At 40.6% G+C, this 121,896-nt stretch overlaps 4 protein-coding genes across 7 annotated transcripts; 3 read left to right on the top strand and 1 right to left on the bottom strand.

Annotated features, from left to right (window-relative positions):
• Positions 1–2,265: 2,265 nt before the first annotated feature.
• On the bottom strand, positions 2,266–7,903 carry vgll4l (vestigial like 4 like). Its single transcript, XM_006803098.3, has 5 exons — positions 5,944–7,903; positions 4,192–4,315; positions 3,819–4,056; positions 3,209–3,281; positions 2,266–3,056 (listed from the first exon to the last, which is right to left on the bottom strand). The coding sequence occupies exons 1-5, from the start codon at positions 6,008–6,010 to the stop codon at positions 2,755–2,757; spliced, it is 804 nt and encodes a 267-aa protein (XP_006803161.1). The 5' UTR covers positions 6,011–7,903; the 3' UTR covers positions 2,266–2,754.
• A 1,843-nt stretch (positions 7,904–9,746) lies between these two features.
• On the top strand, positions 9,747–20,711 carry syn1 (synapsin I). 2 transcript variants are annotated; one of them, XM_006803097.3, is made up of 14 exons: positions 9,747–10,000; positions 10,297–10,781; positions 11,468–11,525; positions 11,931–12,022; positions 12,179–12,335; positions 12,434–12,523; positions 12,997–13,059; positions 13,147–13,289; positions 13,381–13,455; positions 13,546–13,648; positions 13,729–13,872; positions 15,182–15,251; positions 15,335–15,815; positions 17,779–20,711. In XM_006803097.3, the coding sequence occupies exons 2-14, from the start codon at positions 10,435–10,437 to the stop codon at positions 17,804–17,806; spliced, it is 1,851 nt and encodes a 616-aa protein (XP_006803160.2). In that variant the 5' UTR covers positions 9,747–10,000; positions 10,297–10,434; the 3' UTR covers positions 17,807–20,711. The 2 variants fall into 2 exon arrangements, with proteins under 2 accessions (XP_006803160.2, XP_006803159.2); XM_006803096.3 differs by having other exon boundaries at positions 17,741–20,711.
• Positions 20,712–29,277: 8,566 nt separating this feature from the next.
• unm_hu7912 (un-named hu7912) lies at positions 29,278–42,218 on the top strand. Its single transcript, XM_006803100.2, has 2 exons — positions 29,278–29,493; positions 37,488–42,218. The coding sequence occupies exon 2, from the start codon at positions 37,540–37,542 to the stop codon at positions 40,747–40,749; it is 3,210 nt and encodes a 1,069-aa protein (XP_006803163.2). The 5' UTR covers positions 29,278–29,493; positions 37,488–37,539; the 3' UTR covers positions 40,750–42,218.
• A 3,306-nt stretch (positions 42,219–45,524) lies between these two features.
• Positions 45,525–75,900, top strand: gapvd1 (GTPase activating protein and VPS9 domains 1). 3 transcript variants are annotated; one of them, XM_087849020.1, is made up of 30 exons: positions 45,525–45,669; positions 53,081–53,299; positions 53,640–53,907; positions 54,018–54,590; positions 54,683–54,766; positions 54,876–55,010; positions 56,184–56,376; positions 56,925–57,005; positions 57,310–57,333; positions 59,967–60,124; positions 60,407–60,533; positions 60,851–60,976; positions 61,092–61,265; positions 63,680–63,817; positions 65,033–65,167; positions 65,794–65,913; positions 66,540–66,617; positions 67,398–67,744; positions 67,841–67,928; positions 68,693–68,725; positions 69,348–69,416; positions 69,518–69,646; positions 69,739–69,865; positions 69,969–70,081; positions 70,700–70,859; positions 70,980–71,167; positions 71,413–71,626; positions 72,145–72,217; positions 72,331–72,528; positions 72,806–75,900. In XM_087849020.1, exons 2-30 carry the CDS (start codon positions 53,115–53,117, stop codon positions 72,944–72,946), a joined length of 4,479 nt encoding a protein of 1,492 aa, XP_087705146.1. In that variant the 5' UTR covers positions 45,525–45,669; positions 53,081–53,114; the 3' UTR covers positions 72,947–75,900. The 3 variants fall into 3 exon arrangements, with proteins under 3 accessions (XP_087705146.1, XP_006803166.2, XP_006803168.2); XM_006803103.3 differs by lacking the exons at positions 57,310–57,333; positions 68,693–68,725; XM_006803105.3 differs by lacking the exons at positions 56,925–57,005; positions 57,310–57,333; positions 68,693–68,725.
• Positions 75,901–121,896: the final 45,996 nt, after the last annotated feature.

The following is a 121,896-nucleotide window of genomic DNA, read 5'->3' as shown; positions in this document are numbered from 1 at the left end:
GATGCCCATGTGGTGTTCATCCACATTATTCCTTTAATATCAGACGCACTACATAACAAGAGCATTTGCAAGGTTTTCCAATCATATTTACTTGTTATATCCCTTCACTAACACACCACTGATTGTGCCTTTTATGTATTATATTTAACATTTGTTTAATATTTATTAACTTCTTTTATTCATTACATTTTGATGTTCACAGAGGTTTATTGCCTAACAGAATATTAAAGATTAGATCGCACATAATGCTCGGTATAAACAGCAATTCTAGAAACTGGGGATGAGCACAGAGCTGCGTTAAAGGGCTTCTTTCTTATCATATTCACTTGCAGCCGCGAACGATGCTGCCAGTCAGGGATTGTGAGCGTAAATCCAAATGATCTGTATTTAAACAATTATCCGAGATAACTATCTTTTTTGTCATTTAAATACATAGCTCGAAGACGAACTCTGAAAAATGAACCGAGCACAAAGCCACAGCGCAGAGACGCAATCCTTCCAGGCAATCATCTTCTCATGAGATTAGTACTTAGAATTGAAGCTGTTTAGAAAAAGTCTCTCAATTTGTTTACAGAGACCTAACTTTTGACAAACCAGAGAAATGAAGGAACTTTCCCAGAAAGGTTAGTCAATCTCCTGTATAGTGAGGCATACTTAATTACTATTGCTACGAGTTAAATGGTGTTTTCTGTCATGTTTGAGGTATTTAGGATTGTAATTACCAGCCCCTGTTGCCTCACACAACAATGTGCATTTTGTTTTGCAGCAGCATGAGAAGCCCTTCTCTTGACATTCTCATGGCAGGTTGATCTATATAATTTATATCTGTGAGCCACTTTCAGCTTAGCTGTGCTGAACTGCGGTGGTTGATATATGAGACATGTTAATATTTTACCCTGGTTAAACAGAGTGTATGTGTAATCCAGTGTATGACTTTATCTGGTGCAATAATATTAGCTAATGTGGTCGACTCACGGATTCATTTAGCACTGAATATCACGCCCATTTTTCCTTTTAGATAGATTACTTCCTCCTACCGTGTAAAACATTCAATGAAAAGTAAACACACACACTCACTCACGCTGCATTGTCAGAGCATATGAGAGCACATGTGAAATGGATTATTAATGAAGAGGGATGTTCAGTCGCCTCCTAGCGGTAAACTGGGCAAAGCATTATCCTCTTCCTTAAGTTTCTTAAGGTCCCCCCATCAAAAGGTTTACCCACAGAGCTTTTGCTTATTTGACTCGTCCATAATGCAACAAGAGACCATTTGTCATTGACAAACTCGGCCGTATATGGGTAACCCGAGGGCCTCTAGGTGGCATTCCTGTCCGTGTTCAGGTTACGCGGGCTGATGAGTGGAAATACCAGTTTGTGTCTTAAGGAGAAAAATGAATAATCAGCAGTTTGGTCACTGTTTGCTGCTGAATGCATGCACCCCCTCCACAGTCTGTTAGGTGCAAACTTCACATCATTGTTTGGTGGATTTCAGGTTTTTGCGCAGATCTTTCAACTAAAGCCACATAAGCGAGTAAAGCCAATGTTTAATACTTAGCTTTAGTTGTTTAAAGTAGGAGGATTTTCACTTTGCTCTTTCAACTTACCCCCGATTTAAAGCTTTCTCCCCCATATGATCAGCTTTTCATGACAGTTGGGTTAATCCCCACTTCTTTTCAGCTAGCCCAACACTGTAATTTTTTGTTGTTGTTATGTTTCCTTTTACATTTAAAATTAGGCAAGATAGGACATGCAAATCAGTAACTGAAGAGTGTGGCTGGTTCTCATGCTCAGGCCTATGTTAGCCCAACCCTTTCTTCCACTCTTCCCTCCCTCCTATCCCTTGCCAAACAGGATCTGTAGGATCTTACACAGTCATTTTCTCAGGAGACAGGAATGTCAAAGCACAAGCTTTGTGCCTGCTGGAACTTGCTCCCTACATTCTGTAGAACTTCCAGGAAAAAGTACAGAATGAGTTGCCCGCACATCCATTTAATTTCCACTCCTGTGTGTGGCATCAACCCCTAGTTAAAACGCAGTGCCGGATGTGTTCTAGACACACGTTGACTCACTACTGAAATTAGGTTGTCTGGTATGCCACCCTGCCCTATCTTAACAAGGTGTCCTTGGATTCACGTCACTTTAGTTTGAAAGGAGATTTGTTTCATTTTACTCATTTTCATTTCAACGTCCCATTTTCTGGAGACATTTGTTGTCCAGACCATTCACACTCAGGGAACAAAAACACAAAAATGGTTTATGAGATATGAATTTTAGGTCTTTTTAATCGTCTGGTTTGTGTACAGTTTAAAAGCACATTTTACAGCAGATAGGCTAGTCACTTAGACTGTAAAGCACCCAGGGGTATCAGATTATAAATATAATACAGTGTAACTGGCATTCAGAGAAATGACACATTTACAAAAAGAAATGTAAAGGATTTTTTCCCCAATCATCCCACATCACCATCTACATTATCTCAGCTTTTCAAATGCTATCAAGCAAGCGGAGGATAGAAATGTAACAAAATATGTCGATGTCCCAAATAATGCTACATTTGTTTGCGTTGCTGTATTAAGCTTGTAGACGCGGAGATCCAAATTGACAGCACTCCTGCATCTGTAAGCTCGCTCTGTCAACTCCTGCACTGGTATTTGCAGCCAGACAGACAGCAGAGCCGTCTGCAGAGTGGCAGTGAAATGTTAAAAGTCTCAAAGAGTCCAGTTTCCACCAGGATCAGATGCCATTTCTACTTTAATTGACAGACCAGTGGCTGGGCGTTAGCACTGAGCTGCTTGTGGACTCTTTGCGGCACAGATTTGGGCTGTGGCTGTAGGTGGGGGAGTGAGTGACACTTGGACTGCTGGGCGGTGTGGAAGAACAGGAGGAAGACTTGGATTTAATCTGTAGCCACTTGTCTCCCAAAGCCTTGGCAAAGTGGTCGTCGACGGACACGCTGATGGAGAGCTGCCGGGACTGAGCTTTCTGGTAGTGAACACCCAAGCTCTTCTGGAAATGCTCCTCGAGGACGTTATCATAGTTGTCTTTGGGAACCACTGCAATATAGAAGACGAATGGCAAACCTTTACATACACACCTAAGTGAGTCAGTAAAATTGTGTGGTATGGCTGCGCTATGAGGCACGTGTGATGACTAGCGAGTGACCTTCTGGGTAAATGAGCTCATTCCAAGTGAGTGTGAGACTGACCTGATGAGTGGCCCACGGATCTTGAAGAGGGGTTTCGTAACGAGGAGGCGCAAGTGATCACAGAGGGACGTATCTGGAAAAAAAAAAAGAAAAAAGAAATGAGTCAATAATTAGACTCAAAGTAATTAGACTTGAAGCACAGGTTGTAACCCTGGTTTTAAGCTTTCGTTTCATTCCACAAACTTTGTGTTTTTGTTTTGACTTTGGCTAAACCTGACTGTGCACTCGCTCTTCAACTGCAACAGTTTAAATGAAAAACAACACGATCTGAAAACCGATTAAACTGGTTGGGTTTGCGCGTGAAAGTCAGCTCCCTCCCAGTGTGGTGGCATAAACAGGTCAGAGAGAAAGCAGTCTGTTTGGTCTTGTTGATGGCATTCCTCCCTCCATTACTTACATTTTCTTGCCGAATCCGGCTGGATTGCATAGCTCAGGCAAGCTTAGGCTTGCAGACACACTTAGACGCAGAATGCTTGTGCAGCTGGATTCACTGACTACAGATAATGGACCCCTGTGGTTGGTGGCCTGAAGCTATGCTGAGGCTATACAGTAGGGTAAACAGTATGACCTCCTAAATACCCTGTGTTCTAGACAGGCTTTGCTGAATTACCTGAATTTGACTGGAAGAGGTGCCTTTATTCTTTTCCTCTGCGCTTTCAGTTTCTTTTCTGGGTTTCTTGATGAGGGCAAGGGGTTCATCCATGACTGGTGTGTAGTACACATGGGTGGGCAGAGGGCTGGTGGGGCTGGGTGTTGGACTCAGGGTTTGTGTTGGACTCTGCTGGCTGCTGAACACTGCTGGGGCTGCTCTCTGGGCCAGCCTGCTTCGGCTCATCGCTCGCTCTCGTCTGAAACAATTATTTGAAAGAGTTTCAGACACTCGTTGCTGTCCTTTTTTTTTTTTTTTTTGACAGAATTTGCATTTAATAAGTTGAATCTATCAAAAGAAAATGTTCTTAGGAAAGTTAAACAGCTCAACCAACCTTTCCTCCAAAGTCAGACCTCTCTCGTGGCTGCGCTTGCGTTTGATTGGATACACCGTTTGGGTTCGAGCCCGGTCGTGTGTCATATGTCTGTATCTGTCTTCGCTTCTGAGATGAGGCTGACCTGCAGAGCAAAATTAAAATGTGGGATTAGAAGAAGCACGCAGACTTTCAAAGAAACACGACCCCATCAGAGGTGCCCGCGGTCCCTTTGCCAACGCCGATCCTACGTCAGATCACTGACGGTATATTGTGACGTTTGTGATTGTATCTAACTGGCAATGGTGTGAAGCAGTGATGACTAACTGCTTGTTTTGATCCATGACATCAACTTGCACGACTGCTTTTCGTGGGAAAGCGTTTTTTTTTTTTGTGTCACCGTTAATCGTAAACTCCGTTAAGCTGTAGAACTCGATTTACCTGATCAGTGAGGGTTACAACACTTCACAGCTGATTCAACGCTAACGGTAAATGTTGTTTTTCTACATATTGGCATTCAGCCCAGTCACACGCAAACAACTTTTTTTCCCCCCTGTTTGGATGGAGTGCAAAAACATCAAACTGCTCTCTGTGTCTGAGGACCCCGATTTGGGCGTCAACCATTTGTGAAAAGGCCATCAAGGCGAAACACGTACACATCCTGGATCTTTGCAATTACACAAGTCGAAACACATCGACAGGCAGCTGCTGATGTCAGTGGCTTGTTCAATCAGAGGAGTTTAAAGCATGTCTACAGTGCAGGACAGACGCACTAAACGGGCTGGATGTCTCAGTCTTTTGAGGGTTTATCACCCATCAAATGTCAACCAAAGCCACACGGGGGGGCGTTTGGGCAAATCAGCCTGCAGTCACATCCCCAGGCTGATGTGTAATGCATGCAGCCAAAACACAAGCACTGTTTGAAAATGTAATGGCAGCACAATTGCACTGTATGTTCAGTTAACACATGGAAATCCACACTGACGGGATGGCAGCGGTGCTAAACTGTATTCAAATCAGCCACTGGATGTATTTAAAGAAACAATAGTCTGTGGTGCCACACTGAATTGAGACAGTCTGTTTAAATCGGTTTTGCATTGCTAGAGAAAAACAAAACAGCCTTCACGCCCACACTCCTCACTCCAGTTCACATTTCCTAACATCTAAACTCTCCAATAGCACATGTGAGCTATTCCTTCACACAGTGTGGCTTTGTGGAGGGGGGTAGGTATAACCACACCTATGCTGATTTTCTAACGCCTCGGGCATGGTTATTTCTTCCTTATTAGCAGAGGGAAAATGCTTCCTGACCTTTTGGTTCACTGCATTTAAATCGGATTTTATTGTTACCCAACAGAAACGCATGGTTTAGAAAATCTCAGTTAAAGCCTCAGGTGAGTATTTACAGAGGAGTCTGTATGTAAGATTCAGTGTATTAAATATATTAACCGAAAAATATATTAACCGAAAAAGCCAAACGTGGTTCTAGCAGTACATATACTTGATTGTTTACTTATCGCTGTCATTGGATTGTCACCGTATCTGATTCTTTCTGCCTGACTTATAAATATCACAGACAGACTAAATGCCACTTAATTAACACAGATGTTGTACATAGTTCATATCATATTGAGAAATACATATTAAATACACATACAAATAAGTAAATGATATGGCACAACCACAGCAGAGATTTATTTCCACAGATCCAAGTATCCACTGTCATCAAGAAACATGATGACATTTTTAAAAAAAGGCGTAAATCGAGCTTACCTTCTAAAATGTAGACCTTGAAGCCACTGCTCATCCGAGTTATGTATTGGAAGTTAGCCACAGCCATTGCTCCTTATCTTTGTGTTGCTGAGCCCAAATACAGAGGAACACCTTGACTGCTGGACTTTACAGGACACAAAGAGCCTCAGTTATAGACTGTATTGGAAAGGTAATGAGACGCTGGGTCTGAGCGCCGTCAGGTAAAGTATCAGGTGAGTGCGGACAGACCTGTGACTCATTTCCTGCCTTTCCATTGGCTGCTGCCCGGGCCAATGAGAAGCCCCGGTTCGCTCATTATTATTACTGTACAGTTGGGAATGTGCCTGCAGTTAGGCCCGTCGCTAAAGTAAAAACAAAAAAGGCGCTAAATGTCACAGTATACCAGACTTTACTCTGATTAGAGAAATGTTTGCTTTATTCGGCACTTTCTCTTATACGAAAAGTTCCATCCTGAAAAAACAAACAAACAACCCCCCGTCATCAATTATTTTCTTTCAGTTCCTTGTAGAGTGTGCCTGCGGGTTTCCCCATACATGGAATCAACACCTGTCCCCCTCCCACCTCCCTCCTAATCTGTAATCTCACCAAACTGCATTTTTCCGAGTGCTTAGCCCACCGGAGCTCCAGTCATTCTTCTGACCTGCCCATACACGCATGCAGCTGTACTCTGAGCCTGCCTCACCAGTAATCCGAGGGCTTTTGTTGATGGCCAGACAAAGACTCCCTAAGTACTGAAAATGTTGCTGCTGCCATGAGAAAAAAAAAATCTTCTGAGAGTGTAATGCGAGTCTGACGACATGTAGAAGGCCTCGGAGGCAGCTCACTTAGATACGTGACATTAGTTCTAATGAAAAAAAAAAAAGGGGGGGGATCATTATTAATGTCATTGTTTTAAGGTGTATCTGTAAAACTTATTGAGAAATACTATTTTGTGCTGTCTGGACTTTGTTGATATACAAGTCGGAGATTTCTACTTGTGAGTTTTACCCTAACGGGTTGGTGAATTTTGTTTCACGTGATAAAAAGCTACTCTTTTAGAAGTCCCACTGTTCATACGTGCATGAAAAATATTAGGTTTAATTTAAGCTCAACAGTGCCCCCTTATGTCGTACAAAGCAATAGCACGGTCAGGGGTAGGAAAATAACTTGTGGGGGAAAAAATGCAGTTTAACGTTTTAAAAATGAAATGAATGTGGTTATAAATCTGCAAGTGACCAGGGAAGATGTAGAAGTTCTAGTTTTGCAACGACTGTCCAGCGGCAATCAAGGCATTTTGGCTTGCTGTACTAACAAAAACGTATTCTACAATTTCAGCACAGCCACAAAGAACCTGGGTTTAGTTTTATACTAAACAGAAATTAAATACTGTTACTAGTTTTGATTCTATAAACATAATAAAGGGCTCCACACTCTTAATCAGCTGATATGATAACATATAGTCACTGGGGTAATGTAATGCTTACACATCAGAAACAGTAATTGCTCAAGAGGATCTTCTAGGAAGTCTCGAGTCACCCCTCAGTTCTTTATATTTTGCTAGGGACACAAGATTTATTGCTATATGGAAACATACAGTATAAAGAACAAAAACATAGTTTATACAATTTTAATAAGCTTAAAAGTCAATATTTGCTATGACCACTTTTATTCTTTAACACAGCCTGAACTCACTTAGGCACGTTTTCTCATCATTTCTTTAAGAAGTCTTCAGGAATAATTCTCCAGACTTCCTGAAATATATTCAAAGCTCTTCTTTGGATGTTTCTGTCTTTTGTTCTAATCTCTGTAGAGATGATCTCACACTCCTTCAATAATGTTGAATTCCAATTCATGACTGATGTGTTTTTCTATTCAGGTATGAATTTACTGTACTGGCAGTGTGCTGGAGATCAGTGTCATGCTGACAAATGAAGCTGCTGCCAATCAGATAATTTCCAGATGGTGGATCCAGATCTCACTTTTCCTTCTTGTTCATATTTTCCTAAATTTTGACAAGATCTTTAACACTTCTGCATTTCAGCAGCTTCAGACCACAACAGAGCCTCCACTGTGTTTTACAAATGGCTGTAGATTGCTTTACCTCTCTCCTGACCTCCTCTGAACATGTTGATGATGATTTGAACCAAAACCTAAATTTTCTAAGTAAGACCTGTTGATTTTCAGTCCAGTTCTAGTGTAGTTTGGTGTAGCGCAGCCTCCTCCCCCCCCCTCCTGTTTCCCTTCCTTAAGAACGGCTTCTTTACAGCCACCCTTAAGCAGAGACCATTTCTGATGAGGCTTCAGCAAACAGAACGATCACTGAAGTTCCAGATGCATGCCTCAGGACCTCCGCCAGTTCTTTGCTGGGTTTTAAAGGAAGACTACTTAAAGCCATGACCTTTAAATGCCCATCTGCTGCAGATAGTAGTTTAGGCCTGTGACTTCTTTTTATCCCGTTTGTTCAGTTTCCATCAGATTTTTTTTTAAGCGCACACAGCATACCATGATCTCTCTTTTGGCATAAAACACATTTGCAGAGAAAAACATAAAGGTAGGGCATTCATTAAGTTAGAAAGTAGCCTCATCACTTTGGGTAAAAGTTGAAATAATTATTTTCTGTTAGCCTAGCCAAACTTGCAACACTAATCTATATTTTAATTCAGTGAGGAGACTCCACTCCACTGGTACCAGCTTGGTGACTGCAAGCAAGAAAACACAGGAGGAAAACACCAATAAATAAATGACGCCGTCAATAACTATCATAAACCTCCTTGTAAGTAGTACTGTGTGCGACACACCACAGAGCACAAAGAGCATTCCCCTTTCTGAGCATTCCCCTTTCTGAGTAATCGAAAGTGTGTAGGCCCTACTGATGGTTACCTGACAGATGCATTGCCTGGGCATGCCTTCATGGTGGGCAGGATAATGAAAAAAAAAAGGGGCACAGAAAAAAGAAAGGCAAGCTAGAGAGCGATTGCTTCTCTGGTTTGTGAACTAAAGTAATCGAGCCACTTTCTATGAAATCACACAAATTCAAATGTAATAAAACTAAAAACCATCCACTGACAAATAAATGTAAACTAATGATACATTAATAGGCAGTTCACTATTCACACTGTTTAACTCTTAAGATCGGAGCTAAATAGCGGTATTTTTGAATCATTTTACTAGCAAGCAATAGGCTATTTGTTATCTCTAAAATGCATTAATGATTTAGATAAGAAATGCACCCGGCTCTAGGCCTCTATCCGTGTCTCTGTAGTTTCCGCCATACGGTACAGTTTCCATAGAGCAACCCATGGCTCCCAGGGGGTGGGCTCCGAGTATCACTAACAGACGGCGCATCCCTCACTGTCTGTATTGACTCAGTTGAAAATCAAAAGTAACACCCTGTTTCAGCAAGCCTGACAACCCAGCAGTGGGTGTGCCACTGCTGCTTTATTGGAGCCAGCAGGATGCCCGAATGAAATCAACACCCAGAGGTATTGCAACCAACAGCAGGATCATGTCCAACAGCGAGCGACGCCCCTGCTTCTCCGCTCTCATCAGCACCACCCTGATACCCCCATCATGGAGCTTGTCAAGTTACAAGAATACTGACGAGAACAATGCCGGAAGTTCAACAACGCTAATAAGACTCAACAAAACAACAGCTCGCCACTTATGCGGTTTTAGCAGTGGCTGTTATTTTTACTTCTTTAGTTTAACTATGTCCAAACTTTGACGTCAATAAAAATCAGCCCTAGATATGCATAGATTTTTCTTTCTTTCTTTCCCCCCAAAGAGCCACCGGAAGTGTGGATATCACCCTGCTGCAACTTGACGACCGCGCAGCTCCTCTCTCCCTCAGGATGACTGGGAGTGACGCAGGGCAGACGGAAAAAACTGGGGCTTGATGAGAAGGACGGCGGTGATGCAGGAAGGGCTGTAGCTTTATTTATTTCAGCCTGATGCCTGACTTGCCTGCACGGAGGATATGAGAGTCACCCGTATGCGAGCTTTTCTGTGACAGCCAGGAGGTAATAACGAGGAATCATCAAGTCATCCTTGGGGCAGACCAGTTTGGATACACTCCCAGGTAGGCTTCATCATGCCCGGTTGTGGCTGTTACTACAGGCTGCTGAAGTGCTAGGTGGCTTTCTGGAAACAGGATACATGTTAAAAAATGTCAATAAATTTAGATTTTTATTTGTGTCAGTCTTTACACGGAGACTGATAATTGGCTTGCACAATTTGCTAAGGTGAAGGAGGGCTGATTTCTTCTTGCATCTTAGCAAATTCTTTAAGCTACACCGTCACGACTCATCGCCACTGTTATGATCAGATAGTCGAGCTTCTCCTTCTATATTAACACGGGACCTGTTTTCTCTGTAGGTAACATCGGGTCCTGTTCCTGCACATGGGAAAGTAGCCTAGTCATTCATTTCCCTACTGAACACCGAGTTGTAAGTCGCATTCAGCGTATTTGGACCCCCACACCCTCCTCCTTCGTCATTTCAACAAATATCCACCATGAACTACCTGCGTCGACGACTCTCGGACAGCAATTTCATGTCCAACCTACCCAATGGCTACATGACCGACCTCCAACGCCCCGATCCGCCGCAGCAGAGCCCCGCAGTGTCGCCCGGGCCGGCAGAGAGGCGCCAGTCCACCAGTCAGCAGCAGCCGCAGCAGCCGCAGCAGCAGCAACAGCAGCAGTCTGGAGGTGGAGGTGGAGGCTTCTTCTCATCCATTTCCAACGCCGTAAAACAGACCACAGCTGCTGCGGCTGCGACCTTATCGGAGGCAGCGGACCGGGCAGGTGTCTCCAGCAGCGCCAAGATCCTCCTGGTCATCGACGACCAGCAGACCGACTGGTAAGAGCAGTGCGCATTGGCAGCGCGCTGCCTCGTCTAGACAGCAAAAGTGTGCCAAACCGTGGGTTGCGGTGGCCTAACTCCTAGAAGGTCATATGATTCATCCGCTGTTGAGAGGTATCCTTCCATCACGTGAAACAACCGGTAGGATGTTTTGTGCGCCGAAACTGTGCCATGGCAAAGGCGCAACAGACCGAAGGCAGAGAAGCCATTTTCATTTGACGATCAGCTTGTTTTTTCTTCTTGTGATCGATTCGTGTTGCATTCTGCTGATAATCTGAAATTACGCAAGTGCACTATGCGTTCATGGCCGCCATGAATATGGAGATTACCTATTTGTCAAATGAAGCGGCTGTAAGTGCAGAAGAAAAACGATTTCAACAGACAGTCGAGCTTCTTCTCCGCGCGCATTATGCAATAGTGATAACAAACTAAGAAATTTGCTATTATCGAAACAGGATTGATATTCACAATAAACGGAAGCTGACCTGTCCTGATGCAACACCAGTAGTTTTATTTATACATCCATATATATATATATATATATATATATATATATATATTCTCTAAATTTCAAAATATGCCAAAATACTGGCAAATGTTAAATATAGAAAGGCAAAAATTTAAAATCACATCCATATATCAACTTTTTGGTGTAATCATTTAACTTCTTGCTTTAAAATCAGGGTGAAGGTCTTCAGAGGACGAAAGGTCCATGGGGAATTTGACATCAAGGTCGAACAGGTAAGTTTTGCTTTGTGATGAAGACTTGTAGATTGTCTAGGCCAATAGCAGACCAATAATCTATTTGTGAGGAGAAATGTGCAGCCTTATATTTATTACTACAGTTTCACTCAGTGGTCTTTCACGATATAATCCACTAAGCAGCATTTTAACAGAAGAGAAGCCCATAAACATTTTAAAATCTTCTTTGCCTAAGGCATTTTCTCCTCCTCCTATTTTAGTCTCTCTACCTCATTCTGGACGGACATTTCTTTCTTATGTGGCCTCAAAACAGGAAGGATGAATTTCACACAGAGCCTGATATTCTTTAATTGTGTCTTGTTCTGCTTGACCACTGGCTCCAATCATCACCGCTGTGATTTCTGAAGTGTTTATTAGGGTTTGACCTTGATACTGTCCTTTCAGGCAGAGTTCTCTGAGATCAACCTGGTGGCCAATGCCACAGGTACCTACAATGTGAACATTGATGCGATTAGGAGTGGCCATAAAGTTACAAAGTAAGTTCTCTGCAAAATGTTTCTTTTTAGAAAAGAAATTGCAGCGCTGGTAAAACTACGACTTTCTGCTGAAACGTTCAAATGGAATAAATCATCAAACTGATTTGTTGTTTTTTTTAGTGCTGTTAAATATTTTGCTCATGTCCCCCGAACCAGATCCTTTAAGCCAGACTTTGTGCTGATGAGACAGCATGCGTTCAGCATGGACAAGAACGGAGACCATCGTAACATAGTGATTGGATTGCAGTACGCTGGACTGCCAAGTGTAAACTCTTTGCACTCGGTCTACAATTTCTGCGACAAACCGTGGGTGGTGAGTAGGATTTAATTAAGGCATTCATTTAAAGCCAGCACACACTTAGTTGAGTGACATAGACATACTACGCATCAGCATCTTTCTGTACGTTTCAGTTTGCTCAAATGTCTAGGCTTCACAAGCAGCTGGGCTCAGAGGAGTTCCCACTGATTGAGCAGGTTTACTATCCAAACCACAAGGAAATGGTGAGTTTTTGCCCTATATCCTTCTCCTCTTCCTTTTCGTTTGTTTTCATGGCTACTCTCTTCAAATAACAAGGACCTAGACCCATACGCACACACACAACCTCTGCACGGGTCACATGTCAGGGGTGTAATTTACCTCCATGTCAATATTCAATCTTATGTAGCAGCTGAGAGCACTCACATTTTCTAAGCATCGACTTTTTTTTTTGTAATTGGTAGATGGTGAGTGTTTGATTTCTTGAGTTCCAAGTTAGTGTTGCTACACTTAAACTGAGACGGATTGGTGCAGAGCAGTTTAATCCATCCCTGCTGTCACAGACTGACAGAACTGGGCTGGCTTTCAGGCCATCAGTACCAATCATAATATCTGCCCCGATCAGAACTGATATAATAATTGGTGTTTTAATCACTGGGGCACTACGAGGAAGTTCATTTATAAGAAATCTGAGCATGTTTTAATGTTCTTTTTGCAGATTACCTCCCCTCAATTTCCTGTCGTGGTAAAGATGGGCCATGCTCACTCAGGGATGGGAAAGGTAAATCTAGAGTTCTTAAGTATTTTCTCACGTCCACCTGAACACGCTGATGTCACTATATTAATATTTTCACTCTTGCTGCTTTAGGTGAAAGTGGACAATCAGTATGATTTTCAAGATATTGCTAGTGTTGTGGCACTGACCAAGACCTACGCCACATCTGAGCCATTTATTGATGCAAAGTATGATGTGCGCATTCAGAAGATTGGCAACAATTACAAGGCTTACATGTGAGTGAAACTTCCTCTCAGGTTCATGCATGAAAATAAAATCAGTGAAAATGGTTAGAATGTGGAGTTAAGTCTTTATTTTAATTAACAGGCGAACATCAATTTCTGGCAACTGGAAAACCAATACTGGTTCATCTATGCTTGAGCAGGTGGCCATGTCAGACAAGTAAGAGCGCAGAGTTGAAAATGAAACAAAACTGTAAATCAAATTGTATCGCACTGCACTATAATAGGTCTGATTAATATGTCACTGCAGGTACAGAATGTGGGTGGATTCTTGTTCCGATATCTTTGGAGGGTTGGACATCTGTGCTGTGGAGGCTCTACATGGTAAAGATGGCAAGGACTACATCATAGAGGTACTACATGACAATGATATCAATGTTTTCTATGATCTTAAGGGGAGTCCACTAATTATATCAAGTTGTGGTCTTTTAAGGTTGATGACTGTTCGATGCCACTGATTGGGGACCAGCAGGACGAGGATCGCGTTCATATTGCAGAACTAGTGGTTTCCAAAATGAACCAGGCTGTTCCACGTACTTCAAGCTCTTCCACAGTCCGTACAGGACAGCCAGCACAGGTGCTCAAACAACAGACATGCTTTCCTTGCTCCAGCACACCCTAACTTTTCCTTATCTTCCACACTTTTAGTAGTAACACACTAAGTACAGTTAGATCCATAAATGTTAGGAAAAAGACACTTTTTCTTGTCATTTTGGTTCTGTAGACTACCAAAATGAATTTTAAGTGAAACAACTCAGATGCAGTGGAAGTGCAGACTTTCAGCTTTAATTCGGCAGGTTGAACAAAAAGATTGCATTCAAAAAATTGCACACTTTAGGCAACAAACTGCCTCTGATGTGTTTTACGGATGGTGTGGTGTGCTTTAGATCTTGAGTTGCTCCACGGCTTCGCCATACTTTTCCTTGTCATCATTCAGGTAGAGGTTGACCTTGGTTTCATTTGTCCAAAGAATGTTTTTACAACACTGAAAACTGGATGGCTTTTTTCGATGTCTTTTTAGCAAAGTCCAGCCTAGCCTTTCCGTTCTTGAGGCTTATAAGTGTCTTGCATCTTGCAGAAAACCCTAATCCTCTTTTTCGCAGCCTAAGGATGGCTTGTTTCACCTGCATAGAAAGCCCCCTTGACCGCATGTTGTCTGTTTGCAGTAAAATCTTCCAAATGCAAGGGACACGCCTCAAATGAACTCCTAAACCCTTCATCCAATCTGAATGTGAATACCCTGAAATAAAAGCTGAGATTCTACACGTTATGTCCCTTCTATAACTATAATTGGAATATATTTCAGTAAAAAGCTAAGAAAAACCAAAACAAAACCTGTGAGAGTGTTCAAATATATATGGACCTAACTGTATATTAGTGGGCATAAAAATATGAAAGAAACAATTAAAACAAGACTCAGTGAGCTTCACGTCAACAGGATCTGCATTATATTTTCTTTAATCTTTTTAAAAACACATGTTATGTTTCTAAGAAAAGTAGTGGGCCAAGCATGGATCCCTGGGGTACTCTAAATCTGAGATGGTCACATCAGAGAGACAATCAAATAACAACTTTAAACAGACCACACTGTAATTTACTTTGCCTGCAATGACTTGAGTGGCGTGGAAGGATTCAGTGTAGGGTTAAGAGGAGTTTCTGGTTATGAGGTAAGTTAGAACGTAGATTTCCGTCAGAATTCTAAATGTGGCTTAAAATGTTATGAATGTTGTGATTAAGAGATTTGCTAGATCATGCTGTGGAAGAAAAAATTTCTAAACAAATTAAGAGACATTTAAAATATTTATACATTATCATTTTCTATGATTAGCCATCTAATGAATGTCATTTTTGCTTTGTATTGATTTTTTCCCCTTGTTAACTTGTAGAAAGCAGTTTCTCCTCAGCCAGTCTCACAACCGAGAGTCCCACAGTCTCAACAGCGTCCTTCACCACAGGGTAAGAACTGGACTTTTAGGGTCTTGAAAAATATTTCAGAATTTGAATGTGATTTGTTTCCTTCTTTTGTTTATCTCCGATAGGTGGTCCTCAGCAAAGCCCTCCATCTCAGCAGCGTCCACAACCTCAAGGCCAACCTCCTGTACAGACCCAACAATCTGCTGCCACTGGTGACCCCAGTAACCAGACTAAGGCAAGCCAAGGGCCTGCGACTCAAGGTCAGAGACCTACGTCTGGTCAGGGCTCTCCTCAGCGAAGCCAAGGAGGATCCCCTCAAGCTCAGAGGCAGCAGTCTGTATCGCAGCAGAAACCATCTGCAGGCCAAAAACCTCCACCACAGCAGAGGCCTGCCATGCCCCCTAGACAGCAGTCACAGGGAGGGACACAGCAACAGAGGGCTCCCGGTCAACAAGGACGCCCTGGAGCACCCACCACCCAGCAGCCACGTCCTGCCGCTCAGGGCCAGGGGGGCCCAGGAGGACGACCCCCTCTACAACAGAAGCCTCAGCCTCCACAGAAGCCTAGTCAGGACAGCCCGGCTATGGGCGGCTCTCCACAACTAAAGTAAGTAGCTGTGAATGATAAATGGGATCGGTTTCACCTCATCCTTCAAGCAGAAGATCCCTTCTTATTGCCTGCACTGTGACATGCATGCCACATGGGAAATCTATTTAATGACAAATGAGCCACCCGAATGTGCATGGTTTATTGATTTTTACACTTTTCAGTCCTTCAGCAGCACTTTCACGTAACATAATATTTCAAAGTCTGTGCAGAGCGCTGGATACGTTAAAACAACAAGCGGAAGTCGTAATGAATCTACATATTGTGATATTTAAAGATCGCTTTAATGTAAACAAACTTTTGAACCTTGTTTACATATCTAGATTGTTGTAAAACTTATGAAACTAATGCCATCGACTGGCAGTGAGGCTACACATGGTCATCAGATATTTTAACATTATTAAACATAACTTATTGTGTGATAGCATACTTAGTTCAGAGCACAGCTTGTCTATTTCAGCTCAGTGTGAGAGCCTGCTGGTGCTGAGCGTCTCTCCTCTGCTTTCTGATTCACCGTGAGTTCAAGTCTCCTCTGCTCCTTCTTTACTCCGTATAAGACACACATGGAGTGGAGCAGACACATGCCGAGTGGAGGAAAGGAGAGATAAGTGGAGATATTATTACTAGACTTAATGACGTACCTCCAAGTGCAATAGAACCTCTAGGGTTTCCAAGACAAGACCATCAGGTCTAAGTTAATCCCACTGCAAGGCCTTAGTATCATGGAGTTTTTGAGTATCCATCTATCCATTTTCTGACACTTATCGCCGGGGGGTTTGGGGGAAGCCTTTCTTCTTCCCAGCTACCTTCTCCAGATTATCTTGTGGAATACTGAGGTGTGCCCCCGGGCCTCCTCCCTGTAGGGCATACCCAGAACTTGTCACCCAGGAGACACCCAGGAGGCATCAGTGTCAGATGCCCAACCCACCTCAGTTGGCTCCTTTCGGTGTGGAATAGTTGCATCTCCACTCTGACATGCTCTTGAATAGCTAAACTAGTTTACTCTGTTGCTAAGGGGGAGGCCAGTTACCTTTTGGAAAAAGCTCATTTTGCCCCTTGTATCAGCATCTCATTCTTTGATTACTACCCAAAACTAGTGACGATGGGTAAGCGAAGGGACATAGATCAACTGGTAAATTGACAGCTTCGCAGTGGAGCGCAGTGTCTGAATCACCGCATATGCTGTAAGGGCCTCGGGGTGAAACTTTACATTTTTTAATAAAAAAAAAAAACTGGACACATGTAATTACGTATTGCCATTTTGCCGTCAGGTGTTCAGACAATTTATTTATTTATACAGTAAACAAAATCATTCACGTCTTAATTTAACCAGGTTAGCCATGATTCGGTAGTCTCTGCCTGCTTTAGCTTCTTTACTTCTTGCTTCTGCTTAAAGTAGGAAGTGCGCTCTGCAGTGTGTCACTCTTTCCTCTTATGAGGAGCACAGTGAGCCTCCACAGCAGTACTGACAGCTGCGCCTATCCAGCTGCAATGTTCCATCGGTGCCACACAGGACACCTTATATCAGGTTGACGTTGCTGCGTGAACAGAATGTAACCTAAATAATTCACAAAATTGGGAATACATAATCCTGATTTTGGATTTAATATTTGAGCTTCTTTATGCTCTCCTGACAATGAGACATAAACCCTCTTATTGTCAGTCGCATACAAAAACATGCATCACTTTGCTTTCCAGAAAAGTCCTTCAATATCCATATCATATTCAAAGCTAACTTGAAATGATAAGGTAATACTGAATGACCCGAGGAAAGGAATGCGCTTTATCATTGTTTACTGAGCCTTTTCTCTCATTTCTCTCCCTCTCTCTGTCTTGCCTTGCGCCAGTCTTTTCATTCCATGGGTTTGCTGCATGACTTTAATAGCCTCTTCCTCTCCTCTATTGCCATTTTCCTCTCTTTATAGCAAGTCCCAGTCTCTTACCAATACCTTCAACATTCCAGAAACCCCAGCGCCACGAGCCAGCCTTAGCCAGGATGAAGTGAAGGCCGAAACCATACGCAATCTACGCAAATCTTTTGCCAGTCTCTTCTCAGACTGAGACAGCAAAAGCCCCTCTTTCCCTCTCCTCCTGAAAGAAAAAGAGACAGGCAAACTGAAGGACAGACCCCTTCTTCCCCCTCCGAACAAGGACCAACCGGATGCCGTCTTTAATTCATGTACACTGAGCCTGATGTGAAAATGTACACACTTGATAGCCACTGCCTACATGGTTTAACTCTTTTAAAACGAACAAAAAGTAGAATACAGTTAGGCACTGATGTCTTAAACATTCCCTGCCTTGCCTCGAGCTTAAGTAATCATACTCAAAACTGTTTGTACTCCACACTGAAGCCTGTATATGCATGAATACGAAACAAAACAATATTGCTCTCACTTGTTTGTTTGTGCTGTAAATTCATCGTGGCCGTTATGTTCAAGTAACTTGAGGCGCTGTATGAAAGTTATTGGGGAAGGGAAGATAGCCAAATATTATATTTTAAATAAAAAAGCAGCATCTAGTTTATTATCTCCTCTTGTCTAAAAATAGTATATTTGTGTCATAGTAAAAACAGTGAAAATGTAGCTAACCCCTAATTTTGAATAAAGAGCTGTCAAACTGACTTAAAGCCACTAAATAATCTCCATGTATCCCCAATAAAAACAAAGCTACACCACTATTTCACACTTCTACTCCTTGCAAAATTAACAACAACATTCTCCCTGCTTTCCTGATTCCCTAATTATTTTTGTATGGCGCCCAAATGACTACAGCTGCACAAAAAGGATGTCCAGTGTTTGCAAATGCTAGATCTGTTCAAGCTGTAGATCGCTCATGGTGATGTCTTAGCTGCATGTCAACAGGAGGCAATGGTTGCATTTCCCAACCCCTGACTTTGGCGCTTGTAACTGTGTTGTCACATGTAGTTAAATTAGCTAGTATTAGAGTAGTTGGTGTCGTGAGTATGTCGTGGCTCCCGATTTTCTTTGTTTTGTTTTTTTTTTTGTTGCAGAAGAACAAAAGCCCAGCAGCTCTCTAACTTGAAAGCATGCCTTACACAGACAAGAGCGTCAAATCAAATGGAGCTGTCTCAGGGATGTCCAGTTGATTGTGACACTTGTGTGTGGGTGAGGGTCTTCCATTGCAGTCTTATAGTGGTTGTTTACAAAAAAAAGAAGGAAAAGCATGCATTTTAATGAGCTAGAATGTTTTATTATTTCAAACACATTTGCACACAGAGTATATCTTGCAAAATTATACTTGAATACAATGGTTTTCAGGTTTATTCATCTGCCACTTGACAAAGCAGGGTTCCTGCTTTGGGGTGCTGCCATGTCTGTAACAGGCATGGTACAGTGGGATCCAGTGTAGACAGGGTTGGCGACTGTTCAGGTACAGTTAGTGAAAAATATCGGTACTTACAGTTTATTTTCCTGAATTTTCAAAGCAATGTGACAAGAAAAAAAAACTGCTAACCAGCTACTGAGTTTAATAGATGTACAATAGGTTTTACGTAGGAGGTCTTAGCAGTAGGTCAGCGTAAGATGCACTCCAAAGCACACTCAGCCAAGGAATGTTACGTTTGTGAAATTCATTTGTACCACGTAGAAAGGTAAAACGGTGACAAGTTTTAGGAATGCCAACTGCACGATGCTTCTCTGCAGTTGATTTCACAATTCTGCCACGCATCTTTTGCACCGACAAAACTTTCTTTGATCACGTCTCTGAAAATCCAAGCTGTCACTGAAGAATGTTTTATCTTCTCCAGGCACTATAAATGTCTTCCAGAAGGAGTTCTATAGATTCATATGGTGATATAGTATGGCAATATCACGCTTTTAGAGAAGACCCAATAGTGAAAAGTCTAAGTGAGTCCTGGTCCCCCTGCAGATTCTCCATGTTGCCTGTGTTTTTCTGTTTATGTAGCCACAGTGACCCCTTGTGTTCAATGGTGCATAAACGTGTGAATGTTGTTTTGTAACCTGGTCAAACCAAATAGATGTTGTGCAAAGCTCTGAGTGATCCAGATTGTCACTTTCCTCCCCTGCTGCTATTTGTGCTTGCTGATATTCTGTGTGTCTCTAAACTTTATAGTTTATCTGGGAAAATAGTTTACTTACTTTTTCCTTTTGTACATGCACAATTTTCTCGTGAATGGCACTGCTATACGGTGCTTGTTATGTTATGCATAAGTAATGGAGGGCTTCATTTTTACATTTTACAGTTACTCAGTGTCAGTACGTAACTGTCAGATTCATAATGGCACAGCCGAGAATAAGTAAGAGAGGAGTAATTTTCACACTGAGTGTGTAATTTATGAAAATGAGCCATCACATTTAGCACTGATGGTTATCTTTGAAAAACCATGCCGTCCTTTCACTCAGAGGTGTCTTGGCCAAACTGAGAAACACCATTTGCCACGAGCCCTCTGGAGCCTGACAGGATGAGCCATGACGGCAATGCAAAGAAGTCATGTTGATATTTTATTTTTATTTTTTTATATTTTCTTTTTAAGGGTTTACATTATTTGTGGTTGATATATCTGACTGTGAATGTACATTGTCTTCTTTCTTAGAGCTCCTTTTATTGTTTTTTAATTCCACCGTATAATCATTGTGAGACGGTAAAATCCTTACAAGTTTGAGTGAAATTGATTGTCAGTTGATGCCTGCCAGAGTTTAAAATGTACATCATAGATGTAAGTGCAAAAATCAAAAAGCTGAGAGGTTTTTTTTGTTAATCAAAAATAAGATACTGCATAATATAAATCATGGTGGATTATTGAAATAAATGTAATAAAAATGATATTGATGTTATATGCAATGTAGCTATATTATGTGAAAATGAGTATGTTATTACAACATGCACATGTCCAATAAAACCTATGACAAATAATGACTGGTTTATTTGAGAAAAGTACAGTAAAGTAGGTTTTAAAAGATGCTGACACAGCTGCTGAATAACTGTAACAACACCAGTTAGTCTAAATGATTAATGCAGAACTGTTGAGTAACATTCATATTCAAATTTCTTTTCATTTTGCTGTCCTGAGTGTCCTTGATGGTGAGAGACATCATTGCTTTTTCAGTTTATTTTCACACTTTTGTTAACATTTATTTTTATAGCTTACTTTATCAATCAGATCGATAATTACAGGCTTGCATTTTATCTTATTTTCGTTTTTCAGTTATAAAGAAAAATAATTAAAGGATATATATAATAGTAATTCATAGACTTTAGGTATTTATATTAAATGGGTACAGTGCATAGTATTCGGTTGTGAATGACTTTAATATTAGCCAAAGTATTGTTTATTCTCTGCATTGCTGTAAGCTAAAAAATACGGTGGCCCTGAGAGGTCAAATGCACTGCAACTAAAGATACCACCAGCAAATAGAAAGATGCTAATCCTTAGCCCCCCCCAAAACACAGCCCACAGAAGTAAGTTTAAGTAAAACAACATAAGTGTTTTGGGGAAGATAATAATGCGACGGACCAGCAACGAAAGTGACCGAAGCCAAAATGTGCGAAGAACTGCACTGAGGGGACTCATCTGTGTTATGAGTTAGAAAAGATTCAGGTAATGTGTGTTTTAATCACATGATTCATACAATACTGTAGATACATGTTTGCTATTAGCTGTTTACTGCTAGCTTGTCCCTGCCGCAGCTGTTCCGTCACGTTCTTGTCTCCCCATGAACACTTGCCGCCTGTTTTTAAAAAAAGCGTTTTCTACTTCCATTGTGTGTGTGTTATATATATTTTTTTCTATCTAGTTCAGTTTTGTTTCATTCCACTTATGTTGTGTTTTGTGTGCTTTTGAAGGATTTTTTTAATTTGCTGGTGTTTTGTTAAATTGCAGTGTGTTTGACCTCTATGGGCCACCAATGAAAAAGTCTGTTATTACCTCTTCCCATTTCTCTTATTATTAAATCTATTAAAGCCGTTTTAGGTGTTGGAAAATGTAAAGTGAGCCCCCTTGACTCCACTGAACAGTTTCGCACACTACTTTGTAAAAACACAATTTAATTAGATTTCTCTTAAATACGCATACATATAGACTGCATAGACCATATAAGAGAATTATTAGGACACATTTTGTGCTTCAGAAACTCTAGCAGAGGTTTCCACGTATCTTCAAATGCTACTTCTTTCACTCTCATTGTATAAGTTGTTTTTTTTTTCTATGTAACACAACCCCTTTTTTCAACACATGAACTGAAGGCACTTTTTCCATTTTTGTCCCTGATAAGACTTTGATCCTCCTGGCCTGCAGGAGTCCAAAGTCAATTAGAGTGATAGTTTTAAGTTCACAGTAGCATTTATTTGGATATGTATATAGCCGGAAAATGCATTTTTGCTTCACGGGGTATCTGCATGCCCCAAGATATCAGATGAAGTCTGAACAGTCTTCCAGTATTTTTTTAGTACCCTTTGAGAACCCATATCTTTTGACCTTTTCTATAATGTGTCTGGTATGCTGAGGGTCAAACAACTGAGCTTTTCTGGGTTGATGTCAGTTCTTAGTGATTTCTATTGTGGCTAACAAGAAGAACAAGAAGTAAAGGAACTGATTGATTTGAGACTTTCTGACATTTGACCTTTTTTATATTTTCAAGATGTGATCCTGGTGGTGGAAATGCTAGAGGCTTATATTTGAATTATATTTGAAATAAATTATATTGACTGTAGCTTGTAAAGAAATGTCTTTTAGGAATGTCCTATAGTTTGACAGTATTTTTCAATATAAAACATACTAATGTGGCCACAAGGTGGTGTGCGCCTACAGTCTCACTTCTGTAAGCACACAAACACCACAGAACTATTTATTCTGCCATATTACAATGTAACATGTTTATTTGGCCATTACAAATGACTTATAATACAGTATATGCATTCCTTTTCCATTGAAAGTGTTCATTTATATTAAAAAACATCCTTTTTAAGTAAGTAAAAGCATCCTGAGTGCTACAGAACAGAGCCCTGGGATTTTGTATGTATTACTACACAGTCATTATGATTCATCATTGTATTAGCAATTATGTTAGCATTGCTGAAAAACAAAGTTTTTCTTGATGCTCAAATTTTAATCGTACGACTTTAAGTCACATAGAAAAACGGAAATCAAGGCCCGCACACTACCAAACAAAACTAAACTGGCATCCCTTCTTTGTAGAACAGAGACCCATTCATGGTGTTTGAGTAAAAACACAACTATTATGTTCCCAAATTTTGGGGCTTTCACTCGGGCTTAAAATCTGAATGCACCAGCTGCAGCTGAGAGAGGCGCGATACTATTAAGCACCCCCTCTAATGTGGAGAGGGATGTGTTTCATTGCCTTGTCTTGTACAACTCAGTGAGTGCATCTACAGCTGAAAGAACTACATTAAAATTAGATTTTACTTTCCCTCATCTGTCTGTGCAAATGTTTTGGCAGGTAGGCTTTATGCAATGAGAGAGAGGGAGAGCGTTCAATTTTAATCACCAGATTGATTCTTTTTTTTTTTCTTCCTTGAAAGTTTTCATTGCAGACAAAAGTGTCTGGAGTGCAAAATCCAATTTGCAGGCAGGATGTTTTATAGCTGCTCGCTCAAGAAAGGTCACCGTGGTTTTTAAAGCTCTGTCTGCTTTGCTTGCAGTTCTTATCTGGCTGTTCCTTCCTGACAAATCTAGGTCTGGTTTGCAGGTAAAATGCTCATCTGATCAGGAAAGAAAATCTAATAAATTTAAAAAATATATAAATTTTTAATGCATCATGAAATGTGTTGTGCATGGAATGAACTAAAGAAGTAAAGGAACAAATGACAGAGTCCTTTGATAAAACCCAGAAAAAAAGATGGAGGGGTGGGGGTGTGACAAGCCCAAAATAAATGTGACATCATTTAATTTACATTTATCACAGACTAGAGACATAGAGGGGTAAAATTTATGTAGCATGACCTTAAAATAATGAAAACAGTGAATCACTTTAAACTGAATTAACCAGTGGCTGCTGTATTATTGAACAACTCTTAATATAAGACTTTGCAGTCCTTCACATTTCATTCTTTTTTCAAGCCTCCATAAAAGATAAAAGCATGAAATATGAATCACAAATATGGGGAAGAACTGTACTGTTTGGTACTAGAAAAAACACTAGTACCACAGCTTCATTCACAAAATGAAAAGTAGCATATAACAGAGTAAGTTGCGTATCCACACCTTGTATCAAAAGTGTTGTCTAGCAATGGTGTGGTAAGTAATCAAACTACAAGAGAATTTATCAAATGTATATTTAATTTGAATAAGAATCTAGTGAACTTCTGAGATCATAACTATTACTTACCAATTGTAAGATATTAAGAGAGCAACAGCGAGTGACACATGTTTTTTTCACCGGCTGTATTTCAGGCTGGGGGGGTGGGCTGACTTACTCATGGTCTGAAGAGCCGAATTATATCAATTATTCACTAAGGTAACAAGCAAATCACTGGCATACAGCATAATACGACAACCTGATGCTCTTACATAATCTTATTTGTTATAACAGAAGATTTAGCATAGTGATGGATCATTTAATTCCCATCCACCAAAATAAATCCAAACCTCTTTGGGAGTTTCCAGTAAAATAGGCCATTCAGTGAAATCAAATGCTTTGTGGGTATCTAGTCAAAGTACAGCATATTCAGGCTTTGAAAGAGTACATACTTTGTTGCTTAAAGCTACTTTTATCTAAAAAACTAGGTGGAATGTAGCCAGTTGTTACTGGACAGAGTTGATCATGGCCTGGAAAATCCTTTCTCAAGAAACAACAGAAACTTGGATGGTCGTTCTCTTTTCTCATGTAGTCCAGTTGTTGTGCAGTCATCCTAATGTAGCATTCATGACTTTGCTGCTCACAAATAAAGCATTCGAGGCTATTGCCAGCAGTACTCTCGTTCCTTTACAGACAGGGGAGAAGACAAAAGGGGAGGGAGGCCACACTTCTCTGAGAGAGGATATTTCTAGAGCTGACCCATTTAAACAACCCAGAGAAGCTGCAAAGCTCAGGTGCATCTGCATTGGTTAGAACCAGAATGTGTAATTACATACATTAAAAATGCTGTTTATTCACAAACTGAAGCAAATGTCAAAGCTGATTTTGCACACGTCATTTGATAGGCTTACTAAGCAGGATTTGAATGGAAACACTTTGAGACACCGGGCTCAAATAACAAGTAATAGATTCAGTACAAAATGCATACAGCAAATGTCCTCAGTCATTCTTTTATGAGGGAAAAAAGAAAAGAAAATGTGGTGTCAGTTTAGGATTTGAATGCGTTATTCAGCACTCAAATGGGAAACAGTGGCTGATGATTATACGTAATCTACAGCCTCGCACAATTAGTGCAACCCAGTACTACTTTGCATTGTACTGATGTGGGGTAGAGGGTGAATGGCATCCATATTTAGAAGGTCCTCATTGATTCTTCCTAACAGAGGCACAAAAGATTTGTTGTCTGTCCTGTCTTGAATAGCTGGACCTTAATGACAGTTCTGCATCATAAAACCGCCTGCTGACCTTAATCAGCATTTGAAAATCTCTTGAAACTCTGAGCTAACAGTTTGCATTCGGTTTCTGCAGGTTGCATGAAAATATCTGAGTCAGGTTATCAGGTGCTTTTGCATGGAAACACGCTGTTTCTATGCAAGGCCTGAATGTGTTTTCCCTTAAAAAAAACACACACACACACGACTTGGATGATTTCTTAGCCAAAATGGCAGATGATGAAGGATGAGTGAGGAGTGTGCTATGAAGATTTAATTAAGTCTCACCATGGGATGTCTTAGTGTGACTCCAGAGGCGAGGACAGAGGAGTTTGTGTTTGCTCAGTGCAGCTGTGAATAACATCTACACTATTCTTACTTTGACCTACATGTACTGAGAGGAGGATCTGAGAATATGCCCACATGAGTGCAGGTCTTTCATCACGTCTTATTTTTACCAGGAGGCTGCCAGAGGGGTCTCCTTATGGCGAACCTTATTTTAACTTTAAGCTGTCAATCTCTGCTGGAGATAATCTGGGATGTAAGAGGCATCCGCGTCGCATCTCTCTATCAAATGTACAGTCGACATAAAGCTGCGCTGCCAAATCCCGGCTGTGATGCATTTGCAGATTGTTGCAGGGTTACAAGCACATTTTCACCTAAGGTTATCTTAAAATTGAGACATAGATTTTGATCGTCTCTGTGGAAGACTCCCAACAGCACTTTTCTTCATTCCCTTTGAAATGAATTCAGTCTCTTTTGCTCCTACTCAGTGTGCGTTACCATGGATACCGCTCCCAAATGGTTTGGCTTGTACATGAATTTGTTTATAAGTGTTACTTGGAGTGGATTGTTCTTTTTCTGTGCAGCCAGGGTAAACATAGTTTCCTAATTAAGCACAGGACAAGTGCACGTAATTCGATTGTTATTACTTTATTCTCTTCTGTGGGACTAAACTAATAATTTGATGTTTGCTTCAGGGAGTGATCAGGAAATTACTTCATTTTTGCAACTTCTGTAACGTGAAGCATGAGCTACCCGCCGACACCGAGTGCTTGCGGCAGTTCTTCTTCTCTCTGCGATCTTCTGCATATGATTTAATCTGATTCACTTTGAATCAAAACTCTGCGGATTGTACAGCATCCTACTGAGCCAAAGGAGCATCCAAATACCTCACACAGCTGCTTCTAAATCCTAATGGAGCATGCTGCCTGAGAGGCGAACACCCTGTATGGATTTGCACAACTGTAAATGATGTCTGGGGTAAGAAGACTGGAGAGAGAGGACTGAGTGGTTTAATTTCTTGAGGACTTAATCTGGGTTTTGGAATTAAGGGAAGACTGGAAGCATCTCCCAGCGAAGCTTCAGATTGATCACTGCCACACTTCACTCTCTGAATATAAGTCCACTGAATTAAAATCAGCTAGGGATGCCCCTACAGAAGTAAACAATAAATGTGAGGTTTAAAAATAAAATATCAAGTAAATATTGCACATATGAAAATATTGTAAGTAACTGAGGGATTATTCTTTTTATGATCTTTTGTACAGACGCTTGTTGCCTTCATGCACTTTTATTTGGAGTTTCATTTATTTTCTTAAAAAAAGACAACACACGATAGACAAAAATCCACATTGATTTTGCTGGTAGGGTTATTACTGATATATATTTTGTAATTTAGATATTGGGAAAATATCTTTAACATAAACTCTTTGGACCACAGTGTGAAAATCTGATAACATGACTGCCCTAATGATGATATTTCTGAAGGAACTGAAGTACTCACCACATTCAGTCACAAACACATCCAAAAGGTCTAATTCTGGCTCTGTAAAATATTCAGCACTGCAGTGGATGGTTAATATCCCTAGCGACCCTGGTGATTTCCCTGGGGTTTCTTCTTGTAACATGGCTGCCTTACCATGTCAGTCTAATGTGTTTTTCTTGTTTTGTCAGACATATAATTACAGGCCAGAAAAGAAGCTCGGTTCCTTTCTATTAGCCTGCCACGGTCGGAGCTGGAATTTGTAAGCGATGGGGCCTGACTGTGTGTGTGCACCTCCACATCTCTTATGTAATTTCCTCCAATGGGAACATGGAGATGAGAACTAAAAGTTTGCAGAGTCACTTAATCTTCCATAGAGTTAACTAGAGAGAGCTGCAGGGCTGAAGGGTGTTTACCGTATTGAAACAACCTTCAAGTATTGAAGCTTGTTTAAGCAGTCGAAGCAGAGTGAAGCAGAGTGAAGCAGTGATCTGCGGTGGTGTAAGCCTGACGGATCCCTGTCAGAGAAGTCTCTAATCAACAGAAAGCCACTTATTTCCTCTCTGTTAGAGTCTACAAGGTGCCTGTGACACCTGCTATCACCAAGCTGACAGACACTTATGCATGGTAACAACAGCTGACACAAACTGATGCCAGTGTACTCTGAGAGAGAGAGAGAGTGAGTCACACATACTCGGATAGATCCCACTCTCAGGAATGCTGGATGCCACAATGTGAGATCCACTGTATTCTGAATCATATCTCGTACACGTGGTATCTCACAGATGGAGTCCCAGTTAGATGTGTGTTTTGTAACCAGTGAGCAGGCAGGAAAAGAGATAATAATAAGAAGAAAAGTGGTCATACGCCAGTGTGCTCAAGCAGAAAGCTGCTTCTCCTGTAACAAAATGAGATCTGTCAGAGGTAAGTATTATTGCATTCTTCTGCCTGATCAGCACAGTTTGTCTGTAGTGATTTCTATCTGCTGTGAGAGTGCTTCAGTAAGCAGTTCTGCTGCGCCAGTCACATGCTTTGGGCTGGGGCTCACAGCCAGCTGTCCCCATCATCGGTTCAGACAATGCAGAAGATGTGACGACGTGAGACTTTGGGGCAGATGCGAGTAGCAGTGGGCGGGCTAAGAAAAGCGTGACTAATCCAATTCAATTCAATTTTATTTATACAGCGCCAAATCACAGTAACAGTTGGCTCAAGACACTTTATATTGTTAGGTCAAACATTGAAACAACTCACTATGAACAAGCACTTGATGACAGTGGGAAGGAGAAACTCCCTTTTAACGGGAAGAACACATAGGGAGTGAAAGGGGTGAGTGAAGAAGAAACACTCAGAGCATCATGGGAAGCCACCAGCAGACTAAGATTTATTGTAGTGTGACTAAGTGAGGATTCAGGGTCACCTGATCCAGGCATCATTATAAGATTTATCAAAAAGGAAAGTCTTAAGTCTAATATTAAAAGTAGAGCGGATGCCTGCAGCAGATCTAAAATCAATAGAGGACATCTGACTGAATCAAGGCATTACCAAGAAACTCCCGATAATAAAGTAGAAACTAGGCTGCAATAATTTTAATTAGAGGATTTGTGACTTTATAGAAATGCGGTTTTTCACATCCACAGGGTTGACATTTGCAGAATAAAGCCGGTCAAATGCTATTACCTGATGCCACCATGTACCATGCATTCTAACGGACTGAATACCTGAAAGCTATCTGAAAATGTCACCTTGGGGTTTAAAAAATTACAGGGGACGTTTTTCCACTATTTTCCCTAAACAACAAGGCGATTAAGAAAGAAATGAAAAAAAGTCAGTTGTCCCAATTACAGGACTATTTTTTCTCTACCTCATGACCATCAATATGAGAGTAGCAACAGAAGTTACGTCAAGAACCACGGGAAATCCAAGTTGATCTTAAACTACGTCTGAAAACTTTGTACAAATGTAGCTGTCATCTCTGCTTTCCCTCCAAGATGAGCATCAGTGACTGCAGAGCGCAGAACCCCCCGGAAATGCCCCTGCAAAGGCCTTTAAGGGACTCAGATACGCAGCGACACCGCGGTGCTGCTCCGAGGCTCGAACGACCACATGCCCCCAGCTCCCTCAGCACTACCCCTCCCTTCCTCACAAAAACACGCACAACCACGCCCCCAGAGGCACGCGCACAAGCGCAGGCTCAGACACACCACCTCCTCCATCACTGGCAAACGCACATACACACAGAAGCATCGCGGGGTGAAGCGCACAACATGTGAAATGGGCATGAAGGACAGGTGTCGAGCTCCGGCAGGCGCACAGCAGGTGCAGCGGGGCTAACGCCGTACCCACACGGAGAGCAAGGCTGCCGCTTCGCCATGTCCACCGCATGCCATGTACTCACTGGCGAGACGGTAAGAAGGCCCGTCGTTTACTCTCGAAACATTTACCGCAACAAACTTGTTCGAAGTCCCCCTCTTTAGCCTTCTCCGTGGGCTCCGTCCTGATTCGAACCCCGTGGCTGCTTCAGTATTTATGTTTTATTTATTTTTAATGATGTCATTCCGGACTCAAAGGCGTTAGGTCAGCCACAAAGGATGGAGGGCCGTCTGTGCCGCACCAAAATAAAAAGATTTGCCCGAGTGTATCAGAGCAAATGTTTGGTAAGGCTTCGAGGCTCAATGCGTCTTGCTTTGGGTTTTGGGCGCGGGAGGTTTCAGGCAAATCTGCAGCACGATTGTGATAGAAAAGGAAAGAATGCAGTCTTTAAAGTTGCTTTTTGTTACTCTTTAATATGGCAAACAAATGGATTTGATCTCAGATTAATTCTGGACTGCATACAGAACATTTAGCTTTATATAAGAAACGTAAAGCCTAATACCATACACTACAGCCTTTGGCTCTATGAATAGGCTGTTATGTAAAATTACTGTTACATCCTTTAAAATCAAGTAGCACAGGTCGATCTGCTCACACGCATGTTTGCATCGATTATCAGTTGATGTTTTTTTCTCCTCAGGCTGAGATTTTGCTCTCAGTGTGCAACTGCAGGAGCATTTAATGGATTCTTTGCTGTGTGCCGTAGCCATGGAGACAGTATGTGGCATGTGGTTTTTCTACTTGTGCTAAAGTGGAGTCTCTCTATTAAGGAGAAAGCTTAGACCGTGAAGACAGAGGAAGGAATTTGTGGATTCACTGAGTCAAGATGTCCTGTCCCATCCTGAAATTCCAAAACACAAATCTTCCCTCTTTCCTCCTGGATAAGTGCGATTTGGAAGCAATATTCTGGTTAACAGATGTGTCAGCGAGAGGCCTAAAGTTACTGTCAACCTTCAAAATTATATACAGCACAATTTTTAAAAAAATTTATTTTGCGTCTCCTGTGCAGTTGAATGCTCTAGCATTACTTTGGGGATCAGTTTTGTAAGGCTGTTTTACCAATATCGGGAAACGACATAATTTGATGAGCACTGTTCATTCATATCCATTAAAGGATCAAAGCTGTGTCCTTGTTTGAGTCAAATTTGGGCATTGGAATGCTCACTAAATGTTAATAATAATGATAATAACAGTGCTATAATAATAAAACTAGCGCTCAACAAGGCCTTAGTTTTTGCAAGCCCCTCCTTAAAAGTATTTATTTAGATTTGTAAGGATAGAAAGATTGGAAGCTAGGTTCAACATTTTTTCCTATTTAGTGGCACATCCCACCATCATTTCTAGATTTATCATTAATAGGACATTGGTAATTTATTTGTAATAAATTAAAACAAGAGCTAGCCTGACAATCGCAGTTGTGTTACACTGACATTCAGCATTCAAGACAGTGGTCCCAGTCATGCCGGAAGACATCGCGTGGTACTATCTAACCCGCTATGTAAAGAAGAACAAAGCTTTTCTCAACATTACAAAACATGTTTTACTGTTATAATAGTCACACTAGGTGCAGTAGTTTTTACTACAAATGGCTTCATATGGTCAAACATAATGAAATATTTAACTAAACCCCTAAATGTCTGTGATTGGTTGTTGTTGTCTGTTAACCACTGGATTTTGCTGTCTGTAAATCTGAGAAACCCTATTTTAATTAGTATATATAACTATAGCTATTCCTGCATATTAAAAGTAGAAAAATATTCATATTTGTGCTTTACAACGTGACAATGAACGTAACAAACCATGAAAATCAGTGAATAACAGTGTATGCGTTCGTTTGTGTGTGTCGGGGTTTGTTGTGAACAGACGTGATATTTAGGTGCGCTGTGGAGACATGACAGAGATGGCTGGTCAGGCCTCTCTCGTCATGATGAACAGATGGTAACTCAGGGTTGGCTTGTGGGTGAGTGCCAACAAGAAAGCCCGTGTGTGTGTGACACATAAAAACCCATTGTTGGAACATTTTGTCCATAATATTCTCCAGAGGCCTTAAAAAAAACCCAAATAAACAAAAACAACAAAATGTTTTGGTTGTTCTTTAATCAGAGATTCGTCAAAGTTGTCTGTTATTTATTGTAAAATATTCAGAGCAGCTTTGTTTACATAGTTATGCTAACGTAATACTTGCTACAGAAAGGCAACATAAGCATGTACACTGCTGTATTTCATTTATATTTCAGTAATCTTAGTAATCAGTGAGCTTTATGTTGCTCGGTTAAGTTGGGGCAGTTGGCCTGAAATTTTCTAATTGGGTTTTAAGCTTATGTTACATTTATATCTATTCACCCTTACACAAATTGGAAGTCGTTCCTTATAGGGCTGTGCGATATGACCAAAATCTCATATCCCAATATCAGACATCTATCGTCCGATAACGATATAAATCACAAAAATTTAAAATTTTCTATAAACTCTGAATCTCGGGCAGCTCAACTTGTGTGAAGTGTTTCCAGCTGGGCGTCGTGTACCTGGATACATTTTTAGACACAAGTTGTAACGGCCGCCGTTTTCTTTGTGAGTATTTATTACACGGCGTGCTGTGGGGAAAAGCCTGTTCTAATGTTTGAGTCTAAGGTTTATTTTTTTTAGCACCTGACGGCTCTTTTTTGCTTCTCATCCGTAAACACTCTGCATACTCTTTCATGTGGTTCAGTTTATTTTGAAAAGTCTCAACAGGATCTTGAGCTTTATTGTGAAAGGTTTATGTGGAAAATAAACAAGCGGACATGCGATGGTTTTACCGTTGTTGTCGTAAAACAGGCGCTTGTCCGTCTGTAGTGTGGTTATATTAAAAATAAGAGAAAGAGAGAACTTTACGAAATTAATATTGCCACTACAGTGACCATCAAAACTGTGAAAAAATATTGCCGTAAACAGTTTATTTTACGACACCACGAAACAAACGATAGCGTAAAATGAAACGATAGACGTTTTTATATCGTCATCCAATAAATATCGTTATATCGAACAGCCCTAATTCCTTAGATTTACTTGGAAAATATATAAACATTTTATGTATTTAAAATATCTAAAATGCAGTATAGTAAGAAACTTACTTTGCTAATTTAGCATTTTGTCCTTTACAATTAACATTTTAAAGGACATTTAATCTGGATTATCTTAATTTGCACAAATAAAACACATAAACAGACTTACCTTTTAAAATTATTGTTTACTTCAACTTGTTTGAAAATGAAAAAACAAGACATGAAGGAGAAAGGGAGAGAATTCCTAGATTTATTTTAAAATGTATGTGAAGATTTTTTCAAGTAAAAATAAAACAGATTTTAAAGGAGTTCTTCATTCTGGGAAAGGATTGTTTATTTCTGAGCTTAACAGACTGTCAAATAGACCAGACCACCACAGGGTTTATATTATAGATGTTATAGCTTCATTCATCTGTCAAACTGTAATTCTCAAATCCTTGTCAACATTAGTGCTGATAACACTCTCTCAGCATCTGCAGTCTGATGAGGGGCTCTGAGGGCAACAGCAGCCGCCAGACTGAGCTGGAGGTAGAGTTCTTAGCCAGCAGAGGATATAAGCCATAGCAAAGTCTTCTCCAGAGTTTTTGACTGAAGACGATTTGCATGCATGGAGCCACCCATATATTTAAACTAAGAAAATCCCTTTAAGGCTTAAACAAACCTCGAGGTCTGTTTGGTCTGATTAAATTGTTTGTATTATGAATGCAACCCACTCATTCAGCAGGACCTTTTCGTTTAGTACCATGCTAGGAACCGCATCTGTCAGCTGTAGCTTGCATCTAAAGTTCACCCCGCTGTTTAATTCATCTTTTTAATATTCATACAATGCCCTAAAAGAATGCTATACAGTTAGATATACAGTAGTTCTTTTACCATGACTTGGACAACAACACCAAAATATTTTCTATGTATAGGAAACAAATAATATATTCTACAAAATGAAAAATACAACTACTAAGCTATTAGAAATTACTGAAAATGATGATTGTAATTCCAGTAGATGAACACATTTTAGATTTTGTAGCCTTTTAAAATGTCTGTGTAGGTTTAGTCCAGGTCATGGTAATCTAAGGCAGTGTTTTCCAACTACTGTGCTGTGGCACATAGGTGTGCCGTGAGAAATGATTAGGTGTGCCGTGGAAGATTACCTGGTTCCACCTGATTAGTACTCTAAGCGATCAGTGTAACGTGCAGAACAATTACATTCTCTTCCAATAGAGGGCAGTACAACTACCTTCTCTAATAATAGTCATGCTGTGAGATGACACAGTGGGTAATATCAATAGATAAATATTTGGAAAGAAAAAGTAGTCTATCTGACCTGCATCCTGGAGAAAATTCCAACCCAGATGACAGCCCTAGCATGAGTAGTGCTGGGGACAAACCAAGCCAATTCCTCTATACCTGGTGCGCAGGGAAAAATGATCAATCTGCTTTTTGTGACCTTGTTGTTTGGTGTAGTGCCGTGTGATTTCTCTAATGTGAAATATGTGCCATGGCTCCAAAAGGTTGGGAAACACTGATCTAAGGACCTTGGACTGGACTTCTTTAAATTTCTTAAAGATGTTTCACCTCTCCTCCAAGAAGCTTCTTCAGTTCTAAGATCAAATGGGTGTTAAGGCGGGAAGGGATCTCAAAACTGGATTGTAGGTGCCAGACAGTTGCTGTCTGCCACGACTCCCACGAGGGCATAAATACCCGGGACTCTCCACCATTTGGTCTTAGAACTGAATAAGCTTCTCGGAAGAGAGGTGAAACGTTTTCAAGAAACTTAAAGGAGTCCAGTTACCTTTCTTTCCAAGCTCCTTAGGTTACCCTTTTAAATGCATAGTCATGTAAAAAATCAGTTTACATATAAAAGTGACTTGTAAACCTCTCCTGTGGACCGTTGACTGAGTTGAGTGGTCTGTTTTTAAACTGAACTAATTCCTAATTATTTCAAGGAGGCCCAGAGATTGCAGGCTCTGACAGAAATTCACATATTTACAGCAATTTGGATTTTTTTTTTGTTTCTTGGACCAGTTTGCCGTTTTCTTGGCGAGATTGGAGCTTCTGGCAGATTTTAAATGTTATGGCATTCAGCATCACTACTCCCAAGCCTTCAGAGCTAACGTCTACACATATGCAGTTACCACAGTTACACATTGGTATCTGAAGTTGTTGTTTTTTTAAACTTGAGATATTCAGCAGATTGCACTATTCATAAACTTGATGTTTTTTCCCCGTTTTTCTAAAAATACCAGCTCACTGAGGTTCGGACAAATAATAACAATTCTGAATTTTGGCTTTTTATAGTGATGGGGAGGAGGATGATTAGGGGTTATGGTTCACTCAAAAAAATTATTCTTCACATTCATAAACATGAAGGAATTTGAGTAAGATGCAACTGAAAGATATCAAAGAAGCTGAAATAGTTTATGAAAGAATTCCATTTATGGAAAAATATTACCAAAGTTGAAATTGTGTCTTTTCCATTTTTAGAAAAGATATAACATCTGTAAGTTACAACAAGATTTATATATAAAATATAAAATACTACACCAAGTAAAGGTTTATATAGCTAATATTAGAGACCTGAAATGTGACTATTAAAGGGTTCATTGTTATATGTATATATATATATATATATATATATATATATATATATATATATATATATATATATATATATATATATATATGTATAATTAAAATTACAAAAAAGAATAATCTCATCTTTCACATTGATCTGGGATATTTGGATAAATCAAGGTTTTGAAAAGCAAACTATATGCATTATAAACATATATATAATATAATATATATATATAAGTTTAAACCCTTTGTGAGGTGTACTTGAGTTTATTCTGTGCCCAGTGTCATTTCTCACGTCATCTGTAAAATCTACCCTGAACTCATGCTCCTCAGCAGTTCTAATTTTGGCAGCATTATTAACATCAAGAGTCACGAGTTCATATCTACCCTTGATATGAGTAACGCAGAATTTTAGGAAGGTCAGCCCATTTCCAGTTAGTGGGCAGGATAAGGGGAACGTGAGAATGCACAATGTCTATTTTGGAAATAACAAAATGAGTGGGATGAAGGCAAATTAAAGTCTGAGGCAGATCTGAGTAGGTAGAAAAGTGACATCTTTGTAGAGCTCTCTTAACTGTTTGTTGCATTGACTATGCTTTAGTGTGTAAGAGGAACGACATAGATGGTTATATTTTAATAAATTTATCCGTGGTCATCAGTGGATGTGGAAGCTGGATCGTAGTCTGGGAACCTAAAAATCCCATGATGCTAATTATTCATGCTCTGGACTCCTCTTTTATATTTTTTCTTTAATCAAATGTCCCACTTTGGTTCTAAGACTAACAATATCGTTGTTGCAGGTAGTCAGAGCCTGCTCTGCTTCTGTTATATATTGCCCCTGGGACTGGTGAAATGTATTTGCATAGTGCATATTCTGAAGGATAATTCTGCTCTCAAAGACACTTGTTCAGTCTTAAAAAATAGGGCTTGTCCCTCAAAACTGCCTTCGTAATTAGCTGCAGCAGAAGGCAGCATGCTGCAAGACTGTGGAGCTACTGTGGGGCAAGAAGGCATCACGTGCAGTAGGCCACAAGTGGGAGTGTAAGGCAGTTCACCTTCATTAGCCCTCAGTGAGATATTGGCATTTGATAACTACATTAACAGTATTAAATAAGCTGCTGTTGGCTATGGGGTTGCTCCTCACACCTGAAGCTCAGCATGTTGACCTTTACTTTTTCAACAGGGTTTACACAGAAAGAGAGTGAAAATGTGCAAGTTGAGAATAAACAAACTTTCCGTTGTTAGAAGTGCATTACTTGCCAACTTCTCAGCTAGTTAAAGACCTACTATATCAAGCTGGCAGTTTGATGGTATGCCCTAGAATTATGATAATTCATTATTTTTGCATAGGTGGGAGCCTTTATTTACTTTTAGTCATATAGGCTCATTCTTTAGTCAAACACGTAGAGTACATAACATTTTAATGTCATCATAAAAGAAATAATAACAATTAAAAAAATACAACTCCACAATTAAAGCATTAAATAACCTAAATAATCTCCTCTTGTGACAAAATTTGGAAGAAAGGATCCAGATTTTGTGGACTGATTCTTCCTAACTTTGTGGCACCAATACAATGCACTATACACCGTTTCTAGAACAGTACTGTAATATATTGAAGACACTTAAAAAGTCTCAATTCATGAGTTGTCTGTTCACCACTCTTTAGAAAAATTCTCATCATTCTTGGCGTTGACACTGTCGGCACATTTGGTATAGCAGCAATGCTAACTGAAGTCAACCTTTGTTTTTCTAAATAGAGCCTGACTGAGGGATTTTTAAGACCAATTCTGATATTTGAGGATTTAAAAATCTGAAAGGAAATGTTTTTGTCCTTTCAGACCCACAAAACATCAACTGATTTCACTAGCATTTTTATGTGTAGTTATATATAAGGTCTTACTAAGATAATATGACATTGCAGTTTAAAATTGACCTTGTTTTAATGTCACAGCAAGGCATGGATTAGTTGTTTACACTCTGCCCAACTCTGCTTGGATCAGCTGATTGTTGTTTTTGTGGTGTTCCAAACGTGTTGCTAACAGGTAAGTTGCAGAGTGCCCTCTTGGGAGCAAATTATGCAATATTAAAAGTCATAACATCTCTTCTTTAGTTTTTACATTTTCATTTATTTCCCATTATATGAGATCAGATGAGAAAAGGAAGTGGGTAGTGGGCAACTTTTGAGGTGGGCTGTAGGCTGTCCATCCAATCAGAAGTTAGAAACAGTTGTATTTTGTCATTGGCTAAAAAAGTTTGTGTTTTTCTTTTTATAATAAACTTTTGATTGGTTTGGCAAAGCACACTTTTGGATGGGTTGAGACCACCAACCGCCAATATGGGTGCGTAAGCCTTCCTATGGCAGAGAAAACAATAACGCTGATTATGCTCCATCTCTTTTCTTTCCCCAGGCTGTGTTGATCTTGAATCACACTGAATGGAGAGCATTGAAGTTTCTTCAAGATGACTCGGACACATCCCCCTGATATACTGGCATCAACTCTGTATCAGGACATAAATCTAAATCCCATCACTGACCCCTCCATTTCTCTACACTCCAACCAGCAATGTGACTTGAAAATGATTGATAAATCAGAAATCATCAACAAAAGACACTGCCGTAGTTTTGACTTCATTGAGTCACTGGATGACCCACAGACCCTCTCTTCCTCGATGGAGTATCCTTACAAAAGGCCCGAGCATCAGACATTAAATAAAGATCTTGCGTGGAATGGATTGGATCAACCGGGACATCTTCGCTTTTCATCTCCAGATCTGTTTAACACCAGGCAGTTTCAGCAGCACAGCACCCAAGACAAAACCAGCAATCTTACGTGGTCAGATTCAAAAAAGAGATCCAGGTCTAAAAGTGCTCCCAGGATTAAGGCTACTCTCACTCCTGTACCGATTTCAGTGTCTCCCCCAGGGACCAGGAAGGGGAGGGATGCACCTCAGGCTCCATCAGATACCTTGAGGACTTCTGAAACAGTGCGAGATTCCTACTCATCAAACAGGCCTTTTTTGAATGAGGTGCATCCTATCAAACTACAGCCTCATGCCCCCCTTTATGTATCAGACTGTTTTGAGGAGGACAAGTCAGATAAACCTGCTGTAACCCCTCATGTTAGGTGCCGTGTGGACATCAAGCCAGATGCAGCTGTACTGCAGCACACATCAAGGCAGGTTCCCAGTGTGCGTCCTGACCACCTTTGGCAGAGATACTCTCAGGCCAGTAGCAGCAGAGGTTTGTATGTGCCTCGACAGATGGTCTCCTCACCAACGCCCACTCCAAGTGAGTGCTATAGTGGAGATTTTAGACAGGGGTACCACTACACTACCAGTATGTCTCCTATCTCTTACCAGCATCTAGACATGCACAGAATGCCATCACCAACAGCACCATATCTGACTCAAGAACAAAGAGCTTACTCAAATCCTAACATACCAACCAAGTTTTTCTATACCGAGGATGCAGTCCGTTATCCAGTGCATCCCTACTCTAGGGCTTACTTTCAGGATGATCGGTCCAGTCTAACCAGTCATGGTAGTACAGTGACCAGTCAGTACGATCCAAGGACTCGATGGGTTCACACCCTTCCTGTCAGGTCGTATTACGCAGACAACTTTCCCAGAGAGCCTGCACATTCTGTATACGGCAGGCCTTACTCCACAAGTGAGGCAAGTTCATACTTTTCTCAAACTCCACTGTCTAGATCTTACTATGGTGAGGACAACCGCTTCAATCCGTATCATATGAATAACTCAAGGTTTGTTTACTCCAAACCATTTAGCTCTCCTATGGAGCAGTACTTTCCATCAAGGCCATACCATACAGAGGGTCGTCGACGCCCTCGAATGTCTCAGGCCTTTTCAGATGACTGGTATCGCTCAAGCATATCTGGTTACTCTAATCAGTCCTCTCAGCACACACCACCAAGAGTAAGACAAGACTCCAGCATACCCCCGTGGTTTCCCAATAGCTGTACAGAGACAAGTCGCCTTGGAGCAGAAATCAAAAACCATTCAAAGTCTTGGGACAATATTCTCTATCCACGTCATGACAGAGACCAGTCAGTGCCACGTGGACGAAGTTATGAAAATTTGTTTTACCAAGCAAGGAACGGCACATCCTCTGATGTTACATCTCAACCTGTCATTCTTAACCTATCAAGTTCACCGAGACGCTACGCTGCCCTGTCACTGTCTGAAAACTCTCTAGAGAGGGGTTCAAGCAATCCGTGGAAGAATAGCAAGAGTGGACATTGGTTTGTAACTCCAGAGATCACCATAACTGACAATGACCTATGTGCAGGCAACAGCCGGCGACGTGATGTCCACTCTGTTAGCTGGGATACACTGGATGATGAAAAAGCACCATCTCCCAGAGAAGCTCATCCAAAGCAGCCATCTAATGCAACAGACATCACCAAAGATAGGAAACATAACAACTTCTCCCTGCAGCAGAGCCTAGAGCAGCTGGATGAACTCTTAGCTGATTTGGTCGTTGACTACAAACCACCAACTAGCAGAAAGTCCAGTGAAGACCTTTTAGACCAGCTAAAACAGCTAATCACTGAAGATGATGAGAAAGACAGGGGTTTGTCTGGGCACGAGAACTTAGGATGTCTGAACACCCAGCTCCCCTCCTCCAAATCCAGCCCCGACACCATCAAAGACCCCGATAGTGGGTGTGATGCTTTACAAAGAAGTGCAGAAGAGTGCTCTCCAGACCACAGCACTGATGAAGATGACACTATGGTGTGTGCTAATAAGAAATGCAGCCGGATTGAGAATATGTTCAACGCCTGCCTGTATTTCAAGTCTTGTCACAGTTGCTACACCTTCTACTGCTCACGAAATTGTCGCCGGGACGACTGGGAGATCCACAAAGAGACGTGCCTGTATGGTCGTGTCAGCAGTGTGTGTCGACACACTCTTAAGTTCTGCAGAGAGAATACAGAGATCCACAAAGCCTTCTCACGAGTTGCTAAAGCTGGCTATCTCTCCAGAGGCAGAGGCGTCCTCTTTCTGGGTTTTGCTAATCCAGAGACAGCTGACAACTTCCTGCAAGTTGGGCTTGAGAGCCTCCTCATGTCTCCCACATACTTATCTCTCAGAGAGCTGGATGGCTTCAAGGACAACCTAGGAGAGTACTGCAAGGAACTGCAGCAAGCAGGTCATGAGTATGACCCCAATGAATGTTTCCTTTTGAATGTATCCATCGCTGTTGGTGAACTAGTGCCTAACAGACCTTCGCCAAGGGTCCAAACACCAACAGTTCGAAAATATGCAAAGGTGTCCTTAGCCTCCTCAAGCCCTGACAAAAAGGTACTCAAGAAGGATAGCGAAATGGAAACGCTCATCCTCACTCCCCCTCCGGGCACACCAGACATTGACAAGGAGGGGGAGGAGGGAAGAAAAGCTCGAGAGGTCTGCTTTGTCAATATCCAGCGCGAGCTCAGGACCAGAGGAGTTTTCCTTCGCCATGAGTACCCCAAAATCTATAATCAACTGTGTGAGTTTGTGGAAAGCAACAAAAGGTTTACTCCTACTACTATATACCCAATAGATAAGAGAACAGGGAAACAGTTTATGTGCATGATCATGGCAGCATCCGAGCCAAGAACATTAGACTGGGTGGGCACCCCCCATCTCTTGGATGATATCATATAGCATAGCACTAATTAGTAACGATAATGATGTCAGCTAAATGTATATACTGGAAATAAATTGTGTGATTTAGCAAACTAAATATTGATTTGGAAATAGATGTATACACAGTATGTGACCAGCCGCTCTCTCTCTCTCTCTCTCTCTCTCTCTCTCTCTCTCTCTCTATCATCTATCTATCTCTCACTTCTGTCTGTTGCCACAGATACACAAAACTCACACGCATAAACACACACACTTGTGACATGTTGTTTTTGGCTTGTTTTGATCCCGTTGCCCACAGAACAGTTAAACAGTTAATAGCCTGCATGTAGACTAGGCAAGCTCTCCAGTTATCCAGATGTTTAAGATGTGAACATGTATGATTGTGCAGTCTCTGCAGACAATTTATGAAGCACACAGTATTTATTAAGTGCACATTTCATTGCCTACACATAATAGTGTGCAAAGCCAGGTTTCATATTGTAACAGTCATCCACTATTAATTTCTCCAACAAATGCTAAATCATATATTTATATCTTGTTACAGTGGTTGCAAGATTACAACTGTTGTTTATTAGTATTTAAGTATTATTTCCTTGATATGCTGTAGATGTGTGTTTTTTTTTAAATTATATTACTCATTGTTTCATAGATAAAGGAGTACAATCAGACCGCCGGTTGTTTTCCCACTTCATTCACGATTTAGTTGGAACTTATTTCATCTTGTGAAAAGACTTGATGTCATTCTTGTATAAATTGCTTTGTTTGAAAGTGGCCTTCAGTCGAAAACAAAAAAAAATGCATTTGACACAAAGCAATGTATAGGGTTAGCTATTTCTAAAGGGTTTAGAGCTGTAGAATTAGGTTGTTTAAACTACCAGTGTAAATGAATAATTATTTTGCTCAAAGCATGTTATTTATATTTAAGGTATTTTAATATTGATATTGCTTATGATTAAATTTATTATGTTAACAAGATACCATTTGATGCATAGAAATGTAAGAGGTATATATATTGAATATTAGATCATTTGAACATCATGAACTTGAGACCTTATTGTAACTAATACCACAGTATGTTCCTAATTAAATCATATGCAATAAAAGAGCAACCTTAACATCTATATTGTAAAATCCTATTTTATTATAAACACTTAATAATTCCTTTGAGCCAAGAGCTGCAAAGACTATTTGCACTTACATAAATTGCGAGATAAGAATGTTCCTAACAGCGCTGCAGCACTGACCCCAGATGATAAGCCTGCTTCCAATGCCATTGTTGACTAATCTAAGGTTGCCCTTTTACTTGATTATATCTTTGTGCAAGACCTTCCTCAAGTTTCTATTTTGTGATGTTTATAACACACATATATATAAATATATATATGAATCTATAATAAATGGAAGTAAATTAGTGACCTCATGGCTTTGAATTTTTCTTCATGAGCTGCTTCATATAAAGGCACTGGTAAAGATTCAATAAATACAGTTCTCGTCATGGTGTCTCCTTTTTATATTATTAGAGCTCCACCTTGTGGAGCAATGCATGTATTACCGTTCATCATACATATTACCTCTGCCAAGGAGGTTATGATTTTGGTAGCGTTTGCTTGCTGTTGGTAGGGTCATATTAACATTTGGCTTACATGCACCAAGGTCTTGAAGGTCAGCTTATGGTTTTATGATTTATTGGTCAAAATACAAGGTTGGTATTGACAACATATAAAAAGTGAAATATATCACATTTGACCTCTGACCTCTTTTTCAAGGTCAAGTAAGGTCAAACTTTCATAAAATGACTTTAAATTTAAAAGGTGATGCTCTCACCTTTGTCACGTGACATCTAAGTCAGCTTTGGTGTTGATAAACTAATACTTATTACACATACATGATATAGTGCAAAAGGCAGTGTAGGAAACTCATCACTCTTTTGTCCAATGGTGGCTCACACATGGAGTATGAGCAAGTATGAAATTGAGTACCATTTAAAGGCCTCGGGTATCATTAATTACAATAGTTAAGCACACGTCAACCAGATAAACTTTAAGTATGGGTAAAAATTCTATATGCATACATTCATTCACATCATTAGGTACAATAGTGACCTATTAGTTACTAGGTTGTACCCCCTTTTGCCTTAACAAGTCATGGCATAGATTGAACGAGGTGCTGGAAACATTCCCCAGAGATTTTGTTTTGTTATATTAAAATTAAATTTCACTTATTTTTGGGGAAAGTGTACATTCTGATCAAAACATCTCGACAGTGACATCTGCAGGTCTTGGGGGAAATGGCAATGTGAAGGAGTGTCGATGGTAGAGAGCAAGACAACAGGAGTTCATCTTCCATGTGGGATCTCTCATATTAATTGAATGCATTTCAGTTTATTTCATGCTGATGCTTGTGGTAGCAGCCCTGAAGTTATGTTAAACTAGGAGATAATGGATTTGAGAGGGCAGATTCAGGGGAGCACTACTGGGGAAGGGACTGACAGTTCAGCTGCAGGCTCCACTGACTCAGCATTATAAAATAATAATAAAAAAACAGCAACAAGTAAACCACTACTGATACATCATTCATAAAAGGACATTCGGTGTGTGTATAAAAAAAACAAAAATATTAGGATTCAATGGTACTGATGCTGTGGGGAGTAAACATACATCACGAGGTTCTGAACAACTGATGGTACATGTCCAGTTAAGTTGTAGGTATAAATCCTTAACATTACTATTTTAAATAGCCTCTGTGACATATGAGTTACAGCTCTTTGGGTAACTTTTGGTTACCTGTAGTTGTTTGAATCACAACTTGTTTTGGAAAATGCACGTTCAGAACTATGAAGAAGTTACTGAGAAACGACTATGTTGCAGCTCTGATTAGATGACAACATCATATTTTTCTGGTGTTCATATCATGTCCCATACACAGCTTTACGGCAGCGTTAATGGTACATCAAGTTTTGCTTTCACAAAAAAAATAAAGCAAAACATCAGTTGCGTGTTAAATACACATTTGAAAAAGGATCCAAACAGATTTAATCCAAAGTATTTTCTGTATTCTGCATAAAAAAACCTTATTAGAAAGATGAACATATTATGTAAATATGATAATAACCATGCTTCCATATAACTATATATAAACAATTTAAATGTCACTTGGTTATCCATGAAGAGACACATAATATGTGCATAAAAAATAAATATTTGGGATATAATGTGTGCCTATTTAAATACAAATCCTATTGTGTTATAGTCAGCACCAGACCATTTTTAGGTTATAAAATGCATAAAAGTATCTTTTAAATTTGTTTATTGTATCAAGGCTTTTTGACTTTGTCAGAATTTCTATTTAAACAAAGTAAAACAATAAAACTAAATTATAAAATGAAATGCGCTGGTGAAAATTATGACTTTTTTATTGTTGGGGTCGGTTTAGACCCAGTTATAATATAACATTATAAAACAGTAGTGCTAAAGCTAAAGTCATAAACACACTGTGAGCTCACTAACTTAGTCAAAGAGAAGTTAGAAGCTACTCTCTTTAACTCTTTGTCTCCTTCCCTAAATAAACAACCCCTTTTATTCTTACTGCTTCACTGAAAAGGTCATCCAAACTGAGATCTACATGTAAGACCGACTCATTTTGGTGACTTCAAGTTTGCATCATGCAGAAAGAATTCTACAATAAGCCAAGCTCTTTATGAGAAGAAGGAGGATATAATTAACAACCAGAGGACACGGATACAACTGATGACTCTGGTGAGGAGGTCACAGTTGCTGAAGCTGCTCCTGCTGAAACAAACAAATCCAAAAGTGGTGATATCTCTTGGATGGGCGAGGCTCATTTCACTGAAATTTAACCCAGGCCCAGATGTAACAGTATGAATGTTTTGCCCCTTTCCATGGAAAATGCTCCTTCTGGCAATACATGCCCAGCAATTCAGGCAAATACGACATAATGGGATGTGATGCAAAAACCAGCTATGCATCGAATTGAAGACGACAGGAAGATTTAGAGAAGCAAACCTGCGAGTGGCATCCCTGAGAAAAAACAAGGAAAACATCAAGTCCTCTATATGGTTTCTGGACTGCAACCTCGCAGCTGCTGTGAGGAAGGACCTGTGATACCGCTCCTTTGTGTACAAGAATACAGCAGTCTGTCACAGAAAGAGCTCTCCAGTTCTTCTGTCTCCTACTACCTGCACTGGGGTGTGATGTTGACCCATAACAGTACAGACGTTATTATAGTTTATAATATTAAACTAATATATATATTACTATATATTACTATATATTATATACTATATACTATATATATATATATATATATATATATATATATATATATATATATATATATATATATATATATATATTTTAGAGATGTGTTCTATTACCTGTCAACGATAGTAAGGTAACATAACACCCTTTTATTTAAAAAAAAATTTTTAGAATGGAAACGAGATATGCTGTAAAAAGAAAGGGCCTAGGAGCTACAAGAAAAATATTAAAATCAGTCTTTTCATGGATAAGGAAGCCTAACAAGGCAACTAACAATCAAACTGCATGGTAAACCATTGTTTTGAGGATATTCTTTGGTTGATTTAAGACACGGATCAAAACCGATCAGTTAACATAAGAGATAGTAACGGAAAGGTACCACAAGAGGACGGTTTAAACCTCCTTAATTTCCAGGAAACCTGATGTTTAAACATGTTTTCTATTTTAGCGTGAAATGTCCCTTTAACGACGCAAATGCTTCCTTTTGCGCATGCGCATTGCGCAGGTCTCCTCGTGATGACAGTAAATGACAGCAGCGTTCGCTAATGAAGAAGGCAGTGAGACCGCTAACCGCCAACAAACACTTGACTGACTCGAGAAATCTTATGATCAGCTGTGTTTAGAGGAGGTGGGGACAATTAGTACGGACTAATTACGTTTGGTAAGTGACTGAATTTATGGTAACGCGTATTGTTGTTCACATTTGGTCCACTCAGGAGCTTGCAGCCTAAAGCTAAGCTAACGTAGCTATCGGGCTAGCTCATCATTAGCTTGACCTGCTCGCAAACGTTAGCCCAGTTTAACTTGGTTAACATTAGCAGGCTACTACAAAATTAGCCAGTTCACAGGGCTACTTTCTTTCCGCGTCCCACAAATCAGTGCATCCACAAGTTCTTCTTTACTGGAAGCAGTGTGACACCTGGGTGCCCCTTGTTCCACTTTCCTTCATAGCTTTTAGCTGGCAAATACCGGTCATATGGTTTAATTGATAGGCTTCCCGGGTCGTCTTGTGGTGATCTACTACAAGTTAATGGAGCAGGCGTTTACGGGCATTAACATTACCCATCTCGATCTGCTGGCTGCTTGGCCAAATCTCAGGAGTGGAAACAGCATCAAATCAAGGACACTATAAACACACAAATGCACGGCAGTTAGAAAATGTACATGTTTTATTAAGATTTTGTGTTAGATATGCTTTCACCCACTCACTGAAAAAAGTGGGTGCCGTGTCTAAAGTTGTAACGTAAAAACATAGGTACAAACATGATATTTGTAACGTTAAGGCTTGTTAGGCCTTAGGATATCAGAAGCATGTTGTCATTGAACACGACTATTCAAATAAGCAGTACATGTTTCTGGCAATAAGTAATTATCGCTCGGTTCTGTCCGTTATTATTATAGTAATTACTGGTAGATTACAAAAAATTAAGCCGGTTAACTCAAATTTAGTTCAGCCTGATCGTTGCCAATTGCAAAATGTGAAACGTTGCTCCTTGTCGTGTGTTATGTCTTTAAAAAAAAGTTGTCATTTTTTTCCCCCAAAGGTTAAGCTTAATGACAAAAATCACAACACAAACATACACGTATTTGTTGTACAGTACAGTGCAGTAAAGTCTTAGCACCTGTAAAATAACTAGAGCTACAGTTTACATGTCCTCCAACTCCCATATTGCTCATCATGTCATGCTTTTTTGTTTATAGCCTCACTAGTCACTTTCAGTTTAAGTCTTTACTGAAAATTGAATGTGATTCAGATCTGACTGAGGCTCAGCAAACAGGACTTTATTCCTCTGTATTTGTGACTACAAAGTGCCTGACCAAGGTTCAAGTTTTTCACTCTGAAACCTCAGCTACAGGCCATTCAAATTTGTTGCTCAAAATGCTCAATACTAAAGCAAGCAGGCAGCAGTGGGGAGTCATTGTTAGTTAATCCAGATAATAATAATAATAATAATAATAATAAATTTGTTGTAATACAATGATCTGTAGCCACCCCTCAGGTGATGTTTACTTTTATTCTTGCTCCGTTTAATTTCGTGTTTCATCAGTTCTTGTCCCTATGCATTAATAAAGTGTGTGCTGGTTAAATTGGCTAAACCTGCAGCGAATGGTCAGCTTTTACTCCTTCAGAAAGGATTGAGGTTCAGGAAAAATGCTGAGAAAGGTCACCCGTAAACGTCACATATTTGCTGTACACTATCTGCCTGCTGAGCAGTGTAAGAAATTCTGAGAAAGGGAAGTGTGAAGAGGATGTTTGCTCGGGACCGCGGATACCTTTTGTGGAAAGTGAAATCCTTTAAATCTATAAATAAAAAAACACTCCGTTCTGTTGGTTTGTGTGTGCGCTCATGTAGTGGGTGGAGTGGGCTGTGATCCAAACACCTTTACTCCGATGCTGAGATATTTACTAGAAGTAGGAAGCGCAGAATAAGTCCCAGAACATTGTCCACGCTACGGTGGTGTCTTGATACAGCCCCTTTTAAGACAATAATTTATCAATAATATCTGTGTAACCGAATGAGAAAAATAAACCTGGAGAAAAAAGCAAGAACAATGAGAGATTTATTTATTTATTTATTTATTGTGGTGTGGCATTGTATCATTATTGTTATCAAGATGGAGTTTTGCTAATGAGTCATTTCAGTTAGCTCCTTGGTTTGCTTTTTGCTCCCTGTCTTCTATTTTCCCCTCTGAGTATCTTCTTCACCACAACCTACTTAACTTCTGCTCACATTATCCTCCTTCATTTAACAAGCACCATCACAAGGTTTTTTTTTCCCCTAGACCTGCCCTGGCACTGATAATAAATGAAGGCGTTTAGAGATGTTATGAGTGAACACTCGGTCCTCTCGTGACTCATGTTAACAGAATTCAGTGGCTGTCCTGCCACGACTTTTATTCTCACATGCAGCTTGCAGAGTTGAAGATTATGCCTTCCCTCAGTGTCTGTTGTTTGGTTTCTCTTCTGCTTTAGAGTTCCTCTGTGCTCTCCATGACTGACTCACCAGGTAGCTCTACTCTGTGGATTGTATTGACGCTCGCATGCACATGAGGCTGTGGCAAATGGCAGTAAACCTCTCTGCTAGACCCTTAAAAGCCTAGTTGCTTTTTCACTTCTGTCCAAATATGTGAGAAATGTGCTTATTCAAGAAGATGAGCGGCTCAGTAGAAGTGCGCCATAAGTGTGCTTGTAAGCCAATTACCTGTCAGTGACTTACGTTCAGATCTGAAATTACTTTTGACCTGAGAGAAAATGACTTTTTTGTCTTTATTATTCTGATCTGTTAATTTACAAAGGTCCAAAATCTAGAGCAATTGACAGTACAATAAAGACCCAACCGGGGATTTGGTGTCCCAACGTATTAGTATCATCAGTAGTGGAACGGGAAAATTCAACATCACAAAATGGATAAGCCTTTCTGTAACCACTGGACTATGGTAAAGTTTGGAAATGATTGGCACCTCTTTTACTAATCATTGGTTGATCATTTTGGTCATTTCCAAAGCTTAACGGCTGACTGATGTGGGTTTTTCTGTTGTTTTTTTTGGCCTTTATGTTGATAAGCACAACATCTGAAGCCTTATGTCTGTGAAGGTTCTCAGTCATCCAGGTCATCGTAGTCAAAGGAGCTTGCAAAGAAAAGCGTCTGGACTTCTTTAAGTTACTTGAAGACGTTTCACCTCTCATCCGAGAGGCTTCTTCAGTTCTAAGGTCAAATGGTGGAGAGTCCCAGATATAAACCTGGTGGGAGTGTCCCCCCACAGAGGGACAAAAGGACCCCCTGATGATCCTCTAATCGCCTGAGCCAAGGTGTGGAACTGGGTGTGGGTCCCAATCAGCCAGAGTTTTGGGTGAGTTCATTGTGAAACCTGGCCCCACCTTATCATGCGAATTCCTGAGGTCAGATGGCCCAGGGTGTGAGTGGGCCATGCGCATGGCACAACACAGAAGAGCCACCTCCACAGGACAAGATTCAGCTGTCCATCTGCATCTTAAGGATAAAGGTCACTCTTTTGAGGATGCCAATGTTCACATTTTGGACAGAGAGGACAGATGGTTTGAAAGAGGAGTGAAAGAAGCCATCTATGTCCACTGTGAGCGACCATCTTTGAACAGAGGCGGTGGTTTACGACACCAACTCTCTGCCATCTATAATCCAGTTTTGAGATCCCTTCCCAGACGCCTTAACGCCCACTAACATCCTGGGCCATCTGACCTCAGGAATTCGCATGATAAGGTGGGGCCAGGTTTCACAATGAACTCACCCAAAACTCTGGCTGATTGGGACCCACACCCAGTTCCACACCTTGGCTCAGGCGATTAGAGGATCATCAGGGGGTCCTTTTGTCCCTCTGTGGGGGGACACTCCCACCAGGTTTATATCTGGGACTCTCCACCATTTGACCTTAGAACTGAAGAAGCCTCTCGGATGAGAGGTGAAACGTCTTCAAGTAACTTAAAGAAGTCCAGACGCTTTTCTTTGCAAGCTCCTTTGACATCTGAAGCCTTAGTTCACACTGATCATTAATATTTGACATTTTGTAAATAACACAATTTGTTAATTAAAAAGAAAATAAAGAGATGATTGAAAGTAGAGATTGGTACTGACAGTGACTACTCCTTGGCCTTCTTCCTCCTGCTTAATGTGCAGACTCAGACTGGCAGACTTGGGGTGAAACCCTCCATGCATTGTAAGGAGCTTCCTTGTGTTGATGTCAGTAGCTTCTAGGGCCGGGCGATATGGCCTAAAATCCATATCACGGTATAATTTGAAGCATGTGTGGTAACGATAAATATTGCAATATATTCTTTTCTTCTGTATAACGTATTTTACACACTATAAAGCACACTTAAAATCCTTTAATTTTCTCAAAAATCAACAGTGTATGAATTCTGGTTGTGCTTACTGACCTGAAGCCGATTTTATGTGGTACACAGCGCGCAGAAATCTGTAAAAAAATATTTTAGTACGACTTTGGTAAGCTATGAAGTGCACGGCTTGATGGATTGCCGGAGCATTACGGCTGCCGTAGTCAGGAGCCTTGCGAAGTAATCTGGGTCCAAAACTCCGTCTGCTTCAGGTCCCAAAGTCAAACGAACACTGTGGCATCACTGAGAGTTAAAAGCTGTCTAAATTCTTTCATCTTTAATAAAATGATCAGCGTTGCTGCTTTACCAGGTGTAACAAATACATTTAACATGCAGGCATCCATGAAAACAGAATTTATTAAATTCAACGGAGTTAGAAGTTAGCAGGAAGTTAGCTCGCTAGTTTCCACTTAAAATGATATAGCATGTTCTGACTTGCTATATCAAAAATTAAAACGTACAGCTCTGCTATCACTTCCAACATAAATGAAGACAGAAAACTAAACAGCAGTGACTTTTGAAGGGTTACTGAAGTTGGGCTAGCTGGTATATAATGATGTCCTACGTGATCGCTAGCAAAACAGTTACGTTAGCATAACATTAGCACAGTGAAGCTGAAGGATGAACGCCAACTTTTTTCCACTCGATAAAAGTTAACGTGAGGGCTCCTGATGGTTAGGGACAAATGCAATTGCATGGCAGCATGCTATAAAGGGACCAAACTTTAGTCAGGAGAACAACTGAGATAATCCATCCACAATACAAGGTTAGTCATTAATATACTGCAACAACATGGGAATATAGCAGCTGCGAGAGAATTCAGCATTAATGAATCAATGGTACGGAAGTGGAGGAAGCGCAGTTTTTGGCTTTCCCTGTATTCCAAAAGTGCTTTGTCTCTTTGCTATTACTGTTGCCCGGCATAATTTGCAGATGATGTTGTTTGCCGCCGCTGCAATGCTTTCGACCAAAACAGGTGCAGCTTGATGACACCATCAACATGCTCTATCGCGGTAGAGCAGTATAGTCAAAATCTCTACCATTGGCCAAATTTATATCGTTTCTACCTATACCGTTTATACCGCCCACCCCTAGTAGCTTCTATCTCCTCCTTTGGCCAGCTTATCATCACAGTGGGGTATCTGATCACAGGCGTTGCGTGTTGATTGCCCAGATCTTGTTCTTCACATTCAGCTGACTCCTCAGGAATTGCCAAGCTAAGACGAACAGCAACATCACATCTAGGTTATGCAGACACGTGTTGTTGACATTATGTCTACGTTACATGTATGTTGTTTGTAACTACATTATGCTAAACAATTTTTAGTACAGTGACGCGCTGGGGTGACTGGAATTTAATGGCATGCATGTCTGTAAATAAGTGTTCATCAAGCAGTTTTAATAATAGAGCTTACAATTGATTACTACTTCTTATAAACAAAATATGTTGCTTGCAAAGAATAATAATAACTATTCTCACATGCAGCTTACAGAGTAAGTATTCTAGTGCTGTCAGTGTTAACCTCGTTAAAATGAAGTTAACGTCATAACCGCATTAACGCAGCAAATCTCCGTTAGCGAGTTAACGTGGATCGCCCCGTGCGTGGGGCTGCATGGCGCCAACGCGTTAGCGCGGGTAGCTCGTTAATGCGTTAGCGCGGGTAGCTCATTAATGCATTAGCGCGGGTAGCTCATTAATGCGTTAGCTCGGGTAGCTCGTTAATGCGTTAGTGCCGTGCAGGCCCACGCACGGGGCGATCCACGTTAACTCGCTAACGAAGATTTGCCGCATTAATGCGGTTATGACGTTAACGTCATTTTAACGACGCTGACACCACTACTTTATTCATTTCTTTGGTGTTTCTGATCAGCCATGTTTACCATTTGACTATATATAGTCACATAATGCTATAATGCTGCTTTTAATGAAAAATGTAAACATAAAAATGATGAATAGTGAAGTAAAAGAATCACTGTTTGTTCTTTGCCATGGGAATTCAATGTAAAGCTAATCATTAAGTCTGCAAAACCAATTTGATTTGCCTGGTGTATCAGCTCTAATGTTGTAGTTGTCTGTTATCTTCACGCAGTGACGCTGCCCTGCAGTCATTCCTGCTTTTAAGGCAGTTTTCTCCATTAGTCTTATTCTTCTTCTCCTGCCAGTGCCTGAACTCCTTATTTTAATCGTTTTTTTTTTTTTTTTAATGTTTGCAACCAGACACAAAGAGGCTTTTGTGGATAGAATTAAGGAAGAAATCATTCAAATTTCACGCATTCTGCTTGGATTATGTGTTTTGGCTGTGTATGAGTGGCAAAGGAAGAATGATTTGCATTTTCTGCTCTGTAGCGCGTCCCAGAGCTTGTGACAAAGCCTGCTTTTGCAGTTGTCACTGGGCCAGTCTGCAAAACACACTGAATGCAAATTATCATTTTCCTTGTATGATGTAACCATCATGAACAATGTAGTATGTGGTGTGATCTTAATTTTCTGGGAATCTGCCCATGAGGGGAAAAAAGAAACAGATTTAAAATTTTCTCCTTCAAGGTCAACCCCTTGTGCATCTTTGGACCACTTTTAGGACTGTTGAAAGTTCTGTTAGTGCTACCTGTACTGTGTACTCTGCAATTATTTAACCAAGGATCTCAAAATACACAGAGGTCAAACATAAACTTATTTCAAAATAACCCAAATTTGAGTGGAGGTTCATTACTGGTGGTGTGAACTGGGTCACTGGTCATAGCCATTGTGTACTGGCACACCGTGCATTGAAATTTGGACCTCAATAAAAAAACAAAACAAACATAAAAAAGGAAAAGGTAAATCCTTTCAGTTTCAGCACTTTATAGTTTTTCCAGGAATTTAATCCTTCACTTTCACAAAGTTGAGACTTACAGGAAACTGAATAAAATGTAACATGTGTGGCAAACAGTATTTAATAAAACCAATAGCATCATTTTATTGGCCCTACCTGGTGAGTTCTCACTTCCTCCTAACAATGTGCCCTTGTGACACAACTGTGACTGAAATTTCAGAAACTTCTGTGTGTGAAATCGGTGCAGTTCCCCTGATAGAAACCTTTCTCTTGTTTATGTCATGGTTGATTAAAGTTTTTTTTTTTTTAAAATGTCTATTTAGTTTTAGTTCCACATACTATACCGATTTACGTTGTTTCCATTCCATCTTGTCTCTTTCATGCTCCAGTCATTTGCCTCTCTGCCTGAGTGAGCCGTTGAAGATGGTGAAGCCAGATATCCACACTCTGGCCCACCACCTGAAGCAGGAGCGGCTGTATGTGGCGTCAGAGAAGCAGCTGATCCAGAGGCTCAACAGTGATGTGCTGAAGACGGCTGAGAGGCTGTACCGCGCCGCATGGATCGCAAAGCAGCAGCGCATCAACCTCGATCGTCTCATTCTCACTAGGTTAGATCTACTGTCACGATTCACTGTATTGTTGGCGAATAAGAGAAAGGTCCCTAATATTTTGTATTTTTAACCTATACGCAAAGAGCAATGTAAAAATTACAATTTATTTGGGGGAGAGTTAAGGAAAGTTGGGGATTTCCAAGATTTGACTTGGTTTGCAGAAAGACATTTTAGAAAGATTGGTAAGTAAAACGGAGCTAGATGCAAACATTTTAGTGCAATTCTAAACTTTTAGTTGAGTTTGGTCTTTTTAGGGAGGAAAAAATGGAAAGATTAAAACTGCTGTTGGTGGAAGGAATTCTATAAAATGTGGTAATGACACAACTCTGTTCCACAGTGCTGAGGCCTCTCCGGCTGAATGCTGCCAACATGCCAAAATGTTGGAAGATACACAGTTTATTGATGGCTACAAGACTCTGGGCTTTCATGAAACAATCTATGGAGAGTTCTTGGCCAGGTTGAGGGATAATCCCCGGCTGGTTGCGTCCTGCTTGGTGGCAGGAGAGAGACTGAACCAGGAGCACACTCAAGGTGCCATATATACAGTCTTCACCTCACTTTATGGCAACTGTATCATGCAGGAGGATGAGAGCTACTTACTACAGGTCAGTCATCCCACCTGCTTCTGCTGTTACACATTAGTAACAGTTTCATAGGTTTTCAGTGAGATAAGAGGTTTTCATCTGGTTCGTCCATCTTTCTTTCCAACTACTAGGTGTTGCGGTACTTGGTAGAGTTTGAGCTGAAGGAGAGTGACAACCCTCGTCGTTTACTCCGACGGGGAACCTGTGCCTTCAGCATACTGTTCAAGCTCTTCTCCGAGGGCCTTTATTCCGCCAAGCTCTTCCTCACTGCCACCCTACACGAACCTATTATGCAGCTTCTGGTTGAGGACGAGGACCACCTGGAAACGGACCCAGCCAAGGTGACGGAGCGCCTCACTCCGGCCCAGCAAGAGCGCTACGGAGAGAAAGGCTCTGAGGGCTACAAGCAGAGGGTGCAGGCAGCTGTCGAAGCGAACGAAGCCAAGCTGGTCGCTCTGGTCAACAAGTTTATCGGTTACTTGAAGCAGAACACCTACTGCTTTCCTCACAGCCTGCGCTGGATCGTGTCCCAGATGTACAAGACTTTGTCATGCGTAGAGCGTCTTGAGGTGGGAGAGGTGCGCACCATGTGTACAGATCTGCTGCTGACCTGCTTCATTTGTCCAGCTATAGTTAACCCAGAGCAGTATGGCATTATCTCAGACGCACCGATCAATGAAGTGGCTCGCTTCAATTTAATGCAGGCAAGTGGCGCAGCACGTTTTCTCTTTGTAATGTCATATACACGGCCATTCTGTTGTGGATGGGATTACAATGTTTTTGTTTTGCCATACAGGTGGGGCAACTTTTGCAGCAGTTGGCAATGGCCGACGATGATGCAGACCCAAGGCGGAAAAGCAGTTTGTCCAAGTTTGATAAGGTAGGTCTGTTTCTGTAAAGAGAGTAATGTGTTTTTTGTTTGGGTTTTTGGGGTTAAAAATGAGGGGCCTTATGTACTAAGATGTGTTTTCTGGGTCTCTGTTTGGCAGAGTTGTGTTGCTGCTTTTCTGGATGTGGTGATTGGCGGAAGAGCAGTTGAAACCCCACCCATGTCCTCAATGAATCTTCTAGAAGGCCTCAGTAGGACTGCAGTCTATGTTACTCATAATCAGCTGCTTTCTCTGGTAGGCTGTTTTACAGTTACAGTATATGTCCCTGTTATGTGTTTTGACAAAACCAAAGTACTTGCAGGTTAATCGTTGGTATGTTATCAAATTTCGAAAATTTAGCTACTCTAATGAGCCACTCGAAGGTACTTGAAAGCCAATAGCAGGATGAGATGGCTCTAATTAATGTATTAGAGAAATTGTTCTAAGTATCCTACATATAGCTCTGTCTGACTTGATGGGATATGCATTAATACAGGGATGTTTATTCAAGATCATAAAACAGATCAAATGCCTTTTAGTATGAAAGCTAGGGGCGATCATTTACTCCAATCACTGCAAAAATAACTTTGTAGATGAACTGAAGTGTGTAATTCCACACTGGGAACCAGTTTAGGTTTCCAAAGAACTTTGGCAAATCCAAATTTGCCTTTGAGATCAATTGGATGATCTTGGAAAATGCTACATTCTACTTCCTGCTTACACTTCAGGTTCTAAGGACTGTGAGGACTTCATTTTTGATAGATATAATGTGCTCTGAGCTTGATCGGAGGCTTATAAATAAATACAATCTGGCTAAACTATTCATACACAAACATTTGTTCGTTGAGCAAAGCTGAGCAATTACTCAAAGCTGGAAACGGAGTAGCTTATAAACTAACTTTTAAATTCTAAAGTAAATTTCCCTGCAGAAATCTAAATCAAGCTTTAGTGGTATCAAGAAGCTTTGTGCCAGTTTTTAAGTTTCTCTGTTTATTAGATAATTTGTCTTTCTGTGAGTTAATGAAGCTCTTAACATGCTTTTGTGGGCTTTTCCAGCTTTGTGCATCATTGCTTCCTTGAATGTCTTATGAAAAACCTTATCTGGAGAAGTGCATTCGTAGTCCAAAATCAGATTTTATATGCCTGTACTTAAATATATACTGAGGGGCACCTCTCTGCACTTCTAATTTTGTCTGTTTAATTGGGACAGCTGGCTCAAAGTAGCTTCTGAAGAAGCCATTAGTGCAGAATTTAAGTAACGTATTCCAGTCTGCACTTCCAGCTATTACTCAGTACGTTCCACGAACATATGAAACTGGTGTAGTCATTTTCCATGGCCTGTAATTGTGGCTAAGGATCAAACCATGTCTTACATATTACCTGTGAAGAAGTCCTGGTAACTCGAGACTGTTTTCCTTGCAACTCTAGGTGGAGTTTGTTCGAGGCTTGATGGCAGGGGACCACCTTAGAGAAGAGGAGCACATGGCATTGGAGACCCTGCTGGCCAATGTGCCTCAGTCTCGAACTGTTAAGAGCAACAGCCTGGAGCTCACTCCATCCAACACCCCTCAGCTCTCTCCAGCTACTACTCCTGCCAACAAGAAGAACAGACTTCCTATAGGTAGCTTTCTCCACAGCACCTGTCCTTCTGCGACTCTGGTTATTAAGACTGTATGCACTGGTGTACATGATCTTGAAAAAACGTTTGGCTTGATAAAACATCACAATTTGATACAAGGACTAGAAGATATAAGTCTAAAGTTTGTCTAATGAGGGGCAAAGTAAACAAGTAGAGTTGAACGGTGATAGCTAGTGAAAGCCTGTATTTTATGAGAAGCTAATGAGCTACTTCTTAGCTTGTTATAAAGATAATTAGTATGGCCTGGATTGAGGCTCTATTAGAGAAATGACAACCAATTAAATTACCAAATATAAATGAACTAATTTTAATTGGAATGGATGGAAAAGATGCATAGATTACCTTCATTACCATTTTCAAGACAAATGATTCTGTAGCAACTCGCCTTAATTAGAAATGAATCACTTGTGCATTTATTTACTCAATCTTGACTACTTGGACTACTTTGAATTCTCAGATACTCTGTATTCTGTCTCCAACTCCCTACCTTGTCCTTTTCCTTTCTTCCTGTGCTGCCAATGAATGACCAGGACAACACTTAGCTGCTATAACATCCTGGGACCCCACAACCACCACCCTGTCTGCACACATTCCATTAGTAACCCCTTTTGGTGGGTAGCCTGTCAGTCGTGTTAGTGGACGAGAACCTAACCCTCATATCTGTGGCTTCTCTCAGCTTTATGTTAGATGACACTCATAAGATGTTGGTTCACGCTCCAAGCTGCACAGTAACCACGCTGCCGCACAACTTGTTACTTAGCACTGCTGTTGTCGTTGTGCTCTCAACATGCCTGCTTTGCCCTTCACAGTGCTTTGGCTGATTATTAGAGCTAAGATGTTATTCCACTCATTTTGTTTTATACGTTTTTTTGTTTTTGTTTTCTCCCCCCCCTGTTTCTTTGCTTCCTTAATCAGTGGAATATGGCTATTCATTACCAGGTAGAGTGGGGAAAATCTGTCTTTCACCTTTTCTCCTTCTGGTTTATACCTTAGCTGGACTAAGCTAAAGAAGAAACTATTACAGTTAAGGATGTTCATGGTGACTGATTTCATAGTCGGCTAAATAACAAATAAAATTAGGCTAACCGACCAGTATAACTTAGAAACACTCAGATATCAAGTTAAATTTGAAGACCGTTTAATGGACAGTGCCAAAAAGTGTCTAAGAAAGACATTTGAGTTTAATCACATTCTTCAACAATGACTCAAGTGTGGTACCTCACATCATGTATTACAGACATTACAGACACAGAAGTCTGGAAACTCCCCCCACAAACAATTAAAATGAACTGGTGTTAAATATGATTTATAAACGCATCGCTACAAAAGATGTTGTTGTGTTAAAATAATACAAAATAACATCTAAAAAACTAATAAATTGCTACTGAAAAGTGTGGTGCATTCTGCCGTGCCTTATAAACAGTGCGCATTATTCTATAATTTGTGACAACCATCTGAAAAAAGGTTAAAATCTAAAATACCAAGAATAAATCATCTATTTATTTTCTTCCTCTTATCCGGGTGGTGAGAACCTCTATGACGATGTCAGGATTGCAGCTCCCCCTGGTGGAAGATGGCTGCATAACATTTAGGCCACAACACTTTGTATTGAGCATCAGTTGAACTGTTAACAATTAAACGACTAGTATGTCTGGTACTGACTAATGATAATAGTAATGATTAGCCATCTAGTCACGCACGCCCTTAATTACAATGTCTTCTTATAATCTCATACTTTGATGCCATTGTTGGTTTCTCACACAGGTGAAATTAATTGTATTAATTAGGGCTTAGCTTGATTATATTGGCTCCTTGAAACTTTTGCCAGCATTTGTTTCTCCTGTTTCAATTTGATTTTGCTTTTATGGGAGAGTTATTGATAAAAACACTTGTTTTGAAAAGACAAATGCAATCCAGGGTGAATGCCATATGGCCGTTACTGTAGAATCTTTTGAATCTATTTTAAGGCCTGAGCTCGTTTCCAGTGCACGAACTAAAGAATATATGCATGACGTTATAGTTACTAAAAACTAAAAAGCAGGTAAAATATGTTAGACCCTTCGTTTTCTTTTTGCGTGTGTATGTCAAGTGCTGCTCTGTGCTACAGTGCATTCGGCCTGCTATTTTTAAACAGTGAATATCAGGTAATTTGGTATTTGAATATACATAGTGCACTGTGTTTCAGTATTGGTAATTTTAAATTAAAACAGTGAGTTTGTTAGTTTTGCAGATTGTTGCATGTTAATAAGCTGATGGTTGGACGATTTTTTCCAACTGGACAATATGAGTCTGACAACTTGGGTGGATGTGTGTGAGCAGAGTAGCTCTAATTGAATAAACAAAAAGGTGGCGGCGAACCTATTATACCAGCTTGTGAAGCGTGGCCTTTGGGGCAGGTTGTAGACTCTGCTGTACTTGTAGAGACCATAAAAACCAGGTCTTCATGACTCTCAAAGTCATGCTGATGAGAATTAATGTCGGTATCTGCATATAAAAGATTTACATAACCATCATGACTTCAACCATCAGTTTGCAAAGACCTGTCTTGGAGGCTGAAGCTTTTAAGACCAGATGTCATGAACGATAACACCGAGAAACACTGCATGCCTATGTGATCTCGACATGTCAGTTTCAAGTTAGCCACATCACAAAGCATGGCTTTCTTCATCCTTCTTATCAAAATTTTGAACTATAATAAGACATAAAAATAGCCACAGAGTCTATAAACTAAAGTCATGGATCAACAACGGGACGTGAACGATGCCACGTTAATTACAAAATACTGCCGCCACTCTGTTATGAACCTGTGGCAGAATGAGAAATGATACAAATATAAAATAGCTGTCAACTCTAAAGTAATGTGAAACAGCAAATTATGGGCTCAATGGTGCAATTCTTTAACTTGTACTATCGGCAGATACGACCTCCTTAATTAATTTACACCCCTGCACATAATGGGACACACCATTTATTAACATGTGAGCCATCAGCAAAAGATACACTTTCAGGAAGTTCTTGAAATGTTTTTCTTCGACATGTCTGAATAAGATTGTTGTGTAACAAATTTGTGTCACACTCTCTTAGCAGTAGAACTGTCGACATAATTAAACAGTACAGCAGTATTTTTTATTTTTTTATTTTTTTATTTTTTGAGTGGCATGATGAGCTAAGCCTTCATATAAAACTCACATCTGTCCGTATCTTAACATCTTAATCAGTAAACTGCTGAATATATTAAAATAATATTTCTGATTTGTAAAGGATAACTTCATACATAGTCAGCACTAACCTTGTGTTTGTAGCAAATTACTGTCACACGTGAGATAAACTAATCTTATGTCACACGGGTGTGTAGCTACCTGCAGATGACTATGACGCTGAGCTCAGCTTACATAGAACTTGAATCTGAGTCTGCTTTCCAGCTCCTGCCTACTGCTGTTCATTTTCACACATGCTCTTTGGTTGATGTTGTTTTTGTTTAAAAACAGATTCCTTATTTGTGACTATAAAAGGGGAAAAAAAGGTAAAAATAACACAGTTCCCTTTCCTGTTTCCTTCAACCCACCAACTAGCATCTGCTCGAAGCCGGAGCCGTTCCAACATAGCCCAGGAGGGGGAGGCAGAGGCCAGCTCCCAAGAGTCCCTACAGGAGCTGGTACCAGAGGAGGTGCTGGTAATTTCATTGGGAACTGGTCCTCAGACTGTCCCTGGGATGATGTCAGAGAATGAGGTAATGTGACTTGATGCAATAAATTCAGTTGAATATATTATTTTTCCTGTCAGTAAAGGGAAGTATGGTTACCTAGAGAATGTTTCTTCCAGTTTACCGTTACTTGTGTGTTCTTGCAGTGTTACGCAAGATACCACAGATCTCACAGAAAACAAACTCCCTTATATAAATATGACCTTCTGCTTTTACTCAATAAATGAATACCTCTAGGAAAAAAAGAGCAGTATTAACGCAAGTTTACAGCTGATCTTAAGTAATATTGTTGCATATGCTACCCTCTAGGTTTTGAATCAGATGGCTGATGGGGCCCAGGTGGATGGCCATGCTGATGACACTAAGCTGCATGGAAAACCAGACAAAACATTGCGCTTCTCTCTGTGCAGTGACAACTTGGAAGGAATCTCAGAGGGTCAGTGTGGAATGCCATGACGTGACATATGTTGTAGCTATGTTTTCCTTCTAAATTTCAGAATATGAAGGATTTCTGAAAGAGATTTTCATGAGAGTATCATGTTTAGATTTGGAGAAAAGCAGCTTTTCCCAGGTTAAAAAAATGTATACTGTAGCAAAACAACATAATAATAAATAAATAAATAAAATAAACATAACATAAGTGGTCTGGGCTAAAATATGCTGTACTTTAGTTTACTGAACTGCTGACTGAGTGACCTGTTGACCTTGCATGTCTTCACTTTCTAAAATGTATGTATTTATTCTTAACTTTAGGCCCTTCAAATCGTTCTAATTCTGTGTCATCTCTGGACCTGGAGGGAGAGTCTGTTTCTGAGCTGGGAGCCGGTCCATCAGGGAGCAACGGGGTAGAGGCCCTGCAGCTTTTGGAGCATGAACAGGGTATGCATGTGTGTTTCTGAATGTATAGTTTAGTTGTAGAGGTTTAGGGGGTTTTAGATACAGCAGTCATCTATAAACAGACAAAGCATCTGACAGCACCTTATCTTGATTTCAGCCACGACACAGGACAACCTCGATGACAAACTACGCAAATTTGAAATCAGAGACATGATGGGTCTGACAGATGACCGGGACATCTCCGAGACGGTCAGCGAAACCTGGAGCACCGACGTGCTCGGCAGTGACTTTGACCCCAATATGGACGAAGATCGGCTACAGGAAATAGCAGGTGGGTCGTCGATTTGTAAACATTTATTGATCAATAGGCAAATGAACGGGCGTACAGATCCCATGCGATCACTGCATATTTTATCAGAACCAGTCATGAATTGCTTACCACAGGGACTTTGTTTATGAAGTTGATTCAGGGACATGTCATCACTTTGTGGTTTTGGGTGAGATAGCATCAAATAGGAAAAATCTTTTAGTCAGTTCAGTTTCTGCAAAGATATTGCTCATTTTAGTCTGTAAGAGGCATAAATAATTATTTTGTTAGTCAAATATACTGAAGGGTGGAAATATAGGCCCCCAGTGAGAACCGTTTTTAAACTAAAGGAAAGGAATTTGATCTTTTTGTATTTCAGATTTACAGATTTATGGAAACAGCTAAATAATAGTTGGTGTTGATAATCCTTTATCCTGAATCTATATTAAAATATAGGATATTGATATAGAGCATGATATTCTTTCATTGTACTGCAACCGACTCATGGATTTTATTGATTGTGCTGTTATCCTTTAATTCTTTGCCTGGCAGGGAGAAAGAAGTAAAAAATAAATGAAGATGTAGTTAATACAAAAACAGTGGTTGATAAGTACATGTGTTATTATAGTATGCTAATACGTAGGATGATTCAGTTTCTGCACTTTGTTGAGCCAAAAGTGTGACAGAGAAAGATGGGTTGGGAAAAAAAATCAGGCTAATGTAATTTTAAACCAGCTGTGGAGATAATATTTGAGTCTTCTTCCTATTCAGCCCCTCATCTTCCTGTCTTCTTTCTCTCTGTCTTTTCTGTTCACATCCTTCCCCTGCCCATTTCTCTCGCTCTCTTTCTCTCTGTCTCTGACATTCACTCAGTCCCTGCAGTCTTATTGACCTTGGTTCCTTCTCATTTGCATCCACCATTTTTCATTCTTCGGAATATGGCGTTGGGGGACTTTTCCATCATTAAGTGAATTTACAGCGATTTCCTTATGTGTTTTCTCCAAGGGATTGGGTTATGAGATGCACATTAAATATCCATTAATACCTCATTATCCCACTGATAAGATTACCATGATAATGAGGCAGAAATTCTAATTGTTTCACTTCTTGTTGTGCCACTCATTTAATCATCCACCTGAAAGACAAGTACTCTGCGCCCCTACCTTGAAGACTGTAAACACGGACAGCGGGGTAGAGCTCTCCCACTGCCAATGAGAGCCCTGCCCCCGCCAACAGCAGCACACACTGTTGCCTGGGTGCTGGCACGCATGTAAGCTCATGCCACGCGTGTGCCACGAAGTGGAAGCATTTCGTACCAGGGGCACAGCTACCACAGGTTGACTTTCTGGTCATGAGCCTTGGACGCCCACTCCCACTCACACCTGCTAGCTCTTTTCCCTCGCCTCTGCATTCTTCCGCCTTGTTAAGCCACGGCTTCTCAAGCGGAGATGGAGGGGGACGCTGTGCTGAGGAGTTTGCAGGAGTGTAGACAAAGCAGTAATTTGGTTGTGAATAATGCTAGGTTTAATCAACTGCTCAAAGTCATGGCCCCAGAGGCCAGGGCAGGGTGAGATATTACTATTAACCCCTGACCTTTGGCAGAGTGGTGCAGGTGCCTGTGGGTCCCAGCATGGAATGCATGTGACCTCTCTGTGTGCAAAGCTCACTGCTTCTGAACCCCCTTCTGCGAGTGAGTGGTTTATCTAGTATTTTTGCTTATCTCTGGCCTTTTTGCTGTTGTTTGAAAGTCAGACCTGAAGATTTATTTATTTATTTTTATTGAATGTTTACACCTCAAATCAGTACATTAACGATGGAGAGAAATTTGCCTCAAAAGCTCTGCAGATGCATACGATATGATCCACAAGGATAAAGCGATCTGAATACAAACTGATCATTTCCACACAATTTATTAAGTTCCGTTCACGAATCTGATAATTTTACCTTTATAAGCATTTCTGTGCGTACACATGTCTAAAACTACACACAACTTCTCTCTCGCTCGCTCACATAACCTTTAATACATCTGGACGAATTGCCTCATACGCACAGATCACGTCACATCGCATGCCGACGTGGGGTTTTGAGACAAATTTAACGCAACCATTTTCGCACAATTCCACAAATGTAAGCTGCGTTCAGTTCCAGTGTAAAACTGGGACATCTGGGCTTTAAGTTGCACACAAATCACTTCACACATTTGCAAATCTCAGTATATGCTTGTGGATCATATTGTATCATATCGATCATATCCTCTGCAACCCTTTTGAGGCAAATTTCTCTCCATAACGAACTGTCATGGAGTGAATATAGATACAATTATTTCATGAACTGGTCGACTTAATAGCACTGACAAGTAAGTCATTCATCATGCCAAATACACTTTCCCACTCCCGAAGGGGTTAACTCTTTGTCTTTTTCTCTTTCTCTGTTCTCAGGGGCAGCTGCGGAAAATATGCTTGGCAGCTTGCTGTGTCTTCCTGGCACGGGTTCAGTTCTGCTGGACCCCTATGGTTCCACCATCTCAGAGACCACAAGCGAGGCCTGGAGTGTAGAGGTCCTGCCTAGTGACTCAGGTGGGGGGAAGCCAGGGTTTATTCTGCTGTTCCAGTGTCCTTTTGTTTTCACACTCATCCTCATTGGGTATTGTCTTATAGGTCTCAGGTGTGCGTTTGCATTCACATGTGTGCTTATTTATGCATGCAGTATATTTATGTTTCTTCCATATAGTAAGGAAGGGTGGGGGGAAGGGACACCAGGTGTGGTTGCACTGCATTCATACCAAAAATGTGCACGTGCATCTGTCATCATATTTGTATGCACTTGCTTGTCTTTCAGGGCAGATCTGCCAGTGCCAGTAAAAGGCAGCTTAGGGTTTCCTTAGAGGGACCACCAGGTGTGTTTGCACCTGTGGTTGAGCAGTGGGGAGGGAAGCGCAAGGACAGCAGCTGTCCTCAGTCAGCTTACATGGTGTCAGTTCTTTATCTGGCTCCGACTTGCACGATACTGCTCTGAAACTGGTTTGTGCATTTGTGTTGTGTGTTTGTGTGTCACTAATCAGTCAAAGCATCATTAACATTGTTACAGTGTCTTTGCAAGGCAAATGCATTATTACGAGTTGCAGATTATATTTAGTCCGTTCTTGCAAATTGAACATTTAGACCAAACCTTTTGTTAATGGGAGATTACGTGCTTGAGTCCCTCTATTGAAAACCAGCGTTTTGTGAAAATCAGTCGAGAGCTTTATTAACAGTGTTTCTTCAAAAAGCTTGGGCCTTATGTTAATTGAAGTAGTACACCATTTCAATATGTGCTGTGCAGAAATGACATGCATGAGTGCCTTGATTGCTTTTTTTTTTTTTTTTTTTTTTTGGGTTACGTTTGCCGCCCCTGTTGTTCTCTGTAATGGCGGGATCGGAGGCGTGCTTCAAGTAGAGCGCTTGTTTCATGGCTAGGCAGCAGAAAACTACACTCCGAAGAGCACTTCAACAACACATTATTACTAACGAGCATGCAAATGAGTACCGCTAGTAGTGTGGAGCCTCAGGGTTCGACCCAACTGCTCCGTTGGGTAGCCACAGAATTGGCTATACTAGCTTTATTGTTTGGATTGGCAGTTATAAGACATGATCATGTATGCTTTATTTGTTTTTTTGTTGTTTTCTTTTTCCGTGTGTACAAAAGAAGGTAGTGCAAAATACTATCATCACAGCAATCTTCCTTGAGTAAGTTCAGAGTCTTGTGGCCATTTTCATAAGAGAGATTTTTTTTCCCTGTTTTTTCATGTGCAGAAGCCGCAGACCTGAAGCAGGAGGAGCGTCTGCAGGAGCTGGAGAGCTGCTCTGGGGTTGGCAGCACCTCAGATGACACCGAGGTCAGAGAAGTCAGCTCAAGACCCAGCACACCGGGCCTCAGCGTCGTCTCAGGTATAAACACCTTGTCTTAAATCTACTTTATTGGCTTCTGTTTACTGTGAAAGGTCTCATTCTGTTTTTGCCTCATTTCGTTATGTTTCTCTACTGGAATGTCGTTGCTAAATTCGGGTTAGATAAAACCATTCACACTCTCCTTGCTGGTGTGGAAAGAGTGGTCATGTTGTTAGGAGGGTCCTTACCAGCATAGTGGGGCCCAAGTGAATTTTTCTGTATGACGCAGAGGTTAATGTTCATTGCCTTGTCCATGGGCTCAGGTGCACGTGTTATGTTGACGTGCATGAAGTAGTATCCTAGATTAAGAAGCCAGCGGTGACGTTCCTGGTTCAGCTCACAGGAAAACGTCCCACGGGATCCAGCCGATGGATAGTATGCGTCTGATGATCACTCTTATCTGTGTCTTTCCCATAACCCACGGGGAGCTTACGCTACCAATTTAGAGGTCCCAGTGGGTTCCCGGCTGAGAGAGGCCATACAGCATAGTCTAAAGAGAAAAATATCCTCTTTTGTTTTAGAACCATTGCACTTGCAGTTTTGCCAAAAACCTTGTTTCATAGGTGATATTGAGTTGTTTTTGTCCTGAATGTCAAAACACCTGTTTTGTGTGGGGGGTGCCACAGGTATCAGTGCAACGTCAGAAGATATCCCCAACAAGATTGAGGATCTGAGGTCAGAGTGCAGCTCGGACTTCGGAGGGAAGGACTCTGTGACCAGTCCAGATGGGGAGGAGTCAGGCCACGGTAGGAGTGTGTCACATCCCCACTAGGATGGCCAAACCATCAGTCTAGAGTCTGTCTGGTCACCATCTATCCCTGTCACTTTTACAGCTGTCACCAAAGTAAATCACAGTTTTGCTCCCTAAAACTGTAAATATGACTTGAGGTTATATCGAAGGGTTGCATGCTCTTTGCTGGGGAGCTGACTTTGGAGACCACGGTACAGGATAAACCAGCACTTCATAATATACTGGCCCAACCAATTCAACCAGCTCAGTGGTTTTGCAACATGTGAAAGTGCAGAGAGGAGCGCCCTAATATATTCACTTCATCACATCAGGAACATTTTGTTGCAGGTCATTTAGGATATGTTGAGTGGAGATAAAACTAACTAATTCCATCCAAGCCAGAGGCTGGGTCACGGCCTGTAGCCTGCCATACCACACTGAAGTAAGATGGCAGTAGACCGATGACATATTGCTCCAATTTCACTTACTTTTTTGAAATATGGAGGCATTGGATGTACTGGTCTGGCCCACTTGAGATTAAATTGGCCTATTTAAAAAATGAATATTGGTGTGCATTGTAATTTCAGCGGCTCTGTAATGAATAGTCTTCTATATCTTTGTTGTTGTTTTTTTTCTTTTCAGGAGCACACCATCTGACATCTCCACCTTCACAGGCTGATTCCTTGCTGGCCATGTTTGATCCCCTCTCCACCGCCGAAGGTAATTTGCACTCCCAGAATGCTCTACAGCCAATGAGAGCTAAAAATGAGTATCATTAAATCCCTGCCATAATGTCATGGAATCGCAGAACAGCTTGAGCTGTGCAAAATTTACTCCAACCCCCAATTACTGGACATATTACTGTAAGTGCAAGTGAAATATCTCTTCATTGGCATCATTTAGAATCTCAAATTATTCTCAGTAGTCTTTGTTCTGGCTTCTGTGCATTTTGTTTGTAGTGCAGGTGGAAATGTTTGAGAGAAGAATGGTAGTGGTTGTGTGTGTGTGTGTCTGTGTGTGGCAAGGTGAAGGGATGACAGGTTGAGAGACCTCACCCCAGGCTCTTTGGCACTGTCCCCTTGTCCCACTGTGCTCATGGCACGAGGCTGCCATTGGAAGCTTTTCAGGAGAGCGTCTACCCTTGGAACAGGTGGCCTACACCTAGGGCTCATCTCCCACCTACATCTCTCTTTAGCAGTCCCCCCACATTTTTGTTTCTCGTGAATGTTATGTTTAGGGACTGCTCTTTAGAAGCAGGTGAGCTTTTATGGTACAGAGCAGCAATTTTCCCCTCATAAATTGACTTGAGTTTTATTAGTATATTTAGGGCTATAAATAAAGATCCACAAATGCACTCGGAGGGAAAGAAATGAGTGCAGTAAGCTGTTAAGTGGGTAACTTTAAAGCTCAAAGAAAATATAATCAAAACTAGGGCTTCTTGAATATTTTCTCAGTGCTTTTTTTTCTTCTTTTTTTCCCCCCCTTGCCTTATTACCTCAGGCTCCTCCACGGGAACAATAGTGAGGCCAAAAGTGCACTATGCCAGGCCCCCTCACCCCCCTCCCGATCCTCCCATCCCTGAAGCCAGTGCCCTGGGGCAGGAGACTCGCCACTCTCTTTTCACACCCCACTGCTTGGCTCAGTCAGAGCTGGAACACACCAAGCAGCGCCACTCGTTCCCTGACAGGCTGGTCCGCAGCCGCAGCTCTGACATCGTGTGCCCAGGTCGCCGGCCCACGAGTGACCCCGGCCTTAACCGGCGGGTCGCAGTCGAAGAGCGCGACCCTGCCGGGGCTTTCGCCTTGGGTCCGTCCTCATCCCCCAGCAAGGACTCCCTGAAAGGAGAGGTAACGAACTGTTGTGTAGTTGGGCTGCTTTCATAGTCGGCTTTCAATAAACCACCTGCTAATGTTTGATTGTAATGTGCTAATTTACATTTAAAGGTTGAGGACAGAAAAGACAGCGACGATGAGAAATCTGATCGCAACAGGCCGTGGTGGAAGAAACGTTTTGTGCCAGCCATTCCCAAAGGTAAGGAAACGGGCTACTTGCAAGTCTTTCCCTGTGCCGAGAAATGAACTTGTGATCAGTGTGATTGCAGTGTGCCTTTTATATGTTTTGTGGTTGGGGGGGGGGGGGGAGAAAACATTCTCTTAATCACAACGGACAGGAAATATCACACTTTAAAGAGCAGAGCAAAAAGCAATTTATAAAGTGAGAAAGAGACTGATGATCCATGTTGTCCACTCCATTGCTGATGTTCCAGTTGGAAAATGATGTTTCTTGTTGTTTGAAGTTGCTCTAGAGACGTGTCCAGTCCTTTTTCTCTCAGGTCTCACTAGCTGCAGATTTATATAGACTTTTCAAAGCTAATCAGTCATCAGAGGAGCTTTAGCTGTGTAGATTGTATGGCTGTAGCCCTCCCAGCAGTGCTGTCAGCCAGTGGCTAATGGTCATTAGATAGACCTCTCTGTCATCAGCACTGATAGATGACACATCTCTTGTTGGAGTTCTACTCAACAACCATCTCTCATACATCTGTCTGGGAAATAATGAGCTGTGCCTTCACAGAATTAGTGCTTATTACTCTTTGAGCTAATGGTACTTCTAAAGTAAACATTGGATTGATATTCATAAAATGCAGGACTGGAAAAAGTCAAGGGCTTTGACGTCTAAACCGCCACCTCTGTAAACGCCATTGTGTTTGTCCTGCTGCTCTGCATGGTGATTCAGTCGTCCCGCAGAGCAGCAGCCTGTGCTTGAAAGGCCAACCCTGTCTGTTGTGTTCCTCACAGTGCTGTATTGGACGGCTGAGAGTGAAGTCCCAGGTAACGCTTCCATGCTGTCATCATCGAGCTAGCTTTACTGCTGGAGCCAGCGGCTGCGTGCCTTGCTGCTTTGTGCTGCCTTAGAACTGTAGAGCTGTGATGTGACACGGTGTAGCCTGAGTTCCCACAGTCACGTTTCTCATCGACTCCCGATTTTCTGTGTTTCGCTATGTTTTTTATTCATTCATTCACTCATTTTTTTACTCCCTGGCGAAAACAGAATATGAATGTAGATATTTCACCCAACGTCTCCTGTGTGTGTGTCATCCAATTTTAGCATCTGTAACTCTGCTGTGTTGGTGCCTTTATGTCAATAGAATAAGCGTCAGTAGGGTTATGCACATCCATATACACTACCTCTTTTATAATTAGTTACAGTATGTCTTTGGGATATTCTGCTTTAAGCCAAAGGTCGAATTACCATCAAAATGTTTGCTTTTTTCTTTTTAAAAGCATTCACTGGTCTAATACTTTGTAGATGCCATGCATTACACACTAAGATTTTTCATCTCCCATACAAAAACACCAAAGACTTAACAAAAGTGGCTGTCAACAGGCGATTTGTGACCAGGTGAATGGATTGCCACTCTGTTTTAGTTAATCACACGTTTCTGCCCCACAGCTCCAATTGCAGCATTTAGGAAAAGGGACAAACAAGAGAAAGATGAAGTTGTCCACAATATCCCGCAAGGTCAGTCATGGTTTGTTTTCAGTCTTGATTGCTAAGCAGAGATCCGCCACTGTGAGTTTAATTTGAATTCAAGCTTCTTTTTTCCTCTTTCACCCTCACAGATGACCCGTTGCTCAGATCGAGCACTCAAGCCCAGGCAGCTGAGGACATCCTGGACAAATACAGGAACATTAAAAGGACCAGCCCGAGTGATGGAGCCACAGCCGGAGCCTCCTATGATGGTGCAGGAGGTCAGAGCAGAGAAAAAAATGCATGCACATAAGGTAGACCTGCAGGAGACGTAATACATTGATATATATTTATGCTTTCTTTACGTTAACAGATCTTTGTGTTGAGGACAATGTGCATGACGCTCAGAGAGAAGACACTTTGCAGAACATTTCTGCAGATGATCTCCCAGACTCAGCCAGCCAGACGGCACAACAGCACGAAACAAAGTTCTCTTTCAGGTCATAATCCAGCACATAGCCAAGCTCTTTTTACACAGACACTTAAATTTTCTTGATGCAGATGATTCATAGATAGGGCTCAATTAATTTTTTTCCCCCACAGTGATGCAAAGAAGAAGTTGAGGTTGGCTTTGTGTTCTGCAGACTCAGTGGCTCTGCCTATCATGGCTCCTGCAACTACTCGGAATGGGCTGCCTGATCACATGGATCCTGAAGGTAAATGTGCTTGAACACCCAATAGTTAATATATCTGGTTTCATTTCATTTGATTTTTATTTTACTAAACTGAACATGCTGCCATGCTGGATTTGTATGAATATTTCCACTGAGTACTTAAAAAAAAACAAACAAACGGATTATCAGGTGGAATTCATTTAAAACTTGTTTAACAAGAAGTTAGAGTGTACTAATTTAGAGCAGCACCAAAAGTTTCTACAGTGTAGGTATCTTTGTCACATACTTCCATTGGGAGCGAGGCACATGCCCTTAATGTTGGCAACCATCCATTCTGCTCAGATTGTCCTTAAGCAAGACACCAAATCTGTGCCAACTTCACCTTCTGAAGGTTTTGGGCAAGGTTGAAATATGGGTGATGTTGAAAAGTTCAGTGAAATATGGTCATACGCGTGTGGCCATATAAAATAATCTCAGTTTAATCGAAAATAGGCAAGTGTTCTAACACGTCACTAAGTAAAGGCAAGGAAAGGATGTTCTACCAAAACCTGATATCAAATAGGTTTAATACATTTATAAACTTTAATGTTACTCGTTCTTCTTTGGGGCTTTCATTGACATGATATCTCACTGTTGTCCAATGCTGTCTCCTGTTTTCAGAAAACGAGATTGTCTGCTTCTTGAAGATCCAGTTAGCAGAAGCCATCAACCTTCAGGATAAGAACCTGATGGCCCAGATCCAGGAGACCACTCGGTGCGTCAGCCGCTTTGACGCGCGCACCTGCAGGAAGCTGCTCGCTGCCATTGCAGAAGATTACAGGTAAATCTGGAGGGTTTGGAAAGTCACCCTTATTGTTTTAATTAGTTTTTTTTAATGTAATGAAACGCAGAGCTACAGTGAAAATGATAAAATGCCCGTGTTTCTCTTTGTTTCCTGTAGAAAGCGGGCACCATACATAGCCTATCTAACCAGGTGTCGTCAGGGCCTGCAGACCTCTCAGGCCCATTTGGAGAGGCTCCTCCAGAGGGTGCTAAGAGACAAAGAGGTGGCAAACCGCTACTTCACCACAGTCTGTGTTCGACTTCTCCTCGAGCATATGGAGTCTAAGATGCTCGATTTCATTAAAGGTATTTCAATGTTTTCACATTTAGTTGAACTGAATTCTTGCTTTGCTTAGTCCTCCACATTAGAGATTCCTGCTAGTGTGACATTACTAAATACTTTAACATTGTTGTTAGTAGAATATTTTAATTTTTTTCCAAGTATTTGAAGTGCCTGCAGTCTATCCACAAACTCGAGCGCAGCAAGACGGTTACAGATACTAATGTCATTTATTGAAGATGCGAGGCTTAAATCACCTTCTCCTCTCCAGCGTTCCAGGGGTGCACAGCAGCCGATGACAAGACGGCAGCAGTGGAGGATTTTCTCCGCTACTTGTACGGCGCCATGGCCCGTGATGCCATTTGGCAGTATGCAAGCGAGGACCAGCTGCAGGATGCCCAGATGGCTATCGAACGCAGTGTTATGAACCGCATCTTTAAACTGGCCTTCTACCCCAATCAGGATGGAGATATTCTCAGAGACCAGTGAGTAGCACACTGCCAGGCAAAGTGCTTCACTAGGCAGTATTGGATTTCTTTTCTTTTCTTTTTTTTTTTTTAACTGTTAGGAGGACTTAAAACTGAAACTCGAGAGATAGCAGAACTTTTATATCTTGGCCTTTATACAAGTTCACTAAAGGGCTTTTGGCTCGGTGTAAAAAATACCCTGTAGGGATCCTGTGACTAATTTCAAAATTTAAGTAAATATCCCCCATTTTCTTGTATGAACATTGCATGTATAAACAGATTGCATTCATATATGGTGGTGGAATCCATGAAAGCAAGTTTTGTAGGTCAACTCCGTTGTATTACGTGACTACATTTAATTCAAGTCTGGCTTTCTGTTTCGATTTACTTTCTTAGTATCCTGCTTTTGCTCATCTGTCAAAGCACTTTGTAAACAGTTGTTGCTGTGAAAGTAAGTTGATGTGTGTTATTGTTGGACAGATTGCGTTCTCTCACTGTTGTCTTAAACCCAGGTGTCTTTCCCCCCCTCCACACAGGCTTTTCCATGAACATATCCAGCGACTCTCAAAAGTTGTGACAGCAAATCATAAAGCTCTTCAGATCCCAGAGGTATAAATATATATCTATTTTTTAACATATTCTCAGTTACCAAAGAAGGGAGATACTTTAGAGATACTGGTACTTTAAAAGCTGATGATTTTGAAAAAATTTCCTGGTTGTAGGTTTACCTGAAGGAAGCTCCCTGGCCTTCTGCACAGTCCGAGATTAAGAGCATCAATGCATACAAGACGCCACGAGATAAAGTCCAGTGTATACTGCGGATGTGTTCCACCATCATGAATCTCCTCAGTCTGGCCAACGAGGATTCTGTCCCTGGAGCAGACGACTTTGTTCCCGTGCTCGTCTTCGTCCTTATTAGGGTGAGTCTGTTCTTTATTCTTCCCTTTTTATTACCACAATGTAATTTCTTCAACTTTAATTGTAAGAATTTAGATGACTTGTTGACTTTTAAAATTAAAAAATCATCATCATAAAAACTTCTCATAAAAATGAATGCTGTGGCAAAACACCATAACGCCGCTGCTAAGCTGTGTATATTTTTATATGTAAATATGTAAAAAAATATATAAATATGATGCTGCATGAGCTTCGTTGAGTGGCTAATGCGAGCCCATCCCCACGTCTCCTCCCCTCCAGGCAAACCCGCCCTGCCTGCTGTCCACCGTTCAGTACATCAATAATTTCTACGCCAGCCGGCTGAGTGGGGAGGAGTGCTATTGGTGGATGCAGTTCACCGCGGCGGTGGAATTCATTAAGACCATCGACGATCGCAAGTGAAGCAGAACAGCCACCTGTATGGGCAGACTGCGGGGGAAGGAGCCGGGAGACTGGGAGACTTCCCAACCAACTGCTCCCTCTGCACAGCTTATAAAACCTGGCCCTCAGCCTGCTCTGTATTTGTATAGCTTGTACATAGCCAGAGACGTTGAGAGATTACAAAATATATATTACTGTACGTATGTGAACAAATCCAGGGTTTGAGCCGTAGTGGGGAAAAAAAACAAACAAAAAAAAGGCCTATGGGAAAAATTGGTAACATATTAACTTTAAACCTGATTTGAATTTTTCCTTTTATCTTCTTGTCTTTTCAGTCAGGTTTCCTTTTGGGGTCTGTATTAGGCATTTTATATATACATAATTACAATATGACATTAAATCAACATTATCCTGTATAAAGGGACCAGACTTCCTTGATGTGATCAATTTTTTTTCCCCCTCCCCGGGGTGAAAGGGAAAGGCTTCCAATTAAATTACAGTATAATGTTCACTAAACCCATTGTGACACAGGAATTTACAGTGAATGATAGTTACCGGTGGGATTTAGTGACTCATAAACACTGAGATCAGTTCACAATTAACCGTACTACTCCCAAGGTTACAGTATCAAAAAAACTAATAGGGCAGCTTATATCATGAACTGTTTACCCTAATGTGCATCGATTTGGACGTAAGGGCCCACATATTTATATGAGATAAAATGTATTTATTTCTGTCATTCTGTTTAATGCTTTGTTAATCTAGTTTTTAACAATGAAAATGCATATCATGCCAATTCAAGATGTCAGAGGCAAGCGATGTTACTGTAGACTTGCTAAAAAATAATGCTTGAGTTAGGAAAGGCACCTTAGCAGTGAGTAGCCCTTAGGTGAGGATGCTGGGTGATTAACAAAGACAGGGTGAGCTCATGCACAGAGCTTTGGTGGCATTTTTTAAAAAAAATGGAAAATAGTGCCTTTGGTTGGGCACGCTGTACAGGTAGTTACTTTTTTTTTTCTCTAATATATAACCCAACATAAGAATAATCCCCACCCTTAAGTGCACACGTGCACACAAAAACCAAGACAGACACACTACTCCAATGGGCCAACCATGTCTCACTGAGACATTTTTGTCCAGCCCTCGCTGCTGGCATCATAACATTACCGACTGTTGCGGCTCGGTCCCTTTAACGATATCCCCATTTCGGAATTCTAGATCCTACCTCAAAGTTGAAACCAATGAGCCTGATATCTGTCTGTACACAGTAACTGTCCTGCATTGGTTGACACCAGAGTACCGGATCTTTTTTTTTTTTTTTTTTTTTTTTTTTTTTGTGCAGTAGTTAGAAATGGTTGCAAACAGGGAAAGGAATGAAGGAAAAGTTGGATATTGACCTGCTGTGATGCTTGTTGTGGTCGCATCACCCTTAATTAAGACAAGCCTTTGTTAGTGAACAAAGACATTTTAGTTTCTAATCTTATACCTGAGATGCCACATGTGTCCACATGGGCAGACTAGTGAACAATTGGATATTGGCTCTCTACCTCCTCATTAGTTCAACAAAGGGACTCCTGTTTATGTGCACTTATCCCCCCCTCTTTTTTTTCTTTTCCCAATTTGGTGTGCTGTGATATCCCAGTGTCATTGTATCTTTCCAATTATAGAACAAGCATGTCTTTAATTCTCAAGAAATGACTAAAACTCCTTTTCTCTTGAAATCCTCTGCTTCATTTTTGTATACGGGCGTGCTACATGTATTATAGTTTTAAATAACCTGTTAGTTTTCACGGGAAATGACCTGACAGCACAATACACAGTAGTATAGAAGAGTAAATAATCAACACTATTGTTACTGACTTGCAGTTTATACTGAAGTGGTTGGTGTAGTACGTGAGTGTTTCCTTTTCTTTTCCTCTCTTTTCTTTATTTGTCTAGTGAGCGTGTGAGACGCCTGTGCGATTGGTTGACCCTCTGCCTCCTCTTGCATGAAGTCATTGAATGGTCTGTACACTGTCAATCATTGTAAACTGTTAGAATAGGATCAGTATTTGCCACAGGCCAGTAATTGAACCTGCAAGAGGATGCAAAGCTTCTGTGCCCGTGATACTTGCATATCTGAACTCAGTGGTTTATTTTGCACAAAACGGATGTATTTTCCTGGAAAATTTGAGAGGGAACGGTGCATTTTTTTTGGGGGGGGGGGCTTGTAGTCATCTAAAGTAACCATATTTAGATTTTAACAAATGAGTAGCAAAGATGATCACCATGCTGTTACTTTCAAACTGGTTAACAGTTTATGGGTAACATCACAAATGCTTAAAAAAACCATATGTATATATACATATATCCCTGTGTGTGTGTATATATATTCGTCTACAGTAGCACATGCAAAGGATTTGTATGTGTATGTACACTTCCTTGCAGAGTCTGTGTAATCAATTTGATGAGAAAACCATGCACTGGAAAATCAAGTTGCAGGTTGCATCTATACTAATGAGGTTTATGTGATGTCACTGTAATTGGAAATACATACTGCGCACAGCTGATGAAATTATTTGGACCTGGCTAATGTTTCAGATAGCCAATCGTAGCAGCTACGAATTCCCCCACCACTCACTCCCAACTGAAGTGCTGATCTAAACACAAAAAACGCGTATGATTGTGTTGGACAAATTTGTAATTTTAGCCTTGATTGTATGCAAGCCACTCTGGGCAGTGGTGTGAAGTGAGAAGGCTAAAGGAGTTCATCCATTCTTCAAAGCTTTACTGTTCTGTTCCCTGTACGATTGAGCTGAAAGGCTGAGCAGAGGAGAGAAAAAAAAATAAGAAAGGTTTTACATCTTGCATCTAATTTTAAATTTTATTGTAAGCTTGCACAATTATGACATGCGGAGAAAGCCGGTTTGTCTTTACTGTGATTAATGCATTATGTAATTCTTTAAAACCAATAAAAGAAGCGGAAGTTTTCTTTCTTCCCCCTCCCCCCCTTGTTTTTAACATTTTAAAATTTAAAATTTTTTGCTTCCCTGTTCCTCTCTGGCTCCATGAGAACGGGAGTGTCACACACACACACGCTGTACATGCACAATAGTGTATCGTTATTCTCTGGTTCCTTGGACAGTTGTAGGTATATCTGGCTGACGGTTCACACAATAGAAATGAAGGTAAGTAAATTTATGCATGGAATATAATTGTTAGTGGGGGCAGTGGAGCAGCATCATCCAATCTAACAGCCACAAATAGCAACCTCTCAGCAAACATTTCATTACTGCTGACAAGTGTTTCGGTGGATTGTAATTGGAGATATCCCCTCATCTAAAAGCCCTCCTTACTTCACCGATTGCCTCCTCTAGTACACTTTTTTTTTCTCCCTCTTTCCCATCATAAACTTCTTCGTGGGGTGCTTTGTGTCCCCTGATGATATCTTGCAAATGTTAATTTAAATTCAAATTTTAGTGTGTGAAGTTAATTAGTTGCATAAGCCAGTGGCTAGATAGGCCAGATTTAGCGATGGGATCTTACGACTATGTGGCACTTGGCTGATTTGAGATACAAGGAGGCTTTGTTTTGTATTAAAATTCTGTGTTTTTATTGGCTCAAGCTTCTGGGGGTTAACGACACCAAGATATGCGGGTCCAACAAACATGAGGTGTGATATCCTTCGCAATTTAAGCACAGTATCAGATCAGTGGAGATCATTTCTACAGGTGATTGCAGATATATGTTGAATAAGAGGGTTTTCTTTATTTTTTACGTTTAGACTGATATAATTTTGTTTCTTGAAGGCATAGATTGGGTTGAAATTCCATGCAGGGGGATAGGGGGGAATGCTTTCACGCACTGATACTTCCCTGATGTAGGGGGACAGTGATGAAGGGCCTTCCACCATCAGACAGTGGTCTCAGGAAATCGCACAAATTCCAGTGCAGGTTAAACAAGCACACGTGTGTGAAAAGTTGAAAACCAAGATGAAGCATGATAAAAGATGTTGATGAAAAGCGTGAGAACATAAAGTCTAAACACAAATGTAGGTTTTACAGGGAACGGCACAGTGTTGGCTGAAGAGCGAAATCAGCTGCTCAATTTGCAACGTACAGATGCCTAAAGGGGGTGGTGACAATAAAATAAAGTAGCTTACAACAAGAAGAATGAAGCTGTACCTTAACAAAAACACAGTACCTGGAACTTTGCTGATTTGACTTTTATTCCGGTAAAGCATTGCTTAAAGCACGGATCCCGGCTGTGTTTATTTACATCAACTCCCAAGACCGTTGGCATCAAAGTGCACGAGGACCAGTAAACAGCAGCACTGTTATCCTGGCTGGTTACATGATACTGACGTGCAAATCCACGTTTTACCCAAAGTGTCCTGCAGATGGCAGGCGCACCATTCACGACGACGGTCTGCAGATCTGATCTGAGAGCGGCTCAGACAAAGAACACCACGGGGCACGACGGCCTGACATTTAAAACCAGTGGGAACTGCTGTCTGGAACTGGATCTGTTTTGTTTATTATGTATCCTTTCCATATTTAAAATTATTATTATTATTTTCTAATAATTGACGGATGGCTCAACCTATATTATTAATATTAGTAGTAGTGGTAGTAGTATTCCTTTTATAAATACTACTGTTGCTGTTGTCGAATTACAAGGTACACACTAAATATAACGCAAAAAAGAAAAAAACAAAACAAAAAAAGCCAATTTTCTTCATTACTTAGCTCACGGAAAAGGTTACGCGTGGTTCCTCGTGGCATTTTCCAGATTTGGAAAGTACCTTTAAAGACACGCGCGCCCTCTTTTCACCCCTCACGTGCATACAAGCGCGTGCATACATATCTGCTTGAGCTTACCTGCTGGTAGTGGCGGGAAATCTTCGCTAATGACTAAACAAACAGAACAAGGCAGAAACACGTCAATTAAATTACGCTTGTGTGTGTGTGTGTGTGTGTGTGTGTGGTGGGGGTGGTGGGTGCCTAAATGAACAAAATGTCAAATACACATATCAAAACTTAAATGAAATAGCCGCAAGGATGCGGGCAGAAGAGAAGATTAAAACTCGAAGGGATACCAAGTCTCCAGCGCCCTGAGGTGGTGAAACTGAAGGAGATACAAATAGCAAAAGTGAACACCATTCTCTTTAATAATTTCAGCCTCAACTACAGAGACAAAGGCGCTGAAAAGGAGATTTGTGTCTAATAGCTCTGGTCCATTATGAGGTTGCTGTAGTCAGTATTAAACTGTGCGTATACACCAAAATGCAAAGACCGGCAATAATGTTAGATTTAGCATCATTTCAAGAGATTTGTGGGGTGTTGTATTTTGCACTTATTGTACCATTGTTTTCCTAATCTGTCTTATAACAGGGATAACTTACATTCTCCATGTTTTCTTTTTCTACTCACCATAAAGGCAATCAAATTAGCTAAAGTGTCAGTTTACAACAGCACCTCTTAGGCTTCCTTATATTTTCCTTATATGATTGGAACAAAAAAAAAGAACAATTTTCACAGGCTGGGCTAATCACCTCTGAGAGAAAGAGTGGGCGTTGACATCAAACTGAACCGTGGAAATGGAACAGGAATTAGATGCACTTAGCCATCACATGTTAATGGCAGCAATCAACAGCCAATTACCCGGCGTACTTGAGTACGTTGACAAGTGCAGGTGTACCCTACAACTAACACAGGTCTCTTTCGCGCATTTCCATAAAATCGACAGTAAACTCCCTCTCTGATTGAGCTCGCATGTTTCACTGAGGTTGCAATTAAGCGACATTGTTAGGGAAGTGTCAAGTGTGGATCATGAGGAAAAAAATACCTCAAGGGCAATAATAGCCTAACGTGCATTAGATCTGGATGCATGTAAATCCATAAAGCTGGTATTTGTTTGTATTAAAAGTGTCCTTGTTGCTTTGAGGGATGGTTAGGCTGCTCCTGCTGATTTGAACACTTTCTGAATCAGTGTTCAGAAATGTGTTGGCAGGCAGCATTTGTACAACTGGACAGTGCAGTGGTGTCACTGCCTGGCATGGCCCTCAAACTGAACATGATCTAGGCTGAAGATCTGCTGCTGATGCTGATCATCTCTGTCATTGGGGTGGATTTCAGGGCTCAGCTATGGCTGCCGCCCTGACAAGCCTCGGAAGACACACGCGCACACACACATGCATCAGCTCTGCACACACTGTGAGGCCAGCGTCCCGGCATGACCTACTTTGATTATTCTGTCCTTAAGCAACAGGTGATGGGCTTCCCCGGATGTCATCTGTGTCGTTGGCCTCTGTTCAGAGACAGCATTCAGGACCCAGGGAGAGCTGGCTGGCAACATGCCCGATCTACAAGTGAGCTGTCCTATCACTGACATCAAGTAAGCCGAAGATGTCATGTCTTCATCTTGTGAGAGTTCAATCCCCCTTTCAGGATGGATCAAGCTCTCTGTCGCTGGAGAGAGGGCTGTGCAGATAAGTGTAGTCATACTTCCTCCCGGGAATGTCTAGGAAATACCCGTGGGGTGCAGGCATGCTTAATAAAGGCTGCTTTATTGGTGATCTTGAAGCAATACATTTCCCCAACTTGCTTGTGTCCTAGGCGACACTAGAATCAGAAAACTCAAAAAACACATTTATATCATTTACGAATATCGACAGAAAAAAATGCATGTTGTATGAGCCCCGCATGACTTGATATTCAGGCTAATGTCCACCTGGTAGATATCACTGTAAGCTGTAGCAGTGCCCAGCTCTGATATCAGCAGCTGGTGGAGAGACTCCAGCTCAGATTGTGCAAAGCTTAATATGATGTAGGAAGAAAGAAAGAAAAAAAGGAACGCGTAAAGATGAATCAGCATTATAAAACCATATTTTGGAAAGAACACAAAAAACAACAACAACAAAGAATAATTTGGCCCAATGGTAGCATTTGAATAATGAAGGGTGACATAGTAATAGCACACCCCTCACGTGAAGCAAACATGTTTCACTGCATTCAATATATTACAATGACCACTGACAGTCCATTAGCTGTTGAGAACAACCTGTTCATTCCCTTCTCCTTCTATCTCTTTTGTTTGCCCTCAAGCTGCTTGACTTGTTCTACTTGACTCCTGAACCATTTTAATATCAGGCTGCCATGGGTTTCCTTCCTGTAAGCCAGTGTCTTCATATTTCTGTTTCTGCCCTACCAGACTGAGAGATAAAAACCTCGCTGGTATACTCTCCTAGTGTGTATTAAAAGCGGCAGTGACCCTGTTAACGGCCCTTTTAAAAAACAGGGATGAGAGTGCGCAGGACGAGCACAAATGTTGACTACGATATTTGTGTAAATATCAAGCAACACCTCTGCACATGTGGGGTCTTAGGATAAAGAGGGTTTTTTTTTTTGCAAACTGCCAAATAAATAAATAAATAAATAATAAAACATATAGTTTTTTAAAGTACAGTGTTGGCAAAAATCAAAGAGATCAATATAACTCAGCATGCCGGTTCAGTTTTGTTTAGGGCTTAATGCAATAGCTAGTTAACAGTTCATATTAATCACTTTTGAAATGACATCAATAAAGCAGTCCAATGGAAAAATGGCAATTAAGCCTTTATTGGCCCAACGTGATCGGTGTTGTCAGAGGTCATGTGCAGCCATCGCTGGCACTGTGTGTGTGTGTGGACGCACAAGTTTGTGTGCTGGCGCGCGTTAAATAATGCCCAACTTTTCCCCCCTATGACAAACAGCCTCCATAAAGGATGCAGCCTGTCTCACTGCAGCAAAGCGCTTACGTGCCGTTTCTCTGTCACCGGCACTTCATTGCTTACTCGCAGAGGAGTCCACAAAGCTATATATTAATTAAGGATTTCAGAAACAATAATGGTGACAATAAAGACAGTCCTCCCTCTTTGTCCTCCGTATTCTGCCGTCAGACGACATTAGGAGGCATGTGAGAGGAGCTAGGGGAGGAGGAGGGGATGGCGCGATAGAGCCCCCTTCTCTCCGGAATGTAATCTCCCCGATGTTACATGGTGCAGCCTAAACTGATAAATTGCAGATTAAATGGCGGCCACACTCCACTTCACCCTGCAGCCTACACCACACCCCCTTAGTTCCTCACATTTTTGCTATTCACTGCCTTCTTGGCCTGTCAATTCTGCCTAATCGTGAGAGGCACTAAAACACCAGGTCTTGACAGAGCTAGATCAAGAATGATGAACATCTCTCAATGGCAAAAGACTCGTGCTCCTAACTCTACTAGAAGGCTCGCATCACTTATGCAGAAATCAGCGGCGTGCCAGCATCCAGGAATTATGCCTGCTGACAGGAGATGCATGAGGTACGCATTGTGCGGCTGGAGCAGCCTTGACAAGTTATAGTTAACTGCAGCAATGGCGACCCCGAACACAAAGGATACAGCGGCTTATTAATGGTGGAGCATCCATGTCAATAATCCCTGCTTTTGGGTTGTGTCCAGAGTCATGCATCTTGCCCCTACAAGTGGCACGCGCGGTTAGTTTTTAAGGCATATAAACACACATACTAACACACACAGACACATACAAAGCACACGTGGCCTCGGCGTCTGTGACCGGAAAGCTTTCTTTTCCTAAATGAATGGCACAGCAGTAGGGGGAAAAAAAAGAAAGGTGAATTTAAATATCAATGTATATGTCTGTGTTAAATTATTTATCTGTTTCCTCAACAACCAAGCCCGGGGAGATGCACCTCCTCCCTCCTCCTGACCTAATCCATGAGCGTGAATACAAAGAAATAAGTCATTAAATTCCTAACTGCATGTTGCTGATGTCGTCTATGGAAATATTTGTAATGTATATTCTAATTTTTCCGAATAAATTAGGCAGCGTTGCATTTCCATGTAAATTTATTCAAGGCGCAAGGAAGAGGAGTGTGGGGGGTGCGCTAAGATCTGCTAGATTATGCATAATTGTGGTATTGTAGCCCTTATTTCTACATCTAGCTCCGTATTGCGTGGTCATTAAATTCTAAAATAATGGCAACCTCACAGCTTCTCTGTCCTAATTGCCCCCTTCCATACAGTTGCCTCTTCAAGACAATATGATGAAGTGTGCTGTGGGATGTGTTAATAAGATGGCATTTCTAAACTGAGCAGGACAATACTTTTGCAGTAGACTCGCCGCGTATTGAGTGGAACGACTTCGCTCGCTCACTCACCTTCGCGTTTGTTTTGCCTTTTGACTTTCTGATGAGTCAAAGGAGGCAAACGGCTGAGCCCGTCCTGACATGTCAGGAGGAAAGTGGGGATTTCGGCCTGTCTCCGCTCATCTCTATATCTGCAGAAATCAAAGCGGGGAAAAGCCTCATTAATAAAAAGACACGTCTCTAATCCACTCGGTGGTTGGAAGGAAATTTCTTTTAATGAAATGCAACATGTTACCTAATTGCACGGCTGAACCATGTGCACAGTATACATTTCAAAGGGGAAAAAATACGCACAAATTTCAAAAGTAGAATCTCTCGACTGAGACTGGATATGATTGAGAGAAGGGGAAGGAGAGATCAATCTTTGTGATGATGTGTGAAAAGGGCAAGCTCTTCGCCCAGCATGTACTTTTCCTCATTACCTTTCATTTAGCAAGAGAGCATCTTGATGCTAAATAAACAACTCAAACAGAGTCTGGTGTTAGTTTTCTGCGGCCGCTTTGGAACCCGCGTGTCCTCGTCTGTGCATATTTGCAAGCCCGCATTTCACACTGTAAGCTTTAGTTGCATGCTTGCATGATAGAAGGTTATTATAACGTGCTTAAAGTGTCCCCCAGTGGACATTTTATCCATGCAGAGACTTGGAGGACTCATCTGCAGCAGTTCTTTGGGCCTGCGCCCCTTTACGCACACAGGCAACACCCCCCGGAGTGTTTCCCACATAGCATAACCCACCTAAACATCCTGTCCGCTCGTTCCTCCTCTGACGTTCAGCTGTGCTTCATCTCCACATCCTTAAAAGCAGAAATTAATGACAAGCACAAAGCTGCTCATTTATAATTGCTTCATTATACTGCTGTGCTCTCCTGACAATAATGGTGTTGCTGGTGTTTTTCTAATTATATGGCATTTTTTTTTTTTTTTTGCTTGTTATCAAGGACTTCAGGTAATTGTGGAGAAAATAATGACTGCCTGCCTGCCTGCTTCCTCTGTCTCTCATGGATTGCACATCACAAAAAAATCCTCAGTGCTACCAAGAACCTTATCAAGGAGACCATTGGGTTGCCTTTTAAAAGCCGACTCCATTTACACTGCTAGTCATCAGCGGCCCAGCGTCTCGAGCGTCTCTAATGAGCAACTTGTACTGTGTTTAACTGAAGGTTTATGACAGTCTACAATTAGCTTCTAGACTCAAATCACAGGATTTCTCGTTTCTTATTTGTTTTCTGTGCTGGCTTCACCGAAACTTCTCTTACCACTCGACGTGGCCGTGGGAGGAAAAATAATCTAATATGAGGCTAATAATACGAAAAAAAGCACAACCCATTCTATGACCATATGTGTCTCTTATGAAAAGTCCCAAATATGATTTACATCAGTGATGATAACATCACTAATAATGCTGTCTGTGTAGTGTGATTTCATTCAACTGTGGGGCCCATTAATGATTTGCATTTAATACCCGGTGCGCTCTGCTGTTCCTTTTCTGTGCAACATTGCCGGATATGGATGATGACATTATAATAATTAAAGAACATTATGGACAGAGGGCGCTTCGCTATTTGCTACCATGCGTAATGGCGGCCAAGGCTGTTATTTCTATTTGAAGAGTGCATCCATGTGTGAAATAATAATACTCCCTCCAGGAATACTTTTGTCATATTTTATTCGTCAATATAAAAAAAAAAGAAAAAGAAGAAGAAAAAAAAGACGGAGCAGAAAAACATAATAAAAAATGAACGCTCGCTCTTCATTTCCATCCTTCTTCCTTTTGTTTTTAATTCTGCTGTTGCAGCATCCAGCACACCATTGCTGTCTGAAAACCTCAGAGGCGGACTTAATTAGTTGCTAAGAGAAAGCTGCCAGTGGTGGGGAGCTAAGAGAGTGGGGCAGATTTTTTAGTTTGCTCTGAACTTTGCTAATTATCAGGTAGGATGTAATTTTCTTCATTCCCAAGAGGCGCCCAGCAGAGAGCTGCGCCAACTAAAATGGAGAGAAACAAGGCTAAACCTGGGAAAAGTATGAAATATTGACTGTTCTCAACTAATCCTTTTGTTTCTATTTCTTTTTCCAGTTCACTAGGATTTTTTTTTCTTAACTTCTTCCTCTGCCACTTCTGGACGTGTGATTATAGCCTGATGCGGTGACACATCGCGGACACTTACCTGAGAGGGTGTGGGAGAAAACGTTTGCACAGAATAGTGATCACGGACAGGTGGAAACAGGATGTAGTGTGGCTCAGAATGTGGGGGGGAGCGAAGCGAGCGCGTGGCGTATATCATTTATATCCAGCAATGTCGGAGCACTGACAGGGACTGTGTTTAGCAGGTTCCTATCCCACATGCATCACATTATGATTCTGAAGTGCCTCAGACGAAAGAGGAGGTTGAATTGCCGTTGACCTGAGTGAGCTAAAATGACATAGATTCAGACAAATAGAGCACTGAGCTACGCGGGGAAACAAGATGGATGTCTAGTGGCAGCACATCTGCACGGGCTCCCTCTCTCCCTCTCGCTGCGTTGCTGAGCCCAAACTTTTGACATTTTCGCCACGTCTGAGGCGGCGTGGATGAGCACTTAACGGGCTCGCGTACATGCAATTTAAAACGAAGAAATTTGTCATTTTCTCAATTTGCAAACACATTTCTTCCAACTTCGCCATGGCTCCGGGAAGATCCTTTAACTGCACGCCAACTTGACACTCGGGTTCAGGACTGTTTGGAGAGCTGTGTTCTAAATTGTCAACGGGAGGTTTTCCGAGCAACTTTTTGCAAGCATTCCGGTTTAAATCTTGGCAGACCCTTCTGTGTGTGTGTGTGTGTGTATCACCATGGTTGCGGCGTCTAATATGCACGCCCCAGTGCATTGAGAAAAGAGAGTACTTCTTCCTCACTTGGTTTAATTGTCCCTCAGAGACCTGTGGAATTGGAATCTAAGTGGAATACCAGTCTCTTTCTCCAAGCCTCACCCCACCACCACCCCCACACCCTCTTTCTCTTCCTCTCTCCAGAGTTGGAGCGGGGCCCTCGGAGACGCTTGATTTGGCCCCTGTCTTTATTTCATCACAGGCATCTTCTCAGCACAGCCCTCGTTCTCGGTGCTCGAGCGCCTCGGCGTTAGGCTTTATTAACCCCCTAAGCAAGAAGTACCTAAGGGAGGTCAGACGCTGGTCGTTAAAAATCTATTGTGACTTGTCTGAAAAATGAATAAATGAGCACATTATTTCCCGCCCGTTCCACCGGCCCGGTGCACTGTTTGTCTAATCAGTTGCAGAAGCAGGCAAAGTCAACCAGGGTTGACATGCACATTTTATTTAAGTTTTTGTCTGTCAGAGGAGTTTAAATGCGTAATGAACAAAGGAGTGGTGATTTGAAATATAATCCCATTACACTGATGAAATTACAAAGACGGTGAGGGTTCACAAATCATACTCATTGTTTTCTATCATGAGCGATGCCCCTGTTGAGGTTGTGGCGCGAGGAGGAAGGGCAGGCTATGAATGAATAGTGACAGCACTGTAAGGGGACTGCGAGTGCAGCAGCGGCCTGGCCTCGGTGCACCTCCCTGTGCACGGAGATGCTAAAGTGTTTTCTTGCCTCTGCCTCTGCCTCGGCTCAGGATGAAACAGAAATGCGAAATTGGAATGAGAGAGTGCTGCGTTTCCTGTCACGAGTAGACTGAGAGGAAATTCTTGGATTCTTTTACTAAAAAGCGGGTTAACAAAATTCGTCATGTGGCTTTAAGCCAGCAGAAACAACCGGGGGATTTTAAGACATCTAGTAGTATTTTGTTTTTAAATATTTGATTCGGAAAACATTTCTGATGCCTCGGTGACCACAGCACATGGCTGTTATCAAGATTTGTTTACTACTTTGAGTATAGTATGGACTGCATCTACAAATCATGACTGAACCCTTCATTTCTCTTTTCAAGTCGAGCTTGCAAGATGTTGTCTCAAGGATTAATATAGCCATGCGTGCATAGGCTGCAAGAGCACTTTGATGTCTGCCTTTGATAAGGAGGGTGCTGAGGCCCGTGGCGTAGGAAAAGTTGCATCTAACTCTAGGAAAAAAAATATATTGCAGAAACTTCTGTTTTAGTTTCCTACAGCTTTAATTGGAAGCCTCATATGACCCTTAAACAACATCATCTGAAGCTAATAAGACTTAAAAAGTACATCTGGCTGTAAAATGCTTACCATTTTTAACACTAATGAACTGAGGCGTGCAGTAGAGATAGCCAAACTGCAGGGAGATGTACAGTATATTCTGGAGAATTCCCCTGCTGCACGGGAGCTCATAAAACACATCTGAAGACAGGAACTTGTATCTGGTTATTCGTGTTTAATTGGAGGCGCTGAGTGATGCAAACTAGGTTTTAATGCCCTCCCCTGCTGCCTGACTACAAGTAGCATCAGTGTTGCCACCACTCCTTTTTCCCCCATTTATCCTTGCAGAAATGACCAAACGCACCGTTAACAACGGTTACAACACAGTGTCGCAAACTCCCCTGCAAATGTGGCGCAACATGCAGATATTATGAGCTAAATGTGTCTAAATGCCACAGTTTTGTTTCGTTCTACCGGCACGTATGGAAGAGCAGGAGCGTTCTGACAATGCTGCCAAAGATGTGACCCTCAAGGACGCCTGCTTGTTTCGGATAATTTCTTTTTGCTTTCTAATAACTGCTTATTTATGACGCGACATCTAAATCCTGACCCGATCAAGCTGACAATTACTTAATCCAAAACACAGCAAGCGGGATGCTCAGCTAAGTCTTTAGACAGCAGAGACTCTTTGATATTAATTTTCTTTACTCGTCACATGGCGTCTGGCGAGCTTCGTCGGATGTCCGGTTTTTGTTTGGCACACTGCTCTGTCTCGCACGGTTATGCTCTCTTCAAGGCTTTGATCTTCTGCATGTACAATATAATAGCTCATCCTGTAAACATGGGAACAGATTGAATAAAGAATACTTTACTTTCCCTTGGCCCTGGAAAACAGTTCTGTCATGTGCTGTCCACGCTCATCTCAGCTCCAGGCTGGCTGTGGTGCTTTTATTCAATGTGACAGAGGAGAGCTGGGGACTCTTTCTCCTGGCACCCCGGTACTCGCCACACTGACACTCTCCTCTGAAGTGCCACATTAATTCTAATAAAGCACTGCCTTACCAGGGCCCACGAAGACCAGGGCTGTTGGAGGGGGCAGACGCTAGTATAAATACCAGGCTTAATGAAGGGAGGCAGTGGTGGCGCAGGTGGCGTGGCAGTGCAGGTGGCACCTCTCGCCCCCAGGCTCCTGGGTGAGTCCGCCGCTGCTGCCACTCCAGGGGGCACAGCAGCAGAGATTGCATTTTAATTACCAGGCACACCTTGTCCTCCTGATGGGTCACCGCCTTGGAGGGAGTGAGCGTGCAGACATGCCTGTTTTCAGACCTTCTTTATCTCTACCTGCATGTTTACAATAAGATACTCCCCTAAATGTTGTAGACTGAATAGGAATTTTATTGTTCATGCCCGGCCTGTCACCACTCAGCATAACTAATTCCGTACATGGGAGAGGGCCGGCATCTTGCCTGAATTATGTGCACCTCTCTCCCTGTGGGGAGGCATCCATCCAGCCCCAGTCATTGCTAACCCTCCCCTTGAGGAGTTCTATCCACAGGGAGGTCCACACCTGTTTCCTTCACCCCTCCCTCTCCACGCTGGAAAAATCATCTCTCTCCCTCTTCCAGTGGTAACTCAAAACTCTTGACGTTTCAAATCCTTATATTAGTCGGGCTTTTTCGGTTTGGGGCAAGTGGCTGTACCTGGATGAGAAATAGATCACTGTTTCGCTGCACCCATCCCCTCCATGTGTCAAGACCTGGCACAGATGGGTGATGAGAGGGTTTGGATGTAGGAGAGAGGGTTGTATGTCCAGGACGTGTGAAGACACTACCCCACCACCTACGCCCCCTCTCCCTCCCTCTCTGGGGATGTTTCTGTCAGCACACAGCAGCCCTCAGCAGCACAGATGTTGTTGCATTGTCTGAAGCACCAAAGCTCCGATCAGCCCAACTGGGAGCTCCTACTCATTAGCTATTGTCTCTGTGTGTCTGACTGGGCCTTTGATGAATGCAGCAGTTAGCCGAAGATCAGACACCAGACAAAGAAAACAGAAACCCAACCATCTATACATATGGCTCAAAAGATAACACCCTGCTGTGTTCAACATGTTCAAATGACCATTGCTGATTAAAATTTTTTGACGCGCAGCCGTGTGCAGCTATGCAGTGCACAGCTCAAGTGGATGTTTTAGCTTTTTCTGCACTCAGCAAACATGCAAGATTATCTTAAGCTTTGTGTTTACAATGAAGAGCATGGGCTCTAAGCTCCTCAAAATAAAAGGGCATTGTGTCTGCCACTTGAAAACTCTGCTCCCCTCTTTGCTTACTCACCCGAAGAAAGGCCATGCCATTATTTATTTAATTCCCCCTCCTTGCATTCTTTTCTCTTCCCCTCCATGCACCTACCCATCCAGCCAGTCAGCCAGCCGGGCTATGAACACATTGCGGGGCCTGAGGGCAGTACTGTGGACAACCTGCGCTGTGTTCACATGGCTGAGCAGAGAGCGAGTGAGGAAGACTGGCACGCTGAAACCAAACAGGTGTATGATTCAGAGGCGTGAGCTGTGAAGGGTGAATTTTTTATACAAGTCAATGTTGCTTTTGGAGCAAACAGCGGCTTGGATCTGTCCCAGAAAACATTTACACACACTGTGGCTTTTTTTCTTCTTCGTGTTTCACGGCCAGCTTATCAAAGTCTGTGAGAAAATTACCATTTTTGCTCTTACTATTATTAGAAGGTACTGGTTTGAGTAACATCAATTATTATGACAGTAAAATATGAGCAAGAAAATGATATTCAGTTGATGTGAATGTCAGCCAAGCTAAATGTGCTGAAGGTTCTTTGTTTAGACACAGAAAACTGCTGTTTTCGCTCGCAGTCTGTTTATTTATTTCAAATAAATCCCTGTTTCACCAGCTGGAAAAGAATATCATCACGTTTTTGTGTGAGCGGAATCCTTTGAAAAGATGTGGACAACTAAAGGATAATTACAGAGCAAGTTAAAAAAATTTCATGAACTGGAACAATGCTAAATGAATATTGTGTCATAATCAGTGGTAATAAAGAACACCATAGTTTTTCTTTTTTTAATTTCAAAATGTCACAGATTATTGCTTCCACAAATAAATCCCATCATTTTTATAATTATTATTTTCTGTGATTTTGCCATTTTGTCAAATGGTGCCAAACAACTGTGATCTGTATTCTTCCTGCAGCACAAGAGAACGCAACAATAATTTTCCAAGAGCCCTGTTAAATTAATTGGATTTAGAACAATATGGAAACAATGTAAAACGCACACTCTGCCAAAGTTTCTGTTCTTTAAAGACATCAATGTAAGACGTTAGAGATTTCAAGTTGACGACTTTGACAAGTTGCAGTGGGTGAAATGTCACCACTGTATGTCAGTAGATTGCAAATTGCATTGAGCCAAGTTCTGTTTTCTTACACCTCCCAATTCAAGTGCAATATCCTTACTGCGGTGGCCCCTGTAGGACAAACAGCTCTTGCCACCGTTCATTTGAGTGACTGTAGGCTGTCAATCCACTGTTTACCTCAGCTGTCAATATGTATCCATGCCTATTTACTCTGGGGGAGACTGTAAAGCTTTGTGAAAGGAGTCGAATGAATCAGTGGTGCTCATATCTGCTGAGTGACAGCGATACAGAGGTGAGGATCAGCTGAGCTTTTCTCTTGGTAAGTCTGTGTTTTTGCTTCTGTTAGCTGCTGTTAGCCTGTGTCAGCGGAACTTTAGCTGAAGTGGATCTAACATTGTGGGACTCAGATACTAAGTAAATAAATCACTAAGTAAATCATTTTTTTTCAGCAAGTGATTTTAAGGACACTCAAGCCTAACCTTAGCTAGCATAATGTTAGCTTTAATTTAGTTTATAACCAGTTGCTGTCAGCTGTCTGCTGACATTAAGTAATTGTAACAATATTGGTAATGCATGTTTATGGGCATTTTCGTGTGTTAGAACCCTGACTTCAGTTTAGGAAATGAGGTTTGAGGCGAGGAGGAAGAAGATGACATTTTAGTTTCTTTGATATACAGTGGAACCCCAACTTACGAATACCCCATTTAACGAAAAATTCAAGTTATGAAGGCACTTAACGGCAATATTTCTGCCCGTGTTACGGCAAAATGCCCACGTAATGAAATCCGCTGGCTCTGATTGGCTGAGCCCAGAATGCCTACAATGCCCAGAATGCCTTCCCGAATCATGTGACAACCCCCTTGGCTTCGTACTTGCGTTTCGCTGTTCCACTTGAACGACGTTTTGTTGTTGCAGTTAGCAATTAACTTATAGCCTATCGTTCACTCAAAACGCGCGATGGGTACTTCGACTTACGAAAATTTTCGACTTAGGAAAGACCCTCGAATTACACACTAATCAGTGTATATTTTAAAGGATTCAATATTCTTTAAAAAAAAAAAAAAAATTAAATAAACAAAAAACAAACAAACAATCAAACAATTGATTTTACATTTAATATGAATAGATTTTTGATTTGTAAAATAGGTTGGAAAACAAAACTTGTGATGGTTACTCCCAGGTAAGGACAATGACACCATTCCACATCACTAGTTTTAGACTAGTTTTTGACTTTTTGCAGTTGGTTATACTGACTGTGATAACTCAGTGCTTGCTGATAACTGTAAACAGAAATTATTTGGGAAAGAACATAAAGATTCTTACACACAGTTTACAATCCATGAATTTGGCGACATCTAGTTTATTTGTAGGTGAAACCCAAAGAAAAGAACCATTTAATCCCTCACTGCACACTAAAACTGTGAGTGGGTACTCAACTTAGACTGATGTATGGATTTTTAACACAGATACTGATACCGATATTTGGCGATTAAAAATCCAATACATTGGTCAATATATTTTTTTTTCGTTCAGTCACACAAGACATAAACACATTTCTGTAACGTTTGCTTTGTCTAGTCCCTACTAAGATAATATGACAGTGAAATGTAAAAATATGTTTTAAAAAGTCAAGAATTACTCTTCTTTCACTCATTTTTACTTTTTAAATTTTAATTTATTGACTAATATATCGGTACTGTAGCTAAACCATGTTTTGACCAAAATAAATGTCTAATGTATTACATTAACTACAATTAAGGTAACTTACCTGAAAATGTGTTACACTTTCAAATAGCACATAAAATACACAAATGTAGGTTTCGTGTATTGAGCCATTAAACTGTGAGTGTCACTGTATTAAAATGGAGAGCTTTTTGGGTACATTTGGACTCTTTAGGTTGCCATTAGTGCTGCAGGATTGATTTTCTAAGCAGTGAACTGGGGCTCCATAACCAGAATTATACTTTTAGCAGTAATAGTCATTTTTGCTGCTTTTTTTCTACCAGACTTATAATCAGTGGCAATCAAAGAGAATTAGAGCTGCCGTACATTCAGCAATTTCCCACCCTTGTTCTCTCTGACTGCACCTCGACAAAAACGATTTTGACTCACAAACTTAGAAAGCACATGTTTAAGAAGAAAGCTGTGCACTTTTCCAGACTTTGGAATACAGAAATGACACAATGTCCCAGAGGAGTCACTAAGGAAGGGGGCATAAATCTCTGCAGAGTCAGTCCTTGACGGCTAGACCTTGGGGTTAAGATAAGAGACCATGTTAGTGGTTATTAAGTGAAAATTTCCAATCGATAGCCAGAGAGACGTAATCAGGGAGGGTTTAATTGCAAAGGGGAAGACATCTATTCACGTTATTGCAGCAGCTGTCCAGAAAAGCTTAATTTTTTGCCCCAGAGTCTCCCCCCCAACATGTGACTTCCCGTGACCTCCTGCAGGGCTACTGCTTGGACTCTGCAGAGGTGTCAGGCAGTTAATGATATCACTCCAGTTTTATTTTCTGACATTTGTACTTGTATGACTCATCTCTCCACACTGCCACATTTTACTGATGTAAAAAAAAAAGAAGACTTGGCCGCACTGCTTTTTAGCCACGCTCAAAGCAATCAAAACAGCACACATTCAGAATTATTTTTACTTGATGTAGCCTTTTCTCCACCAGTTTACTCTAGAAAACAATCTTTTTGTTGTCACAAAAGTAAGAATCAAGTCAACATGGAAGAAAACCTTATCAGCTTCCCAGAAGGAGAAAAGAAAAACGTATGACTACAACTCCTTCTTTATGACTTGGAATTCTCTAAACCATTAACCTTTAAAAATTAGATTTACATCTGCATTTGTCAACCTCCACCGGGTAAATCTGGCAATAAACACCTCAGAGACTCCAAACATCTCCCATGCCCTCAAAAAAAATATTTGGGTCTAGTTATATATCAGCCATCAATTACCACTCATGCAAAATGAATCATGGCATAGTTCTTTGCTGCATGCTGTCCGGTACATCAGCAGAGGAAATAAAGTACAATGATATGGTGGAAAAGAGTAGAATTTCTTAGCAATTTTCCAGCATTAATCACTTCAAATTCATTGTGATTTTTGCTAACTGGGCTCTACTCAATAAAATGTTTAAATATAAGGATTGGGCATAGCAGATAAATTGGATTCTCACAAAGGAAATTGGGCACATTATTCAGCGAAGTGGTTGTCTCTTTTCTTATTTAAACAGACTCGGGTACATTATGTTGCATGGTTCTAATAAGCATAAAAGCCCATTCATTTCTGCACAAGCCCCTATTCTGCAGCAGCCTGCTCATTTCTGGCTTCATGTGCTGCTTGATCACCAAAATCCAAAATCCAAGGGCGACTTATTGTAGGGAATTTCATGCCATGAAAAGATGATGACAATGATGATGATGTGAATGGATGGCTGATGCCACATCAAATCCAGTAGATGTCAGTAAATTGGAACATATGTTACTTAAAGGATAACATCATGATAATTTTCCTTCAAGATGGCTCATAAAACTGGGATTTATTAGGCTAAATTTAAGAGGATGATAACACAGATAATTTTTAACGGAAGGTTAAATGCAAGAATCAAAAGGTAAAAATGGACCCGTTGGGCTTGTATCAGCTGCATCCTACAGCTCTGCGCTAAAATCGGAGCAGTTTTTATGCACTGTGGGGTGTTCCCTTTCCATTACATTTTATAGCTTAAGGCATAAAAATATACGGAACGTTTTCACGGATAATAAAATCCCAGATCTTTACATGATAAGAAGAACGGAGACACAAGGTAAAAGAAATCTAGCTTAAGCAAAGCTTCTGCAAGATATTCCCTCTGCTATTTGTCCCAACGCTGTCCCACCAGAACGAGGAGCGTGTTCAGCTGCTCGCGAGGCGTACCTCCTCCCAACGGGGACACGGAAAGCCTGCTCAGATGCTAGCACAGAGCACTTCCTCTATTCCCACAGATGCACCTTTAAAATAGGCCACATTGGAGAAAACATGACTTTTCACTATTCTAATAAATGGGAGCCTGCCTGTTTATTATTAATGACATCCCAGCACACTTTTCAGATTTGGTTGGTGTTACGCCATGTGAGTAATTTATATTCATGCCAGCGTGAGAGCCTGTGTGTGTACGCTTACTGTCTTTTTACTGTCAGCTTTGTGTAGTACTTCCATGAAATTTTAATGTTTACCAGGTCAGTCCTGACCTTCTTAATCCTCTTGGTTATTAATACGGTAAAGCCTACACAGAGGAACAATTAATCAAAAACACCTCTTTTCTTTCCTTTTTCACCTTTCATACATATTAATTATATTCAGCTGCCTTGGGCTGAGGAGTGCATTAACATGTATGTACCAGCGCAGGGAAATAAGTCAAAAAGCAGAGCAACTCTGCCCCTACAGCGTGAGGTAGTTCCTCAGGATTAGCCTTATGAGGGCTGAGTGGCAGGAACTTGAACACGACAGAGCACTGATACACTTTCTTGTCCAGACAATTTCCGTGCCCTACTTTTAAAGCTAATTCTACACGGGCCCCCCAGGTTGTGTGTGAAGCATCCTGGTGGGGGGGCGGCAGTGGAGGGTGTCAGTCACAGGAAGACCAGACTGCCCTGGAGCGAAGCTGCCGGTCCCTTCTCAGAGGGAGAGGGCTGGGGTGGGGTGGGGGTGACGGCGAGGGTGATTGAAATAGAAGTTGAGATGTAGGACACATAAATAAAGTGATTTTTTTTTTTCCTAGAATACACTTCCCTCTCCTCGCATTTACATAATACTCTACCATGCACCACCATCACTTCTATAAGCCCTGAGGTTTATGGAGTCATGTGATGATGCATGCAGTGCCAAGGTATGCCACTAATATACATCAGCATAAAATATAAGCAGCACAAATCCAAACATCATGCTTACTTCAGGTGAAGATATTGTTTTCTAGATATTTCACCCTGTCTTTCTGCGTTTCCGTTTATTTTTGCTGGCCCTCATCATATTCCGAGGATGAAGGCCTGCACATGGGCTATTGTACTTGCACACAGCGTGACCTCCAAGGAGAGATGGAAGACAATGCAAGCGTGCAGGATGAAAGGGCATCGCAGAGCGGCCGCGTCCATGGGTGGGGGTACGGGGAGGATGGGAAGCAGATGGCAGTGGCTCTGTCCCATCAGCACAACAGAAGGGGGACTCAAGATGGCCACAGGCCCCCCTCGCATTAACAGCATTCAGGGAGACGCCTTATCATCCCGCCAGCGTGATACGTTTTTAACAACGCCCCCCCTGTTTTCCCAACCCCCAACCTCTCATCATAACACTACTGGAGATGCTGAATCAATCATCTGGGTACTTAAGAGTATAACATTACAGTAAAGGTTAGGGCCTATCACATCTACCCTAAAAATGGGATCTGGATGCTACAATATACCCCTAAATATGAGGCAGAATAAAATCAGGTTTAAGCTGACAGGGCACGACCTGCCTGACGTGGCTCTCGGTCGACTATGAATGAGACTGCGGCGTCTCTGAGCAGCTTGTCGGTGAGATAACCTTCAGGCAGCCTCCCAGCCCTCGCCTTTTCTTGCAGTGTGAAGAGCATGTAGTGAATAGGTGCTAATTAAGCTTTGTGAATATAAAGAAGATACCATACTGTTGCAGCCATGAAAAGGAAAAACACACACACACAAACACCCAGACTTAATGTACAGAACTTTTTCTCACATCAAGACATCACAGCTCACTTATAACAGCGTATCTGTAAACTAAAAGGAAAAATATACGTATATGTACATAGCCTCCGTAAATCAGAGGCTGAATCTAAATTGTTCATCTGATGACTTTTCCCCACGCTGCATAGTTCATCATAGAGACCAGTGACAGAGCAGCAAAAAACCAAAGAATCATGCATCTTTGCGGGTAGAAATTAATAAAAACACTATGTCAAGGAGCCAGAAAAAATGGTTTCCCCTAATGGATTCTCCACAGAAAACAGCTTTTAGACAATCAATCTTTTCTTTGAAAGCCCAATTATTTAAGTAATTGTTCCTTACAACTGCCACAGGAATTTGTCCTCTGGACGCTGTAAAAGTAAGCATCTTTTGTCACTCGTAAAATGGCTCATACCATTTTTATTGTACTCATTTAATTTCTTTGCCACGGTTCTACTTAACACCCTTTGTCTACATTTATAAAACTGTTCATCCTCTATTTGTCACCGAAGAGAAACCCACACGCACGCACACATCGTTGGGAATATTACGACATAATCGAAAGTCATACAGAGTGCAGTGTCAATCAAAAGTGGAGCTTTGTTTACAGTCTGCTATAAATACCTGTTGACTGACATGCTATTTCTGCAGTATATGGTAATAGCTATACAGCATGATATCATATCGATAAACTGACAATGTTTGATTTACTGTATCTGGGCCGACGTTCACTCAGCCTTCGTAATGATGCAAAACATAGCTGAAACCATTTAATAATCATTATTAAAAAAAGCATTTAAAAAGTCTTCTAACCTTTTTTAATATTATGATTTAGCAAAACTCATAACAATAAATGGACAGAATCGAATTTTCTCAGTGCATTTTCTGGTTTTTGTGATGTAATCCGATTACTTTTTTCAACTAACGAGTAAAGTAAGAGATTACTATTGCAAAAAAGTAATTCGATTACTGCTACCTACCCATAAGCACGCTGCGTTACTAAACCGTGATTTTGTTTGTGAGTGTCTCATGACAATGACGCACGAGCGTGCATCGTCCTTGGCAGCAACAGATGAGTGTAGATCAACGATGCAATGTGTATAAAGTTAAAAGATTAAAACTAATAAAAAAATTTTAAACAGAGACTTTTTCATTTGATTCAATTTTATATGATGGATTATGCAGAAAAAATAGAATTAGGCTGAAAGGTCTACTGCTTTAGTGTGTATTCAGGTTGTGTATCATGTTTTTAAAACTAAATAATAAGGTAACTAATTACTTTTGAATAAAGGTAATCAGTAGAGTAATGGTATTGCTTTCTTGTAGAAGTAATCAGTAATTACTATTTGCGAGTAACTCGACCAACACTGCTTGCAATTGTGTAGTGGTTTACATCCTCGTATAATGAGTAAAACCTCTACAGGTTTGATGCCACGGTCAGGATTACATAAAAAAGGGCCTCTGGTGTCAAAACAAAATTAATGCAGCATCTTTATGACGTTGTTGAGGCTCAGTAGGTTCAGGGAAAGATCATAGTTTGAGTTCATGTACTTTTCTGTAATATCTAAGTTAAATATTTGGTTTGAGAAATCATTCTAATAATAAACAAGAACAACAAGAAAAAAGTTTCATCCTTTCCTGACCATCCACCCCGATTGTGCTTGCTGCACATACTTTAACTGAAATTGACTAACTTCATTTCCTTTTGTCTTGTCATATTTACTATATACCCCTGATGGTCTGTTGTTTGAATGTAAACGTGCTGTTTTGGGGCACATCCTAAAACAACTGATGCTGTTGTCCTACTTACAGTGACCCCAAAATACACAAAAGAACTAATGGCAGGTACTCAGGCTTCCTCCCACAGACCCCCCAAAAATGCATGTTAAGTCAACTATTTATTATAAACTGGTGACCTGTGCAGGGTATAGCCCACATTTTGCAGTATGACAGCTGGGATTGGCTGGTTACCGATTAAGAAAATGAATGAAAAATAGATGCAATGGCATTTTAGGATTGCAATAAAATTACAATTGGAATTTCAAATGATTTACTGCATCATTTATGAAAGGCTCAGATATTTATTCTTTGACACTATAGCAGCAGAACCGTAAAATGAGTAGGTAGACTTGCAAAAGTGGGATTGTATGTGAGAGATTACAAAAAGTGGTGAATAGCATTCATTCGCTGCAGTGAGTCAGGCTGCTGTTATGCTAAGTGTTAGGGAAATGTGGGTTGAAAAAGCATTGTGTGAAAAACATCCAGTTACATGGTGTTCAGTTATACCGGCAATAAGCAGATATTACACAGATAATTCAAGGTGGTTATGGGAAGCCATACAAGAAATAGATAATGACAAGGGAAATACATTTTACTACTTCCAGAAATATTCAGTATAGGCCTAGAGAAAAAGGCTTTACTTGCATCATTATTATAATTTTGTTTTGGTTGTTAGTGTCCAGGTTACTGACAGCCTGCAAAATACTGTTACAATTAGGCCTGGCAGCAGTGCCAGATGTTTCTCTGAGAGGAGAGAGGGAGATGTCAAAACACCTGTCTGATCACCATGGTGCACATGCTGGTGCAACCAGCAACAGTGCAAGCAGTCCTTGTTAGTACAGTTTGCTCTTCTAGCCCAAGTCTGTGACTACACATGAGCACCTCTGCTGACAAAGACACTGCTATTCTTATATAAACAGCCCTGTGAATAAGTAAAGCATATATGCACAAATCTCTTGTCTTAGTTTATTTACGTACAAGATGTGAATTAAGCTAACTTTAGCATGCTAAATTATAATAGCCTAAGTAAGAACAGGCTTGGTTTTTGCTTAGAATTAAAATGATTCGTTGATATTTAACAGCTAACCACATTTTACCTGCAGTGGTTATGAGTAGATTTCAAATTTTTTGATACATACACATTAGGAATGATGCATATACTGTACATTCGGACTATATCGGAACTGAGTGAAAGACACAAGCTGACAAGGCTTCAAGCTATATTGTTCTAATCTTATTGAACATGAAGTTGTACATAACTAACAAAGACGTTCATAAATGTGCTGCAAAAGGTTTATTTTCATGTCACATTACATTTATAGGTCTCGTGACACAAAGTTAACTGTGCTTTTGGAAAACTAAACAGCAAAAACAAATACACTTGTCAGGAAATGTAACAGCAACCAAATGACATTTAAAAAGTAAATATAATGAGCAAATTAAAATATAGCTTGCAAGACCAAACCATGCTTTTTTGCTGACAATGTCTTCTTTCATCAAAAAAGTATTAACTTCATGAAATGAAAACTTACCTTGAATGGATTACATACATCTGAAATGTAATCCATCCCAGCTTTAACATTGCACTGACGTGTAACTGTAAAACCAATTTGGGTTTGTAGAGGTGTGGATGGATGAAATGAAGGACCTAAAGTAAAATTAGAAGAAAGTATAAAGAAAAGCCCGGAAACAAAAGGAAACAAACTGTTAAATTATTCAATTGTTCAGTTATTATGAGAATAGACAGCATGCTCATATTCACTGAGATTACACTGTTTTGACTGATACACATAAAAACATATAACATAAATTTAATTCCACATTTATGCCCGTGCTGTATTTATATGTTTCAGCCGAGAAAAAAATACTATGCGTTTATACTTGTTCAAACAATAATTTTAAATAGCGAACATTAAAAAACTGCATTAACCAACATCACTTTAGGCTTTTTTGGGGACACGTGTTCGATAAATTCTTCTGTTGGCTTGTGGGCCAATATACACTGTAGTGTTACTCATCCCTGCAAGTGTTCAGGTCAGTTACTATGGCAACCTGCACAAACTGGGGGATGAGATAAGGGCCGGAGCCGTGGCCTTGAGGGAGTCGTTAAGCATCTGTCTCCTGACTCCCCCCTTCAGTCTGTGTATGGAGGAGGCTGCCAGGGAGGCAGCACATAAACAACAAAGGTGGCTCACCCTTGCTCCCTCTTCAAGGGCTGACCGTCATCATGCTGAGTTAACAGCACCACCCATCACTGCTGAGTCCGACTGAGATGAAGGCGATCATGTTGAGGTTTCAGAGTTTTTGTCTTACATATTTCTCCCCAGTGCTTAAAGGTTCTTGTTAATTTTGTTCACTCACAGCTTTACTTTTTGCGTCCCTCAAAAAAGTTTCATATAATATCTTTCTACTGCTGAAGAAAGGATTTGTAAGATTGAGACAGATACTTGATTGTTTAAAAATCCAATATTCTGAAGTTGCAGAGTGCCCTCTGCTGGACAAACTATGGAAAATCAAGACTCAAGTTGTTTGAAGGGTGTTTCTCCTCTCTTCGTTACTTTTTAAATATGACTTTACTGGTCATTATTATATTATTTTTATCTTCTGAGATAAGCACACTGAGTTCACATATATTGAAATGTGCTAGATAAATGACATTGCCATTGCCAATACTTATAGATAATAGCCAATATTAGCAAATACCTAATATTGATCCAAAATTCTTACCTATCACTGAATCAGACAGTTTAATGGCTGGGCTTTAGTAACTTTTCAAAGTAACAGCAACTTAAAAAAAAGTAAAAATGCTAAAAAAAAAAATGAGATGATGAAATCTTACAGCCACAATTTTTATTCTCATTTATATTCTGAATATTTTTATTAAAAACCACGAAACATTATATTTCAAAAACATGGCAAGAACTTTGATCTTTTCTTTATCCAATATTCAGATTTCTGTTGTAAAAAAAAATACACAAATGGGCACAGATAGATAATGGCTTTAGTAATTAAACATAATATATAAGAAAACCTGTAGTAGAAATAACCTTATTTAAATAATCATGTGGCAAAATGTCAGGGAGCTATTATTAGTTGAATTATTTTACCGTATTCATCTGTGGTGTCTCCTCTTAAATTATTCCGACTCCATCACTGTACAAGTGAAGACAAGAGAGATGTCAGAAGTTCATCAGTGGATTCTGATGAGGTTGCTGCTGCTGCGGCAGCGAGCGAGCACGCCTCACTGGGTTTCAATGCAGCTGCGCTTTTCAAGATGTTCCAATCAAGACGTTACCTTCTCCTTTAGAGAAGTGAGTTTTATAACAGGATACAAAACCCTGAATTTGTGCTAAAAAGTCTTCATAGTGGCATTCAGGACAAAGGATTTCATACTATTCAAATGTGATGCAAAAGTCCTACAAAGCTGACTCTACCAAGATGTTTGCTGATTTTTTTTTCTGTCCTCTGGGGCATGATTTTGAAAATCCAATCAATTGCAATTAACAGCATTTCAACATCAGGCTGAAAAAAATTTTAAATACTGCACCAAAGACTTCTGATATAAAGGCTATGTATATACTTGTGCTGAGAGCGTTTCCTTTTTACTTGTCAGCATCTGTGTGTGGACTGAATCCAGCTATTCCCCTACTGAATGAATTAATCATTCCATAAACACACAAAACAGCAAGAGTCAGCTAACAAGAGGCCCCTGCTGGTTGACCACAGCATGTCAGTGTCAATAACAGCAATATTTAGTGGACTCAACACCACCACACAATGAGGACAATAATTCTGTTCTGATACCCCTTAAGGCACTGCCACGCAGACTCCTCCAGGGGTAGTGCTCATGTTAAAGTGTCCTGTCGCACCCGGCGCGCACAGCATCAAGGCTGCAGTTCACCTACAGCCTCACCTAGCAGTGCTCGAACCTGGAGCAACCAGCCTTGCTTTAGAAACAGATGATAAATAAATCAAAGTGCACTAAGCACTGCTTCCACATGGCAATCGCCTCCTTCATAGCGTCTGCACCTCATCAATCACGCCATTGTCTGCTTGAAAGGCGAGCCTTGTAAATGTCATATCCACTCAAACCCAAGGAGAGGCGGATCAGAATGCGGTTGAGTTTTTTTTTTAATTGGATAGTGTAATTAAACTAAAAAACCCTGCTAGGCTGCCTTTTGACAGGACAGATGAAGACCCCTTTTAATAGGGCTATGAAACATATTTGTTAAAAGGATGAAGCAATGTGTACCATATGATTGGGTGCCCTTATGTGTCATACTTTTCATTAATGATTAAAACGGCAAAAAGGTGTCTTTTTGAAAAACGAGAGATTCTTAAAAGGCCCTAGTACATAAGAATAATTAATGAAATTTGCCATCCAAATTGTACAATTTCTTGGAACCGCTTGAAAAAGAAAGCCCCTGTATATTACATGCACCAATCAGGTGCATATATCAAAGCATATGTTCAGCAGCATTTGTGAAACATTCATCTTGGGACCGAGCGATTAAGAGAGGTACAGCTTGTTCTTGATTAAAGTAACAACTGAGAGAGGCCAAGCTATAATATTGATTACATGCACAAACGGGATACGGGTCACTTTGCTACCCACACATGCTTTCTATTTAATTTCATTAGTGGCGTTCTTTCCTGATGTACTAATGTTACACAAACACCAGAGGAATACGTGCATGCTTAAAAAAAAAGAAAAAAAAAGGAATAGAAACAACCACTCACTGTCACATGTCTGAAGTCGTAAAAGGACTGACACACACACACACACACACACACACACATTCAATATCCCGGTGCCTTGGAGTTGATTTTGATGGTTGCCGGTGAGAACCTGGCTCGTGAGGTCTCTCTTGAGAGGCAGAGTTAGGCCCCAGTACGAAAGATCGATAGGACAGCGGCGTGCAAATAAATCAGCGTGCTTTAGTGACGTCTGTCATAAAGCTCCCGCCACAGTTGCAGCTCTTAGGTTTATGGCAGCGCTGAGTGTTATTGCAATCTTTTGATAGCTTTGGTTAATTTATCTGATTACAAGAGCACCCAACGAACAAACTGCAGAGAACCTTTCACATGTGTTGCATCTAAGCACTTCTGAGGTTCAGGGAAATGCTAACATCAGCGCAGGATGATCACAGGGTTTCTTTATAACTAAAAACAGGTATAATACATACTTTTTTGGGGGGGCTAATTACCTCTATGTTGTAGAGGCTTATTTAAAGGTCTACAGTTTTATATGAATAATGCGTCTATGCTCCAAAGAGACAATGGAGACTCCAGTGAACATGGATAAGGATTTAGGAGTTAAAAAGCCAGTTATTTACTACAGGAGGTGGTGTAGACTGAAACAGAGTTTACATTTCAAAAGGGAACTGAAGTACACCTCCAAATTAATGCTAATGGTTTTCCATGACTGCCAAATGTGTAACTAGAGGATGATGAAATATCAGCTTTTTGTTTACAGCCTCTTCTTGCTGGCCAAATATCCTGATGACAGTTTAAAATGCTTCACTCAAAATGTACACGTACAAGGATAAATTAGTGGTATCTGTAGGAAATCCATAGGTAAAAACACTCAAACAAATAACATTTTCTGTCCTTACTATGTGCAAAACTGCAGATGATATTTTAATATTTGAATCAGAGGTAATTCTGTCAGGCTTAAAAGTGCAGTTCACCTGTTTTGTTTTTACCCAGAGTTCACATTTCTGCCTTATCATTTCACTCTCGCTGGTGGCTTAACATCAGCTACGAAACCCTCTCAAGACAATATGAAAGTGAAACTGTAGACCTTATCCAAAGGGGCATTTGCCAAAAGTGAATGAACACGTCAGCTACCTCGAGGTTTTAAATGAAACTGCATAAATGGCTGCCCTGCCATTCTATCTACTGGCAGCCAGTGTGAATTGTGCTGGAAAATCTATTTTGGAGAGCTGGGCTTTTCAATTCAGAGCGAAAAGACTGACTGCTGTAGCAACATCAATCAAACGAGGACGCTGCGGTGGCTTTGCTTTACAAGTGGAAGGTCCAGAGTTCACGGGTTAAAACAGGCAATATAAAAAAAAGGGGGAAAAAAAGATGGAGAGAAACGGCTGAGCTGGGGGCAGACTGTTGTTAGTTTCTGCTATCTCCTCAGTGGAAGTGTTGGAGAGGTACCCCCCTCCTGTATTAACTGGACTTCATTAATCTTCATGCCATCTTCTTTAACTAGTCATGTAGAACGGCTCAATAGAAAGCCATATAATGGGGAAGGCCCAGTGCCAATTACTAGGTTAACATAGTGTTCAGCCCCAGTGCAACAGGGAATGAGATGGAGGGGGAGAGCTGGCTTGCAGGGAAAGATGCACAGCGTTTGAACTGACAGCAGATGCAAAATGAAATTTCTTAAGGTGCTATTTAGCCTGCAGAAAAACTCAAAGGTGTCAATAAAAATATCATGTGAGCGTGTATTCATGCCAATCCCTTCCAGTAAATCATACGGCTTACACAGTAGTTTGACATTCACATTTGACATCACATTGTTGAAGTAAAGATTAGGGGAACCTCGTGCAGCAACTGCAACAAAATGTAAAAATCACAGACGCTCTTTGTGTAGTGAAAGATTGCATTGCCGTCTCCCCCGTTCTTGCATTTGTGCCAAGCTGGACAGCTTGCATAGGATTTAACAAATGGACTAGCTGTTAGGAAAGCAAAGAGGTAACAGACAGCGGCTTGTGGTGTGAACACTTTTGCCATGAATATATTGCGAATGCCTGATAGTGTCAAGCTACTTTAAAATAACTTTAAAGTTGTAGTTTTCAGATCAAATTGAACAGTCGTGACTTTTAAAGTTTTAATCACACCTTGCTGGTTTATGACAGCATGAAACAATGCTAACCACGAGTAAGCTTTTTGCAACTAATCAGCTGAAATTAGAGTTCATTCAACTCACCGTTTCATGAAGGCGTAACATATTTTACAGCAGGGATGTCAAACTCATTTTTCATTGGACCACACTTTGATCTAAGTGGGCCATCCAAAGCCATCCAACGGGCCAGATTGGAGTCTTCGGAGGACTGATTCTGCTCCCGGGGCCTTATGTTTAACACCCCTGCTTTACAGGATATGTAATCAGATTTTTTTTAGCTAAGCTGTAGACTGGGTACTATATAGTGTACTTATTAAAAAAACAAAACTGCGGTACATCTAAATAACCCCTGACTCACCAAAAAAATGTTTTCTACTATAGTCCTCGGAAATAGTAAGTATCACTCTTGTCATCTTTCGCCTCCATTTACTTTGTTTTTATTCTTTATTTGACTAGAGGGGAAGTTTGCTGTGCAAACCACTTGTCATGACTGCTGTCAGAACAAGTGCAGTGTTAAACCGTAGTTATTTAATTCCATGTGATTAAAATAGGACTGGGTCAGTTTGGGAAGAGCCTGTAGGCTATGGTTTTATTTAGAGGACCAAGATTAAACTCAAGTAAAATGGAAATGTCACACCGTCATGGAAGATGCTGCGGGAGTTGTGAGAAGGATAATATTATTGTGATGTGAAGTGATAATTCCGCCTTGTCCACCCTCATTATCTGGCAGCCCAGTGTATTTCTGGCTCGCAGCTGTATGCATGCGTGTGAGTGTGTGAGTGCAGATGCCCTTTCCTTTCTGCACACACTCACTGCAAATTCGCATAACACTAAACATGGGTAAAAACATTTGGCATCTTGAGCGGGGGGAGGGTTGGGGGGGGGGGGGGGGGGGTTGTCGGGCCGGCTGGGGGAGAGAGTCACGTGTGAGCTCGTGTTCGGATCGGCGATTGTGTTTCGCCTGCATAAAGTTGAGTTCACTCGGTATCAAAAGTAGTTCCCCCTCAGCTCCCCTGACAGCAGCAAAACACAGCAGAAGATCCCTTCCTGTTACACGCGGAGGAGCAGCACAACGACAAAATAACAAGAGCAGCAACAACCTATCCGAATGCAACACAACGAAATGGAACAAGAGGACGATCTGGAGAGACTCCACATTCAAGCAGACCCTAGCAGTCGGCGATAAGGTATATTTTTGTCTGGCAAGATAAGAGAGAGAAAGCAAACATATTACAGGGCTCAAAATTCTATATCTATAGCTCCTTTTCATGAGTCCAATAATTCATTCATTCATGGCCTCTGTTTCCTTTGCCTCTTGGAACATCTGCCTCATACATACATCACTGCGCTGATAAAGATCGCAGACAGAATTGGTAATACGCTGTGAATGGGAGACTGCAGAACTGATTAAATAACTTCGGTGGCACACTAAAATTGAAGCGGCCACGGGATGAAAGGGGGCTTATCGGGGGCTTTATTAAAGGCAGCGGAGGATGATTTTAGGTTTAGGGTGATGTACACAATTTAAGACACAATGTCTTGCAACATTGCCAAGGGACTTAAAAGAGAAAACAAAAATGGCTATTTCGACCTCTGTCATTGTGCTTCCCCCCTACACACCCAGGAAGGAGGAGAAATATTATCTTATTTATGCTGGGAATGAAAAGCAATCCAAGGTTAAGACCATTTTCAAAGTTTTTGTAGAGTACTCCACAGTGTCATAATATGTTAAGCTCTAAAGTCTTGTTGACTTGTCAACAGTGTTTTCTCAAATTAACCTTAAGATTATGTGTCGAAGCTCTAGTGTGCAACACAGGGCGCATTTCTTAAATGCTGGAAACTCCACTAAAATCAAACCCTAATATCGCACCTCAGTGGCAGATTCCTGGCATTTCATAGTTGGAGATGATGATCTAATCTACCTTGGTAATGACTTTTAATTAGTCATGTTGTTCTTTTAATGCACCTCTCAAAAACGACCTCCCTTTGCTTAATATCTGAGCGCCTGTAAAAGGAAAAAGACATTGTTTTGAAAAGACCTCTATAAATTCTATAGACGAACCCCCCCCCCAGCATTGTTTGAGACTGTACCCAATTAATCTTTTTTTTTTCTTCCACAAAATATTTTATGTTTTTCTCTTGACTGGCATAGAGGTAAAAACGCATTTAACAACATACTGAGTTTGCAAGTTTGACAAAGGAGAGAAAATATGGAAATGACCATATTAATGTATTATTGCTGACTGTAAACACCCTCTTTATTCTGACTTTGAATGAATGCCCCCAGGACAACGTTATAGGATGCTTCTAGCTAACAAAAAGGTGTACAAGGGATCATTTGTGCCAAAAGCAATGAGTAAACTGAATAATAAGATGCTGTGGTGTATTTCTGTAGCTGTATCAAAGCTTTATATATGTGTATGTATGAATGAGAGCTGACAACTGTCAATACTTTTATTGTAAAGTGATTGATTGATTTGTGACTTGGTAAACTGAAGACAATTTTCCAAAGACAATTAATGTGGACAATAAAGTTCTATTCTATTCTATTCTATTCTATTCTAACTTGGCTGGGGGAGATTTCCAGTTGCAAGAAATCTAAATATTGCATATGAATATAGAATTCAGGAGGGTAGAGTGATTTAAAAAGTCTGGCTGTAAACAATCAAAAACTAAAAAGCCATAAATCCTTGTGATTTTACTGTAGTTCACCTCCTAGCACCCATCAGCCCATACATAGATAAATATTTGTTTTCACTGGTGGGCCTTTTATCAGTTCAAAATCACAATCGTGAACAGTTTGCAAAAATAGACGGAACAGTTACAAAGGTACCATTTGCACCTATTTCCTTTTTTGCTTCCTATGTGTATGTTTCACAAACCCGTAAAGTAAATGCACAGAAAACTGAAGCATTTTAGTTCAAATAAAGGAAAACCTTAAAAAAGAGACGATGCACACAAACTGCAGAACATCATGGCTGGGCATTAAAGCGAACCGGCCATATATTTTCATTTAGGTTCAGCTTTCAGGAAAACCTGCACTTATTAACCATTAAAGCATTTTAACTGGAACTTTAAAAGGAGTTTTTCTTATTATCTATATATTGATGCTCTCGTCTGCCGAGTTCTGGGAAAATCCTTAAAAGCTTTTATTTGAAATTTCTTTTTTCCCCTACAATGAGCCAATTTGTAAGAGTCCCCTCAATTCAGATTGTATTTACATGCTACTCTGAGCTAGCTTCAGTGGGGATTTACCAGTGCAGTTAATCCACCCTGATGGTCTAACAGGGATTGTCTGCACAGTATCTTCGCAGCCAAATCATACAGTATGAAACTGCATCAAATGAACAGATGGCAGTGACACGAATTAAAAGCACAGAACAATGGTAGAATATAAACCAGAAATGACACCCAAAGTGGCTGTTGATTTATAGCTGTAGCGAGTTTGGTACTGGGCTTCCATGTATATTAGTGCTACAAATCTGGGTCCATTTAGCAGGGAGATGCTCATACATACATCACAGACTCCTGCTCCAAGCCAAGGTCAGTCCTTATTGCATCAATCTTTTCAACAGAGGCTACTCTGCACAGCAGCAGTTTTGTAACTGTCGCAGCTGTAATGGAATCTTTTTTCTCGCGCTTCATCTTTCTCTTATCACATGAAATATATATTCAACTTCTCTTCTTTCTCTCATTCTCCTGATTCTTTTTATTTTATCTGTAAAACATTCCCGGGGACCTCATTCCTTTTCTGGGGAACACACTCCAAGTAGCACATATTTTAACCCCTTAAGGTCTCCATCGCAGCGGGTCACTTTTGAATACAGATAAAACACAATAAAAAATTTAAAAGCACATTACGTTAAAAGTGGATTTGTCCCATTTGTGGAATGACGTGATGCAGTGACAAGACATTTATTAAAATCATTCCCCTCCTCTCTGCTCCATATATTATTCACCAAGTCATTTCCCGAAGGTTTAACAGAAATAAAAGCACCTGAAATCTGTGCTTTACTCTGAGTTAATGCTCCTTTTTATGACTTTTACCCCCCCAAAAACAACAAAAACACTTTTACCTAATGGATGTGATTAAAACACTCACAAAGGAGACAAGAGTCAAAGATGCCGAAATGCCAATTTAAGACGTCCATGCTGAGTCAGTTTCTGTTGTCCTGATTACTCATGCCGCAGCTTCACAAAGTACTTTTATAAATGAAGAAATAATAAAATCAATCATTTTAAATAGCACCGGACCGTTTACAGCGAAGGGAGGAAAAAATAAAAAGAGCAGACATTTAATTGATGAACTTGACCTGCTTTTCCCAGATAACAAATTTCATCTGTTCTATAAAAATTATGCTCAAGTGACATTATTTGACGGGATCTTTATCACCTGCAGAGTAAATAAGAGTAATTTATGCTGCTTAATTTTGAGCGTGGATTATAAATCATAGCTCTATCATACATTACGGAGCCTGCATTGATGAAGGAAGTGAGAGCGGGGCCAGCTGATTGGGTTGTTAAGGCAGCCAGTACAAAACAACAGTTACAGCAGAGACTCGTTCTCCCAGCATGGTTCTTTACAGCCGAGAGCGGATTGACGCAGATGATAAATGATGATAAACACCTAGCAGAGCCAAGTGGTGAAAGATAGACTTTTAAATAAATTATAAAGCATGTGTCATTAAAAATCAGACAACAGCTTGACGCAGGAGCCGATTACAGGTATGTATATTGTCTTCCTCGCAAATAATCTATTCAAGTTAATAATCATCACTGAAAATCCATGTGGGGTACATGCTACGCTGCTTTTGCAGCAATAAAAGCGTGGGCAAATGATACAATGAAGAGCCTTGCGTAATAATAATAATAAAACTCAAGGTATATTGCTCCTTGATATGACTGAATCTAATGTGAATGAGCACAGACAAAGACAAAGGCTGATTACAGGCATCGCTCTCCTGTAGGTGATGCTTTGCAGCGCACTGAAGCAGTAAGCCATCTCTTGGCTGAGAAGACCCTCAGATCCTCTGTCAAAGGGATGGCTTCTGACAAATATCACTCTGCAGTGATGAAGACATGACAGCTGCCAATCATTTCTTAATAACAGAGGAAACAAAGCAGCTCACATGCTGTGGGTTTGACCTGTAAAGCCCAAACACACACACTCACACACACACGCTGACACTTCACAAATTTATCAATCAGCTTTTATTGGAAAATTTAAAATAGGAGACTATTAAACAGGAAGGATGTTTTAAAACAGGATTTGACCACCAAAAACATTAAATAATTCTTCTACGTGAGCTTGAACACAACCACAATCTTCCAGAAATAGTTTGACATTTTAACTGCTTATGCATTCTTGCTCGCTGAGACTTAGCTGAGGCTATTTCTACCACCCACACGTCTTTCTGTTAAATGTGAAGGTACGGCAAGCAGTTTAACAACTTAACTGACCATATCAGATACTCTGAAGTTCACTAATTAGCACTTTATAAATAGTCTGTTACATCTGCATAAGAACCTTGGTATAAAAATGACACATTGTTGCATCAATAATTAGCCAGATGCAGCGCCAAGTTTCATTTTCCATTGTGACAAAGTGGTTTTAGCTCATTTATCTGCGCTCGAGCGTTTGCATCAGTTTGGCCATCAATGCTGAAACGTGAAAAAAAATGTCAAATATTAGACAAAGAGAGATGATATTTGGGACTGAACATTAGCGTGCGATGAAAAAGTCATTATAAATGACACTGTGTTAATGTCCTGGATTCATTAAAAATCATTATTCACACTAAACACCCCGTGAAGTCTCAGAAACTCACAAAAACCCCATGTATCAAACATGACACACTAGGTGTTAAGGGGTTAAATGATAATACAGCTACCATGTTTCCGATATTAAATCAGAAACTCTGATGGTTCATATTAATTTATACAAGATCGGCAAAATAAAGTAGTCTGTCAACACCCATTTTATCATCCAACAGTAATAGTTATTATAACATTTCTAAAATTACAATAAAAACAGTGTTTTATTTCCAGGCGTCGGGAGGGCCCGACCCATGCTGGAGCGCCGGTAACTTAATTATTCCCGTCACAATGATGCTCCGTTTTCTGGGAGCTAAACCAGACAAAAGTTTATTTTCACTTTTAAACTTTACGCAGACAGCCCTGTGCAATCATTTATTTTGATGCAGCATAACACTGGTCTCAGGCTTGCATGCTATATTGCACAGAACATCATGAATTCCGATATAAAAAAATAAAGGATTAATAATGTTCTTCCTCCTTTTGTGTTGTTCTACAGAGCTTTATGAGTTCCTTCGATCCCAGCTTTCAGAAGCCATTAGCGCTCTTCCTCTTGAGAGATAGAAGGCAAAGCCCGGAGCCATAGTGAGAGTCCTTTTCCAGCTCTAACTAGAAATGACACAATGTCAATAAGTATACTGATTATTCTGCCCATTTGTTTTGCACAATGCAGTTAACAAGCTTTATTACACAAAAGACATTGTGAGAACCTAATAACCATTCTTTATCATTTGTTTTGATGAAAGTAATAGAGTGGCTCATATGAATGGTCTGTAGAAACTTCTGTTAGTGGAGCAAACAATGGATGATTTCCTCCATCTGCCGCAGTCGCAGCAGAGTAACTACCACAGCCGAGCGGGATAGGGAGATTGGCCTCAGTCCACTCCATCGTCTTGAAGTGTTTGTGCTCCTACATCAGCTGTCCTCCCAGTTCACCATTTATCTTCCCTGAACTGTCCTAACCTTTTCAAGCTATCATTTATGACAGATTCCAGATACACTGGGCCAAGCCTCACTGGAAACCAGCTACAGTATCATACACACAACTGTCAGCGTAAAAGGAAGCCTACACATGGCCTGGCACACTGGATTGGCCCTCCTCCTATACAGCCACATAAATCTCAGCAGCATCAGACAGGTGGGAGGAAGCTCTGGCAGATGTAGCCAGACCTTAGACAGGCCCTCCTCTCAACCTCTGGCCCTGTTCCTCTGCAGAAAGAGAAAGAGCTGTGGGAGTCATGAAAAAAAGGTGAGTTTTTTTTGGATCGTGAAAACTTTGGCAGCAAGAATCCAAGTCTGTAGTGCTACCTGTCAAAAGTGTAGTCACACAAATAGCCTTGAAGGGAGTTATTACCAAAAAAGTAACATGCAATTAAAGAAAAGTGAGCAGATGTGGAGAAAAAGATGAATGCTGGAGATGAAACTTCAATAAAAAAAAGAACATTTAATTATAGTAGAATCAACAATGTCAAAATAAGAATGGATACTGGATACAGCAGACCTCTTTAAAAAACACTACTGTCTTTAAAAGTCTTAAGTTTGTGTATATGTGTTGTTAGGTAAACTTTGTGGTTCTTGTCTTCTGCTGAATTTGAAATGTAGGAGAAAACTCCCTGGCCCCATCTTTCTCGTACCAACAAGCTCAAGGAAAAAATAGAAACATGAGATCTCTTCTTGGATTTGTTCTCTCCTGTGGGGATAGCTGAAAACGTCATTTCAAACCGAGAGCCTTAAATGAGCAGTTCTGAAGCGTACTTGATTGACCGAACCTTACAGCTTGTCATCTAATCAGCGAGCTAACCAAGTCTGAGCTGTACTTACCTTGCCATTCACTCGATGTTGTTGTTGGAAATCTGATAGACCAATTCACTTCCCTTCCTTGAGAGTTTCGGTAACAATGCCAAGGCACACACTCAGTCCAAGAGATCGGGATGAGTTAGTGTGCTGAATGCACACAGCCATGTTTTTTAAAGGTTGTGACTGATTTATAGCTGCATTTATACACAAAATAAAATAAAATGATGAGAAGACGCTTTACCATGATAATCAGGATGTTATATGTATGTTCATGTTACTCACTTCTGATGCCGCTTCTCCTGTGGGCAGTGCATGTAAAAAGGAGTAGTTTCAAGGTTTATACATCAATATCCTCCTGATTTGTTAGACAGCAACATTACTACAGCCAGCTGTGGACGTTATGCAAACCACAACAATGCTCTACAATGTCTCATTTATGTGATAGTATAACCTATATGTGCAATATCAAGAAGCAAAAAAGGTTTAATAAGTTAACATTATAAAGCGTCTTAGTCTTCCTTCATTTTCAGTGTTGCAATGCTAGATATATATATACAGACTTTCAACCGTTAAAAACTGGATTATTATCCAACAGTATTTGCAGTGACTTTTTTCTTTACTTACTAAAAAAAAAAAAGTAAATAAAAATTGGGGGCAAACAAGTTTAAACACCTTGCTTTATTCTTACAGGATGTAAATAATAATATAATAATGAATCCTTTTTTTTAACCTTTCCGGCAGTTTTAAGTGGAGTGATCTCTATAAAGATCCTCTATTTTATCCTTTTTAAGGACTGAGTGAAAGAATAATCTCTCAATGTAGTTGCCTCACAAACTAACCACTCTTTTCACTGTGCCTTCTATACACTCTGTTATTATAATTAGTAGTACATGCCCATACAGTCTGTCTGTCCAACAGTCTGTCCATGCTGTTGACAAACTGATATTCTTAATCCCACTGAAAAAGGACGAACAAACAAACAAACAAACAAACAAACAAACAAACAAACAAACAAACAAACAAACAAATCAGTGGTGATAAATGTTATTTATATATATATATAAATAGAATATTAATAAATTCTGTGTGTGAAAAATTACTTCATTTTGTGGGTCCTCTGCAACGCTCAGCCCTACTCTACTATATGAATTTCATTTTGTCTTTAGATGGTTGTCAGGTAAGGCGATAATAACATATAATGTGTTACATAACATGTTCTTAATTAGATGATGGCTTAATTACGTCAGTGAAATTAAAACAATGCAGTGCTTTTAAAGGGGTTATAAGCACATAAATGCTAAAAATTGATCAATTTAGGTTGTAAGATGTTGCTAGGCAACATAATGATGTCAAAATCTCTGATATAGATAAGAACCTTCATGGGTATAAGATATTTGTGTGTAGCTGCTCGACTTAATTTGAAAAATGGACAGACACACTGAGATTTGGTGTATTATAGTAACATTATTATTATAGTTATTATATTGTGCTTATCACAACAATTTTACTGCTACTACTAATATTACTATTACTATTAAAGTTGTCTGCTACCACAACTGTTTATTGCTTTATACATGAATGTTTTTCATTTAGAAGAATCAACTGAAGGGTTATTGTTGTATTTCAAGTGACTGTGCAACAACACTGTAAAAATTCTGTATAATGTATCTAGTATTACTATTACTTGTAATGTATTTTCTCATAAAGTGGCTGCATTCACTCCTAGTAGCATGTTAGCAGTATGTTCATCGTGAGACAGTCAGGGCAGGGTTAGGGGCTGTTTTCAGGCATCTCCTTGATGGGTTTGCATTTCAAAAGACCTTGGTCCAATCCATTAGGGGTGCAGGAAAACAAGATGTTCCTTTCCAGTTGGACTAATTAGTTTTTTTTTTTTAGAGGAACCTTCCATATTCTTAAATTGCTGTGGGGATCCAGATGTGTAACTAGGCTAATGACTGACTGGCTAACAAAGAAAAATGGGGTATAATCCTTGAGCAGCATAATAAGTCACCTTCAGTGAGGCAGCAGTGAAGAGTCATTGCCAGTGTAGCTTTGCTTACTGTGCCAACCTACAGCGTACTGCCAACCTGGATATACTCTGGGGTCAACAAATATGCAAGCTTCCTATTAGGTGGTCTCAAAATAGAGTGCTTACAAGTCCATTTACATGTGGCAAGATCCTCTGTGCAGAGACGGAGGAGATGAAAAGTGACCATGAGAGGTTGGGAGTGGCCCGGGGGGTGAAGGGTGAGAAAGGCGCGGTAGTGTTGTGCTGAAGCCGCGTGTCTGCTTTGAGGAGGAGTAGAGCTGACAGAGGCCACCTCAAGAGACTCTTCACTCTCCATCAAAGAGCTGAGAAGAAGAGGCAGGGTCTGTCAGGGGTTCCCAATTCCTACAGAGCACCCACATGCTGCACCTCCCACCCTAAACACCTTTAGTCAGTCTCACAAAGCTCCTCACCCTGCCACAAGCCTCCAGACTCATTGGCAATGCATGACCAATCCCCAGCTCAACCACCCAAACATCACCAGAGTTTAGCACTTAGAACATGACAGACACGTCCAGGGGCTTCATTTCCACACAGCCTGCAAACGCTGGGATCATATGTAACTCCCGCACTGTGTAATAGATTCTTATTAAACACACTGTTGGATAAAATGTACAGTATTGTTTACTGTTACAATTATGAAACAACATTATATTATGTGTGATAGAAATACTAAACTACTAAGACAACTCGAATAAGATTTCTCCCCGTGGAAGCAGCCTGACCATATCTGTACAGCCAATTTGACTTATTCCCCCTGCAAATAGAGATTCCTTCACTGCCTGCCCCCCAATGTTTTGAACAAGGGCTATCAGTTTTAATTTTCCAAACTTTCCCTTTTCCGTCAAAATCGGGTAGGAGGAAAAGGGGGAACGTAAGAAGCAGAGACCACCATTCCAAGTTTTATCTGCTTCTACAAAATGCCGTTATCTTAGCGCGGTGTCAAGAACTCTATCTCTTTTTTTTCCAGGTGACAGGCACAGACGAGAGATAAGATTGGAAAAGAATCCCACTCCACTGAGTAAATAAATAATCAATACTCATCTAAATGTAAATGAGAAAGTAGCCCCCTTTGATAGGAGGGTTTTTATCAACCAACCAATTTTCTACAGGCACTCACTGGGCCTCAACCAAATCACCATCATTCAGCTCCCATGTAATGGATAAGAAAGGGGAGAAGTGGGGAAGGGGGGTGGGGGTGGCTGTGGTGGAGTAAAGAGGAAGGGTCATCTGAGATCAGCCAGATTCAGATGACTGCATCAATAGCACACATTTTTTTCCTAATTCTGGGATTATTGCTTAGTAAATAAATAAATGAATAAAATAATTGAATGCATGTGTGTAAAAATACATAATTATTATATTTAATTATAAACAAACAGTAATACTCACAATATGATTTTGAGGTTTTGTCACGAAATGCCAATCAGGGCCAAAATCTGAAATAAAAATATGAATATATATATGAACATTAATAGATACAAAAAAGAGCATATATGAAAACTGTGTTAAAAGTTACAAGATGTTGGTTTGGTTGTGTCCAAGAAGTAATATGATTATATGATCATGTCCTCTACCCCAAAACCATTTTGTGAAACGTCCTACATTGATCTCTGTTTGGTAAAAATTGTCCGGCCACATCATCTCGCAAAATTCAGTCAAAATTCCTTCCAGAAAAATCGAGACAGACACACCTGCAGACTCTTTCATTATGGCTCAAATTCTCTTGTTTTAGCATTTTTTTGAAACCACAGCACTTTTTGATGTTGTAAATACTGGTCAGGATTAGCATTTTATTGTCATCAGAATGCAGTGTGCTGACTTTAAATTGATCCAATAAAAAGCCTCAAATGCTATTTTCCTCATCCTCATTGCATTAGGTTTTATTTCATAACTCATAGATGTCAATAATGGAAACCATTATAAAGCAGTATACTCAATAAAAGAATTTTCCTGCTTGAAATGCATACAGTATTGATTTCATGTTTTTCTGGGTCCATAAGGGCAAGTAGCGTGGCGGAGGTTGTTTTACTGAAGTCAGTCAGCAATGTAGAAAACAGCAGCAGCTAAAAAGTACGGCTTCCAGAAAAACAACAAAAGGACATGTCGCACTTTTACTACACATTAGCACATACTATGAAGGGCATTTATTTAGACTTAAGCAATATTAAATTGCTTACGTTATGCACATGAAGTGATTTCAATACACAAGCCATCAGAATTAGAATGTGCTGTTTGAGATAGCATATATCTGCAAACACCACTGTGCTCTGGATTGCCATAAATGCAGTGTGTGAGTTATGAGGAATTGTCATGCAGGAAGTGATTGTTTTTCAATTATAGCTCCTTTTATAAAGTATAAAATGAGTCTTGACAGCAGTATTTTTTTCATTGTGTCTGAGGCTGGTACTGTACTGTAGAAAGCTCCAGGTGAAGCCACGGTCTGTGGCCAAGCTGCTTTTGATTTTTATTGTGCTGAATTGGAATGACAGAGTAAAGCTATTCACATAGTGTGTCTTCCATTTCTACCCTGGGATCCCTCCAAGCTAGCCTCTCATGTCCCATGGGAAACAAACCCATCCAGCTAATATGCCATAAGCTGACAGCCCTCCTCTGAAATGTGTGTTAAAGAGCCAGGTTTGGAAACACAAAGGCATTCTTCAGATGCTGACGCAATTTCTTTAGAAAATCACACCTCACAGTACATTCTCACAGCTCTGTTATTCCAGATCTGGGATTTTAAGCATATCTATCTACAAACAATATATATATATATATATATATATATATATATATATATATATATATATATATATATATATATATATATATATATATATATATATATATATATATATATATATATATATATATATATATATATATATATGTAAAAAATATGTTTGCTATTCATTGCAAATGCTTATTATAAGGAGACGATATGTTTTAGAGCCTAAAAAATTCAGTAAAGTGAGGCAACAAAGTTACAGCCATGCTTTAAAGAAGAAAAACCCCCCAACCCTTTTTAAAGTATTATATACTTCTGACTCACTGATCTCTATGCAATTTAGCAAGCGCGTGAAACTGCCCCAAGTTTTCCAACCTCAACTATAATCCGCTCAAGAGGGATTTGCAGACTGTTTCTCTAAACCATTTTAAATCAGACGGAACTGTGAGGGTGAAAAATAACGCTTTAAACAGAAATAGTGACAGGACAGTACAATGTTAACATTAAACCACAGCTGCTTTTGTTTAAATCCAGCTCATTCACAACTCCTAAAAATATTGCATCACGGCGGGTTTGTAAGCTGCATGCAATTTTGCTCTTTGATGGTCTTAAAGAATAAAAATGCCATTTTCTGACTTATTTTTTGAGGACTTACGGAAAACCTAATATGAGCATTTATCAAGCTACAGAGGCCGAGCTGAAGAGAAACATTTAGACTATATTCACATCTACTGAGACTTCGGTTATTCAATTACACACATGCACACACACATACAAAACATTAAAGCCAAAAAGTTTTAAGTGCAAGAGGTAATATTGCAGTTTCATGCAGCAATCTTTCTCGAGCACATTGTTCAACAACAGAATCAACAGCCATTTAGAGACCAATACCAGAGACCATAACGCCTTTATGGTTGGTGTTGTCAACTCAATTTTCAAATTCCACCCCACACTCTGGCTTTTCTATTGAAGTGTCATCTGATCTCCTGAATTACTGACAAGACCACAGTCATCACCGTGACGCTCTGCCTTTCTCTCCCACAACACCCACACTAGCTGCATTACATTCACCTAAACGAAGGAAATAACTGTGTGGGGTGGGCGAACCTGCAGCTTGGGGTCTTTGTGCCATCAAACTCCCAATAAAAGCATACAGTTTTCCCATAGACTGTATATAAAAGATGGACACAAGGAACATGACATCACAGACTGGTTAGTCTGAGACTTTCTGGCTATTGTCATCTTGGTGTTTCAAAACCTTTTGTGTCATGTTGACAAGTTAATAAGCAGTTTGTAAATCACAAGGTCGGCCCACCCTAAAACCAACGTTTTTGACCATTGTTAAAAACATCATGTTGTAATGACTCCAACTTAAAACCAGCGACTTGGAACATAAACTCATTAGCAAAGTGTTAAAGGTTGAATGAGAATTAGTGTCATTTTTACTTGCACTTCTATACAATTGGACTTGCTTTTGTAACCAAAGGAGCTTTGATGGCTACTTTGAAGAATGAAGGTTTAGGGTATTTCTGCATTGACTTTACAGCTTTGGTGGAGAACCAAACAGAAGCCATGGAAGCTGTGCTCCTTTTTTTCTAGCTCATCTTGTCAAAAGACTGATAGGCTCATTCATCCAGTCACAGTTCACAACTTATCCTACAGTATTTATCAGAACTGAACGAAGGTTACACGCAATGATTGGCTAATGAGTCTTCAGCCCAACTGCGCTAATGGTCAGGGTTACATTTGTCTTTTTTAATGGATTTTAATTTTCGTTAGCTTTTGCAATACAGAAAAAAAATGGGAAAACAATTTCTTTCACTACTTCCTTTTTTTTTTACAGTAACCTGGGAACTGTGATGGTTCATTAGCCAGATGAGCTATTACATCATTTTGTATCAAAATCAGAATCCGCATGGTTAGAAAGAATGATTATAGCAGCTGACAAAGGACAAGAAAGCACGACAAGCTACTTAACTCGGTTAAGCTGAGGGTCTTTTGTGAGTATTTCATTCTGTTGGTTGCATTTTACTCTGGTAAAAAAACAAAAACAAAACAAACATTTAGCTGCTTATGATCCATGTTTCTTTCTGGAGTTTGTTGCAAACCAAATATATGGACAGGGAGGATAATGGGCATTTGTCACATGTTGAGCTAGAAACACATCAGTTGAACAATTTTGCTTGTTTTGCTTGTTTTGTTGCCCCAGATGGCCAAAAAACATTTATTTCTTAAAATGTGTACGTGTGTGTGTATATGTGTGTATATACTTTAGACAATATATGGTTATGTATAAACATATATATATATTTTAGTTCCCAGTTAAGAGATGGCAACATTGTAGAAGTTTGCTGAAGTTGCGCCTTATGTGTTTGGCGTCAGTAGAAATTTTCACTAAGCTTAACGGGAATGAGCTCAGTAATTTCTGGTAGTAACACCAGCATGACCTGTAACTAGTCAACACACAGTAAAATATTTAAAAACCACACCTGGGACACTGGTCTCAGGGGCAGAAGAACAGAAGTCCTTTGTGAATTTCTCCTCACTACCAAACAAAACTCAAGGACACCAAGTGCACTACGAAATGGTTGACAATATGACCAATGAGGTGGAAGAGTGACATGGCGGTCAAAGTGAAGAGAAGAGACACCCTGAGCAGGCAGCACTATCTTTGCTCATTGATAATGCTGTCGAACTTTCTAAAAGCAGTTTTTCACTGAATCAAAAAGAAGCATTCTGGGATATTTTGTTTTGGCAGTTGTCTTAATTTAACCCGCTATATTTAAAGCTGCACCTTAGGGTTCTTCTGGGTCATTTGCTCTTCATAAAAACAGTGTGAGAAAGCAATTTTTGCAAGAGTATGCCACACATATTAATCACATGTTTACCTACCTCCCCGTATCTGATTGCTTTGAGCTTAAGTACAAAAAAAGTGAGGAAGGAGTTCAAATGTAGCCAAACTGGTTTTATTAACAGACTCATAATAAAAGAGAAGTATTTTTTTCCAGGCCTAAGTGATTCAATTCTTTTAGACTAGTCAACTCAGAAACACACACACATGCACGCACGCATACACCGTCTCATGCAGGAATCCTTTCACACATGAAACTACAACATGTGCTTGCCTTTAGATTGCAAAGCCCCTCTGCAATTTTTTATTTATACATTTCTTTCAAGTAATTGCTCTTTCTGCCTAAAGCACCAACACATCATAGGAAATGAAAGACCTATATAACTACTTTATATACTTAAGCCTGTGGTAGACAGTTTTCTGTTTCTATTATTTATTATCAAATGGGCAAACTGAGTTTGGATGCACTTATGCTGAGAGTAATGGTGGATCAAAACAAATGCAATATCCCCAACAATGTACATGCTGTTAAGCCTTTGATAGTTTCATAATACATTGTTTAAATGTTTTCCTCCAGCCCATCTTACAAATATTAGCTGCTTGGCGATGTCAGGGATTCATTCTTTAAGATATATTTACTAAAAAAGATACAACAAATCAGCATTAAGCCTCCCTTTGATGAATCAGAAATGTAATTTGTAAAACCACAAACTGCACTTTCACCATTATTTAAAAATAAATAGTGGTTTACAGGCAGCTCGTTTGTATCCAACCTCGTTTCCCTCTTGAGCCATCCAGACTCTGACTGTCAGGACCAGTGTGATGCGTCGGATACACATTTTGGAGTATTTTCCCCAAATTTAAGCTTCTATATAAGGGTTCAACCAGAGTCACTCCACAAACAGTAATAACAACATGTACATCATCACAGTGGATTTCAAATTAAGCAATCGAGTTGTGATTAAAGTGTGGACTTTAACTCAAGATGTTTTCCAAAAGAACTGCAGTAACTGTTTAGGAATAACAGCCATTTTTACACAGTCTCCCATTTCACTGGCTCAAACAAACTAACACAATTTTACTTATAAGGATTTAAAAAATAAATGTATTTGCAGACAATGACTACATTAAATTTAGAACACATGGAAATCACCAAGTGCTGTTTCCTCCCTAGAGATGACTTCTAGGCCTTTACTGTAGCTGCCTTCAGTTGCTGCTTGTTAGTCTATAGTTTTGTCTTCAGTAGCTGAAAAGTGTGTTCTGCTGCACTGTGGAGCACTGTCTGATCAGTTTTGCAGCATCGGGTTGAATCCCAGCAGAGAGTATAGACCTGCACACTTCACAAGTCACCCTGCTACTTCTATCAGGAGTCACATCATTAATAAACACTAGTGGCCTGGTTCCACTGGTAGCCATGACAGATGATGTGGGATGCTTCAGCTCATGAGATGTTCCTTTTCTTCTCCATCCTTCTGGTACAATTTAATCTCGGTTTCATTCGGCCACACACTTTTTTCAGAACCATGCAGGCTCTTTTCTCTCTCTGGCAGTCTAATCTGACCTTCTTGTTTGCTGAGTGTAACAAGTGATTTGCACCTTGATTGCAGAGTTTGACAATCATAATTCTTACTTTTCAAGAGTGTTTTCTTAACCAAGCAAAGAATCCTGCAATCATCTCCTTCAGTTGTCCTTGATGGTCTCCCCGCCTTTGGTGTTATTGAATTGGTTGGTGGACTCATCTTTTTTAAGAATTTGACCACTCACAAATTTTTGCTATCTGTCTGATGATGCTTATTTTGATTTTGTCAGACTCCTGATGGCCTCCTTGCATCACCATCTCTTTGGGCTTCATATATGCTAGGTCCAGTGAACTGCTACCAACTTCAAGTTCAACACTTGGATTCAACCGCAAATGTTCTATCTGCTTAATTTTTCATGGAATAATGTGGGAACAGGCCTCACTGGGTATGAAACTGCTTTCTGGTCAATTGTCCATTTATACTTGAGCCCTGGAGCTAACATTATATTGATGTGATGGGCAATTTTTCAGAAGCTGTTGAAAATGAAAAACTCAGCAATTGTGAATCTACTTGCTCTAATACCATTAGGTACTTTTTTTTATACTTCAGGTGAACTGACCCTTTAACCAGTGCGCGCACAGAGCTCATTTTAGAAAGTGGTCCTCCACTACACATCTGCTACTGTTAATTCCGTCTACAACCAGCCTTCCCGGTGCTCAGGTGAGTGTTCTCCTCGTGTGAATTGCAGACCTTGTGCTGAACATTGATGCACTGCCTCCATTATCGCCCTGCCTCCTTCCGAGGAGTCGACGCTATTGTTTATGACACTGACACATGCAGTAATGGGTATTTCACTTCCTACCTATACTGCGAGCGTGCGTTGAAACTGGAAACATAGATAAATACGGGGCGCATCCACAACATCAGTAAATTTATATTTCGTCAACTGACGACATTAGAGTCATCACTAGAAAACCACATTGCTTGTTGGGAGCGCTAGAGAAACAGAAATTGTAACGTTGCCTTAAAAGAGCAGAAATAATCCCATGAGTAAAACCGTAACACAAATTCATGATCACTCCGTGTTTGCTCTCTCTTGTTTCTGGGACTTAAATGTTCAGGGAATTCAAGGCGCAAAACTTCTGAACAAGATTCAGCTGGAACCTCTTCAGGAACATCATCAAACATGTAAAGAGGTGTC

The sequence above is a fragment of the Neolamprologus brichardi genome, chromosome 12, assembly GCF_056152115.1.
Source record: "Neolamprologus brichardi isolate AB-2024 chromosome 12, ASM5615211v1, whole genome shotgun sequence".
NCBI classification, from domain to species: Eukaryota; Metazoa; Chordata; class Actinopteri; order Cichliformes; family Cichlidae; genus Neolamprologus; species Neolamprologus brichardi.
This window is presented reverse-complemented; position numbering and strand designations above follow the sequence as displayed.

Coding starts and splice junctions, on each gene's coding strand:
- syn1 (XM_006803096.3), top strand. CDS start 10,435: ATGAACTACCTGCGTCGACGACTCTCGGACAGCAATTTCATGTCCAAC. Junction 10,782..11,467: donor GACGACCAGCAGACCGACTG/GTAAGAGCAGTG, acceptor CTTTAAAATCAG/GGTGAAGGTCTTCAGAGGAC. Junction 13,290..13,380: donor AACAATTACAAGGCTTACAT/GTGAGTGAAACT, acceptor TTTAATTAACAG/GCGAACATCAATTTCTGGCA.
- vgll4l (XM_006803098.3), bottom strand. CDS start 6,010: ATGGCTGTGGCTAACTTCCAATACATAACTCGGATGAGCAGTGGCTTC. Junction 4,057..4,191: donor GGTCTGACTTTGGAGGAAAG/GTTGGTTGAGCT, acceptor TAATTGTTTCAG/ACGAGAGCGAGCGATGAGCC. Junction 3,057..3,208: donor ATCCGTGGGCCACTCATCAG/GTCAGTCTCACA, acceptor TCTATATTGCAG/TGGTTCCCAAAGACAACTAT.
- gapvd1 (XM_087849020.1), top strand. CDS start 53,115: ATGGTGAAGCCAGATATCCACACTCTGGCCCACCACCTGAAGCAGGAG. Junction 53,908..54,017: donor ATGAGAGCTACTTACTACAG/GTCAGTCATCCC, acceptor TCCAACTACTAG/GTGTTGCGGTACTTGGTAGA. Junction 57,006..57,309: donor TCCATTAGTAACCCCTTTTG/GTGGGTAGCCTG, acceptor TTCCTTAATCAG/TGGAATATGGCTATTCATTA.
- unm_hu7912 (XM_006803100.2), top strand. CDS start 37,540: ATGACTCGGACACATCCCCCTGATATACTGGCATCAACTCTGTATCAG.